The following is a 144,179-nucleotide window of genomic DNA, read 5'->3' as shown; positions in this document are numbered from 1 at the left end:
GTTCTCAGAATTACACATAAACACCTTGACTGCAGCCCCTCCCCACTTGTCATGGTCTCCATTTTGATGAAATCAGGTGTAACTCAGTACAACACTTATTTTCAGGCTCCGTTTCATTATCTCGTTATTTCGGGGAAAAAAGAAAAACATTGTTTTCGCTGGGTAACGAGATAAATTATCCTGTTATCGTGAGAAAACGGTCCTTGGTATCTTAAAATAACGAGAAACACGGACTTGTTATCTTGAGATATGGATTAAAAAAGAAGAAGAATAGCCAATCTCGGCTTCTGTCATTTTTATTACGAAATGAAGAAAAGAAAAACTAGTCAGTTACCTGGAAAACATACAATTCCCTCTTATTTACCAAGTGAAGTCAACTTTATATCTATTCTTATTACTCTGAGTGCTTTACCAAGAAAAGCAACTGAGGTAGAGGAAAAACAAATCAAAGAAACATTTGTCTGGCCACAGCGACAAAGATGCATTTGGGTCGAACAATTTTTTCAAGATTAAAAATTTCACATAAACTATGAAGCACTGCAGGATCATTGATGTTTAGCGTTACGTCGCTTCTTCAGGGACTAATCTAGTTAGAAGTTATCTCCAGACAGGTTACATTTTCAGATTCCTCTAAAAATTTAGCAACATGTTAAAGAGTCCTCTGCTTATATATATATATCTATATCTATATTTATATCTATATATATACATATTTATATATATATATATATATATATATATATATATATATATATATATATATATATATATATATATATATATATATATATATATAAAAAGCTACTTTTTTTTAACTTAGAGTTGCTATCTCTCTGGCAAAGACAAAACCCCCCCAAACACAAAAACCATATGTCCTTCTGGTCTACACATCTCCTGTCCACGTTTTTCTTCTGTGCCCTTCACCTCCCTGCGCACCTCACCGAGCTGTCACCACTCCATAAAAACACACAAAAGCACACATGCATTTTCTTCTACGTATGCTCTAAAAGCTAAACGAGGTACCCAGAAACTACAATGCCACATGCTTGCACCTGTATTCCTGTATACATGCATAATCTCATGCAGTCACGCAGACATATGGCAACTGGCTTGCAGCTGTAAACAGCAGTGACACACACACACACACACACACACACACACACACACACACACACACACACACACACACACACACACACACACACTGCCATTAGGGAGCTGAATAGAGAATAAAAGTACAAGGAAGGAGTGGTTGTAAGAAGCTCAGTTTAAAGTCTACTGATTATTTTTGCTGTCTGCAGGAAAGCATTAACAATAGCACTCCCCCCACCCCCCCCCTCTTTCCAGACCAGTCCATTTAAACCGTGCTGTAGTGTGTTTTATGTGTAAAGTCAGTCGCCACAGTACTGATAGGAAACTCCTTGCTTTGTTGCTTGTCAGTTGACTGTGTCGTGCTGAGAAAACCTTGCTTGTTTAGAGAAAGGGCCACATGGAAATGAGTCATACACAATGTGATGCAACACAGCGGATCAGATTTGAATTATGGGGCAATGAACAATGAGGTCATCGCAGGGCTGGGGGCATAAATATTGGTGCCGTGGCGTATAAGACAACTCTTCTTATCAATGGAGGAAGCATGTAAATGCCAGATTGTTTAAGGACTGATTCAGAAATGAAGGGCTGGGCTGAGTGTCGCCAGTTGCTAAGACAATAAAAGCGGAGTTCTGTTTTTATGAATAGTGTTTACTTCAGCCACTTCAAGGGTGATTTTTTTGGCACATGGTACAATGATTGTAGATAATGTTTGCCTGTTGTTGAATAGGTGCAATTCATCCTTTCCCACAGCTTTTTCAGACATCTGCCTGACTCTCATATCCACTATACAGCAATCCAGTGATATTTTCCATATCTTTTCCCTCCTCAGCACATTGTCCGCAATCAGCGTCTGCTGTAATACCATCATCCCCCAGCCCCTCTTAAATTTCCTGCTTACTGGGCTTTTACTTTAACTGCATTACATACATCTTCCATTGCCTGTTCATCTGGATCCTTTCAACATAAACCAGGCTGAAAGATCTGACTCAAAGCTCTTTGATGGGACTGGTCATTTGATGGCAAATTTAAAAAAATAATATTGTCATTTGCTGTAGCACATCTGTGATCCTTATTGATATTGAATGGCAGTTTCATTCCAAGTCTTTGGGAGTGAGAATATGTGCCAGAGAGTATTGATCTACAGCCTTGCTGTTGGTGTAGTGTGATAGGCTTAAGAAAAAAAAAAAAAAAAGAGCTGAAGACGACAGGATGGTCGTGCTTCACGGAGCAAAAAAAATAAGCAGATGTGCTGAGGTTGGGATCAATTGGAAGATAATTTAAGTTCATATCACTTGCGCTTTTCTGCACGTTTTTCTTTTGACTTTGCAGAAGAGCTTTACAGGGATTGTGAATGTACCTTTCCTCTGTAGAGTTAAAAACCCCTCTGACAGGTTTCTCCGTCTTCAGACATGCCACCTTGTTTCAGATTAAAGCGCCGCAAACCCCTTTGGCAAGTCTTCGCCAATTTGTCCATGAATTATCTCTCACATTGTGTAATAAAGTCATTTTACCACCTCTGTGTTGCGCAAGAAAGCCTGATAGTGTCACACAAAGACGGATGACTACCACTATGGCCTGTGGGCCTGCAGCAATAACTTACATGGGCTGCGTGTCTGTTTTCTAACATTAAGAGAAACTGTATGCATGTTCTCCTTCAGTGTGCTCGCATGGGTTTTGAACCCTCATTCTGGCTCCAACGCAGGCAGCATGATGAATGAGATGACATCCATCACAGAAGAGAGTGATAGGATTGGTCTAGTGCCTTAATTGTAGGGTAGAGTTTGGCAAACCTTTGATGAATGATACTTAGTTTTTTAGAAACCAATCTTTGTGCAAAAACAATTACTCTAGGCTATTTTAAGGTTAAGTGATAAATGTTGTGCATATCTATCTTTGTTGTTGTGTGCGTGCTTGTGCACTCATGTCTTTCAGGGTTGAGTACAGTCGATTACGCCTCAACGGTCCTCAATAACTTGACAAATCAGCTGGTTTTATGTGTCATCTTACACACCTTCCTTTCCCATATTCTCCTCACTGTCTTTGTCTCTTTACTTTTTAAGGATTTATACGGGACACATAGACAAGACTCTTTAATTTTACGGCTGGGTAAGCCATGCACACCATTGCTCCATATTCTTCACGCTTATATGGAATTGAAAGTCAGGGAGAGAACTGTGTTTTTTATTTGCACATATAAGTTACTCCACCCTTTAAAGAAAGGTTTTGGCTTTGTCATAAATCTACACTAACAGGACTCGACAAAGTTTCTTGGGTGTTACGCCACAATATGTAGTTTATATTATAATTACAAAGGGAACTACATGAAAAAAAAAAACATCATGAAAGCATAGAGTCATTTTAATTACATACAGAGGGCTGATGAATAATGTGGATGATGTGAGACACTGACACAAACGATGCTTCTCATAATATAAAACATCATTGTTTTCCTGTGGGAAATTGACAGCGTCTCTCATGTGAAACCTTTGCGAAGAGATGTAGAGCCGAAAGACGCCCAAGAAAAAGAAAAATGTCCTAAAACAAAACAAAACAAAAAAAAAAAAGACAGCCATCTATCTTTTGTCTTCAAGTTAAATTACCCAGCCTCCAAAGTCTTTTGGTATCTTAGCACACGGCAGAGATGAAGCTTCCTGTTAACATCAATACAGACAGCATTCAGAGTCTGATAACATTAATAAAAGCTCGAAAGCATCAAAAAGTGTTTAGTGCTTCCAGCAATATCACAAGACAAGAACGGCATTACATCATTCTGCTCATTTTAAGCATTGAATTAATGCATTTTATAACTTATTTTTACAGTGATGCTGACTGGCAACACTCTCAAAAATAGAGGTACAAGATAAGGACATTTCTGTACCTATAGGTACATTTTAAAGAAATGTTCTCTCAAAAGTACAATACTGGTCTTTAAGAGACCAGAAGCACACCTTCAGAGTACGAAAAAGGGTTCAAAGTGACATAAAGTACAAATTTGTACCATTTTGACCATAAGGGTACCTGCAGCATTGAAAAATGTAATGTTAATGGCTGTAATGTTACAAACTAGAGCAGAGTTGAGTGATGACAGTAGTACTACTTAACAGTCATTTACTACACCAGACAATGAAGGTCAGATGCTGCAAACTAAGTGTATGGCTGGTCAGTATTTTGAGTTTTTGAAGATTATTTCTAGATTAAAGATAAGATAATATTGCTAAGTGGCATGGAGCAAGCCTAATCCTGTGAAAAACATAAAAAACATAACTTGATAAGGTGAGGTTGAACTTGATAAGCTACAAAAACAGACCAGAACTGAAGGGTACAGAAATGTCTCTCAAAAGAGTACACCCCCAGCGACAAGCATTTGTACCTTTTTAGGTACAAGCTGGTACCTCTATTTTTGAGTGTGAACAATATGTTATCAAAATTAACATCTAGGTAACTGAGATTTAGAAAAACTATTCTTAGAAAAAAAAGCTAAATTTAGAAAAAATAATGTTACAATTAAAGGTTTATTTAAAATGAATATCTCTGTATAGATCTGTGTGTTTTTACAAACACATTTAAGAATATTTTTCTAAGGCTTCCAGTTATGAAAAATTCTGTTTATAGGGGTGATGTTGCAGAACTATAGTTAAAAAACAGATGTAGGATGTTTTCAATATTTAGTGTCCCACCGTTAATGACATTTTGACTTAGTTTAAGTTGCAGTTCTGATGCAGAGAGGGTATGAATATATATTTTTTTAAGTAAATGTTTAGTAATCTCACACTGATCTTTGTTGAAGACAAAAAAACTTCATGTTTTTTATATGTATATTATATGTATTTTAATACTTTCTAATGTGTCATTTAGATCACAACATTAAGGTTTTTCAGTTTGGCGGAAATCTATTTGGATTATTTTTATTCTAATGTAAATTTGAATAAATAAGTGTGAATCTAATGTTGAATGTTACACTCATTGCCACATTAGATAAGAACAACTTGCTGAGCAGATGCATTTCTTCTCTTCTCAGCACAACTTCTTCTAATGGTTTAGAGGACAAGACACTTGACACAAATAGCAAAAAGCAAAATCTTTTCATAAGAAAGCACTTATCAAGGATGCTAGGTTGTATCTCTTCTCGACAGAAGATTTATTTCACACAGTTGTTGTTGTTTCACTAAGATACTATCTGGATAGTTGTTGACATGCATCCCCTGACAGCTGAAAAGACAATTAGGATTTAATGGAGAATTCTTTTTCAGGGCTTGAACAAAGTGGTGGTGCACCACTGATGTATGCATGGACTTTTTCAGTGACTGCATCTTTGATCTTTTGTTGCCTCTCTCCCACTTGTTCACATAAATGAGTCCTAATGAAAATTCTCATTCCTTGCCACATTCAGCTGCTCATACAAACCTTGTCCTTCACTGCCTCTCCGCTGCATCAAAACTTATTTCTGTTCAACAATTCTTTTTCAATTTCTATATAAACATATACATATGAATATATGCTGCCAGCTGAGGAAACTAAAACAGATGAAAAAGCTATATAGTTGAGGGAGTTTACTGCTGAACTTATTTCTCAGTAGTTATCTGCTTGTGCCTTTGGTGATTCCCTTGCATTGAAGTACTGGCATGCACACACAATATTTATCATTAGCATGCATATGCAAGAACAGATAAATGTGCGGCACAGTGAAGTCATCTTTTGTTGCGGTCTGTGCCAAACAGAGAAACAGCTCCTGGCCTCCTGTGCAGGCTAATAGACCCAATTACTACAAAGCCCTACCCCAGAGCTCCACAAAGGTCTAGGCTCTGGCAATGTGTGTGGATGTGCTTGTATTTACGTTCAACTTTTTTTTGTGTGTTGACAAAAATCTTGCATGGCACACAGATAAAGACTAATCGAAGCTTCAAGGCCAAATAAATAAACACTGCTTCCTGAGATTCATCAGCCTTCCCACAAAACGGTAATGCTCTGATATTCATGAACATACATGAGCAGAAAACTACAGTTGGCATGCCAACCAATGCAGGGACAAAACTGTGTCCAACGTCAGCCATGAACAATGAAAATAGAAATTCAAAGTACATGCCTAAAAATGTACACACATTTTATTTCTCCAACTTTACCCTACCCCACCGTGAAAATGTTACATTTTGTCTCTGTATCCATTAATGGAAAGATAGTGCTCCTTTAGTGACAAAAGTTCACCTTTACGTTCTGGTAAAACAAACATCACACCTGCTGCCCCAACAGTTCCTGATAATCTTTTCATTAAAAGAAAAAATACTTTAAAATTAACTATATTGATGATTCTTTTCCTCTTAAGGAACATATGACATTATTTTAGAAGCTCATGAAATCTTATCCTAGTTTGTCAAAAAACATTACATTAGTATTTAATTGTGTGTAACTGCACCTTGTCAACAAATGAAAGTATGATAGAAATGAGGAAAGTATAAACAAGATTTATTGTGATTTATTTTGGTTTTTGTGGTTGCACAAAGTGCTGTTCTCATCAGTACAAATGTGTAGCTCACTAAGCTAGCAAGAGGGAACAGGTTATACTGTGGAGGTTTTGGCATTATTTTGAATTTGTTTGTAAAATGGACAACAATAATATCAGTTTAAGTTATAATCAGTATCTGTCAGCGATGAAGAAGACTGTAGTTTAAATAAGAAGAAGCACTTGTAAGCAATGAGATGCAGATTCTTAACACTGTGACGGTTCCAGCTAGCTAGCTGAAGCTAACACTTCAGCTAGCTAGCTGAAGCTAACACTTCTGAGGAAATTTGATGAAAATGTTGCAGGTTATATGATGGATTGGAAGCTACCAATGTTAGCTGTGGAGAATGTATGTTTTGGTGAAATCATTGATATAATAATGTTTCTGTCATTGCTGTTTTTAGCCGGCAGAGTTTTAAAATGTAAAACATTGGAGAGGTTATCAATATCTTTTCTGAAGAAAGAGTCAACATAGCTGATGATACAGAAGTATTGTATTATCTAAGCATAAACCCACCTCCAAAGGGAAAAAAAAGAACTTTTCACATTTTATTGTGATAGTTTATTGGGAAAATATTAAACTTAAGTGATAAATTTTATTGCCAAGACATGAAACAAAAAAAAAAAAAAAAAAAAAAAAGAGGAAACAATGTGTGTGATCAAGGAAATGTCTTAGTTAAAAAAACAGATTAAATTTAGTTGGCAATACTCTGCTTTTACACATTGGATGATGCTGTGATCATATTGACACTAAAATTGCTTAACAGGATTGTCTTAAACTGTATTTTGCTGCAACATTTGCAGGGCAGAACAACATACTCAGTTTATTATAAGTTCTTTTACATTTCCTGTTTTTCTAAAACACTATCAGGTTATAGGATGCTATTTTGCATATCTGTTTTTTCCTTTGGATAGCAGTTCTATGTTCCCATTCTATACCTTCCTGCACCTTCTTGTTGACGGTAACCTGGTGCAGACCACTGTTGTCATATTTCATTTTGTGAAAGATACATTTATATACCGTTAGTTGTTAGTAATTCTGGTTTTTTTTTTTTTTTTGTACTATATATTGTGCGTTTCAGAGAACTGTACCATTGGGTATGTTAGTGAAACCCTTATTTTCTGTTAAGATTGACCTGTGAGACGTGGCTGCAAAATTTGTCTGAAGTTCTGAGAGGAAGTGAAGGAGAAGAATGAGAGTACAAGAACAAGAAACCAGATGGTTTTGCCAAGAAAAACGCACAGGGAAAAGAATGACAAGGTAAAGAGTGAGGGGACTGCAAAAAAAATACACAGGGATGCAAAATGCACTGTTACAGAGAGAGATGTGGACAGGAGAAATGACAAAAAAAACTAGAAAAAGATTTAAGCTGCGCTAAATACAAATAACTGTCTGCATTTTAGAAACAGAGAGCCCAATTTTCCTTTTCCCTGGCATCTGACAGTGAAATGGTCCACATATACACCAGTTATCACTGCATAAGAGATTTTTTCTTTTTTTTTTTGCAGTAAACTACCAGGAAGCACAGAGATAGACCATTATAGACTTCGACACACTGACACTTAGGTCATTATGAGGCGGAGCACACACAGGCATGTGGATGGGTACACACACGCATAGACACTTTTACACTAAACAAGCAATCACAAGCCAAAGTGGATTGTGAACTGTCTGCTTTCTTGTGTTTGAGTGGGTTATGGCTATTCACATGATCTGGAGGGGGCCATTATTCACATGGCACCCCACATTCACTACATATTATGGCTATCTGTCTCTATTGTGAAAAATGACAGGGACTTCAGTTCAGTGAGCTTGAATAACCCCCCACCCTTCTCTCCCTCCTCTTTCTCTCTCATCTCCACAGGTCTAGGACATCCAGCTGCCACTGAGATGTGATTCTCTGCAGTTTAATTTCACTTTGAGGAAGGAAAGCACACAAAAGCAGGTAAGGATATGTGTGTGTGTGTGTGTGTTTAGGCTTATATACACAGTCTCACTATATAATAACTTTAAGCATATTTAACCATGTTGTTCAGAAAGCATTTGTATTAACAGAAGGTATATTTAGGCCTAAGGGGATAGTCACGCAAATGCACACACATATACACACACACACACACACACACACACACACACACACACACACCTGGTGTGCTGTTTTTGCCGACTCTACAGTCTGAAAAATGCTTTTTCAGAAACCCAAATGCGACCCAGCATCCTCCCCAGAGATCTCAGGGTTCCATCTGTGCCAGGAAGTGCTCTAATTGGCCCGACAAATGTGTCCTCTGAAACTGCTAATCCAGTCTGATATGAAACAAGCTTCAAAAAGAATACGAAACAACATGCAATATGCAGTGAATCCAGCAAGATGTGAAAACGGGAGGACAGAAAAGAGTACAATTGGAAGTGTGGAGCAAACAGTTGGAATTAATTGCAATCAGCTTACTGTTCACTGAAGGCATCAGAAGGAGTTTAACCACAAACGCGGACCTTCATTTGCCCATGACTCCACTCACCACAACATATTTATAGTGCATTTACAAGCTGAGCAGGACCTGTAAAATGTCCAATTTACGAGGCGTCTTTTAATTATAAATACTGTCTCCTAGAGTTGGCTGATGAATTGCACATTCAGTTTATCGGCAATGGAAGGAGGGTGCAGTTGTTGGATATTGACATGCTTGATAGAGACTGGCAGTTGACATCTGTTTTTCACCATGAGGAGAAATATATTACGTCTTTACTGTATAAAAAGCCAGAGGTCATGTTTTCACATGGGCTCCTATTCTTTATTGATTGAATAGGCTGAGAGTCATATGAATGTGGGTGATGTCGCTTATCTCATCTTATCTTATCTCATATCCCAATTTAGCTAATTTTATTTTCCCATAACAATATACACAACAATATAAAATTTTTTTTGTGTAATTTTGTGTCAGTCATCAGTTATGTGTCAGATGTGCTTGGCAACGGCAGCATCTCCTTCCATCTGCAGGAACTATGGGTGTACGGCATTTTACGGATAAATGCCTGTTGCAGCGTTTGCGTCTGGAGTTTATAATGAGCGCTTTCGCCTCCACTTGAAGCTGCTTTTATTATTCTTTATCCTGTTTAATGCGCAGGTGATAAAATGAGTTAGCTATGTCGGAGTCTGTTGTCGGAGTCTGTTGTCAATTCCACGTCGGTCTTTGTATATCCCAACCGCATCCATGCCACCGAAATTTCCCCTCCTTTAGGAACAAGCTCATCAGTTTGGGTTGGTTGGTCATCTTTTAGTGAATTATCCTGCTCTGAAACCTGCTGCTACCGTTTCCCTCCCTGTTTGTTTATGTATTGCTTCGTGCATACCATAAAGCGTGTCTTGACATAAAGTCTTCTGTAAAGCACCTTATAAACAATAGACCCTCATATGAAACAATAGACATTTTCCATCACCCAAAGGGTATAAATCGTCATATCGCCCAATTTTTGAGGTGGTTGAGGTCATTCCACTCAAGTTGCCCACCATTTGGATGGGGAATAAAAAGAAGTTGTATGGAACTGAAGGCTTATTTAAAGGTGAACGATTCTGTTTGGTTTGACAGATTTTAACCATGCTTAGAGCAATTCATTCTTAGTTTGAATCAATGTAATGGTTCGACTACAGCATGACCTCATGAGGTTTGACCTGCATGAATTTGCTCAGCTCTTTAAAGACACTTCCTGTTCAGCATGTCTCACCCCGCAGGCTTTCCTTCCTTGACTCTCATGTGACTCTGAATGCTTGCTTTGAAATCTAATTTTGCGTTATGAAGGCTGCATTTTGTCTTTATTTCATTGAAACAATGAGTGACAAGAATGAACAACAGGAAATGGGATATATCTTTCTTCATAGGGGGGATGTGTGTCTTTCCCTGGGTGAAACAGGTGTTTCCTGGTCCACGTGTGCAATCACACAACCTTCATTTACCAAATGACTAATGAGAGCACAGACTGAAATGCAATCCACATTACCGGCAGTTTCATTGGTTAAACAATGATTGCATATGAAGTGAGTCACATAGCATTACAACACTATACACACACATGAACACACAAGCTGGCTTACACTCTTGGACATCATGCACTCATACAATACTCATACTCATACCCTCATGCCACAGTTATTGCCACTAACAAGCTTTGTGCTGGTATATTTTACTTGTTACAAATAGTGGAAAGCATAAAGCTAACATGCACATAAGCACACATGTTTACATGCATGTAAAGATACACACATTCTCTCTTCATCTACTAATCTTAACCAAATCTTATTCAGGTGGAAACATTCATATTTTATGATTTACAAAAGCAGATATGCACATACACACAGTGTTATAGCAGATTGTCATCATTAGACCCCTAACTGCTGCAACTTATCATCTAGTCTAATCCTTTTTTCTTATTTGACTGAACAAAGTTCTTAGACTTTATAAATATAATGAGCTCTTGAACTTTGAACTTTGTGAAACACACATACACACACACACATATATATATATATATATATATATATATAAATAGTCATGGCTTTCTTGTCCACCCCCCTGTTTAAATACAGGCTTATTGTTTTATAATTTGATCTTTTCCTTGAGTTGAGAGGCCTTTGTCCTGAGACAATAGAGCCCAGATTGGAAACCATGCCAGCCAATGCTGTCCACACAGCTGCCCACAGAATAAGTGCAGATTGTTCAGGGTCCAAGTTGAAGGAAGGGTTAGAGGCAGGCACTTGTGGCATGTGCATGTCGTCTGTACTTGCGTATTTTTGTCTGCGACGTCTGAGTCTGCAGGATGGAAGTCTGCTTTTGAGAGGCGGCAGATGGACCGGTGCAATTAGACTCAGCCTTCTTGTGTGTGGAAATGTACGCATGAACACAAACAGACGCATGCAAACCCACACATTGACGAGCACCCAGTGCCATGGATAATGCAGATGTCTCTGAAACACTACACCTGACAGATGCTGTAATGGAGAGTTGAGGTCTATCTGTCTACTGGGGCTAAGTGATAAATCAATGCTATAGATTGTTGTTTATCAGGATAATGCGAACAGATTTTACTGCTGTTCATGTGGATTGCAATGAGCAGGAATTACTAAAAACCTTGCAATTAATGTATCTCCTTGTTTTTGTTTTGCACAAATGAAGAGTTGTGATCTTGTGTAACTCCACTTCCACTTTTAATATTTTTACTTCAAATAGGCAGTAGGTTATTTTTTCCAACTGCACTTATGAAGATGACATTTCACTGAAAAATGCTTTAACACAAAGCAACATAGAAGCTATATATTGTTTTCTATTGTTAGTAAAATGTCATGCATATTTACTCAGGCAGTTGTGGATGTTTTGATGTTCTTTGTTGAAATGAAGTTTTTTCTAATGTAATTTCTTTTTTGTCATATGACTTTTCTGGGTGATAATTAATAACAAATTGTTGTTAAATATTCTTTAATATGGATAAAAGAGATTGTTTGAACATATCTTCATGCGCTGGAGTTTATTATAGGCAACATAATAAACTACGAGATAAGTTTGCAGATTAATTGATTATAATAAGAATATTAGTTGCTTTTCCTTTATTCATACTCTCAAAAAAAAAACAACAGAAAAACAAATACCTTTCCAAAACTATCTCTGCTTATTTCCGCCACTATCAGCTGTACTGTTGCAGCAGTCTGTCCCTGAAAGATCAGGATTTTAAAACTCACAGGATCCCAGTAGCTGTGAAAATCTTGGCTCTTAACTTGCTCTGCAAGTACCATCAGGGGCTGCGACCTATGGACACTTAACCTTTAACTTTTCCAGCGGAGTGGTTTTGTGTTCAACAGTGCAACGCCGTGTGACTGTGCTGCACGGCTCCCAGGTGCGACAGCGTTAATGCGCGAATGTGATCCAGCTCTTTCTTTCCTCTCAGCTGCTTCCCCTCAGTCATTCATGCAAACATGAACACATTCTTCTTCAGTCAATGAGCCGGACTAAATGAAGCTTATGATTTGATAGCTCACAAATACATGTCATTTTCTGTTATTATTCCAGGTATGACTGTCAGCAGTTTCCCTGCAAATTTATTGTCAGAAGGAAACATGTTGGTCTCACTCTTGCTGTCACTTGGCTTTGTCTCCTGTTGACTTTGTCATAGATACAAATTGCTCCCTTATGTGCTCCTCCTAGCTCCCAAGATCACCACGGTGCATCAAAGGAGCAAACACACACACACACACACACACACGCATCTGAATGCACATAGAAACACCTACATAGACACTGCCCACAAATACAATGCATTGCTGACTGAATGCTGTAGTACAACCCCCAGCACACCTTGTGCAACACACAAACATGCACGCGAGTGCTTGACAAGAGGGAATAACCCACAGAGGCGCTCTCTGACAACATCTTGAAAAAAGCAGCTATTTAGGGCCAATGTATTCCAGGAAGGATAAGCCATCTTATTTGTGTGAAGAGCCTTTATGAAACAAAACAAGTCATGGCAGTAAATATTGCCCTTTATCCTCCCCCTGTGTCGTCTCTTCTGTGGTTTTATCCCATATGTGGAGTTGCGCTTGTGAACCAGTTCTAATCATGTCAAGTATATTGTAAATTTTATGTTTTTTGCAGCGATGAACAGATGCATTCACAGCTGTTTTCCCTCCATGTGTCTATTTACCAGTTCAATTATCCCCATTACACACTTTAGAGGGTTTTGAATCTATTTAAGCAAGTTCATCCTGAATTACAGCAAAAATGCTAGTTTGTAAGGATATAGAAAAAAGCTGCTTTACCTGAATTTTTGCTGGAAAAGTCAAATTTACTTTTGATTTAGATTCTTTTGCTTCTCTGGTAGTACTGCGGTAGCATACTGTGTTGTTAAACCAATGTTTAGGGGACTGGTTTGGGTTTTAGATGTTTATATTTCAGATCTACAAATAAATAAGCCTTTTGTAGCTCACATCTTAGAGGATTAAATACTGTGAATGTGTTCTCTCTTTATTCTTGATTGGGTATTGTAGGCAGAGATGCAGACTCCTGAGGGATCCATATGTAATCCGCACATACAGTTCATGTTTTTGGAACTTGAATCTATCCAGAAATACTACACGTTTGAAAGGGAATCAATGTTCAAGACCTCAAGCTACAACCTGAATACGAGATCTGAGGAGCACAAAATGAATTTTTGATCAAATATTTCTCACTGGCACAATTAAGGATTGATGAAACAAGAAATGAACATAGTGTTGCACACCCTTGGTTTCTTTTATTTGGACTTTCTAACTCATAAAAATAAACAATTTTCTTGCTACACTACATCCTGAGATATGAAACATTTCTCTATTTAATTGGCAAACTTATTTTAAATTCAGAGTAAGGAAAAAGTGAATATGTTCCAAAACAAAAAAACAAAAAAACATTAATTATTATGATGGGAGGCCAGGCGGACAGAGTTCATTTTGACACTGATTTAAAGTGAAATCTCAAATTTACACTGTGAATATTAAATATTTAGGTCATCTTCCAGCTTTTGATAAGTTAATATTGTACAATTTTTAGATTTTGTTTTATTTATTTATTTATTAAACTGTGCATTTTCTTTTTCTTTTTTTTTTTTTTTTAAATTTATTTATTTTGGTAAGCACAGCAAATGCAGTCCCGTAATAACCATGGTAACAAACACCAGGATGTTAAAAGGCTTTGTAATGACTTCTTGTCCACTTTTATATAAAACTTTGTTCATTTTATTGCATTAAAGAATCTTGTTTTGGTTTTGTGTGGCATGTTGAGCAGATCTGGTGTTTATTTGTGGGGATCTGCTGCTTGTGTGAAAAATTGCTTCTTAATGAAACTTACCTTGGTGGTACAAGACTCCATTTAATTCACTTAACTGGTTTTCTAAACCAGTTACGGCCCTTTTCTTTTTTACAAAATTAGTCCAAGTGTTCTTTAGATTCTTTTGCCTCCCAGAAACTAGGCCTCCCACGTTCTGCAAGTTTTAGCATCAAAGGAAAAATGAAGACATGTTTCCACAAGTAAGATTGACCAGGATGTTATTTAGCAGTGAAATGCACAACTTTGTGACATGGAGGGTTTGTGTACGGATAATATAGTGTAGATGTTTTACCAACAACATCTCATCATTAGAGATAATTTCAGTTTTTACCCTAAATTTCCTGTACAGAAAGTTGATGAAACTGTAACATTTCAAACCTAAAAAGTTTCAGCCTTTTACCATGTTTAAAACAATTAGCTTAACACATATATGTACATATCTCAGAGTTTGAGACTTGAGCAATGCAAAATGAATATACAGTTGGATAAGTGAAGGCTAAAGCAACAAAAAACATACCATAAGTGCATTTCATTGAGTTTTGCAACTCATACAGAAAATGATAAACAGTCGCTTCCATCACTGCGATGCCCCCTCAAGCTCTGCTAAATTACTGTATTTTCAATGCATTTATGCTCTGGTTTAGTGATTAGAACATATAAACCCACAGGGATATGTAAACTGCAATAAGATCCACACTTCTACCCTGTGTGATTTGAATATGAAATGATTAGATTATTGATTTTGGCTATTTGGATCCACCACCCCAGGTGATACCGAGCCAGCGCAATCACTGTAGCTGACATTTAGCACCGTGTTTACCTTCGCTGTCCCCATTGATTGCATCAAAATCACCATGCATATATCCTACAGGAGCTCATTGTATCATCAGTTTTGGAGAAGTGATGGATAGAGCTTATCAGGAATGCAGCAGTGGCGATCTTTGTCGGTGCAGCAAATAATGACATTGCCCCGCAATCACAGAACTGTGCTTCTTGTGGACTTGGATTTGAAAACCTTTGAATTTTTATTATACAGATGGTTGATGCAATTCATATCACTGCCAAATGACTCCATCCTGCGTGTTCAATACATGTATGATAAAAAAAAGGAAGGATATTCAAAGCTTTCCTTGTGAGACTGATGAGCGTTAGAACTTAAATCCAATGATATGACAAACCATTTTATGCGCACGTCGAAATCTAAAGTTCATCTCAGCGGGGAACAGTAATAAGTCTTGATTTTTATGTATTGATGTTCCAGGTACATTTCTTGTGTAGAATAACCACCGCTGTGCCTCCCCAGTCCCAGTATACTTTGAAGAAAATCTCTTCCACGGTTCGGATTTTCCGACTTTGTTTCCTGAGAGAACAGAAAATGTAATATCTAACAAAAGTGTTTGCTGACAAATACTCCCATATCACTGCGGACATCTGTCATGAGACATTATATGCACATCACTGCTCTGAGCGGCGCTGCTGTCAAAGTGGCTCAAAAAAGCTGTAATGTTTAATGTGCACTGTGATATGCGAGAAGGAAATTTCTTTATATGTCAAACAGAGTGTTTCCTTATGCACAAGTCAAGGTGACAGTCTGCAAATAAATGTACTCTCCTCCCAGGTAGATCTATCTGCATTCCTAATACCATTTCCTCAGCAGTTAGACAATCCAGAGTTAAGTGCCTCCTTTTATATTTATATACCAGTGTTGGTGCTTATGCATTATTAAATTATGAAGGGGCCCAGTAAGCACCCCAGAAAGGCCTTTTTAAATAAATATTTCAAGACCCTGATATACACAGTTCTTATCTGTCCTGTGCTGCAAAGGCAAAGATTTCGCCCTGATGTCTTCTGCAGAAATATTTTTCCCTGCTAACTGAGTCTCTGGGATCTACATTTTATTTTTCCAGTTTGCTGATTCTTAACAAATCTTGCATTTCTTTTGGTGAATGTACTTGGAACTGCTATTAGAGAAATTTGAAGTGCACTGCAAAAACTGAAATCTAAGTAAGATTAAAAATCTTAAATTAAGTACACATATGCTTATTTTTATTTTCAAGGGTAAGATGAATCTTAGTTTTTATGCCAGAGAATTCCTCTTGTTTTAAGAGTATTTTCACTTGTTTTGAGAAGTCTTGACAAGCCAAATTTTCTTCTTCTGTTGGCAGATAATTGATCTTATTTTAATTTTCTTATTTTTGTATATTTTTTTCTTGTTTTTAAGGCTGAGTTTTTGCATTGTGGGAATATCATTTTCTAGGTCTCTGAGTTTTTCCTGTAAGGTTAGTTAGAAATGGAAAACAAAGAAGGCAGTAAACATTTCTAATCATCTTCATGAAGCAGCAGATTGGATTGTTTTGGCAGATGAGAACGAGGACATAGGAGCACAGGAGAAAAGAAGCACAGCATAGAGAGAAAATGTTTCAATAAAAGAAGTGAACTAGATCATTTTATTTTACATCGTTTAATTATGTTTCTATTCTTACTGTGCATCTTTTCATTTCTCTTCTCATGGTCGGCAGTAAACAGAAGAACCAAATGAATCTTATATGAACTGAAAAGAATTAATAATCCGACAACAAAACTCTACAGCCAGAATATTTACATGAGGATTTGAGTGGACTCTCCTGCTAACCAAACCTGGACGTTTCGTGAGGGGTTTTAAATCTAGGCCACTCGTGTCGTACCATGCCTGTTTGTCTGCCTCGTCTTCAAAGCAGCATCATTCACTGCTGAGGTGGCTGTTCTTCGTACTGTACAGGACTACTTCATCTTTTGCAAATACAATTGCACGCACACACAAACCTCCGCCTCTGGCTTTAAGGCATGGTTTTGACATATCCATTGTGACAGTACTGGGTTTAGAGTGCGGTGACAGAGAGGAAGAGAGGGAGATGGCGATGGGGGAGCGAGAAGGTGGTATGAAGGAGACGACAGATGAATCAAAGGGAGGAAAGTAACGGCAGTGGCAGTGGAACCAACATCAATGCATCTCTCATTGACATAAGTGAGTTTATCAGAGGCAGTTTTGTAAACTATTAACCCCCCCTATGGGTTACTCATCTCCAGTACCACGCAGGAAGCTGCATGCTATCGTGAGCTATGTGTGGCTGCCTAGCAGGTGCATTTATATAGTGGCACATTTGCTCGTTTAGAGCATCAGTTTATCTCATTTTGTCTTGCTTTATTACTGTTGCCAGGAATGTTAAAGAACATGACCTTTTCAACCAGGAAGTCCCAGTCAAGATAGAAGCAAAAACATTTTTACATGAATAACTACAAGTAAACAGCTGTATTTTATGTGTTAGACAGAGGTGTTTAAGAGCTTTGTTTCCATAGTATCAGCAATGCCTGGCATCTAATCTTTATACAGAGTAGTTTTATCTTTGTCGAGCCTGATGAGACGTGAGCATTCCAGCACTTGAAACAAGTTTCTCAGTCTGCAGTTTTTTTCAGAGGCTGAAAAGTAAAAGGTTTCTGTGTCATTTTCATTTTATAACTGATCAGAGATTTGGTCTTTGTTGTACAGAAGCAACACACCAAGACTGACAATCCTTGAACTGGTTAGACTGGTGCGCAGTTAACATTGTGTTTGTTTCTCCCAATTGCATCGATTTCACAGCAAACTGCCTCTCAAGTTCGTCATGCACATGCTAAATAGTTGTATATTATGTTTTTGCAAATATTAATATGAAGTCATTTGTTTATTTGTTTACCAGAAACAATTCACTCAATTACATGATCAACTTTGAAGTTGGTCATCAGGCCAGCCAAAAATATTGAGATTGCACGAGTCTGCAGAAATATACTTTGCTTTTTTTGTATTTTGCATACAAGCAAGAAGTAACAAAGAAGTAAACTCTTCAAGAACTTAAAGTTATTAAGTCAAAGCGTGCAAAAAAAAAAAGGAGAAAAAAAAGAAAAAAGTCTGGCTTGTTTGCCTTCAGGCACCACTTTTTTGTCTCCAGTATAATTAGATTTAGCCACTGCAAAGGCTGCAATGGAAACAGCAGTTTCAATGACTGGAAAAAAGTGAAGAAAAACTGTTACCTGTAGGCCTACCTCACGCTAGCTGTCCACAATTACTAGCTGGTTTCCAAAAGGGAGCTCATTAGCTTGCTTAGTTAGCCTTTAGCATGACAATTTCATCTAGCGTTCTTTATTTATTCATATCTCCTTTGTGATTACATTGAATATAACTTCAGCAGTGCCTCCGAATTATCTGGTACAATAAACACTTCTGAAATTTGACTTTTCAGTGACGTAAAGTTGGTCATGCAGGAATAGTCTTACAGTTGTGGGCGGCCAGCAAGCTGTATCTACTGGAGTTAAAGCGCTGATTTCCTTGACATATAATTCCATGTCTGTGTCTTGCTACTTCTTCAGATACATTTTAAAAATAGGTTTGACAAAGTAAGATAATTCTCTTACTGCCAGTTGTGGCCATATTTACGGCTAATTAAGTTAGAGAAGGATCAGTGGCACATCTTGAGTATGTTGCTCGTCTGATGCTTAAAAGTGGAGCTAATTGTAGCATTTTCAGATGTTTCAGGGCTTTGTTTATTGAAATCATTCATTAAATATATTGAAATATTTGATGCCACAGATTAAGAGGAAGATTTAAAGTAAATGCTTTATTAATTTGCTTTCAGATTTTCTTCATTTTATCATAATTTGCACTGTCTTCCTGTCTTCTGAAGTCCACTTTGTCTCAATCTCTACATCCCTTCTACTTAATTCCTCTGTTTTTTTCTATTTCTCTGAGCTCTTTTTCCTCCCTGATCTCCTCCATGCATATCATACTTCATCTTCCTCCTTCCTCTCTAATCCTTCATATTCTCCTCATTCCCCAAACCTCCCTTCTACGTACTTCACTCCTCCTCCTTTTCTCGCTGTTCCTCCCTGCATATCTCCACCTTAGCCCATCTTATCTCATGAGGGAGGCAGTACGCGTAGAGTTGATTAGACTGGAGCATTAGAAAGTTCAGAGCAGAGCAGAACAGAAAGTGGTGTCTAGCCGCCAGGCATAGAGGAATCAAAACGGATGTGCCTTACACATGAGGTCGTTGGAGATGGATTTTCAGGGTGGTTTCAGTGCATCGGATTTCTGGGAGCGTCCTCAGAGCAGCCAGAGGCAGCCATGTAGAAACTGCAGTGGTCCAGTCAAAGCCGGCGCCTCCCTGCACACTTAACATAGAGGTGGAGGATGAGGTACACACTTTCAACTGTTCTGTGTATGGATGGTTCACAAGGATATGTTATAGGTTTTTAAAACAACAATGCACATATGATAAACAATATATTTGCACAACTAAAGGAAATCTACTGATGTGCGAGCCCAGGTTTTTGTAAATTTTTGTCTAATGCTAAATGAGGTTATATTATATTATATTATATTATATTATATTATAATATAATATAATATAATATAATTATATTATATTATATTATATTATATTATATTATATTATATTATATTATATTATAATATAATATAATATAATATAATATAATATAATATAATATAATACATTATATATTATGATATTATTATATATATATTATATCATATTATATTATATTATATTATGTTATATATATCATATTATATATTTGCTTTTTGTTGTTGGCTATTTGTTTTGGCTAAATAATTAAAAAATAAATGATATAAATTATTATTAAAAAGAAATGATAGATGATGTGAAAATAAAATGAAATAAAAAAAAAAAAAATCACTCTGTATTACATATAGTGAAGATGGCACAAAGCTGCTGTCAGTATTTTTTTTTCTGCAAGGATATTAAATTGATATTGCAATGACCAAAGCATGTCACACTGATGTAGGGGTGACCCATACCTTGAAGGCTACTCTGCAGCACTCTGCAGTTCTTCGCTGCTCATCCACACAAAGGATTTATAACCACAGCTGTATGAAATAAACCGCTGCCCTGACTGCTTGTCTTCAGGGCACTAATGACAATCATGCACATTCCTACAGTTAAGCAGCCCCTCACCCACACACTCACACATATACATCTGCATGCATCTGTATGTGTGTGTGCTGTAAATATTAGAAAACCGCCAGTGGGAGCAAACCATACGGCTTGTGGTTGCACCAGCCAAATATACAGTTTTGAAATGAGAGACACAAGCTGACATGACTGTTTGTCTTGTTGAGTTAAGATTTGACCGACACAAGCATGTGACACCAACTCATTATTAATTGTGATTTTAATGTGGTCCGAGGGGGCTTGTATGTGAGCTCCACATTTCCCAAATATCCAGACACATGCAACTATACAGAAACATGTTGTGGTCGAGATGTCGGGGCGTTCGTGTTGTTTGGAGCTGACAGTTTTCCTCAGCCTTTAGTCACACCGAGAGGCCACTTGCTGCCAGTCAGCATCTCAGGCATCTATTCCAAATCACTTACAGTGCTTGGTCTTGTGTGCAAACCTGTTGTATTTTGCTCTTCACTACATTCCATGTACTTGGCATGAGTGCACATAATGGCATGTGTGTGTTAGATTGCGTGTGCGAATGTGTGTTTGTGTCTTACATCTCTCATTATAGGCCACAGGCCAGACTCCCACCAGCTTCTATCCTGATTAGTCATCTCTTCAGCTCCTCACTGCAAAATTAGCTTCCTGAATTTGTGCGTATATGTGTGTGTGTGTGTGTGCGCGTGACCGTACGTGCATGCACGGTCACTCCAATCAAAATTCTTCCAGCCTGTCTACCTGCACCAATGATTATTTGTCATACTGCTTATTCTGGCTCCCACTCTCGTACCCAAACAAGCTCATTCCACCCTGTTCCTTCACACACAAACACACAGAAATACCCACACACTCCATGGTGGTTAAACCTACCCTAGCAAGCCAACTGAAGGTAATTTACCATAGCTTGGCGGACACATGCCATTTTACTGAACATGGTGGTACAGCCCCCCCCCCATGAGCTTTGCTGCACGCTGACTTTTCTCTCCAGCAGAGCAAAGAACGAACAAGTAAGAAGACTGAAGAGAGGGCAGGAAAAAAATAGATGTAGAAAAACTAAGCGTTAGAAAATGGCAAGGGAAATAAGACAAGCATAAGCGACTGAGCGGCTTTCTCTGCAGCTGCAGCACAGTGCAAAGCAAACCCGTGTGAATGAGTGCTTGCACATGATGGGATTTTAAATTAACTTAATTTTAATTGTCCTTATTTTTAGATTTTTTTTTATTGTGTACTTGGTCAACACATCTCTGTAAGTTGATTCCTCAAATTAAATGGGTTACATTATGATGGGTGGGTTTTCTTTCATTTCTGATGATTTTTTCCCCCCAAAACTTTCTTTCTTTTTGTCCAGCTAAGAAGAATAATGAAATAGAGGTGGTCAACAAAATATGAAAAACTGATGTACTTTTTTTTGTCCATTTTTCTGTTTCAGTTAAAACAATGCTAGACACAAACCTGCACCTAAAAAACACACACACATCTACGTCTTCATGTTATCCTTTTCAGGAAATGAAGGGAACAGAGTACAAATGCAGCATGGACACATTTAGGAGACTGTGCCTGAGGGCCCGGGTTGTAGGGCTTCTGGTATCCTAGTGATAAGCATGTGTATGTGTGAAAATGTACGTGTGTAAGTTGGTTGGAGAGGGGATGTGGGTTGGGGGAGTACAGATGCATGCGCGTGACACACGTTGACAAGGTAGCCCAGACCGGTCAGTACTCATTAGCAAAAAGAGAGAATCCCCGAATGAGGAGTGCAGTGACAGGCAGGACTCTTGTTAGGGGACTGCACACACAGTCACACACACACACACACACATGCACGCACTCTGGCTCAGGTTGCCTTGGTGCAGAGAATCAGCCCAACATCAATTAGTTCACGGATGCATGCATTATAGTGTGTGAGTGTAGTGTAGCGACCTTGGCGACAGCTCTGTTAATGCCGACCCTGTAGGAAATGAAGATTCAGGGCAGAAAAATATGGGCCACAGAGACCATGTCACTTATGCATGCAAACTATCAGGGAGTGGCCTGTGCTCTTGGTGCTCTGCAGCACACACTGCCGTTGAGACCGTTGATTGTAACCATTTTATTAACTTGTAGTTGTAAATATACAATTTTTTAAAATAAGAAGAAAGTGACCAAACCCTGAAAGGAGGGAAAATGGAGCCCCGCAGTTTTCCAATTTTATCTTCAGGGTTTGCTCAGCGTCACAGCCAGCCACACCAAACTCTCCTTCGTGGAAGTAACAACAAGGGGATACTCTTGTTAATATGTGTTGCTTTATTTTCATAGGCCATGTGAGATAGACAATCTGTCTCTTCCTACCCTGATTTCCATGTTTGTTATTGAACACTTGTCTTGTCCAAACACTATTGAAACTTCGTGTTGCCATTAAGCAAGGTAACCATTAATCTTTGTACAGACTTGTGGGTCCACTCATCCTGACACTTTAAACTAGCTCTATGTAACTGTTTCTGGCTTGTTTAGATGGCACAGGAAAATTTATTATGTACATTTCTGAAACATTCCAGACTTTCATGCACAACACCGTCTAGACAATGAAAAAATGGTACTTTTCAACTTTTTCTTTGTGGATGCTTTGTTACATTATCTGTGAGTAAAAAGATGGATGGATGGAGCTGCCATGACGTCACCCATAGGTTTCCAAAGAGCTGAATTGCCAACCCCCATTGCCATCTTGGCAGCATCATGCGTGTTGTCACTCTAGGAAAATTAGAAAAATGGGAAAAAAGGTGGGACTGAGAGGGGGGTAGTGGATGACTGACACTAAAAATTCTCTGAGCTGCCTGTAGCTAAGAGCTAACCAAGCTAACCCGGAGCTAACGCGAGCTAACCAGCTAACAGAGGTAGTAAGGTTACAGCTAAGGCACACAGTTATCTGGTTAAAAACTGTGGTTGTGTTACGTGATTCCGTCCTTAACATCCGTACAGATGAGTTGACAAATGTTTCTGTACCAGGCTGTAAATGTGTATTTCTGCTGTGAAGTTGGTCTGTTTAACATTGGAATCTATGAGGATTGGCTGCCTTTGGAGCCCCTATTGGATGGAACTGCAGTTTTTGGCAGATCCGGAGGTTGCTGCTTGGTCGTATTTGCTGCCTGGTCAGATTTGGTCATATCTAAATTTTGCTTTATTAACCACGTCACACGCTAGTAACTGGATATCAATCTACTAGCCTTTTTTAATCTGCGCTGTGGCTGATTCATCAGAAATGTGCAAGAGGACATTGTATATGGAAGACATAAACCATAGTGCTTCGTAATAAAACTTACTTAGCACAGCCAGACCTTTCTAAAGCACGTTTGGCTTCTTTCCTTGCCTGAGAAGTTCACGAGAAGTTTACCTTTTCATTTTCACTATTAAATAAATTGTTGCATAAAAGATCTCCTAGTAACTGTTTAACCATCTAAAAGAATCACAGTAGCAAAATTATTTTGAAAACATTGTTTTACAGTTAAAAATGTTCTATTAGACAGATATGATTGAGTCAGAAATAGATGGATACAGCAGCTGTATTTGAGGGCCAAAATCCAGACAGATATTTGTTTTGGTCTGCTTCTGCCCATTAGGGGATGGCTCCAGAGAGAGAAAAATGTTCCCAGATTATTCATCTTTTAAACAGTGAGTATTACAGGGTCTCGTGATGTTTTCCAGACCTTCTGTGCAGGGCCATCAGATGAATACAGAGTGCAAACGCCTTACATATGTCCTGATAATTAGCATAATTACTGGCTGTCTATTCCTAGTATTTCAGCTAATCAACACATTAAAATGATAAAAGGAAACAGGTTACGCAAACAAAACATTGCTGGGGGCAGTTGACATTGTCTATTCATTATGGACTCTGTATATGGAACATATTTTTTGTGTCATTATCTGAGCATATGGGAGAATGCAGCCCAGCTGAATTATGAACGTAACTAGAGTGATTTGACTTTGAATTAGTCCCGCACTGCTTCGGGCTATCACGCAACTATTGTCTGTGAAGGCACCATGAACACGGAGTAAATGAAAGGGTTAATTAAGCGATGGGTGAGGTGGTTGGTGGAGCATACGGGGTGATGAAATAGCTTTTGAATTATGAAACAGTGGAATGCTGTGACTGGTGGCGTCCGGCCATATGTTCCTGTGTGCCTCCTCTGTCTGGCTGGGGACAGCTGGTCAAATTGCTCATGTTCAACCGAGTTAGAGTCCAATCAATCAAAATGGGGCAGTTTGTTCACTTGTTTAAGCGAAGGCAAGAATAACACACGAGTCTATTGTGAGTCTATCACTTTAGAGCCATTAGGGATTTGTCAGGAACTGTTAGCAGATATGAAATCTTACTTCCAACGGATCAGGTGTGAATGTTTTTACTTTTATGTGTTGATGTATTTAGATGCGCAGTTGCCATGGTGATCCATATGGGCTGAACTGAATCTCAGGATTTGAAGCATTACTTTGTTGAGGCTGAAAAAAAAAATAGAAGAAAAGAGAAAATTAGATAATTATTATAATCGCTTTTACTTAAATATAATAAAGTAACACTAATGTTTAAATCCTGAATGTTTTTAACTGTCTAATTCTACAGAAGGTGTTATTAATGTGCAAGGATAAAAATTGGCTAATGGATGCTTGTCTGACTTCAGCTTCCTTCCAGGCTTCACAAAAGTCTTTTTATTTCTTACTTCTGTCTTTGTCTTTTGCATAGTTGAGGACTACGGTGTCCAAAAAACATACAAACAATTTAAATTTAATTATATAAAATAAAACAAACCAGCAACAACAAACAACCATGACAATAATTGAGTTTTTATTGATTAAGACAATAAGACAATAGTATGTCTCTGCTGACCCAAAAAGCCGAAGAATCAGGTTGCAGTTCTGAACCGTACTTGTTTTCAAATAGGCGGCACCTACTGGATGGATGTAAAACTGCAGCTGCATTTCTGAACCAGGAGGTTGTTTGAAACCCTAGACTGAAAACTGCCTTATTGCACCAAATCATTACATACTAACAATTGATTAATTCACCTAAATATGTTTTACTTAAACTCTGTTACAGATATATATTTAAACTACCTACAAGCCTAAACTAGACTGATATTTCACATAACTTTCATATTTCTTTGGTAAATAGAGCCAAGTTATTTTAAACATGTTATAATAAAACCTTTATTTATATGTGGATTGACAAATGACATATTAAGCGCTGTCACAAAAACCTGGGGATCTGAATCGATGGTTCCCTGGGTAGGCAGACACATGCTTCTCTAATAAGAACTCATAGTTATGTTCAGATAATATGCTTCCTCTGGTGCTCTAGAGAGCATTTGCATGGTGGTCACGCTGGCTTCTATTAAGGTATCTCTTGTTTTTTTTTCTTTTATTTATTCATGATGTTTTGTTGTTGTTTTATTTAACTTAACTAAACCATTTTGAATAGTAACCCTAAGGCTGTAATATTATGGCCTAAATCAGACCAGGAGTTGGCATGTCACTACGGATGGTAAAACTACTGTGAAATTGACTCATTGCTTTGAAGCATTAGATGCAGTCAAAAGGGCGACATATGTTGGCTGTTAGTGTGTGATGCGTTTTAGGGAAAGTGTTGACGGGGCTTCATTACTTCATGGCTGTTATGGGTTTCCATGCCCCATCTATGAAGGATATGTTCTCATCCCAGTGTTATTGTTTTCTGCTCTCATCACTATAAACAATGAAAGGGGTACTATCAAATTATGACATAACTTTAACGGCAGAAATCTTGCTATATTTGTCTTTTTTAAGCAGGAAAAGTAGGAGAAAAGGGTTCTTATGCTGCTAAAATAGTGACTGACCGTAGTTTGACCGTAACATCACAACATGCCACCAAGGCAAGTGTTTCAGATGTAGAAAGCCCTCGTTATGTTTCCCTCCTGCTGCTTGTAGGCACCGTAGTTTGAATGGCGCCCATATGGGTCATGTTTTAACAGCATTAATATGTGACCTATGGAATGAAACAACATGATGCGAAATGAAAAGAAACAGCTTAATAGCAAGTTCTTATGGATTTCAAAATGAATATAGGATGAAGTCTGTTCTGATCCAGATTATGATCAAAGTTCATAAGAAAAATAAACTGATTAGATAAAATGTTGTGAGTTCTTTCTGATGGAATGTAAATCAGATTTCCCCCTACTGTTCAGACTCAGCTAAGATTAAATTCAGCTTGAGTTTTTATGATAAAATCTTAAATTGATTTTCAATTTCAAGGGTTTATTTTGCCATTTAAAAAAAAAAAAAAAAAAAAAAAAAACCCACAAAAAAAACCATCATATCTTATCATGCTGTGTGTCTTGGGTCTGTTCTTGGAGATTCAGCTTGAGTACATGTGCTTTTAATTAGATCTATCTGTCATGTGTTAGCATGAATTTGCCATTTTTCACACACACACACACACACACACACACACACACACACACACACATATATATATATATATATATATATATATAAATAAATATGTATATATAAATGTATGTGTGTGTATGTGTATGTATTTTTTATACAGTAGTTATCAATGTATTTGCTGGAGTTACTGAGTCAAAGCAGTGATTTGCCCTCCTATGATAGTGATAGTGCACTATTGTCTCACTCTGCTGGGCTAAAATGATATGGCCACGCTGATCAATAGTCTCTGTTACACATGATTTATTTCCCATGGCTCTGGCTGTCTGCTTTGCTCCATCTGTCCCCAGCTCTTGCAAATTTCTGCTGCCTGTCTCTCTCAAAGTCACACACACACACACACACACACATACACACAAACTTACCACTTGTTTATTCAGAGCTAAGTCTGGGTTCCCTTGAGAACAGTGAACATTTAGGCACAGAGTAGGCCTTGTGTTACCTTTGAACTACACACCATGAAGAATGATGTTTATTTGAACAAATAAGATAAGATGATTATGTGGCTGTATGACGCTTTGACCCCTTTCACATACTAAAACAAATATTATATCGACATATCAACACAAGTCTGCAGAGAAAATATGTAAAAATAGGTACATTTTAAGTGTGCAGATCTAAAATAAAGTAATTTGTTGAGGAAGCAAGGGACTGAACAGAGCTGGTCGATCAAAAAGAAGTGGGAAACAAAGGTAACCAGTTCATCCATGCTACAACTAATCTCAGAGAGCTTCGTCTTATTAATTGTTTATTGCTGATGGACCATGAAATGAACAATTAGATCAGGACATCAATATATTTCACACTTTGACGGTATGTGGAAAACAAAGCGAAGTGAATCCTAATAAGGACCGAAGCTTCGTCATGCAAACTTCACACAATCAGCGTTAAACATTTAGTCTCGCATTTCTCTCACACATTTGTTGGGTATTGATTATTCGGCATTTGGTCTTTTGTCCTGTGAAATATGCATTTGTACAAATTTGCACAACAAGACCAACTGCTGTTGTTATGCTGCTTAACATTCTTCATCAGTGCATTGTAATTCAAGCTGCTTTGGATCTGTTAGGGAGCAGCTTTTGAAGCTTCCCATCCTGCCATTTATACATGAAATTTGATTCAGTCATGTAGTTTGAAATTTTCTTCAGAGTTTTTAAAATGTAATGCGAGACTTAATATGCACTTCAGGCCATCGAGCAATGTGCATATGCAAAAATGACATGCTGCTTTTCACTTTTTGTCATCATCTATTTAAAGCTCCATTATGAATGTTTTAACACTTAGTTTCACTGCTAACAATCGCAGAGTTAATCTGATGTCAAATTAGAAAATATTTAAGTGCACAGACAATCTCTGCAACTAAATCCAATGACCTCGACAAAGGATCATTTATGTGTTTAGATGCAGTGAGCCATTGAGCTAATCCTCTCTGTGTGTGACTTTGCAGGCCTGTATGGTGTCAGAAACACTGAGCTGTGACAGTAACAGCTCACCACACGACCGTCTGGGCTCAGCAGGAAGTACCCCCACACCCACTTCCAGGTCAAACTCAGACGTCATGTGGGCCAGATGCCTGCTCTCCATCTCAATCTTGCTTGCCCCCATCGCCATTGGTAAGTCTGCATTAGTCTCCACTAATTTCTCATCAAATCATTGTAATTTTATTTCTTTGAGTACTTAGATGAAATGTTAAAGCTGATTTGCTGATTACTTGGAGACCTAAAATGGCTAAATTAAAAAAAAAAAAAAAAAAAAAAAAAAAAGTGATTTGTAAGAATATCCACAGTTTTTTTAACCACCTAATTATGGTGGTCCTGAAGTGAAAAAAAGTAGTTCAGCAGACTGAAATCAAAACAATATTTAATACAACACATCAACTGGCTTAACATGGTTTCATGAAACACAACCACATATCAAAACTTGTTGCTGCTTTTTCATTATCTTAAATGTTTTTCTTTTTTCACGTTCTGTCATGCTGTTTTTAGTTTCGTTCTTTTGAATCCATTGTTGCTCTTCTTTGTCATATTAAAAGCAACAACAACAGAATTGGTTTTATGATTTGTTTCTATCAGTTATGCGAATATTTTTGCGAACGCTGCACCAGTCAAAGCTTTGGACACGTCTACTTATCCAAAATACAACATTCAAAGTTTGGAAAAGTTGTTATTTTTCTTTCTCTTGGTTACTTTTCATAAATGTTCAGGCACTTCCAAGGCATTTTTGAGAAGCACATATTCATTCTAGATTTCTCTTCCAAGCACTTTTATCTGTTACGATAAGCGAGAAAAAGTGTTCCTCCCAACTGAAGTCTGGTATTTCATTATACCGCTCCAACACAACCCAAGGACAAAACAGAAAACACTGGAGCTGCATACTAACACTCACTTGTTCATTTATTTCTAACCTATTAATGTGTCCGTATATAAACTCCACACATATAGTGTGTTTGCAGCTCCAGTAGGTCATGTGTATGTTACTTCCTCTCCTCTGTGACAGTGGGCTTTGAAGTCTCCAAGAGGGAGTTCTGGCCCATTTGGACTTAATCCTATTAATGGGGTGCCGTCAATCACAATTTGCAACTTTGTGCTTGTCCAGATGCCTCCTGCCACACATGCACATAGATGATATTTTTTATGTGCCGTAATACTTTCCACCCACATGGACGGTCTCAGACACACTCTGGGAGCACTCAGAATATGAGCAGCTAGTTAGACGCACAAAAACACAGAGATGAGTTTCAGTCAGAGGCATTTGCGTCAGTGTCAAAAGAATACGTCGACATATGCAAATTATAGTGCTTACACTCGGAGGGATTAGCTGGAACAAAGACAGTTTAGGTCTGAGGACACACAGCAGAAAACAGTCCATTTCCACCAAGCAGTTTAGTCATTATAACAAGGTTGGAAGACAAAAGCGTATAAATAAACAAATAATGGCAACTTGACAAACATATTGGTGATTGAATATTGGTGAAATTGTATTAATTGCTATAAATTTCAGACAAACGTGGTTCAATTCTTTTTTCTTTAATCTTCACATAAATTTCCATGAAATGCTATTAAACAGGGGTTTTGTCATTTCATCAAAGCAGAACTCCAATAACCAATTGGCCGATTTATTGACACTTTCATTGCAACTGAGCTTTGTTGAGACTTTTCCATGCCGTGCATTTACAATTTCACTCCAGTGTAATGGTGCATAATTAAAAGGGCATGCGGCACCATTTCAAAGTTTGGTGACACCTTCCCATTAGATTCAGTGGGAAAGTGTGTCCAAACTTGTGACGATTGTGTACATCTACAGTGTCACAGCTTAAAGGACAGACCTTGATTAGAAAGAAAACCACTATGGTTGAGGTTCTTTGTTGGGATGGGGGAACCTTGCAGAGTATAGCGTTTCACCGATAAGGCTTTATGGTAGAGTACATAAAGCTGAGGTACAATGACAAGAAAAGGCACCTAAATGAGCCTCAAGTGTCAAAGTAATACAAAAACTGACATTTTTCCGATTGTGAGACATTGGGGGTTTATTAACTCATTGGCTGCTAATAACATTTCATGACGTCTTGTGCTCTTTTACGGTTTTTATAAATGGAAAGCCGATTTGGTCAGGCAGGCATCAAAATGCCTTGAAAATGCGCCCCCTGAGCACGCACCCAACATGTTGTGAATGCACCCCAAAGACACCCATGCATCAGGCCAAATCGGCCGCACGCAAATGCTTTAACAATACCTGAAAGCCAATGAGTTAAAATCCTTACATTAATGCATGGTGGTGGCAGAACCATTATGTGGGGGGGGCATGTTTCTGTGGCTGTCGCTGGGAGATAGAAGGACAGACGAAATGATGAGGTGGAAAAACAAAACAATTTACAGTGGTCATGATCTCCTTCTGGAATAATGATTTTCACTTTAACAAAGCAGCTGCTCAAAGGACATAACACAACTTAGCGTTGTTCCGTCTGTTTTTTGGTTACTTTTCAAAGAATTTATTGACAAAAAAAAAAGAATAACCTTTAAATATCTTTTGCTCTTTATAACGAGCTGTTCTTTCTTTTACTTTGAGGATGCACATTTCAGAAGCCAGCACAGGCCAAATGTTTTGGCAGTTCAAGTGAGAGATCACCTTTTAAAACTCTTTCCTCTCTCCTCTCACCCTCTCATTCTCCTTCCTTCCATCCATCCACTTCTTTCACCACTCTCCCATTCTTGGCCCAAATGAAGAAATCAATATCCTTTTGTTTCAGCCCCCTGAGGCAATGAGAGTGTCTGAATAAGACTGTCTGTACTATCGGTGGCTGCCAAGTTTCTGTCACCACTTACACAACTAATGACAGACGCATTAACATGCACTTACAGCTTGCACATTATTAGATGCGGGCAAAGACAACTAAACTTGGGCCTGTACTGTATGTGTCAGAGTGTTCATGTCTGCATCAAAAGGTGCTCCGTGACTCCACACATATTTGGAATAAAGTGACATATTCATGGAGTGAAATAAACCGGAAAACAAAAGGTGAGGCAGCTGATGTGAAAAGACAAAAGATTAAAAGATGACAGATGAGGCAGGAGTGTGTGCCAGCCATGACATTCAGTTGGGCTTAGGGAGGCAAAGCGCTTACTAATTGACTTCACCTTGCCACTTTATAGCCAGTGATGACGAATTTACGATTTTGTCATGCATTTTTAACTAGCTAATGATTTACAAATGGTTTTCAGGAAATATTAGTCCTATTGGCCATACCTTACATCTGACTGGCTTTAAAATTTGACACACAAGTGCGGCGTAGTAGTCGCACCAGAAAATGTAAACCTCAGATGGAGCATGTATCTTTAGAATGGAGCCTTTAAAAGGTGGTGACACTTCCAATTGAAATTATTTTCTGACAGATGCCGTCATGACAGGGCATGAATTCTGACCAAAGAGTAAAAAAAAAAAAAAAAAAAAAAAAAGCTTATTTTTCTACCTTTTCCCTTTGTATTTTTAACTCCTAAACATAATACTCAGCAAGTGAGATAAGTAGAAAGGTAAATTATGGCAGAAGATTCAATGGCAGATTCAAGCCACCACTTGAAGGTTGAAATGACATTCACCACTATAGTGCCTTTTAATACGGTATTTTACATCACAGTAAGGTGATGTCATCACTGTACGTTGTGAATGAAATTAGTTGCACAATAAAAGCTTTCTTGTTGTTGAGTAATTCAGTAGGTAAATTAAAAATGGGACTTTTTATTTTTTCTTCATTGTGTTTTTCAACTAGCCAAGCATTTTAGGATGAGACTGAGCTGAAAACCTCAACGACAGTATAATCAATAATAGTCATTTTAAAAAATGACTTGACATTAAGTTTTTAGATTTTTACTCTATCAACACCATATATGTGGATTTTGTCTCGTCCTTAGTTCTTGTTTCCTGTTTTATTTTGACGATTTTCTTGTTTTAGCTTCGTTGTATATATTTCCTGTTTTGCTTCTTGTTCATCAGCTCACCCGGTTTGATTTCCTCATTTATTTCACCTTCTCCTTATTCGTCCCTCAGTGTATTTATACGCCTCAGTACTCAATTATCTTTCCTCCGGGCGGTGCTCGTGTTTGTACTGCAAGGATTAAACCCCCACATCTCCATAAACCTTGACATATATGAGATGATGAGGTGTGAGATTCACCTGTTTATGGTCTTGAGCAGTAATGTTTTCTTTTTTCAGGGCTGCCATTAATCAGAAACGTTCTCAAATAGTTATGTCTGTTGTCATGGAGCATTGTTTCTTTGCACACACACAAACACACTGAAGAAACTACACTGTTAGTTCAGGTTTTACAAATGCTTAGATATTAAAAAAAATTTTTTTGTCCTGAACATGTCTCAAAACTAGCTAAATATTACCTCAAATAAACACTTACATATAACATAGCAGTAGGGCTGCACAATTAATTGGATTTTGATCGTGATCATGATTTTGGTGGCCACAATTAAATAAACCTGATTGTCAACAATATTTACATTCAAAATGAGAGCTCTGCTGCATGCGTCTTTGATCACACAATTTTTCAACCAGTAGTCTGCCAACCACCAGGGTAGAACCGGTGGTTAAGGCTTCATAAAGCTGCCTAAATACCAAGTGTGCACACCTTTTACTAGGAGTCAGTTTCATCCAAATATCACTGGATTGGTTGGTCATTGAGGTGGGCATTTGAGGTTTGCATTTTTCCTATTACAGGTAAAATGGATTGTTTTGATTAAACAGCTGATCGAGGTGATTAAAAAATGTGAACATTTTTAAAACACGTGACATTTAAATACATAAACCCCGGCGCGTGTACAACCTGCCCTGCCGCGGACAAAGTTATTGGTTAAATATGAAATAACCAGCTTCATTGCACAAAAAGCAGACATCGCACCCCACATTGATCCCTCCCGGCTTCAGACAAAGAGTGATTGATAATCGTGATTACAATATTGCTCAAAATAACCGTGATTATTATTTTGGTCATAATCGTGCAGACCGACATAGCACACTGTGCCATTACTTATTGAACAGAAACTATGTGTGTTAACTAGTTGTGTATGAAACAGTGCATCTAACTGTAAGTCAGGGGCCAAGTGCTTGTTCATCAAGTGCATTGGGTTAATTGATAATTAATTATCATATATGAGCATTTCTTAAAAAACTGAAATTTAGACATGCCAGTCAGTAGCATTCAGGTGTGTTTTAGCACAATGCCAAGGGGACATATTCGATTCAATTCAATTCAATTCAATTCAATTTTGTATCGGGCCACTTCACAACAAGGGCATTTTACAGGCACATTATTTCAAGCTACTTCATAAATAGCCTAGCTAACAATAACCAACTGATTGTGTCAAATCTTAAATTCAATCCAGTCCCCCATCCTGAGCATGCATGAGATGACAGTGGGAAGGAAAAATCCCTTTTAACAGGAAAACAAAACCTCCAGCAGAACCGGCTCAGGGAGAGCAGCCATCTGCCTCGACTGGTTGGGGTGGAGACGACAGGAAAGACAGATTAACAAGGTCAAGATTTAATCCACAAGCTTTTGCAATGGCTACGCATCATTAATCAGAGAAGCTTTACGAGACAAAAGAATTTAAAGACTCTCACTATACTGTAAGAACAGTTATTCACATATAAAAAGCATTAAATATGGTTGTCAATCTTATCAGGAGAGAAAGTTCCAGCAGTATCACCAACACTTAAGACAGCGCAGTGCAATAAAGCCAAGCGCTGTTAAATGTTAAATGTCATGACAGTGTGACTGTAAAAGGTTTAATCAAGTTTGGCTGATCTGAACACTACATCTAGACCAACACGGAGTCGTGTAGAAGAGCAATGATCACAAACTTAGCAGCAAATTCACAACAGAACAGCTAAAAAAACTAAATGAAAAAAGTAGAAAAAAAAAGAAAGAAAATCAATATATTGCTGTGGTCCAGTCAAAGTTGACACCTCAGCCTAATTGAAAATCTGTGAAAGGACCTTAAGGGAGCTGTGCATAAAACAAAAGCCCCAAAAACTCAATGAATTGAGGCACATTGTCATGAAAATGAACCAAAATTCCTTTACAATGACATGAAAGCTTCGTAACATCATGCAGAAAACAATCATTTCACATGTTTGCAGATGCTTCTACAAGCAGCTGAAAGTACTTCGTTTTGGTTCAGTTATTTTGAAACAATAAGATTATTAAGCTTTAATAAGAGGTTAAGGTGTGGCATTACATCAATCTCTATCAGTGCATCGATTCAGTAATCAAGGAACTGCTAACATTAATCAAAGTCGAAAATATCAAACACTGATCAAGTAATTATTTATAAGACACGCTTAAAAACAACATGATGATTTGTTTGGGAACAAATAAACATGACTAACATTCAATCATATTAACTGAATCAATATAATATTGTGATCAGTTTTGGGAATTGCACCTGCAGGATTTATCTAATGTTAGAATACTGTTATAAAACAGTTCCTGATTAAAGGTCAATAAAAATGAATGAAAAAAAACCAAAAACAGAATAACTAACACTAGAGAAAGAAAGACTTTGAAATGATCTCCTCTGGTGGTGTATATGTATTAGTGTCATGATAAACGCTTTATGCCCAGTGGGGACCCTGCAAGGCAACACTTTAAGACATCTTGTTTCATACTAGTCTAGACAGCTGCCTTACAATACCACACATTGATCCCTGCATGCTTCACTTAACCTTTTCTTCAATACTTATATTCAAACTCACAAAGGCTGTCACAATGCAGCCATTGAAAAACTGACAAGCCAACACTTGCTTTAACACTTTAATGACCCAGTGCCCTATAAGCCCCCCCCCTCCCCATGCAATGTCTCTCAATTCTTCATGCACTACCGAAACACGCACTCTGTCTGAATGTGTGCTTAAGCTCTAATCACAGCCTTCGGTGATGTACCTACGTGTGTGTGCATGTGTCTGTTCATTAAAGAGGACATTTTCAGTAAATGTCACTTATATATCAGTCCTATCTCTAAGCTAGAGCCTGCCATTACCAGTGTTGTGCCCTCAGGTACCAGCGCCACACACATATCAGCAACAATGACTGTGAATTTCTTCCTCTACATTCCATCAGTCAGAGCATTTGTATGCATGTCTTCCTGTGTGTCACTGTGTATTTGAGTGTGTGTGTGTGTATGTGTGATGTGGTGAAGGGCAGTATTAAGTTGAGTCCGGGCAGAGTGTCATTGAGCTAATTCAGATTCTTTGCTGCATATGTGTAACCATGACGCTCCCTTAACGAATGAAAGAGCCAAGGGAGGGAGGACAGGGTTTCCATGGTTACCATGACAGGGAGAGCAGGAGAGGCGGTAGCGTGGCTCTCTTTTTGGGGATGCTGTACATCTGTCTGTTGACTGCTGTTGCGTTCTTCCAAGCATGTGTGGAAACACTTTCGGGAACTTTGAAAGGCTTTGATGAAATGAACGGCCTTGAAATAAAGCAGCAAATCTTTTTTCTACCTCAATAGTTTTGTCCAGATTTATTATTACATTTTACTTGTTTATTCAACAGTGAAAATTCATAACATGTATATTGCTCTGAATAAGGCTCTAATCTCGGGTGAGATTGCTGTGGAGAAGGCAGTTGTTGACACATGATGTCATGCATATAGTTAAACATAATGCTGTCTACACTGATATTACTAAAGTTCTTGGTGATGGAAAAAAAATACGATGACACACGAACACCTCACTAATAACCTATCTATCAAGGGATGATTGCTGAAGCTCCTGAGGACAGCTCCTCGGAATAACAAAGAACAACAACATCTATGCTACACAACAAGCACAATCCCTGGAAACATCAAGCCCCCACATCACCGGGATCGCAGCACTTGTGCAGCATCTCTCTGTCATCGCTGTGTTTGGTATAAAGGAGCTTTTTTAGAAGGCAGCTGCTTTTTATGGTGAAGAAAATAAGTCTGAGAGAGTTCAGTAGCTTTAATATCATCAAAATTAATGACATGTTTCCTATTTTACTAAAGTGGATTCATGCATCAAACTCACAACTTCTGAGAGTAATTTAGTCATTGCCATGTTTGAGTAATCTTTGTGGCTCTAAGTGTTAGCTAAAATTGCCAGACAATTATCTGCTATCTGCGATGATGTCCAAAACAGCTTATTACAAAGCAGTAATTACAGTTTTTGTGTTACTGTCATGTGCGGGCAGAAACAGTTGTCATTATGGGAAATAACATTTTTCCATCATTGTGTGTGTTTGTGTGTGTCCAGCGGATAGCCGCGCTCCTATCCCCATGGCAGTTGTGCGAAGGGAGCTGTCCTGCGAGTCCTACCCCATCGAACTGCGCTGCCCCGGCACAGATGTCATCATGATCGAGAGCGCCAACTATGGCCGCACCGACGACAAGATCTGTGACTCGGACCCTGCCCAGATGGAGAACACGAGATGCTACCTGCCCGATGCGTACAAGATCATGTCACTCAGGTACGTCTCTCTGCGTGTGACGGGGTAAAATGGAAACTTCTGTGTGAATTGCTTGAATTGTTTGGTTTGGTGCGATGAGCAGAGCATATAAAATCCTGAATATGTGAGTTGCGGCAGGTTGTGCATTGTCAAATCTGTATTCAGAATTCATCCTGGTAACGCGTCAAGCTCTGAATTACCGATCCGATAACCATCATCTAAAAAAAAAAAACAAAACACCTGTAACACAACTCCTGGTGAATTCACAGCAGTGTGATGAAAAGAAGGACAAAGGTGATGGGAAATCTACTGAAACCAGTGTAACCAATGAGCTCCACACCTCGCAGTTCTGCTGTTCATGGTTCCTGCACATGCACTGTAGCACAATAGAACAAAGCTGCAGGATGGAAATGAGTCAGGTGACACCTCCCCCACACACTCCTCCAGCGTGAGTGCCTCTTTTTTAGCGACACTGCTGTGGGGAGCTCAGTGACTGAAAACCATAAAGTACTTTATAATCTATTATCAGTTTATCAATGAATAAATGCTCCTTTTTTCGTTTTTATCGGTTTTGTTAATACACTGATCTCCACTTTATGTCTGTGACATTTCACACCATGGAGACGTAAAACTTATAAGAGGACCTGATGAGTATGGGGCAGGTTTCACAGCTTGTACAGTAATTCATCTGTTTTGGGAACTTAAAGGAAATAAAACAATGTGGACTCTTTGAAAGGGTTTTAATTACCAGCATTTGAAAATTCATTCATTCATTCATTTTCCAAACCGCTTATTCAAATTCAGGGTCGCGGGGAAGCTGGAGCCTATCCCAGCCGACTTTGGGCGACAGGCAGGGTACACCCTGGACAGCTCGCCAGTCCATCGCAGGGCCACACAGAGAGAGACGAATAACCACACTCACGCTCACACTCACTCCTAGGGACAATTTAGAGTGACCAATTAACCTATCATGCATGTCTTTGGATGGTGGGAGGAAGCTGGAGTATCCTGGGAGAACCCACACATACACGGGGAGAACATGCAAACTCCACACAGAAAGGCCACTGACCAAACCAGCCAAGGATCGAACCAGTGACCTTCTTGCTGTGAGGCCACAGTGCTAACCACTGCGCCACCGTGCAGCCCAGCATCTGAAAATGAAACAGCAAATTGAGTTGAATTGGTCGTGTCTTCAAGGGCCTTAATTTAGAATTTACACATTGTTTCTATTACAATCAACCTTTTTAAATACAATGGCTAAACAGGAATGAAGTGTCATAATGTCCGAGGCACCGGCCTTGGTCTTTGGAAAACTGTCTTTGGGAATGTTGCATATTTAAGGAAGAGCAGTGTGTTATGTCATACCAATACATCCAGGGATTTCATCTTAAATCCAGGTCTTTTTTATAGTGAAATATGATTGAAATACTTTTATAGATGGTGGGTGATATTTACAATCTTAAGCTAAATTAGAGCGCTAACAGAAGTTTTAATATGGTGGAGCGAGAAAATGCTTCTAGTCTAAAAGATTCCGCTACGTCTGAAATATTTAAATGTCCAGTTTATAACCTGTAGAGAAAGTTTTAAAACTTCACATTTTATTTTCAATTTAATGTGAACTGAAAGTTGAAGTAAATTGTTTTAAATTAAATTAATATAAAGGACACATGGCGTCAAAGTTATGTAACATCTCCCAGCCACCACACCATCACAATTCCCCATTTTCATCAATAAATTACACTATTATAGTTTGATTACTGAAACAGCCAATCTAATTTGAGCATGTCTTTAAAATAATTTGAGATTACAGCACCGTTTAAAAAATCTTAATATACTCGGTTATGTATATACTGCATATATATATATGTATATATATATATATATTTATATATATATATATATATATGTATATATATTTATGCAGTATATACATAACTGATATATATATATATATGTATACATATATATATATATATATATATATATATATATATATATATATATATATATATATATATGTATATATATATATATATATATATATATATATATATATAAATATGTCAGTATGTCAGTGCTTTGGCCTTTAGGATTACAATAAAGTACTGTTTTATTTTCATTATTTGCATCAGACACGGTCAAGTAATTTTATATTTGCATACATACCTGAGCTATGATCTAATTCAGCTCTGATATGTAAATTTGTCTGATTTACATAAACTGACAGAAAACACACCAGAACTGAGAGTCAGAATATTTTCCAGATAAGAATTTATGGAAACAGTATCTTAAATTTGATCAGTGCTTAAAATGAAGTGTTTTTGCTCACCTTAACAAAAAAAACCAAACATAACCGGCAAAATGTGTTGCAGCGTCATTTGCTGATTTGTTGCAGCATCAGATGCGCTTGTGTCTGATTGAGTGTCTGATTGTCAGAACAAACATACTCTTAGCTTTGCGTCAGTGTTTATTTCAAACTGATTTTCCAGATGAAAAGATGACCTACAGTTTCTTAATCTGCTTGCAAACGTTGGTTCTTTCTGCAGTGTTTGACTGGCGTTAATTTGCTACAGGACTAAAATTTTAAAAGTGGTATTTTGGTCGTGACGAACTGGAAAATATGAACAGGACTAGGATAGCAATGATTAAGCATGGATCTCTGTAATTAGAAAATCTGGGCATAAATAATTAATTTATGTCACCATTAGGATCCGGATTTCTCAGTTCATGTGTTGCCCTGACTCTGAACGCTTCTTCCTGCTGCTACATTCTGTCCTCCTGTTGTTTCTCTCCAGTGTTTAATGTTGCCGTCATGGTTCCGTCTTCTGCTCCGTCTTCTGCTTCTCTATCAAACCACCTGCCTCTGACATGTGGCGGCATTGTGATTGCGATGCTTTTGGACTGGCTCGGTCTCTCACTCTGTTTCTGTCTAAATGCTGTGGCTGCAGCAGCTTGTGTGGCCACTCTCCTACAGCCGCTTCCATCCATAATTTATACGCAGGCACACACGCACGCACACGAAGAATGCTCCACACACAGCATTACACTGCCAGGGGCTGCACCAGACTTTAAGCTCCAATTAGCAGAGCCAGAGGCCAAACTTAATCTTGAGGGATCCTCTGTGGAGGTGACTCAGCCTAGAAACAACTGTTTATCACATATATTTTCAGCAAAAGTGTGTATGCTTTTAAAGAGGTTGTGATGCACACAATGCCGTATGGCGCAGTGTGTAATGGAGCTTGAATGTGCTCGTGCACACAGCCAGTTTTCTTATTGTTTCTTCTTCTTTTCTTTTTTCTTCTTTTTTATCAACTGCATTTCTTAACAACTGTGTTAAAGAAATGCAGACGTTCACACACCATGTTTTTGTCTTTGTGTACTTGTTAACACACACCAAAGTGTTTTTTTTCCCCCTTTTTCTTTTCTCACACACTACTCACAAATTCCTTTTTACAGTCTGGTTTGGCCTTTCTGGTTTCCAATCTATCTTTCCCTCAATATCTGTATGGTGTCCGTCTTTCATGCTCAGCTCAGCTGCTTGATAAAATCGGAACATGTTCTGCCTGCCCAGTGTTTCCCCAGTATCACATTCTCTCTTTGTTTTGCTTTCTACCACACTCCAAGGCCAGAAAGAGTGTATGTTTGTGTGTGCAGAATTTGTGTTTTCTAGACATGTGCATGTGTTTGTTCGTACGTGTGCGTGCGTGTGTGTGTGTGCTCGTAGCACATAATTGGTCCTGATATCAAAGCTTCATATCTCCAGAGGGTCTCACAAGGCTTCTCAGGCAACCTAGAAAGGACCTGATACCGCTGCATTTCCCAGATTATCTCCCCACTGGGATGCACTGGGTTGAAGGGGAAATGAAGCCGTGGCCATGAGAGTTATGCTTAATCTGTTTTAGTGATATACTGGTCTCAGTTCAGTGACTCACTCTGTTTTTATCAGGTTTTGAACCTGAACACCAATATTTCATTATGGCTTCTGAAGATTCTTGCGAAACTTTTTCCTTTTTAAAATTTTGTCTTTGATGCTAAATTAAACGCCACAAACCTCTTCAAGTGCAACCTTAAATTGCCCTATTTTTATTTTTCTGGTTTAGTACACCCTCTTTAAATTCTAAGTATGACTCTACGAGGACATTAAATAAAATTATTGACCCCTCTTTAGATATTAAAATGTAAACACAACCTCAAATAAACAACACACAACATATTACACAGTGTCATGATTTATTGAAGAAAAACTGAGTGTTTGACAAAGTGAGTTCACCCAGCTGGGATCCCGTGTGACAGTAATAACGTGAAGTAATTGTTGCATCTCTCACATGATTGTGCATCTTTACAAAAAAATGCATTAAATCAAAGGCCTTGCCACAGCTTCCATTCAGCGTTCAGCAGCAGTCATCAGACCATGCTGATTAAATTTTGTTTCACTAATTCTGGTCCAGGCTTTCACTTCAGGGTGGCAAACCTCTGGCTTTTAGATGTGCTTTTGTAAAATCATAGGGGATAAGGAATCATAGTTTTGTTTCAGTTAGCTGCAGTTCTCAGAAAAACAGCTTCACATTTAACTCTTGACATGCAAAAAACGTTTATGGCCAACTCATGTGACTGCAAGGTGTCCAGGTCCTGTGGCTCCGTAACATGTCCACATCATGACCCTTCCACCTCTGTGTTCAGTAGTAGGTATAAAATGTTTATCTCAATGACTTTTTGCTAAACAAATCATTGTACATTATGCTGAAATGTATCAACTTTGACTCTATGCAAAAGACAGTGTTCCAAAAGATCAGTTCAGATGGAATTTAGCTAATTTAGACTGCGCTGCAAAAACCCTTTTCCTGGCAGCCCTTCCAGACAAACTACAGATAGTTAGATTGTTTACTTTAGACAGCTCAAATTTTACATACAATTTACATAAATGATCTGGTGAACTTGATGGACGTTCACCTTTCAGAAGATTTCTCAAATGTCTTAAATTTTTACTTTAAATAATATTTCTTACTGTAGAATGATGGATTTCATCTTCTTAGAAAATGGCCTTAAAATATTTATTTTAATAAAATTTCTATCCATCCATCCATCCATCCATCCATCCATCCATCCATCCATCCATCTATCTATCTATCTATCTATCTATCTATCTATCTATCTATCTATCTATCTATCTATCTATCTATCTATCTATCTATCTATCCATCCATCCATCCATCCATCCATCCATCCATCCATCCATCCATCCATCCATCCATCTATCTATCTATCTATCTATCTATCTATCTATCATCTATCCATCCATCCATCCATCCATCCACATGAAACCTTATCATTGTAATAGAGTGCATTTTCTCTCCTCTGCATGTGTATTTCACTTTTCCACGCTGCAAATGATGGATACAGTCAGCATGTGGTTACATTAAGCAGCTGTTTCCTTCTGCACAAAGTGCTACAAGTCAAAATCTCGATCTCCCTCCAAGTTAATAGTGATCCATTCGCGTTAAATGACTTTATAGCTTCTACAGAGATGCTTCACATTCCGCTCCCTGGCCCTTACCGGTACTTGAGTGCTTCATGGACCCTCTACCTTTCAGCTCACTCTGTTTCTCAATCTCCCTCTTAATCCCACACACACGAATACTCGAGGCTGAAAGGGTGGACAGCCTGAAGAATGTGTGGACAGCGCACAGGCAAACAGACGCTGGTTTGCTACCTCTACCTCAGCTATCGTGTCAGAAAATTACTTCTGGACTTCAAACAGACTTTCCCCCGCCACCTCCATACCGCCCCTTCCACCTTGTCACTTTGTTTGCCCTCCTCCTTTCTCTCCCGCTCCTGTCCTTCCCTCTCAGTTGCTCTTATTCCCTGTCTCTTTCCATCCCTTCCAAAGAAGCCCCTCAACACACAAGGGGGGAGAAACTGCTTTGGCGAAAAAAAATATGGGTGAGGACTTGTTCTCTCTCTTCCTTTGTTCTCCTCTCCTTTCTTTGCTTTTGGAAGTGTTAAATATCAGCATGCCTCATTTATTATTCTGCTGTCTGTCAACCTCATGATATCTCAATTTTTTTGTCACTCCATTTCCAGTTTTTTTTCCCAATCCCCATTCCTCAAATTGCTTCTCACCCCCTTATTTCTCACCCTCACTGTCACTTCTCCTTCCTCCCTTGCCATCTGGTTTAGCTTTAACCTCCTTTCCTGGTTTGTTGTTTTTTTTTTCATTCTATAAGCTTTTTTCCACCCAGCACTGGGGAAAGGTGGGATTGAAGCTGAATTGCATAAGCTTATGGACTGCAGCCATTTTCCTCTACTTTATATGATATTCTATATTTCATGCCTATATTGATATATTGACCTCATGTACTCTGGTTGATGGTAAGACACCTCAAGCCTCTAAATGAAACCTCCAGCGGCCCAGAGGAACCAGCTTTAGGCACACTATTGCTGTAAAGTCATGCCTGAACACAACAGCCCTGCAAGCATGCAGGAAGAAAGACACAAAAAGGCTCGCAAACACACAAATACGCACTTCGGTACTCTTAAGTTTGGTCAAGTTGTTCCGACGGCTTGCCTCCCTCGAACTGAGCCACAGAGTTCAAAGCCCCGTGTGCGAGTATATGAATGCATTTGTGCACATACATATGGCAGCCATGCGTCTGTGTGCGTATTTTAAAAAAAAAAATACACACACAGTTGTATGCTTCTGAATGCGCGTGTGCGTGTGTGTTAGTTAGCATGCACTGGCAGCGTTTGAACCATCCGCACGGGAGACTGTAAAGAACCCTCTGAAGTTTTTTTTTTTTCCTTTCTTCTTCTTCTTCTTCTTTTTCTTTTCCCTTCTGATTCTCTCTGAATTATAGAAAACCACTAGGATCACAGGCTGCAATCTAGTGTTAGCTGTGTCCCGCAGCCCGAGTCTGTGTAACTAGTGAACTATGTCATGCAGTCTGGCAATTTTTTCAGCCACTTCTACACTTCATCTGTCTTCTCCATTTCAGTCTAATCCATCTCTGTAAAGACAGGAGAAGATGAGAGACACACAGCGACTAATGACACATAAATAAATGCTTAAAACCTTACATAAATCCCACACTTTTCATGATTATTCCACCCCAGCGACTCTAAGCACAAAAAACAATGCTGTCTGCTAAATTGAAGCTTCACTCTGAGGCTGTGATGTGTGTGCGCATGTGTGTGATGTCTTCCCGAGGTGGACTCACCAGGATACTAACAAGAGAATCTTGTTAGCGTATCAATCGCTGACTTTTTCTTTCTTGCTCACCCTTCCTCCGTCTTGCCTCCATTAACTATCCGGCTTCCCACTGAATGAGGTCATATCTAGAAATGTCCTACTTAATGTGTGTGTGTGTATGTGTGTAATGGTGTGTGTGCGCGCGCTGCCACCCTCACACAGTCACTACGGCTACAGGAGATGCCCTGCAGCACCCTGGGGGCCCAACTGTCACCCTTGTTCAGTGCAGTAATTAGGGCCCACACACACACACACACACACACACACATACATCCACACAAACACACACAAAGATAGATGCATAGAAGTGAGAACATACTTAAAAATAGATTCTGGCAACATATAAATGATTTCCTTAAGATGTTGGGAATATTGTTTATGGCTTCCTAATCATATCAGTGATGTAATTACCCCTCATGCATTCAGTTCCCACAGCTGAACTAATATGAATTCACCCTGACTGACAACTGTGTGTGCATATGTGTGAGTATTTCTCCACAACCTCTGTATTTCCACATGTCAGAGTCTGACCCTGCTCTCCTGTCACCGCCGCTCTGCTAACCTTAGTTATCATGCTTCACTGAGCAGCTAAGCTACATGGCTGCCTGAGAAAGGCTTGAGACTGACCCAGACACTGCACACTTTGTCTCTCGAACACACATGCACACAAGTGTGTCACGTCCAGAGACAAGAGCGTGAATCGGTGTCTCAGACATGCTGGCATGTAGACAGTGATTGACTACCTGACTGACTTGATACTTTGACACTGACACCGAAGTGCAAATCCAAACCAGGACACAAGCTTTCCTTCCCCCAGCACCACCGACCGCTCTCCCACCCCGCTGCAACTTTCCGATTTCTTTGTGCTTCATCAGGCGGGGATGACTGAATCCTCCAAGTCCGTCTCCCTCTTTCCTTCTCGCTGTCTCCCTTTGCCACCAAGTAGAAACACTGTTTGTTGTCAATCATAAAGAACAATCCATCTGTAAAAATAAGCCACATATCTTTAGATATGTTTTAGAGTTTGCATTTAGCAGGTAGTTAGGTTTAAACCAGGGAGGATGTGTGTGTGTGTGTGTGTGTGTGTGTGTTACTGCGCATAATGAAATCCACAGGCAAGCGTGAGGCATAGACCAGCACTGGGATATCAGGGAAGGAATGTTTCTTGATGGAATAAGGAGGAAGACTCCCTGAGTGTGTCCTGGAATTGGACGATGTGGAAGTTGCCATGGTTACCAGTGGAGATGGTGGAGCTCAAAAGCTGTACTTGGCTGTCAGCCTGCCAGAAGGATAGAGGGAAGAAGTGTTTGTGTGTTATTTATGTGCCTTTGCAGCCCAGTTGATAAAAAAAAAGTGTAGTTATAGCACACGGAGTCATGTCATGTGTTATTATGGGTCTGTTTTTTTTGTCTCTTTTCTTTGTTACTTTCGGCACTACACGCTTTGTACGGAGAGAGGATGACACTCTGCCCCGCACTTAACTGAAACTATTTGATGGATTGTTTTAATGGGGAAAAAATCCCATGAAAAAAAAGCTTAAAATAAGTGTAAATGTCCCTGAAGTGGCACGCTATCCACACGTTACCCTAAGATCGTGTTTGCCTTTGTGTAAGATAAGATATTTAATGATTATTAAGTAGCCTCATTTTTTAAAAAGGTTTGTTATCCCACAAAAAAAAAAAAAAAAAAATGTTATGACATATTATATTAAAAAAAAAGGTCATTATTACGGTGTGGATTACGCATTACACAGCCGCTTTATCTCCAGTTAACATTTATATTAGTCTCATTTTCACCAAGTGTTGAAAAACATTCCATCAAGCATCTCGAAATCGCATCGTGTTGTCACGTTATCTTAACAATATCGCAGGTATTATGCAGATCACAGAGAAAAATGCTCTGTTTCCCCATTTGCATACAAATGGTCCTCTGCATGCAGAAAGGAAGCTTTTGACTACTGCACCTAACTTTTGGAAACATCTTTAATACACAGAAGCGATTCAGCGGTTCGCTCCAATGACCTGAGCGTGGTTGGATGGATCGGACCGTTGTGTTCACTTGACTTGACTAGTTTTTTATCATGACGCTTTCTGTCACGGACATCCTTCAGAATGTATGCTGTCATGCATGAGACTTACAGGAAATGAGGCCGTGTTTGACACAGGGCTTGCAGTATTCATGGTAAACACACATATACGTTTCCCTGCATACAATGCATTTTGTGTAGCAAAAAAAAAATATATATATTATTGGAGGACAGCATCCTCCAGCCAAATATCAATAATGTAACACGTTTCAAAGTTTTCCTAGCAGACAGAAAAAAAACTAAAACACGAAACAAAACCAAAAAAAAAAACAACAAAAAAACATCATTTTACCTGTGGCTTGTCTGATAGGCTACTCCGGAGTTGACAGAAACACATTCAGGGACCTCAATAGAGTGTGCATTGGTGTTTGGGTGTGTGTGCATGTGTGTGGTAGGGGAGAAGACAAAGACTGAGACAGATCTGTCACTACTTCATCAGTGAGGTGTGGTGGTTTTGCTGCAGGATGCGATGCATCTGCCTTAGTATACCCCATGGAAGACAGATACACAGACTCACACAAACACCTAGACACCTGAGTTTTGCTCCCTGGCTCTTACCTCTGTCAATCACAATCCCTGCATCAATCTTTCAATTATTTGCTACATTCCTGCTCCTCTGCATCCCTCCACAGTTTCTGCTCTATCTCTGCAACCTATCCACCATCCAGATCTATTCCTCCTATTGTCCATCGCCAAACATCCCCTCTGTACATGTGTGTATAACCATAGCAGCGGACTAATAAAGCAGAAATGAGGCCAGCAGCAGAGGAATCTCATGTGTGGTGTCTTTATGAGAGAGAGGGAGAGTGGCTTTTTATCCTATAGCAAGATGTAACTGTGCTGTGACTGCTGTCAAATGGGTTTCCTGAGCTCCCGCAGGACAAAGAACCCTGAAAAAAAACTTCTTTCCCCATTTTTTTTATCCTCCATTATGGTCATAAAGTCCTTTATTTCATATTTTCCCAGCTGCTTAACTGTCACTGTTTCATTTCACCCAGTTTTGGGATTTCAGTTGCGTTTCTTTGATGAATGTGAGACAAGCTTATCATTTTTTTTTCCTTTTCATTTTCTTTAACTAGGAAATATTTGGGGGCGCTAGTTACAGTACTGTATTCATCCAGTTTTATTACATACCTTTTGATATTCATGCAGTGTAATCCATAATGGTATTATGCAGCCATAATGTTCTTTCTAGTAGTGTTTAATTGTTTGTGAAACAATTTATCTCAAAATGAACGCAGCAAAATGAAAGGACAGCAAACAGTGGACAAATTATACGGGATACACACACATACACACACTATCGCTAATGTATTCTTGATTAAAGAGAAGGTGAACGCAGCCATCAGGCAAACACGATATGCTTTATCACACTACACTGACATTAACTCTTCTAGTTTTCACTCGTTTCCTTGTTGCAGCTCATCTCAGTGCATGCTGAAACATCTCCACGCACAACCCCACGGATAATTCTTCACTATGACTTTATGTAAAAGTGCAGCTGTCTAAAGCAGAAACATTATTTTTTCCCTTTTGTTTTTCTGCAAGTTATTTCACAGTATGAGGGGAAAAGCGAGAAAAAGGCAGTGGCGTTCGCACAGCGAGTCCATATTGCGCATTCCCGAACGTTGCACAACTCTCCGAGGGAATTCTACCAAGAGATTTCTCAGGATTCTGAACCATAGATGTTCCCGCTGGTGTTAGAGAAGATGCCAAACGATGCTCAGAAAGGCATTGATGAAATGTGTTATTTCATCAATGCTCCAGAGATTAGCATTTAAGTTCATGAATATGCAGTCTTTTTCAATGTCTATGAATAGAATTCCAGCATTGTGGGAGAACAGGAAAAGATGCTCGATAGAGTCGGGAAAGTAAGAATTTGGACACCTGAATGACATTGATTTTCAGAGAGGTGTAGCGCCACACTCATTGATGGCTTTTCCTAAAATAGCATGTTTTTGTAAGTTGCCTTTATTTATTTATTTATTATCATTTTTTTCCTTATGCATGTGCATCAAAATCCTACTTTACTCTAGCTGGGATAGAGTGGTCCATGGGTTCTCCTCTCCAACCTGCCAGACTTCCTGTGTGCTCCCTTCACACATAAATATGATAAAATAAAATGATCACTAAGCTCTTCCAGGCTTTCCAAATGTTATTTGACTGCGTGGATCACATTCCTAATATGAAATGAGTCACTTTGTGGGAGTATTCAGTGTTGTATAGCTGCTCCTTTTCCAGGAATTGTGCATGGGGGAAAAAAAGATTGTTTCAGCCACATTATGAGTTCAAACAATGCAGAACCCCCGGTGTGGACGTTAGGTTGCAGTCAACCCACACTGCTTTTATTACTCCTTTCTCTTTGCAATGATAAGCAATTATTGTGTGAACATACTCAATGACGTCAATGATTGTTTAAATTTCTCAACTTTGACCATCGAAGCTTTAGTCAAATAAAGATTTCCTAAAGCTTGACTGATTGTGTTGATAAAATCATATGTCAGTCGACAACATTAACATGCAGAATTAAAAGAAATGAAACGACTGTCCTTCCCAAGTCATACATTAAGCTGTTACTGTGCAGTTTTGCAGGAGCTTTAATCCTTCTTAATATCCAGAACTGTTTAAAAGTCTAAAGACACCCTTTAGGGAAAGTTCTTCCTGAAGGACGTTTCAAAGCTCTACATTGAATGTTTCCTGCTTTTTGTTTTGTTCTCTGCCAAGATGATCCTACATTGTTTCAGTAATGTTGAGATGTGAGCTCTGGGGAGGGGTCCTCACTCCATTAGATTGATTGCCACTGATTTTCAGTCCAGTTCTTGTGTCATTTGACATACCTCAGCCTTTTCTTCCCGTTTGTCTTCCTTAAGAATGACTTCTTGCCAGCTGCTCCTCAGTGGGCGCCATTTGATAGGGCCTCAGCAAACAGTAGTTAGCTGTCTGAAGGACCAGATGCATCTCAGGTCTTGTGTCAGGTTGTTTGTTGTTTATTTTTGTCAGATTTTTTTTTTTTTTTTTAAGCACACAGTGGTTCTGTCAATGAGTCAGACACTCAACACCTTCGTATGACTGGGATGTGCCTGGTCGCACAGCCGAGAACAAAAACACCACAAAACATGGTGATGGTGCTGAAAAGTTGATGCATAAAATAAAGTAAAATAAAATTAACAATAAGGCACTCAAGGCAGGTAAATCTGAGTGCTTAAAATTGCAAAGGATGATGATGGCGCTGTTGCAGGGGTGGAGAGGACAGTAAAAAATCTATAACAGAAGGCTATTAGAATTGGTATTACTTTTTCTCTTCACCTTTTATTGAAACTGTAAAGGTTTTGTTTTTTTTTTATGGCGACTGTCTTTAATGTTATATAAGGGACATCATTTAACTAATATGTCTGCTGAGCTCTAGCAAATTGATGTCTTCAGATGCATCCATGCAACCAATTATGCTTGTTCTACTGAAGGGCTCAGGTGAGGTCATTTCTTGCAAAGAGCTAAAATTTGTTTTCATGGTTAATTTAGTGTAGCACCATACCTGGATGAGAAACTCTTGAGAGATGCGTAGATTAGTTAGAAATGATATAAAGGCAAAAGTTACTCAAATAGCCACTTGTAACAATCAAGGTATGCAGAATGCCACCAGCGAACCTTGAAGCCGTTGGGTCACAGCTGCGTCGGATGCCATGGCTGCCAGCTATAAGGGAAACTAGAGCTGCAATGTGCACAGGTTCATCAAAACTGTACAACAGAAGGCGAGAAAAACTTATCTGGTCTGATGAGGCTCCATTTAAGCTGCAACACTGAAATGCGTAAAAAATTGGTGCAAACAACAACAGTTACAGCAACAGTCCAGCAGTTCAGACGGGTGCCTGTATTGTATGAAATAAATTGAATGAAATGAAAAAAAACTTTATTTGTCCCAGAGAGAAAATGCAAAAGAAAGCAAATCCTACTCATGTGGGGGATATTTTGTGCCAGTTTAGCATGGTGTAAACACCACATCCTTCCTGAGTATTGTGACTAACAATGTCCACATCTTTTAGATCACAGTCCACCTATCTTGTGATGTTTACTTCCAGTAGTTTAATGCACCATGTCAAACAATCCCAAATTGGTTCTGTGAACATGACAATGAGTTATCTGTACTCAAAGAGCTTTGATCAAACCAGATATGGAAGATTAATAAACCTGGCTGGAGTTGGTTATCTGCTACTGCGACAGTAGAAACGATCATAGTGTGTGTGAGGTGACTAGTTTTTCTGGAACCAGACACTATTCCACATAGTTTTTATGTGTTGAACATGTTCATGTAAAATCAGGGATAAAAGGCCTCAGGACTGGTCTGAATAAATTTAAATGTTGAATCCAAGAGACCTTGCCGAGGCTTTATGTGTCACTCTGAGGAATTGCTTCAATTCTTCAGGATTAGTTCTCACTTCTCACTTGTTCTGTAATTATAGATCTTTAACACATCTGCATTCAAGCATACCCACATGTGTGGGCTGTCTCACACACACACACACACACACACACACATACGCACTCAAATATTTATTCTGTTTTACACCTGTTAGCCTGCATGCACACGCTCCCACATATGCATCAGCACTGTCGCACATATGCCCCATTAGCCGGCACCAGCCTCACCGAGTCAGTCGGTTACATTCATGTGAACGACTGAAACGGAGAGGCAGAGCTGAAGTGAAGGGAGTTCTCTCCCAAACAAAGTGAAAAACATCAACGGCACTGCAGTCACTGAGCTTTCTGTTCCTCTGCCTGCCACAGCTTGGCTTTGTTAGTGAATGGTTTGTTTGTCTACAGGCGTGTCTGTGTGTGTGTGTGTGTGTGTGTGTGTGTCGCACGTTGCAAGAGAGCAAGACCAGCAGGCAAGACGGTGTCCACTGCTTTGTTTTGATGCGGTCCTGCTAATTTAAAAGAAATCAATAAATAGAACAGGATGGAAAGGTGTGTGTGTGTGTGTGTGTGTGTTATGGATTTATATTAATCATGGGTCACAATGCAGAGAGCTCATGGAGAGAAGGAAATGAGAGCAATATTTAAAAAAAGAGGAGATGGAGGTACTGGGGACATGAGGGAGTCTTTTTTGGATCTGAGTCAGGCACTGGCTCAGACGGAGCGGTGACGTCAGTGTGGGCTTTACTGAAGATGGGGGGATTGAAGGAGAAACAGAGGGAAGGCTGGAGATGACGCCCTGAGGGAGGCAGGGATGAGAAAAGTATTAAGGAGTGAGAGAGGACAGAAAGAGAGAGAACAAGTCAGCAATAAGAGTCCTACCACATATATCTGGGTGTGACTTCGGAAATTGCAGCTAAATGGGTTTAAAGACAGAAAAACAGACAGAAAAAATGACAGTTGGAACCGGAGACAAATGGAGAGGAATAATTCCTCGGCGGGAAGGATGGAGACAGAGGCAGAAAAAAAAAGTGGGTTTTTTTTTTTTTTCTATCTTGGCTTAGAGAGTGTGGGGAGAAGAAAAAGAAAGGTACTGCAGACAAAAATAGACAGAAAGAGGGAGTGATTGGGGAAAGATATAGCACACAAGGGATTGTCGAATCTTTGCTCTCTACCTTTTATTTAGTCAAAAAAAACCTTCAGTGAATTATAACTCAACCATGAAGCAGTTTTTGCAGTGATATAAAGCAGAAATATGCATAAACATTCATTCACACAGATAGTTACATTATCATCCATGTCTACACCTTGTATCAAATCTTTTTAAATCAGTATTGAAGTTTTAACCTTTAACATGTCCAAACAGCTGTTTTTAATACTATTACTGGCATATTTTATGACTATTTTCACATTTGAACTGCAATGTGTTTCCACAACACCAAAGCATGTGATATTAATAGTTAGCAACAAATTTCACCATTGATTAGGTGGATCTGAGTTATGATACACTGCGTGTTCTGCATCAGAGGCGTTTGTCTAGCTGATGGCAAAAGGTAGAGAATAAAGACATGGCACAAAGTACAAAGAGAGGGTAATGTTCCAAGCAAAAGGGATTAAGCAACAATACACCCTCAGACTGTTTTACTTCATGAGGGATCAATGCAGCAGCTACTTCAAAACTGGACAGAGCTACAAACTCAGCTAAACTGGTAAATCTCATAAGTAGCAAAACCAGACAGGAGGTATAGTATTATAGTAGTCTGTTATGGTTGTTTTTAAATTAACCTGCAGTTGTGTGCTTGTCTATCAAATGGACCGAGATCCGCTGGAGGCAGCAAATTTAGCTCGACACATATACAGTTTTAATTGTTGGAATTCAGAGAAGGTGTAAAATAAATTCTGGATTTATTCACAACACAACCTTAAGCAATATTTTAATAAATATCCCATATAACAGACACACATCCCCTCATATTTTAGCTCTAGTGGGAGTTTGTTTGTTTAGCATTAGCAACACTGTTAGCTAACATGCACTAGCAAGAGGTTGTTTTCACAGAGTTTAGTATATTTTTCACTGAGAAAGCTATTTCAATAAACAAATTCAAGATTTGAGTGGTTTTATTCATATTTGTAATGTATTTATCTTATTTGTTGATCTCCTTGGGTTTGACTTTTTGATACCTTGTTATTTCACTGCCCTTTCACTCGAATTGCAGTATTTTAGATGATTTTTCATCCCCTCTTCTTTAGTGTTACAAGTGGTTTTTACAAAGCCTCTGGGCCTTTGTGCTGTCAGTGTTCAGGCTTAAACTCTGGATCTGGAAATAATTAACGCTACGCCTGTGCCTGTGGCAGTACTTTGAGCACACGGTTACGAGGGAAACAGTCAGCTTGGCTCATTTATCTGCAAGCGCGATGACATCAAAAGTAGCGGACGGTTTTCAAGCTAGGTCATTAAATGACGTTTTTTGTCCTCTGATTCAACACTGTTGGCCAGCTTGTGTCCATTGGCGGGTGCTGTGAGCAAAGTTGTAGCAGCGTGTCAGTTCTGTGCCACCCTCAGTCCACAAGTTGCAATGGTGACAGGTGACCGATGATGAAGGCACCGGGGCAAGAAATTAAAAAGCACAGAGGCGAGAAAAAAGAAGGGAGGGAGAAAGGAGGAGCGTACATTGTTATTAGAATATGACAGACACTGCAACACATCCACTTTTAGGCCTTTTAAACTCCAATAACCCCTCACCTGACTATCCATAAACTGCTCAGAAGTAGGCATCAATAAATGTCACAGTGAGTAGCTTCCTGCAATCTACACGATGTCACTGTTATAAGTGAATATGGAGCTAGTTCTTATGCATATTTCATTATGTAAATTTCTTCCTTTTAAAAATTAGATTTAGATGGCTCATTAAAAACATCTCAATAGGAGAGTTTTGACTGTTTTAATGTAAATGTCATCTGCTTGACAGGTGTGTACAGAGGGTAAACCAGAGCAGATTAAGTAATTGAAAGAAAATATCCAGAGCGGAAAAGATAGCTCATCAACACTCTTAAAATAGCCCTTCTCTTCTTACGTGTGCTTTGTCCCTCGTCTTGTACAAAACATATTCTTTATTCATGTCATTTGAATAATTCATTAAAAACCATGAAGTGCCATGGACTTAAAAAAGGCACCTCAGTGTGATGTAGCATTTTATATAACATGTATCGATCATGATAATATACGGTCACACCAACAAATTGCCTTTGGTCATGCAGGAGTGCTGCATACATGTTTAATTAAACATAAATTATATGCATGCATTTTCAAAAGCTGCAGGCCTGCTGTACATGGACGTAAATGCGTATGCTGACAGGTTTAATAGACACAGCGTGCCGCCTTACATCACCTGTGTTAATAAGAGTGAAAAATACTTACATTTTGTGTGTCAGAGGAGAGGGCCCCCCTGATGATTAGATTTAATTATCTGGAGTCTGGGTCAAAATACTCTTAAAGACATAGGTTATTGTTCTTGCTGCACAGACACATGCACACAGACACACGCACACACAGCAGGAGTGTCCTTGTGCTCCAGCTCTTGAGTATCCATCCACCTTGTGTACAAGTGAATTCAATGATTCCATTACTGTAATGTCCACTCCAGAAGTACCAATAAGGGCTTATTGTCTGCCACATTTACAACATAAAGGGTTCTTTAACACAGATGACTCTTGTTTGGATGAAAGTAGAGGATTGCGTGGAAGTATAGGTGCCTGAGGAAAGGAGCTGGCGGAGCAAAGTTATGCTTCAAATGTAAAATTATTCATAGCCGATGATCATTTTCTACTAAAAAAGTACTAAAACAAAAAAGAAAAAAAGGAGAGAATTTTACAAGCCTGGTGTGTCTGTTAGTTTGAGCTGCAGCTGATTGTTCTTCAGTCTGTCAATCCATGCGAGTCTGACCCATTTTAATGTTGACAAAAGTGCCACATCACTGATGAAAAATAGATAATAGGAAGAGTAAAGTAGTGAAACTTTAAATGTGATTTCAAATATTTTATTGATCCTTTTTGTTTGTATTGCAGTCACTACACTTATAGGTGACTGAATTTAGTTATCCAAGTCATTACGGACATTTTAGTCCCTCTCTAATCACAGTTTTCTTCCGTATTTTTCCAAGTTTGTTCTCCAATTTTAAAACGTGACCTTGTAAAAAAAATAAATAAATAAAAATAAAAATATTATAATTTCAGGATTCGTGCAGAATGTTTTGGCTCTGATGGTTTCTGATTCACCAGTCCAAAAATAAATCTATCCTTCATGAAGCTTATGATCGCCTTTTTTTTGTTGCTTTTCCTTTCTTTTTAATGACAAGTTCATTTTGGATGATAGATGTGTGTTTTACGCTTTATCGGGTCTCTGCTTGTAGATGCAACAACCGTACCCAGTGTGCAGTGGTGGCTGGCCCTGATGTCTTCCCTGATCCCTGCCCAGGCACATACAAATACCTGGAAGTCCAATACGAGTGTGTTCCTTACAGTAAGTACAGTCATTCTTTTACTCATGAAAATATCTCATGCCTGTAACGTTGCTGCGGCCAGCATGTAAATTCATCACCAAACGGAGTGACAGGAATCTCATTTAAAGTTTTCATAGATTATCTGCTTTAAAGCTGAATATGGGAAAAAGTGTTTTTCTCTGCACAGTCTTAACAACATGGGCACGGTAACATGATGCCAGAGTACGTTTACTGGGGAAGTCATAATGACTTCAGTGCCTGGGAAAGTCCAAAAGAGGAAGGATGAGAAAGACAAATGGGATATGCTTATGTGACCTTTGGCCACACTGCAAATGACTTAAAGGCTGTATTTGCTGGACTAAAACATGTATAGGACATGTCCACAAAATGCCCCGGCTGCTTTTGTTTTTCTTTACCATTGCAGTTTTCCCCCAAAATCTAGGTTACAGCTCACTGCATAATAAATGCAAAAAGGATCGACATGGAGATTTAGCGGATTAAAGACATCTTTTTGTCCTTGATGTTGATTTTACACCAGATTCTTGCTTAAAGGTTTTTTATTTTTCAAAGGCAAAGGTAGAATGCCAGTATCTACTTCAGGAGAACGTTGAGTCTATTCATGCGCTGCCAATCTCTCATTACTTTCCTATAACAACAACATGATTTAAACTCCATCGTTCTCAGTTGGTGCTTTATTTGATTTCTAACGTCTTAACTTCGCAGAAGTGTGTTCATCTAACCAGTAATTGTCTAAAACCTAATGCTCATTTAGAATACTGGTTAGCATGCAGCACTGCGCAGAACTTTATTTATGCATTCCCAAAAAGCAGGAACTAAGTGCAGTTAGTGTCACTGAAACATTGCAAAATATTTAACACACAACCCAAATAAAAATGGAATGTAAAAAGCAGCTAGCAACGAAGGAAAACCTGAAAAGACTTTTACAAAGCTCAGAGAACTCCTTCTTAAGGCCACGTTCAAAGATTAAAAGTAACTTTGCCTTTAAATTAGGAAGAAATTATATTTATTAATAATGAGCGGTTCAAAATTTGTAACCAGCATGAATTTTCAAGTAAAATCTTGTTTTTTTTTAATAATAATCCACATACCAAACTGACATTAAATGGTGAAATAAAACATCAGAAAGAAATGTATTTACAATCATGACTTCACTGCAATAGAGAGCTGACTGTACAGAAGTTGACAGTTTTAAAAAATTTTGTTTAAATGTTCCAGGTCACTGGTTCGAGCCTCGTCTGAGGTTCAGATGGTGGTGTAGAGTGCATCTTCTGTAGCATCTTCTCCCGATGTATGCCTGGGTTCCCTCTGGGTACTCTGGCTTCCTTCCATCATCCAAAGATGTTATAAGTCTTAACATTCAACTAACAAAAAGGAAAGAGAAAAAGTGTTTTTTTTTTTGTGTTTTTTTTTGTTTGTTTCTGTTTGCTTTGGACAAGAATGAACAGAGTAAATGTTTTAGCAAATAGTTGAGATGTTAAAAATAGGAAATCAATAATAATATTGAAACACCAGTTAAATGGTTGAAATTTGAAACAGTAGTGGATTTTACATACCCAAACCATTTGGTAAAGGTTTATTTCCTCAATTTTTAAAAGAAATTTATCAAAGTCACTGGAAATTTACCTCTAATAAATGGGAAACCAGGACCGTAAAGAGATAACTCTTTCCTGCAAACACAGACATCCAGTCATCACGTCCAAATTTTACAATCCCTTTGTACCTGGACAAATGTTTGGTGTCCTTTAAAGCTGAATGTCCTCCACAAATTTGCCACCATGCCTTTCATTTTAGAATCTCATTAATATAATATAATCTAAATGTATCTCTTGCATACATTCACCATTTACCAAGAAGTAAAATTCACCTAGAAGTTAGACGAAGGACGAAGATTTGATTGATTGCTTCCTGTGTGAACTTTGCATTCTTTAGGCAATTTTTGGAATAAAATAGTCCAGATTAGCTTTGTATACATCTGCGTCACAGTATTTTAACTCTGGATTTTGCTATTGAAAATACGTCCTTCACAGACTGAGTTCACTGGTTGGGAAAGTTCTGCGGAAGTTCCAAACGCTTTGTGAGTCTTCTTCTCACGTTGTCTCCAGCTCTGGCACCACCGTTCACACAGACGGCCAAGGTGATCTCCCACACTGAAGCATTCAATTATGTCAGGCTAAACGGCTCTTGCCTGGCGTCTAGTATGACCAGAAGATTAAATAATAGGACTATCAGAGCCCTCTCTGGAGCAGATGGAAACACAACCTGATACCTGCTTAATGCCCCACCAGGCACACACACACATACACACACACAACTGCACGCACATGCAGGCATCAAGAAAAGAGTGCGTATCGCTGTACTGTATGCTCTCACTCTCAATTTGTTCATTTGAGACTCGTCTTTAAGCTTCGTCTTTGTCTTCTGTGCAACTGCAAGGCTGCTTGAAAAGACGGTGCGTTTTATTTCAAGGATTTGTCACCGTAAAGAGCGGCGTCTTTAGATCAAAGGGAGAGGAGCCGCATGCTGATCTGATAAACAATTGGTCAGTCAGGGTAGCGTTTCCCCTTGCAAAAATAGACAGCATCTGATACAAAGTCATTAGAGAGCTCAGCTAACAGAGGAAGGGACACAGCGAAGATGAAGAAAGAGACTGAAGGAGAGAGAGAGAGAGAGAGAGAGAGAGCTTTGATAGCATTTAGCATTTTCAACATGCTGTCTGAAGTGCTCAGGCTGGATCAGGTAGCGCCGTGTTACACTACCTGGCTCCTGTGGGTGTGTTTGGAGAAGCACTTCACAATGTAACAGAGAAATATGTTGTTTAAAGATTAAATATGCTCTTGGATGTCATGACTCTGCATGTTTGTTGGATGATACCTTGACGTTTACATGGCCCAACCCCTTACAGATCCCTCATATTGCATTTATTAAACTATTTAAAATTCCATTGCAACAACATGACTAATATAAATGGCCAAAAAAAGATTTTGTTCTATTTATTTGTTTATTAAACACATTAATTAACAAAAGCAAAATACAAGTAGATGTGTTTAGAGTTAGCATCACTGCTAATTTATATCTTTTAAACCCTGACAGGCCACACACATACACATACATGTATACATGTATAATAACAAGTACAGATAATAAAAAGTGAAGTAGAAGCCAGTTGTTCTAAATATTATGTACAGTGCATGAGTCAAATTTTATATTTCAAGTGCATGAGGTTGGAATGTAGTTTTCAGAACTGGAGAAAACCCAATCCATTACTGTTCAGTCACACAGGATAAGTGTACATCCAAAAATGCAGCACGTGTATAGTAAACATGTTCTGCACATGATAAGATATACAACAAGAATAGGTCACAAAAGCAAGGCAGATGTTTGCAGCACACAGCTGCACACATATCTGTGCACAGCAAAGCATCTATCAAGCTGTGAGAACAGGTTTGCTTGGTAATAAGCCAGTTTTTGAGATGGGATTTGAAAGTGCTGTAAGTGATGCGTTCCCTTATTCCAGGTGGTATCGCATTCCAGATGTTCCTACCTTTCACTGACAGTACAAATGGTCCAAAAGTGGTGTGGAGATGGTGGAGGACCTCACAGACTAGAAACATGAATCTTAATTGTCATTATGCAAAGCACAACAAAATTCTGTTCAGCGGTTCTTGGCTAAGGCGCATATTAAATACATAGGAAAGCCACACTGAAAATATAAATACAAAAAGTTAACATACTCCTTCACTGGTGGTGGTGGAAGTTCATGTTTTTTTTTTTTTTTTAAATTAGAAACAATGATATTAAAATGAAGAACCTTGTGTTTACTGAGGACATGACAGCAGTGATATGAAGAGTTTTTCTAGTTAAGGATTTTTCAGGCCTTTTTGCACATATGTGCGTGTGAGAGACCAGTTAATCAATATGAGAGAAAAACCATCAGCGATGGTCTAATCTGTTTAAAATTCTTCAATATCACAATGTTTATATCATTTTATAAATGCAACATTTAAAAAAAGAAAGAACGATGTCATCTGCTAGTTCGCCTTGGTTCCTTAATGTTTATTCCTTCCTTTTCTTCTGGTAAAATTTGCAAAGCAATCCTGGTTTACAGTCAATAATGTTTAATTTATTGATTGAGATCCTAACTACAGCATCAGGGTAAATGTATCCACATTACATCAATACTGCAGTCTGTCAGTGTCATGATCATTGATCATTAAGCCATTGGATGAATATTGTGTCAACTCCACTTCAAACAGACAGAAATATTCCTTGAAAGCTGTAATCATGCTTGAATCTTGTAACACGCTGATATTTATGCTGCAGATTAAGCCTTTAATGATCTCATGAGGTGTTAACATAGCAAATCAATGCTGTCAACAGTTCTGGTGTGAGAGATTTGTTTTTTATAGACATTAAGGGAAGAAATATCTCCAAAATGTCACCTTAAATCAAGGCAATTTTTCAAAAAGGAGGCTTGTTTGCTGAAATATGACAGTGTAGTCAAAGTCTTGTCTGTTTAACCCTTTAACATTCACACTGTGTTTTTCTATTTGTTTTGGACAAGAATAAACAACAAATGTTTTGTAGAATTTTTAAAAAGAAGAAGGTAGTAATAATGTAACAACAGTGAAATGGTTGTAATTTGAAACAATACTGTTACAACAAACGCTTAGTTTAGGTTTTACATACCCAAAACAATTGGTAGAAATGTTCAGGCAGGTTTATTTGCACAATCTTTAAAAAAAAAATCATCAAAGTTACTGCAAATTTACGTCTACCAGATGAGGACTTTTAATAAATCATTGGCTTATGTCTGCCTTAGCATAGCGCATACTGCTAGCACCATTTGTTGAATGCAAACCCCCTCCATTCCCCCCATTTTGCAGTGATCTCTAGGGGTGCACGTTGCCATTCACCAACTGAGCGTATGGAAAGAAAATGAGCCGAGCTCCAAAGAGACACAACTTGATGCAGCAGATGCAGTTTCTTCCCGAGAACTGCCATTCAAGTAGGATTGCTAAGTTTCCCACGACACACATATTTGTAAACAATTCTCAAAGTGGGTTGTAAAACAGGTAATTAAATTATGTACGGTTCAGTTTTCAGGGAAAGTTTGCTCCGGCATCCCCCCGCCCCATCCCCCCCTCCTCTTTTAGTCCTTCAGAATCTTTTTTGGCTCACGCTGCCTTCACTTCTCATCTCTCCTCGTGTTTTTTGGCGATTTTCCAAAGCTACAATCAAGCACTGACTCTCTCTCTCTCTCTCTCTCTCTCTCTCTCTCTCTCTCTCTCTCGCTCACTGTGGTATGAGTTTGTGGCGGTCGTGTGCCAAACTAGCCAGCTAGCTTCTGCAGTAATTAGCCACCTGTGTATACTGTCTCATAGCACTGCAGGCATACTATAAATATCCATACAACCATTAGCACTCTTCCGTACAAAGTGCTTCTCCAAGGCGGCTGTTGTAGATGGAAAGATTTAATCTGAGCAGAGAACTCTTTTACGGCAGAAAAAAAAAAAAAAAAAAAAAAAAAAAACCTTAATTTGTTCGTCCTTTTTAAAAACAGGTGTGCTCATGTCTATCCATTTCTTCATCTTCATTCAGTATGCTCCAGCTCTCTCACTTGCTGTTATGAAGCAATTAGCAATTATTAATCAGGAAAGCCAGAGATATGTTATGCAATACCCAGTCTATTTGAGACAATACAACTTGGCTTGGTTGGAAAGCTAATTAAAAGATAAAATCACCCTCTTGTCTGTCCAATTAAACACTTCTGTCAGACTGGACCCTTGGAATAACTTCATCATGATCACACGCAAGCATGTCGTCGTGGAAACTCACCCTTAAGATTCTTTCCTTCCTTCTTTGTATGTGCTTTCTTTGTAGCGACGTACAGTGTATGAGTTTGTGTGGATAGTTTTGTGTGTGTTTGTGTGTTTTCCAAAAAGAGAAGGGAAAAGGAGGATTGGGGCGGGGGTGAGGGGGGGAGGGGAGGAGGCAGAAGGACAGACTACAGAGCGACAGCTGAAACAGAGATAGTGAGAAATGGGTTAGACGAGGCCAGCAGACGAGGTACAGAGAGAACGAATTAACTGATAAAAGACACCACGCAAGAGGATGGACGGGTTCTGGCTTGAGGGGGGGGGGAGTGGTGGAAATACAGAGGAGGTAATGGAGAGAATGAACAAGGAGAAAAAGCAGGGGATGAAATAATGAAACGGAATGGCAGGTGAGGATATAGGAACAGAGGGGGAGAATAGAATAACGGAGAAAGAAAGCAGAAAACGCTTGTGTCCAGAAATGACCTTGGGCTTTAGCCGGCCGATTGGAGATCAGTGATAATCGCAGGAAGGCTGCTGTCGCCACTCGTACATGCAGAATGGTGCGTGTGCCCGTGCCTCACACGCACACACACACACACACATACACACGTTACGACACACACTGAAGAGAACGCACCGTCTCTGCTCCTAGACGAACACATCCTTAATAAACCATACGTTTTCAATAAAAATGCTAATTATCTTTACACAGCAGCACAGTTGGGTTAACACTGCTTCTGTGTGCGTGTGCGCAGCGTAAGAGAAATGGAAAAGGGGGAGAAAAAAACAGAAAGCATCCAAGGTAGAGTGTAAGAGCTGTTCACGTGAAGTTGAGAAAATTCTCCTGCAGATTTTAATGAATAAGGAGGTGATTTTTAATGAATGTGAAACTAGAGAGGTGACACTTCCTTATTATTCTGCAAGTTTTTTTTTTTTTTTTTTTTTCTTTCTAAATCTAATATTCATTCAAAGCCTTGCTGGGAATAAATTAGTAAAATTTTTTTCCTCCTGTATAGCCGCATAGGTAAATGCACAGTCTAACTGATTTTGCGAATGATCTGGATAAAATGCAGCGTAGATAAAAAAAAAAAAGGCTCCTTCATGTGAAATAGTCATTTGAATAAAATTGGATGCGACTGACAAGATATGCTTTGTTGTTGTTCTCTTAGAAATTATGACATTATCATATTCTTTTTGCCACACTCGCTGGCTAAATTAGCATTGGTGGAGAAGACTACTCGTCTCTCTTATCATCTTACATGCTTGAGCTACCCTTGACAAAACCTTGAAGTTTCAACAGATGTGTCGCGGACATCTATGCGACTTGTCGAATGCTGTGCTCTGAAAAATGAATGCCTGTGATCTATGAGAAACCTTGATTTCTTACCCTTGTCCTGGAGATTAAAAAAGAAAAAGAGACACCTGAAAAAAAAAAACGGCTGCAATAAGCTCACCCGCAGAGACGTCCATTAATCTAGTGAAACACTGAGCAGCGGTACAAATTGAATGACATTTGTTTGACATTTTGTGTGCCATTTGGTATACTTGTTGCTGCCACACTTTCATTTGAAATCTATTAGTTGCTGGCAACCTTGAACTCTCTGTGTTTTTGCTTTGTGTCTCTGGGATGTAAGAGCTTCAGGTGATGTGGAGGCCTTGTTGTTTTGGTGTCATCAATCCCTGTCCTCCCAACCACAATGTGCCTCTTTGTGTCGGTGTATGTGTGCATGTAGTGTGTTTGTGTTTAGCTCGCTGTTATCTATCGTTCCATCGTACTCTCACCACCGCCGCCACCCCCCACTGCATAGACAGGCTATCTGCTTTCTTTCCAATTTTACCTCACAAGGGAGCTGCTTCTTTGTGGTGAACCATTTTGTATCTTAACCTTTAATAGCATACAAATGCACGCGCAAACACGCATGTATACTTGTTTCAGGGTTCTGAGTTGGATACAATCTCCTTCCAGAGATTGCTTATTTATCGGGAATTGTGCTGAGCTGCACCAGTTAGCATGCATTTTTCATGAGGCGAGGATTTAATGGTTGCTTGAGTGTTGGTGTGTGCATGTGTGTTTTTGTATGTCACATGTGTTGTGTTTCTATATCGACTGCTGATGGGTTTTGGCTTAATGTGCTGAAGAATTTATGCACATAGTTTGCAATATGTAGAGTACATTTTCTATATATAAACATGTGCCATCCAGAAGTTTGAATGTTTTTTTTTTTCCTTTGAGGATTTTGCTCCCCTCTCTACTTTTTTCCTCTTCTTTCCTTTCCTCTATTCCTTTCCTCTCACCTCTCAGGGGACTAGTTCCATACAGCAGGTCTCTAGCAGTCTTGAAAGACACAAGGGGCACAGCCTGCAGGATTAGGTTTCTGTCGTGTTCACATTCCGCTCAGACCCCAAGGGGCCAAAGTAGAATCAAATTCATATGTTAAAAAGGTTTTAAGGATGTGTGCATTTCATTAGAGAGTGCTGTGAAAATCTATGGATAGCAATTTGTCTATGATAAGCCAAGCTTCCTATCAGCTTTTTATGACTTTCATTTAGAAGATATTAAGAAACTTTAAATTATTATTGTTATTATTATCATTATTATTATTGTTATAATCATTATCATTATTATTAATAATAAAAAAGTAACAACAACAACAACAACAATAATAATAATAATAATAATAATAATAATAATAATAATAAACTACTGTTTAAAAGATTTGTATAACCACATCATGTCTGATGAGAAAAGACTAAAATGATGTACCTCACCAGCTGTTGGTCTGAGGTGGCAAACAGTAAATTCATGTGACTGATTGGCATCTCACTTATGATATAAATAGTCTAGATATTAACAGATATGAAAGTAATTACTGACCAACTTTCCTATATTTTTTACTAATGGATGTCCACCACAGTTGTTGACTGCAACTTGTTGGATCCTTCGATAGAGATCCAAGTCTGCCCATATCTAGCATAACTGGTTAGGTGTTAGGGTTTGGGTCAGGGGGAAGGGGAACAATAAGGGCCTTGTTAGATTGTCCAGCTTCACCTCTCTGCCGGTCATTGCAAGTGGCCAATTATGTTTTCTTCATGCACTGAGAACTGATTCCACTCAACGCCTGGTTCTAAATTTTTAGTAACAAAATTTGATGCTTCTGAGACCTTATTCACACACAGAGATTTTCTGACAAATGCTGATTTTCTGTGTGTTTGTGCTTTACTTCATGCAAATGCAGTTTTCAGGAACTGAAAATAAACTCAGGAAAACACTTTACAAAGCTGAGATTTACACATAGACAGGTTAACTGTTTTTTTTTTTGTTTCGGTGTCAGATTTTACCCTGTCATCTGTGTGGCTTATATGACAACATGAGATGTTAACTCATTTCTTAACTTGCCAAATGATAATTGTACTGGTGCCATTCTTGTTAGCAAAAAACTTCACATGTTTGAGTGCAAATATGCAGTTAGTTCCAACTTCAATAAGAATGAATATGTCCCAACAGCTATATCACCAACTTTTGGCTTGAGATTTTCCTAACAACATATCATGTCTGACAGACACACACCGTCAAACTTGACTCTCCGAGAAAGTGATGAACAATGAAGATAATTGGGTTATGATATCACATAATTAATCATGAAAGGCTTGCGCCCTTTTTTGACACTAGAATACCAATATTTCTTGAAAGCTAGGTTACATTGTTTTCTTATAATCTGGCTCAAAAACAGGATGCTCAGGCAGGCTGTTTTCTGAGATCTGGGGCAAACATTATTTCAAATTTACAGTCACATATTAATATTCTATTAAATTATTGATGTGTTTTCTTTATGCCATATTTATGGACTTTACAAAGACACTAAATCCAAAGCTTTTACAGTTTGGGTTTTAGGATCATAAGGAGAGGTGTTGGTGCAGAAAATCTCACTTGAGATATTGGCATTTTTAACATTAAAATCTGCTCAACCCTCATGTCAGGATTTGATGTTTTGTGTTCGATTTAGTTCCTGGTTTCCCGTGTTAGTTTGTAGTTTTCCTGCTTTTGTTCCCTAATGCCTAGTTTCCTGTTTTGCTTTTCCGTTCATTAGCTCACCTGAACTCATTAGTTAAGTCATTCCACCTGTGTCTTGTGCTGTTTGTGTGTGTAAATACGCACCTTGGTTTCTGTTTTGAGTTGCTGAATCATTGTGTGTGTTAGACCATGTTTCCCTGGTGAGTTCTGCCTTCAGTTTATTCCATGATTAAAACCTCCATGTTCCGCATCTCTGGCTTCCTTCTCCTGCAATTGGGTCCACACCTCCACCACCATTTATGACACCCCATCCCTAATTACCAACCAACCTTTTTCACAGAATTCCAGCCAGCAACAATGTAGCTTGTTCCACCACAAACCAGATAATGTAAATGTGCTAATAAGTGTTTTTATTTGGGGGGGGTGAAAAAAATAAAAGGTTTCAGATTTGCTCCATTTATGAATGAAAGCTTTGTTATCGACAGGGAATGGGTGTCTGGCTTTACACTAACCGGTGCTTTCAGTGTGCTCCCATTTCCACACACACAGAAATGCTTCTGCGCTCATACACAGCCACACGGATTACACGACACACACAGAGCATTAGCTCATCCAGTGGGTATCAAAAAGCATTTTACTGCAGCAGTTTTGGCTTGTCCACTGAAATGCAATCCCAGTAATCAAATCAGTTTCCTAGTTTTCATTGCTCTGTTACTATTAGCATACATTAAAAGAGCTTATTATCGCAGGTCATTTTGTTTTGCTGTATTTTGTTCTGCAGTAGGGGGGAAGACCACCAGGGACACTACGAGTATGTGTGTGTGCATGTTGTGTCATGCTCCTATGCGTTTCATCACAGTATTCCTCTTCCTCTTTGGGTGTCTGTTGGACATGAGCATCTTTGCTTATCCCCCCCCTTATATGTGGGTGCACAGCGTATGTGAGATGCAATACTGCGAGACAGCTTTCCAGTTTCAGTGCGTTCTCCTCAGACGTTTATGTAATGTTATTACCAATCACACATGGAGAGCATCCTGGCACTCTCACAAGGTTAGGATGAAATATGAGGACGATTATGGAGATCCGAGATTGTATTATCATGATTTCCTTATTATTGCATCATTAATCTATTTTTGTCTCTTGTCTCTATCTCTTTCTCTCCCTTGTTCTCTCTCTTTTATTTTCCAAATCTTTTGCCCGTGGCTCATGCAGAAGTAGAACAAAAAGGTAAGTCTGTAACTCAAGCCCACGCTCATGCACACATTCTCAAAATCTGGGATTGGTCGTCACTTTTTGATGGCAGTGTTTGAAGCGTTTTGTACCTTGTGGCAGCATGACATCTCCTTCAAAGTCACTGCTGCTATATTAAGACAGCTTGCATATAGAGGCAATTTAGAAATTCTGGTTCTCATTAGACACACTCCAGGGCCATATCATTCCATGATATTGTGTAGAATGTCACTTAACAAACTCTCCATGGGTTGAGTACATTTTTATAATGAGCCAATGAACAGAAAATTACAGTGACATTTAATATTTCAAATGCTTCCTTGTGATATTAAAGCGATGTCAGTGCTTTAAGAAGCCAATGAATATTCAATAAATGTTCCCAGGCTTTTGTGTGAAATCTGGAATTTCACTATTAAACAAAATGGGGAAAGCAAGACCACAATGCACATCTGGCCTTTATGCGTGTGTGTTATATAGATGCGACAACATTCCAGTTAAATTACAAAGGTTCCTAAGACTGGTCGCGGTGGCTTCCCAGAATTTACTACAACTCCCACATCCCTCATAAAACATGACCCCGGTATTCCAAGATGGGAACACAGAGCGTGGAGTGGGAAAATAATTATTGTAACAACTGCAAAAACAGCAGACGATAAAAGATGTGCTCGGCTCTGGAGTCGGGAGGTTACTGACAGAAATGGAAAGGGAGAGAAAGGAAGAAAGAGCTCTGAGACTAATGAGGAACTAAGGAGGGAGGGAGAAATGGGAATAAAGGGTAGAAGTAGAACAAAATGTGCTATTTTCCCTTCATCTCTTAAGTGAGGAACAGGGTATTATCTGTTGAATAGAAGGCATGCTGTTGCTGTGCTTAAGAATGACAGACTATACAAAATCCAAATCACAACACGGTAAGCCTATCATGTCATCATCATTCACTGGTTGTTAAGCTTAAGTTAGAACACTGTGTTATATTATTTATGAACAATTACAAAAAGAGGCAAGCACAGATGATGGCACTGTCAGAAGCTCTGGAGAGAATAGCTGACATTTGACATCACTGGTTTAAAGCGTATCTAATGTGAAAATGTTGTCATTTGTTCCCTAGTATTTCTGTGCCCTGGGATTCTACGGGGAGTGTATCAAAGTGAACATCTCTTTGAATCAGACCACCAGTCTGGTGCATGGTGCAAAGACCCGATGCAATCCTCTGATAAGATCTACTACATGCCCTGGACTCCATACCGAACCGACACGCTGACAGAATATTCGTCAAAAGAGGACTTCATCGCTGGCCGGCCTACCACCACATATAAACTGCCACATCGTGTGGATGGGACTGGTTTTGTTGTCTATGATGGTGCGCTCTTCTTTAACAAAGAGCGTACCCGTAACATTGTAAAGTTTGACCTGCGCACGCGCATTAAAAGCGGTGAGGCGATCATTGCCAATGCCAACTACCATGACACTTCACCATACCGTTGGGGGGGCAAGTCGGACATTGACCTTGCTGTGGATGAGAATGGGCTGTGGGTGATCTATGCAACAGAGCAGAACAACGGGCGTATCGTGGTAAGCCAGCTCAACCCTTACACCCTGCGCATCGAAGGCTCCTGGGACACCAGTTACGACAAGCGCTCAGCCTCCAATGCTTTCATGATCTGCGGAGTCCTGTATGTGGTCAAAACCGTCTATGAGGATGACGACAATGAAGGGACAGGGAACAAGATCGACTACATGTACAACACTGATAAGAGCAAGGAAGTGACGGTTAACATACCATTCCCTAATTCCTACCAGTACATAGCTGCAGTGGATTACAACCCAAGAGACAACCTGCTATACGTGTGGAATAACTACCACGTGGTCAAGTACTCGTTGGACTTTGGCAACAATGGTAAGTCCAACCCAAGTTCCTGCTCCAATTCTTTCTAGTTTCATTTTACAGCATCGTAATATCATTCTTTGAAGACTTTCTCTATGATATGCATTGAAGAGGCTACAAGATGGCATATGACATGTATTTGACTATAAAACACTTCTATCAGTTGCAACATGCGGAAGAGTTGTAGTCGTAATCTTCTCTTAGGGATTCATTCTGGTAAATGAGTTGGAAAAAGTAGATAAAGAAATGTACCATCTGTGCTGTCATGTCTCTCAATTAGGATTGTTAATCAGCCCCTACCTGAGATCCGTATATTTTCAGAGGGAACAAAAGAGTCCACACAAACAAATAGAAATAAAACATGTACTGGAATAATTTTGCAGCTATCCCTCAATATATTAGTGTCCCTGGAAGTCTAGATGTCAGCAGATTTGCTATTTGTGGAAATCAGCTAGACATCATAAAGACTATCTTGATCTTTGCCTTTAGAAAAATACCTCTAACAGCATTAATGCCAAACCTTACATACACCTACTTTTAAGTGCACCACTTATACGCTTCCTCTTTAGTCTCCATGGCTGCTAAACAAATCACAGCACATTCTTAGTGAGTGTATAAGGCAAGCGAGGAAGAGTGTGTGGGGGAAGGTGGGACTATTAACAGCTGTATATGATAAGATGCTCCAACCTGTTTGACATGTGTTTTACGTTTACCTTTGAGTCATTTATATGAGTTTGCTGTCAATGCTGGTCACCAGTTGCTGTTAATGAATGCTTAAAATGTATTTTCATTCTTATTAGTGATGAAGCACAACACAAACACACTATGAGAGATGTTTATGGGTCCTATAATTTCCAGCAGGAAGCTGTTCCAATTAGAGTTTTTAGATATTGTGACAAAGTATTTTAAAGCCGGAACTGGTCAAAGGGAAAGTTTCTGCTCATTGTTTTGGTTCGGTTTTGTTTCACTGTCCTCATGACAACTTTTAAATCCACACTTGCAAATCACTGTTTTGTTTGGATTAAATGTTTTGATAAACCAAGAGCACTCAAATGCAGCTTGAAACTCCAATGAGCAAAACAGGTATAATGCATCTCAGTGTTTTGTTAACATTAAAACATTAAGCAGATGGAAGTTATAATTTATTTGCATGCTTGAATACCACAGAGGGTCCAGAAAATTTCAGGTCCTTGGGGCCCTTTTTAGCAAGATGCTTATCTTCATCAAGGAGGTTATGTTTTTGCTGGCGGTAATCTGTCTGTCCGTTTCTTTGCAACTTTCCACAAACAACTACAACTTGACCGATCTTTGTGATTTTTTTTCTGACAATGGGTCAGAAAATGGTCTAACTTTGATCAACATAATATGAGATATTTGGAATTTTCATCATGGCAAGAGAACAAATTAAGATATAAACATGCAACAAGCAACACGTTATAGAAAAGACACTGTGGATTGGTTATCAGTAAATTTAGGAATTTAAGTGTATATACACACACACACATACATTATATATATATATATATATATATATATATATATATATATATATATATATATATATATATATATATATAAATACCATTTCAATGTGAAAGAGCCAGGAGTCCTGTCTTAAGATCACTTTTGACTCTGGTATGAAGTGTTAGTCCACCCTCCCCTCCTTCTTTCCTTTGGATGGAAGGGCTTAGGCCCCTGGAGCCTGAAGGGCTATTTGCCCAGCGTAATTGCCTTTCAGCACCTTTCTATGGAGTGGTCAAGGCAGTCTGGCTGCGTGTCTTATTAAATGATGTCTGAATTAACGCATGCTCTTACATGCAGTTAGGAGGCGCAGTACAAGAAATTATAGAGCGAGACAGCAATAAACTTGGTTTCAACCGATCAGTGTGTGGGTTTGTGTGTGTGTGTGTGTGTGTGTGTGTATGTGTGTGTGTGTGTGTGAAAAGAGCCTGTAAAAGACTGCTTATGTATTTGTTTGCACACACACATATATAAATATGTGCATTTATATAATGATGGGCATGCACATGGGCCAATATATTTACAGTTTGAGTTTTTTCTTTCTCGATTTGTGAGTGTTTATTTATTATGAGGAGGTGATCACTCTCATTATGGAGATCTGGGTGTCTCAAGAGGCTTTAAAGAGGGGATCAATGGAGATTTAATGTTAGGAATGACCTCCAGTGCATAGCAACGAGCCAGACTACTGACCAGTGGGGGATAAATACATACAATCAATGACACCCGGCTCTTTTGTGCTCGTCTCCGCTCTGCTTCCTCACTCAATGAAGACAAGGAATAAATTAGCTACCTTAACTGCATGATTTTCTCATTCTTCAGATAGTGAGGCAACAAATTGATTTATTGAAGCTTTCTTTGGTTGCATGTTGATACAGGTTTTTTTTTTTTGCTGTAGAGCTGTAAGCAAACTTGTTATGTCCAGCTTAAGTTTTTTGTTTTTTCCTTCCCTTACTGTTGTAATTTCAGGAAACAGACCAATGAAAGGGGCCATTCAGAAGGTTTCCAGTCATTATTGATGTTGCTTAATGCATACCCTGTTTTTGTTCCGGCTCATGTAAACTTCTTAAGATATGAAACGAGACAGGAAATGGGCCATGGCCTACGAGAAGGATGAGGTTGGCCACTGAGGACAGAAAATAACTGGGGTACAACACAGAGGACACCGATTACAGTTGTGTCTTTAACTGTATAACAAAGATATGTGGTTAAAACAGTGTTCAGTCTGAAGTGGTTGCATTGTTCTGTTGTTTGACAAAGGGATGAAAGCAAAGTTCCTTCAGTACACCCAGTTTTTTGAAGGCCATGTGTGCAAAGTCTATAACAAAACAGTGGTAACAACTTTAACTTTGTTGAACATAGCACACAGTAGGTGTCACTTGATATTAGGGTAAAACTTTTGCAAGCAAACAATTACTATATATATGTGTATATATATATATATATATATATATATATATATATATATATATATATATATATATATATATATATATATATATATATATATATATATATATATATATATATATGCGCACATCAATGTTCTTATACAGAGTCTAATATGTACAAAGAAACAAGAGGGTCATTGTTTAAGTTTCCAGCAGTATTTTCAAGGAAACCAATGAATGTCCACCTAGCCATGATATTAGAATTTGTATGTGCTATATACAAGACTGGGAGTTCTGTAATCTATAGTCACTGTTAATAAACTATGCAAATTGTGTAATGATGCCATTTTAAAATGACCAAATTGCGTAAACTATTGGTTTGTGCTCTGTATTTTTTGACATGAAAGTTTGAGCTTGCCAGCAGCTGGTAGAATAGATTAAGCTAGCAAGGACTAGCTAGCTAGTTGGCTAGCAAGCAGTGGGGCTGTAAGAACATTGATACAAAGTAAGGAGATAAATATTCGGACATTTTCAGTCACATATGAACAAGAATCTTCAAGTTGAGAGTGGCTGTCTGGTTCAAACTGGATTACCCCAATATAGATGTTATGAACAAGATCAAGGCTAAACAGTCAGAGATTACCAGATAAATATTTCCAGATTCCCATTACCTAGAAGATGATATGAAAGGTATGTAGTCATAACCCAATCTTATTTTTCAACTAATATTAGTAACTAAGGAATTGCTGATTATTACATTAACTATTATTTCACTTAGGATATAGAAAATATCCTGGACAGCGTTACATTAGTGAGGTAAATTTAGTTAGGAATTTACAATAAATTCAGATGTGTTAAGGAAAAATCTCAATCATAAGCAAATATCCACCTGATCACTGTTAAAGTGTTGCTAACCATTATTCATAAATTGCTTACTTTATGCCAGCCATAACCTCCATAATGACACCACTGTTTTGGTTTATTACTTTGCATTTTTTGCAGTTCACAATCACAGTCCAGTTGCGATCACACTTCCTGACAGCCTACCCCGCCAGTGAACTTCCACATTAAACACATGCACCGTATCTGTCGCAGAGTGGTGTCAGCTGAGTGCCCTCCAGCAGCCACTCGGCAGACACTCCAACAGCTTCCTCTCTGCTGCAGTTGTTGATTCGGCCAGTCTCACACAATTTGGCTTTTCTTTTACTTTCTTTGATGTGACTTTTGTTTTCACCCTCTGATGTTACAGACTTGAAAAATACTTAAGTGCAAGAGTACAGATAAAATAAACCTTAGCAAAAGTACATTTTAAAATGTGTTTTTCCAAAACTTCTCCAGTTTCCACTGAAGCTCAGCAGTTCAGAGTATCGGTATCAAGTAACAGTATCACCGACAGTGGCTGTGCTGGTGGTTTGGACAAAATACATATTATATGCTTAGAAATTTAGCTTTTGGAAAAAATAAATACATGAAAAGAAATGAATGAACAAATAAAAAGACTTCAGGATGTAATGTTTGCTGCACTAAAAGTAGTAAGTACTGAAAGACAGATAAGGTTCCTGGTTTTGAGGAATATATCCAGCTTAGTTCACTTTCTCTATGTATGTATTTCTGGTTTGCTTTAAGCATTAGAAATTGAACATCACAGGAAAGAAAGAAAATGAAGCGGGTTTTGTTAACCTTGGGCTAAGAGATAACATTAAGACTGCCTCCTATGCATTCTATCACACGGTTGGTGCAGCAGGAAATGATCTTTTTGAAACCCGCATACTTTCTCCCTTGGTATTTAACAAGAAAGCAAACTGCCTCTCTACATCTATTGTTTTCCTTGTCTGTTTGTGTTTTATTCTTTGACTGTTAAATCCCCGTCCCCCCCCTGTTTCGCACACAAAAACCAACTCACAATGGCAGGAATCTCAAAGTTTCCTCTTTCCTTCTCATACATCTTTCTCTTTCACTCAGTGTTTTTCCCCATTTTTCTCTCCAACATGCTTATCTCCCGCCTAATCTGTCCTCCTTTTCTGCTCCAAGTTCGCTCCCACATCACACAGGCCTATTTCATTGAGTGCCCTTAGATGTATATATTATAGAGGCCTAGTGCATGAATGTAAAGTCGGAGTCAAAGTCACTTGTCTCTGCATCACCGCTTTCTTCCACCCCACAGTCCCCAAATGCGCACTCATTCTCTGCTGTTTATAGAGTTGTTTCATCATGTCTTCTTACATGCATATTATAGAGGTTTGCCCTACGCAAGCAGCATGGCTCCGATGAAACATTTGAATAATTTATCTCCTCCAGTCTGTCTTGCCACACTTTAGAAAGTTTTCCCAACAAAGTCAAAAAATGATTCATATTATCTGCATATTCAGGATGGGAGAAAACGATCTTTGTTTTTTCTTTAGTGTCCTTCTTTTTGATTTCTTCAGCTACTCCATTTTCCAGGTATCTTTGTTCTTTTGTTTGGATGGAAACTATAAAATTGATGAGTCCTCATCCGTTTGTTTGGAAAGTCCCCTATCGTTTGAGGAGGTAATGTGAATACGCAAAATCTGATTTGGAACAGAGTTGCAGACTTGGTCCGCCTACAAATGCAGATCTCCATCCATTTCAAGCGGACTATAAAACAAAGAGCAGCGTGAGTTCAGAGCATGGAACTGTGGGTAAACAGGACCAACATCCATTTGGGATTATAGGCTGCCATGGATGGGAAAAATAGCTCACAGGGAACACATGGTGAAATTTAGTCCATATTCTGATGGAAATATGATCAACCTGGATCACTAGGATCCAATGCAGCATCATGTTTTCTTGCTTCTGATGGAGAGTGAAGCAGGTTTTTTTTAAACCTCCAACTTGTTTGGGAAGTGCAGCATGAATGCACTCTTGGTCCAAATGAATGTTTCCTGCTTCCAACTGAACCAAGTCCCCAGTTGGACCGAGTCTAGTGGACCATCCTGATGTGAATGCACCCATAAAATTGCTTTAACATTATTTGTCTTTGTGGCGTCTCACTGTCCATCAGCATGATGCTTTACTTAAGCTCATATAAAGAAACAGCAGTTAAAAGTAATTATGAAAAGTTTCCTGAGCAACCCTGCACCAGTTTTTGCTGACAGTCTAAGATAATGTAGCTAGAATTGATAATAATAGTCTTTATTCATATATTTAGGCTGAGTTTTTGCAGTGTTATAAATCTGTAAAAATTTGATGGAAAATGATTAAATAATGATAATTAAGCTGTACTTTTTTGTGCTTTCACAAATAGTTTTTTCATAAAGGTTTTCATTCCAAACTTTTTTTTATTTCTTGTGAATTTATTTAATCATCTAAGACTAGAAAATGTGCCCAGTGCAGAATTATTTCAGTATTAATGTTCAGTATTTCAGTATTAAAAAGGCTGCAGTTCTGTCTCAGCCTTTGTGTGCTGATCACTTTTCACACAACGCTGTGCTAAACTAGTCAAACTTGTCAATTTGCCTCTCAACAACGGCACTTGCAGGCAAAAGAAAAAAAATCTGACATCCATCAGGGAGATTAATAGTTTTCCTGAAGTCATTTCTCTTCAATTTTGAATATACTGTAGAGAGTTAATCGAGACTTGAAAAAAACATCTTCTAACAACACATAACATCCTTCGCACATCTTACTAAGACAAAAATAAAAATCTGATTCCTAGAATTATTCTACACTGTAAAAAATGTTTCAAAACTGGCAAAGCAGATGGCAGTAGTTTAGTGCAAAACACTGTAAATCACTGGATTCCTGCACTGCAGTAACATAAAAATGATTCCACACGGAATCTAGAAATAAAAGTAAAATACAAGCAATTCTATTGCTAATTTTTTACTGTAAGTGTCACAATCTTTTACAGTGCGTCAAGTTAAGAGATTCATGTGCATGACCTTCACCTGCCTAGATGTCAGATTATAGAGATTTAAAGACTGGCTTTTGAACCCTTTATGCTTAAAATCACAGAGTCCCGTTTCCTAAGGAAGTCATGCATAGAGCAACTATTGTCTTAATACCCCCTCCACCTGTTTTTCTCCTTGCCACCCCCACCGCCTCTTCTTTCCTCTGCCCTTCCCTCCTCTGTTTGCTTCTCTCACCTCCTCCATTCTCCTTCTTGGCACCAGATTGCAATCAAGCAGCAGCAGTGCAGGAAATGTTGGAAGCAAGCTAAAGTGGAGAGAATAACAACAGTTAATGGTTGAAGTGGAGACCCTCTTTCACCAGATCGCTGATTAGACTAACCCTCAGCACTTTTCTGGCTTTTCAAACCACGTTGTGCGTGTGTAAATGTGTGCGTGTGTGTGTAGATTCTGCCTGTGTGAAAATGAAGGCATATTTACACAGTATGTGTTTTGATGGTTTACAAAGGGGGAAACCTTTGAATTCCGAATCTTTTACACTGCTTCAGAACTTATCTTCGCATTAAATGGCTTCCTGTGGGGCTATGGGCCTTTATTACCCATAGGTCCAGAGAAAAAAAAAATCCACATTTATCCCACACTTAGTGAATAAAAGGGAATACCATCTGTTCTCAAACACTGAAGCACTCTGGGTTTCAGTACGCATAAAGTGATCACGACTCAACTTTAATCATTTAACTCTATAACTAACTAAATGAAATAATGGCAAAATCATCTCAAATCAATCTCACTTTTTTCCGAAGTGAGTTATTATTGGAGAAAAAAAATCTGAAATCTCCCACAATATGGTTTCAGTTTAGCTGGTCTTAGTTGGATGAAGGACTATTGGACTATTCATAGACTGCATGTTTCTCAGCAAGAAAGCTTCACTGTGGGCTTCCTGGGACCTCAACTTTTTTTTCCTAATATTTACCAGTGATACACCATGTGTGCTGGATAATGATTCCAAGCTGTACATGTCCTCAAATAGCTTACATTAATTCAAGATGTCATAACTTAAGAATTGCATGATAGTTTGGTCAAGTGTGACCAAAACAGATCTGCACAGACATGAAACAAAGCACTTCATCTAGCTCTTAGTACAACATTCAGAGTGAATATTTCATGTATTCAGTGTGTAAGGTACTTGTTTTGTTTTGCAGCATTTGTTCCACTTATACTTGAAGATTTTATAGGCATATTTGAGGAAAGACAGTTCATAGTCTTGCTGCTGTTTCTGGACTTAGAAAGGATGATGAACCAACTAATTTCCAACTCACATCCTGGTGTTTTGCAAACAATTAATTAAAAAATGTAGCAAAGGGCGTTCAGCTGTGTTTACCTATTTTGAAGTAACAAACAGGGCTGCACAACATACTTACCAGTGCCAAGCAGCAGGGGAAATGTGTTATTCACTGCTGCGTAACTATTACTGAGAGTCCAAGAGAGAGTCATAGCTGCCAACATGGACAGTGGCTGGGCGGATGATGTTAAACTGTGGTCATGCCTGGTGATCTCAGTTATTCTGGTTTTCATGTCGTTAGACATCAGTTGACGTAAACATTGCTTCTAATGGCCGAAACTGCTTTTAATGACAAAAATCCACAATTTCAAATAAAACACTTTTTTTTAAATTTTTTTTTATAATTTGTCAAAAGTTGTCAAATAACATAGTTTCAAACTTTGCAAAGGCTGTGGGATTTAATTTATAGCATTTAATGTTGTTTTTGCGATTTTTAGCAGTGAACAAAGATACACTGATAGTCTAGGTCAGGAGTGTCCAGTTCCAGTCCTGCAGGATTTCTATGTTCCAACACACCTGACTCAGATTCACTGTGCGGAACTTATGGATCCATTTAACGGAAGTCAGGTGTGTTCAGACAGGGATACTTCAAAAACCTGCCGGACATCGGCCCTCGCGGGCTGGTTTTGGACACCCCTGGTCTCTGTGGATCTAGTTTTACATTTATAGCTGCTAGAAAACCATTAAACCATACATAAACGCAAAAGGCAACGAGCAGTTAAAACTAAAATCAGGCCGTCCCTGTGATACAGCAGCTTTCTACACCAATAAGCATTGCAACACAACACAAAATGAATACACTCAGTTTAATACCTCACTCTGCACTCCCACTCTCTCTTGTTTGTCTTTTCCAGCAGCATCCATCACCTGCTCTTCCACTTCCCCCCTCTCTGCCTATCTCCCTCCTTCCCAAATAGATTACGACACAGTCGTGTCAGCAGAGACTGAACTCTGCTTCAGAGAGTCTGCTGCACCTGTTCTTTGCCTGCAGTGTGTCCTTATCAATTGGATAGCCTCAGCCAGACCCTCTGCGTGCCGTTGGCCTCTGCACCACTTCTCTTCTGCCAAACAGCAGATGCCAAATTAAGCAGGCCCAGCCAGGACAATAGGGTGGAAGGGAAACCCGCAGCCTTGCAGGAAGTAAATACAATAAGAGCGGCACGAGCATCGTGCAGCCATAGCTGCTCTTTAGATTTCATTTTTGAATTGTAAAAAAATGTGCAGGTGGAAGAACAGTTTATGAAACATGGTAATAAAGTACAGAAAATCCTGAATAGCTATTGGGTTCCTCGCTAAAGGCTACATCTCTCATTCAGCATGTTAATAGGATTTTCTTGGATGTCTTTTGTGTATTCATGCTAGTTATTTTCACCGATTTTAACACGAATCTAGAATGTGTGGAAAAGCATACGCTACCATTCAGGCTTTAAAGAAATACGCTGATGATATCCTAATGTCTTAAATTAAAAACAACACAGGAGAAATGGAAACTACATCGTCCTTTTATCTCATTGCTTTGAACATGGGAACTTCCCCTGATTAAAAAAAAGTGGCATATAAGTGGTGAATTTGCTGCAGGTACCTACAGTTTCAGCAGAGGGACGACATGATTATGCAACCAACAGGCAAAGCCAATGGGGCTAAGCAGCCATGCGTCTGCATGTGAAACATTAGCAGTGGAATAGGATGGTGCCTGGCAGCCATTTTGAAGGAGGCTTGATTAGTTGGAGTTTTTTTTTTTGTTTTTTTTTTTTTTTTTTTATCTTAAAGCATCACTGCTTTGAAGTGTTCCATTCTGTCTTATCAGCAGACTTGAGCCACTTGCCACAAGCTGTGGGTCTGTGTGTGTGTGTGTATTGGAAAGCACATTTCTGTTCCAGTGTGTGCACAACTGAGCAAAAAAAAAAAAAAAAAAGTGTCTGTAAAAGTGTGTGCATGTTGGTGTGTGCTCTCCAGCCATAGGGGTAGTGCTTTATCGCAGCATGCATTCAGCGTGTGCTGCTATCCTGCCTAGAAAGCTTTGTGACCCCCAGTCAGATTATCGTTTTGCTGTTTCCTCTCGGGATTCTTCCCTCCATGCTGCTCGAGATGGCTTGTGTGTGTGTGTGTGTGTGTTTGTGTGCATTTTAAGCAAATCCTTATAATCATCATGCAGTCATGCATATTAAGATGAACAGACACTTCATCCCACTTTGGACAAACTTCAGTCTTCGTTCAAATCCCTGTTCTCTTCGCCTCTGTTCCTTCTCTCGCTGTCTGGCTGCTGTTGTTCTGACGGCATCAGAAAACTTGCCAGGGGAAGTTCGTCTCTTTCTCCTCTCTCCTCCCTGCCTTCCACCTTTTGTGTTGCAGTTTTTACGACCCATTTGTTTACCGAGCAAGAAAGTTGACAAGAGTGCTCAGGATAGGCGAGCCGTCGCGAGACAGGCAGGCAGCCTTACCCAAACAGAGAAACACTGCCACACACCGTCATACACACGCATACGTTCACACAGTGTCAGACTTTAGAGATGCACAAGCATCCCCTGGCTGACTGACAGCATCTATGTGGCCTCTCCAGTGTGGTGACAGATGACATCTTCAAGAGCATGCTTACTGCCAGCCTGCTATTGTCTCACACTCCCCTGGGCTTCCTGCAGGTCAGGAAGACGAAACAAAACAAATTATATGGAATGGAATGGAATGGAATGGAATAGAATAGAATAGAATAGAATAGAATAGAATAGAATAGAATAGAATAGAATAGAATAGGATAGGATAGGATAGGATAGGAAAGGAATGGAATGGAATGGAATCGTCACATGATATACAAGCAACTTCAGGCACTTTGGGTTTGCTGAAAATTAGCTAAAAACATACCATATTGATTATATCATCAACATATCGTTATTTTTTCTGTTCATATTAAAGCCCTGAAATGGAAAACTAAAGGTGGTCTTTCATGCATTTGTCCATGGGTCTAGTCAGATGTTCAGCCTTAAACTTCCCTGCTTCACAGTTTATTTCATTGCCCATTAATTTTGTCATATTGCGATGTATAATTAATACTGGAAAGTCTAATTTACTGTAGCATCGATCTGAAGCTCATTGCCCAGTCTTAAACAATATAGTTAATGCAGCTGTAGGATGCTGCAGGCAATCAGCCAACACAGCAGCAGCAGCAGCAGCAGCGTAATGTTACTATAAAAAAAAAAAATCTAATTTCTCTCATTTCTGCAGCGAATGTTTCTGTGCATTTTCTGCAACACAAAGGCAGTGATTTGATAACTAATGTTTCCCCTGAAACATGTTTGCACCATTATGTCCCACACAAATACATGCAGTGCAAAGAAACCTTGGAGAAATCTCTTGTACTATCCTCTTTTTTTTTTTACTTGTTCTTTTGGCATCCATTTCGCCAAAGAGCACAATGTTTAGGTTAGTCGAGGCTGTCATGGCGCATTTACCTGAGGCCTCCCAAGTTTAAATGTAGGGAGATATGTCAGCCCTCATGAGTACAACCTAGGCTTCTTCTTTATAAATGTTTCATGAACTTGTGTCATGCTCCTGTAGTTCCCCACAGCCTTGAGTGATGCAAGTGATGAATTCATCACATTGCAAAATAAAGTGCTGCAAAAGAGCAAGCAAAGGAGGACAAACTCAAGACACAGGGGGAATGCACATGAAAAATGGTATTTGTAGAATAAAGAACGCATCAAAGAGTGAAAGACAGCTGTGAGCCAGAAAAATAAAGAAAAGAAATCTGTTGAAAAGTGTCAGAAGAGTAAAGCTAGAGATTCACTGGCATTGAAGTGCCATGGCCCTTTGCCTGTGATGCTTGCAGTCTTTTGTGTTACCTTGCCGGTAAGCTGCCAGCCACTTTTCTGGCCTGTACTCAAATGACAGCAGACATCAGCCTCAGACGCACACATACACACACCATTACTCTTCTATTGTTGTGGCAGAGCCCCCTAATGGAGCTTCCCATTTGAGTCCAGATAGGCACACACAGCCTCGGCTTCATAAGTACACACACTCGCACAAGCGCAGGCAGATTGACAGCTTGTCCCTAGGCGGCGGCTGCCACGCATGATTGATGGCAATGTTCTGTGGAGAATGCATAAGGCAGGGCAGCGGTGATTCAAGATTGGGGAGCAGAGGAGTTTAGATACAAGATCATTTCATTGACTCCTGAACAGGACGTATGAGATGTTGCATCGATGTCGGTGATGCAGGCAGACAGGAAAGATGGAGGTAAGAACAGTGAACTTAATTAAATCTAAAATCAACAGAAAGGGGCATTTTAAGTTCAAAGGCAATAATATGAGCATCAACTCTTGCTTACCACCCACACACTCTCCACGGTCGCACCCCCCACATCGTCCCCCAAAGGAGCAATCATGCAAAAAGACATCAATTACCAAAACAGTAAGGAAAAATTATTTGCATAATCCAACTGGTGAATCATTGAATCTCATCACACTTTTCTCACGTTCCTCACTCTGACTATACCCTCACAGTTTACCATCCATATGCAGAGTGGAGAAAACTTGTGACGTGTAGGTACGATCATGCTACTCTGTAAATTGCAATGAGCTGTTGTGGTAAAATTCAAACAATCAGACTCCTTTCTCTGGACAAATAAACAGCTCCATTAAGAGTTGACAACTCTGTAACCCCTCAGTGGCAATGGTCAGGATGTAGTACATAGTTTAGCCTCAGGCAGATCAAGGAAAGAATAAAGAAAGGTGCTTTATACCTTTGCTGAAAGTCAGTAAATCAATAATTTTAACATCAGGTTAGACTTAAAGCTTCAAAATGTGCCTTCATACTTTTTCTGGCAGCAAATGATTGCTGAATTTTGGAGACCCCAGAGGGCCTAGTTTTACACAGACATGGATATCTAGCTAGCTTTGCTTCTACTACTGTACAAGATGTTGGTTGTCCTGCTGTAGGCATTGAAAATAAAAGCAGTAAGGCAACTGAAGCTTGAGAGGTGAACAGCCACCCGCCCTACCCTGGAAAGATGGGAGGGATGGGTGAGGGAAGAGTTTTTCTAAATAAATATGTATATATATATATATATATATATATATATATATATATATATATGTATATAGGTTTATATTTACAGCTTTGTGATTCATGAAAGCTGGAGCAATGCGTAAATAGCCTATTTGTATTTCTATTAGCACATTTATGATCTTTCCTGAAACTCTACATGGACATAATTTGAGGTATACAAAAAAAACAAAAAAAAAACATGTTATATTTGCAGAATATAATATAGCGGGATGTTATAGGAGCAGGTACAAATGCATATATTAAAATATTAAACTATGAATTAGTTGGCTACACTTAACCATATAATGCTAAATCCTTTTCCTGTGACAGATGTCAGTAATTAATTTATTTTAATGAGGCTCTTAACCATAATTTATGATAAGTCAGATGTTTACGGCTGCAAATATGAAGGCTTGAAGAGACAGGCTTCACCTGTGCATAGACTTACATAAAATGACTGTAATGCCAGAAGAAATTATGAAGCAAAGTAAGGAAAAACTGCATGCTAGCACCACTTAGAAAGAAAGAAATTGGACTAATACACAGTAAGTTAAAAGGGCATGAACACTTTACAAGCACACACTCTGCTCCTCTTCTTTTCTGCCCTCTCATCCACTCATTCTTCATATCTGTCCTTAAACAAGGCCGGTGTGAATAATTGAGCTGTTTTACAATGAAATATTGACAATAAAGGAGTGTGCCATGTGCATTTAAGTTGCCTTTCTGCCTCTCATGATGTCATGGTGTTATGAATAATGCACGACACTGAAAGAATGTTTTTTCCGCCAAGTTAGGCTGCAAGAACCACTGCTGTGTAATAGTCCCTGAGGAAAGACTGGTAATCTTTTGCAGGAAAGAGAAATCACTGGTCTTATTCAGAACATGAGTTTTGCTGTAAGATGATTGCAACTACTTCACTTTGACACATACTGAATAGGTTCCCTTCTACTGTCGGTGACTGAACTGTTTCTGGAATTCTAACACTGGAAAGTGATGAAGAGCATCACAAAGATTTGACAACACCTGATTTGACAACAGTGATAAAGAATGAAGCATTTGAAAGTGATCAGAACCATGAGCCTACTTCCTGTCACTGCTATTTAGTGCTGGATAAATGAGTGTCTGCAAATATGTTTGTGTTTCTATTTTAATGAGTTTTGCCTATATGTTAATGTTTAGACCACTTGGTGTTTACATTGAGGATTGCTTCTTTTAAACCCCTTAACGCTTACATTTATTTACAATAATTTAAAAACAATGCATGCAGTAAAAGACAAAAAGGAAAAACAATATAATATAATTTTGAATGAATAAATAACATAAAAGTAAAAATGTCAAATAAATACAAAAATATAGTAATTAAAAATGAGTACATTGAAAATGTAATACTTTTTTAAAGAAAGGTAAAAAAATGTTTTTTAGCAAAATTGAAACAATAAGCATCAACAGTTTTTACTTTCTTTCAATTATAATCAAGTCTTCTTGTTTTTGCTAGACTACCGTCCACCTCCAATGATGCCGCCAAACCGAGGAGGCGGTTCAATGGGCGGGGGAAGTTCCTCCTCCTCATCAACCAGCCGTGCTACTACCACTCGTTCTCCTCCCTACTACACCACCCCCAGGCCTCTCCTCACCACATCGCCTGGCCAGCGCTACAGGACCACCACCACAGTCCGCCAGCCCATTTTGGTTCCTCCTGGAGGCTCGTCCCCCGACACCAATCTGATTCCTGATACTAATCAGAAAGGAGGGCGATCGCCTCCGGTGCAAAACCACCCGGCTGTCCCACAGCCCCCTGCGCTGCCTCCCCAAGATTTCTGCACTCCAAGGGTGATGGCCGACATATCATGGCCCCGGACGCAACAAGGCCAGACTGCCAAGCAGCCCTGCCCTGTAGGGACGCTGGGTAAGAAGCTAGATGGATAGCAGAAGATGAAATTAGCATGAGCACTTATATTTGCAATGTGTGTGTATGAAAGCAGTCGTTCCTGTATTGATATACAGAGAAAAACAAATGCACTCATATTAGGGATCATTGACAAGAAACAACAGCAACAACTAATACTTACATTCATTCATTGTCTGAAACTGCACAGTCCAACGAAGGGTTGCAGGGAAGCTGGAGTCTATCCCAGCAGTCTTAGGGCGACACACAACCACTCCTATGGGCAAATTAGAGTAACCAATTAACCTAACATGCATGTCTTTGGATGGTGGGAGGAAGCCGGAGTATCTGGGGGGAACCCACGTATACACAGGGAGAACATGCAAACTCCACACAGAAAGATCACCATTCAAACCTCTCCCCAGCCAAGGATTGAACCAGTGACCTTCTTGCTGTGTGAGGTCACAGTGCTAACCACCACGCCACTAACGCCGACTAACTAACTAATACTTGCATAAAACAGAAAGCAGCAGCCTTGTTCTTAAAAAAACAAAAAACAAACATTTAAAGTTTTGTGTGTTGATCCACCACAGATAATGCATTTTTATGAGATGCCTGCTTGGATGTGCCACCTCAGGCTCAAAATAACAGCTTACTCACCTCTACGGACTATATCCTCATCTGTATATATGCAGCACATTTAAAATGGATCAGGACATGCTGACCTTCATGTGCATATATGATTTTATATCAATAATTTAACTCTTTTTAGTTGAAATCTGGAAAACAAAACTGAAAAATCATTACTCTACATATCATTACCTATCATAGCATAATTACATCAGTCATATGACGGCTAAGTTGTGATATCTGTCTAAAGTTACTCTCCTAATGCTGAATGACCAGGCATCATTGTCTATAAAACCTTCAAATATGACTTAGACACTTATGCTCTGAGGCTAACGATAAGTGCTCTTGCGTCTCTGAAAAGTTTTCACGATGAAGATTCTTCCACTCCTCAGTTATCGCAGTGACAAAGACAAAATGCAAAGCAGCATGAGAGTCTTTGTGTCTCCTGGTGAATGTCAGGACTGTCTAACCTTGTTTGCTTTGCTTGTCTTGCAGGCGTGGCTACATACATGTGTGTGGCCCATTTGGGCTACTGGGATCCCCAAGGCCCTGACCTCAGCAACTGCACGTCACCCTGGGTCAACCACATCATGCAGAAAGTAAGTCTGAACGCTGCCGTCGGCTCTTGCAGCTCCCACTAAGCCCCAGGATAAGAGTGTGTGTTATGGATATACCCCTGCAGCAGTTTTTCTCACCCATGCAGAAGCAGTGACCACAGGGAGAGATCCAGGCCATGAATCCATCTTCATTTGTTAACCTTAAGTCTTGTTTAAGATGCGGCATAGCTATGAGGAAGCGGAAATGTCTACTTAGGTCATTGATTCGCAGTTGGCTGTTATCTCGATAGGCCGGCAGACATCACGATCGGCTAATTTAGAAGCAAATGCATCATTGTTGCATGGAAGAAGTTAAGAAAATTGATTCTTCAAGACACTTTGGGTTTAAGAATTACGGTGGCCTTGGGGTGCAAAATAGTAGTCTGGACGGAACATAAAAACCAGAAAGAAACCTGTTTCTCCTGTCGCTGCAGAGACTGAAGAAAAGAAAAAGCAAAATAGAAAAATTGCTAAATCTATATTTTTTTGCACTTGGGAGTTTTTTCCTCGCCTGTTTACAAGTCATGAAGTCAAAGGAAAAAAAAAAAAAAAACATTTTCTTTAGACTCAAAATATTGATTTAGTCTCATTTACCTTTCAGGGCTTCAATGGAAAACAACTTTTCAGAAAAACAGAATAAAAATATATTAAGGGAAAAAAACTACAATAGAACAGAAAAAACAATAGAATGATATAAATATAGTTGTGGTGAAAGGTTTTTGGGTTTTTTTTTAGCTTTGCTGTTTTCTTAAACGGTATTCTATGTTTTCTTGTAGTGTTTTCTAAAATGTTAAAAGAATTTAAGATTGTTTTTTGCGAAGCTTTACAGCTTTTTGTCTTCCATCACAAAACAAACGGATCTTTATTAAACTAGAAACTGGTTACAATCAAACTCAGAATTGACAATATTGAAACAATTCTTAACACTACAGGAGCTACAGAAAAACAAGCTTTAATTTTTCTTCCTGTGTTTTCTCTCTCATCCTTTTCCTTCATTTTTCTTTGTATTGATTTGTCTCACTTCGTCTATGTCCTCCCTTTTCCACGCTGTCATTTCTCCATCTGCCTTTTGCTCTTCCTCCTCTCTCTCCCTTTTACTTGACACTCTTGCAAACTTTTTCTCCTCCTGCCAACTTTCACTTCTCACCTCCAACATTTTCTTTTTCATTGCCATCCATCTCTGCTCCTTTTTGCTGCCATCTTCTTTGGCTTGCAGCTTCGCTCGGGCGAGACAGCAGCGATTGTGGCCAGGGAGCTGGCAGAGCAAACCAAAGGGCTTTTGCGGCCTGGCGACGTGCCATCCACAGTGCGCGCGATGGCACAACTGGTCGAGCTGCTGGATGTCCAGCTCAGGAACCTGACGCCCGGGGGCAAGGACAGCGCTGCCCGCAGCCTCACTAAGGTACTGCCTCAAGAAACATGATATGAATGCATAAGTACGTGATTTCATGCAAGCGTGCGTATGGAGAGACTTTAATGACAGGAATTCAGGGAGAAGGACTCCTAAGTTAACAAAAAAAAAAAAAAAAAGACGTTTGCCTTCCACTCATTTAAAATGGTTGAAAAAAAGAAGTGTGTTTGCAGAGTTTGATGAAGAATCAACGTAACTGCAGATTTCTGCATGATGAATCGCTGCTCTTAAGCATCATTTTATCATCTCTGTGCCTCTTGGAAATAAGTTTTACACAACGAAGATAGATAACGGCTTTTAGTCTTTGGCAGGGCCAACTCTTTTTAGATCAGGACCTAAATTGAATAAAATGTTGTCTCTGTTATTTTCATTGAAATATACAGCAACGACTTGGTACAGATTTTATGTCATGACTCTTTAAATGAACTTAAGTCTTTTAGCTTTGCTATGAAGCTGCTGTTGACACAAAGACTGAGTCTCTACTTCAGGATTGCATTGAGTAAAACTCTGAAAAACCTTTTTTTTGTTCCTTTTTTTTTAAACCACAGAAATTCTGTGCTTTGCTCAAACAGGCATTAAGAGAGAGTGAATTAGATTAATTGGGATTGGCTGACTGACTAACCCGACTCGCCTGATGGTTTGTTACACAGAGCCAGCTTGGAAGTCCTCTGCAGAATAGATTAATCATTTGTCTAAACTTTTGTCTAAACCAGTATGATAGCTAACTCAGGCACAAGGTCTGCAAACCAGCTAGATGCCCCATATAATTACAAACATGTTTTGTGTTGTTCATTAAGCTGGAAACGTGCAGGAAATCAACTAAGCTCCAGATATAGAATCAGTCTAGTGATTTGGAAACTTTTCCCTCCTGAAACTTGCTCATCGCTGCCACTGTAAACATAAGTATGATGGTCACAAATGGAAAACTTGGAGCTAATTTCTCCCATGATTTTTATGATGGACTGTTGGTTGTCTCTGCTTTAGTCAACTTTACACCTGGGCTTTGGCTTCTGGTCCTTTTGATTCAGTTTTAGCCTCTGACTAACTTGGGCTCCTTTATTCTCCACCATATTTTCTATCTAAATTTAAATCTCTTCTGTTCAGTGAAAATAATGAAGTTAACATAATAAAAACTGGGGTATTTATTTATTGTGACTAAATAGCCTAATAAAAGGTTGTTTAGAATAATAACCTACATGAAAAGGGGAAAGCACTTTTTTTCCAGTATTGTCCCAGTTACATGCAGTATGTATCTAATTGAGTGATTTTAATTTTTTAATCTAATTTATTGTGCTATTTTTTGGGAGGAAAATGAAAATGACCAATCATGCATCGGTAGTTTTATAATTAATATCATCAATTCACTTGACAGAAGTTGCGGATATGAAGTCAGTGAGAAAGGAGAAGAGGAAGGAAGAGTAGAAATAGATCCAAAAGACAATTATGGTAGCGGGAATGAAATAAAAAGGAGTCAAGTGAAGAGAAAAACAATATATTCCGGTCACCAAAGTGTTTTTGCACACTGTTAATGAAGTGGGTGTGAATGGCTTGTGTGTGTGTGTGTTTGTGTGTGATTGAGAGGTGTTGCATCGCTAACAGCTGAATTGTTTGAATTTACAGCTTCAGAAGAGAGAAAGGTCCTGCAGATTTTTCACACAGGTATTTCTTTCTGGTTCGGTCGATTACTTTGCCACACCATAGTCCCTCATGTCTGTTTTTTTTTTTTTGTTGTTCTTTTGTTTTGATTTTTTTGAACTGTCAGCATGTAATCTGCCAAGCTTGCATACGTGTGTGATCACACATTACAATGCACTACATAGAATTCCATTTCTATGCTGCTGCAGTTGTCTTATGATTTCGCAACCCAACCCTTTGAGGAGGGCAGTCGTCTGAGGGGTCTGTTCTGGTCCTGATACGCAGTCTGTGCCAGCATCAATGGAAACGCAGACATACAGACACCCGTGTCAATCTTTTAGTCTCCTCAAAGGGTTTACTAATATTTTTTGTCTTCAAATGTATCCATTCTTTCATGTATTTGTATTTTTCTGCATTCTGAATCAAAATGACTGAGAGGCCATGATCAATAGCGATATTAGCTCATGCGTTTAGTGGATTTGCTTGCAGAGTTGTAAAGAGGCCTGCCTGCAGCCAAATGACTGGTTATCCATCTCCATTCACTGGAATCTCCTCCCTGCTGCCATAACAGAGAGAAGAATCTGAGTATGATGGATACTCTGATGCAAACAGCTTGATCATGGCCTCAGTGCCTTCAAATAATACCAGCTTGTGTTTGTGGCTCAGTATTAATTATTCTTTGTCCTTGTTGGTCTGCTTGTATCGATGCTTGTTTGTGTCGATGCCATGCGCTCACACTGTTAACAGGATATCTAACATCTTTCGGGCACGTTTCTGGTCAGCTAAAAGTCACTGTTCAGAACATCAAAGGACTCCAACATCCTCATTCATGTGTTGTAGATAGACTGCAGAGATTTCTGTCTACAACAACCCCCCTCAACTGACACATATACGTACACAGACACACACATACACACACACACACACACGTACTTGATTGGGTTGCTCTTTTTCTCCTGATGCAGGCTTTTCTCCACTCTCCCCCTGAAAAGTCTTAACGTCAGCACCAGTCAGCAATGTCACATCATAGAACATGGCTTAGGAGTATACACAAGCTGACACCCCCACTCCCACCCGCACACATAACACAAATATATGAATATATTCTCCAACAATGATCTTAAGCTGTCACATCAGAGCCAGCAGAAATGTGTGCGTTGATTGTGGCTCATTGCGGAAGTGCTACGTTTGAAGAGGACGGCTACTTTCGCTCAGCTGGTTACAGGTTCAGATCCCAAATATCTGCATCACGCCTCGGGTCCAGCACTCAATTGATTACATAATTAGGCATAGTTATGTGAAAGGGAATTATAACAACAGGGCCTTACTCTGCCAGATAGAAATGTGCATGATTAGGGATGTGGCGTGGTGGTGCCCTCTCCTCGTTAATTATCTACAACACTAATTGCCAAGTGAGGAGAGTGGGCAGGAGGTTTGGGTTCCTAATAGAGACAAAAAATAATTGAATTCTCTCCCTCCTTTTCTCTCTTTGTTTCTGTCTCCTTCTCACACTTCATCCCTCCTCTTCACTCGCTTCGTTTGGGGAGCTAGGGACTCGTTTCATGTATACCAAATTGGCAATTTATTCATAATGAAGTTGGTGATGTGGAGAGGCTTTGATGCTTTAGGGTGCACTGATGGAGAGAGAGAGAGGGGGTTAATCTGCCAGGTAGAAGGGGGACGAGAAGCGAGGAAGGATGGATCAGAAATTAGAGAAATTGAGAGGAATGGAATATGAGAGACAGAGAAACTGTAATGGGGGCAGTGAGGAGACAGTGATGCTCAATGACAATGTCTAATTTGCCCTCTATTTATGGATGGCAGGTCAGAACATGCCATCGTGTGAATTTAAAGGATGATTTAGCTTCAGACTCATCTGTCAGCAGGAGACAAACTCCAAACAACAACACTGCAGATAAGCGCGCTGCTCTGATGAAACCCTTTTCAGAAGATTCCCTTTCTCAGAGCTTAGCCAGGCGAGGAAATCCATCCTTTTTCTCTACTTTGGCCTCTTTGCGTACTTCTAACATCCCCAACTCTGTCATTTTACACTTTACTCTAAGCAAGTGTACACATGCCACGCATTCGTGCGCATGTGCTTCAGAGTGCGTCCATGTTCCTCTCGTGTAGCTGGCAGTAGAAGACCAGCCCAGCCCAAGTCTGTCTTGCTGCTGCTGTTTACGCTGGATTACCCCAACGCTTCAAAGCATTTCACTTCTGCCCCATTTACAACTGTGTGTCCATGTATGCGTGCACAGAAGTGCTGTGTGTATGCCGGTGCAAGCGCCCGCGCATTCGCTGCAATACGTCGGTTCTCTTCGACACACACAACGCAAACTCACACACTAGCACAAACGACACCCTTATCTGTCTCTGCAGAGCCTCTCTCCTCTTTGAAGACCCCTAAAAAAAAAAAAAAAAACGTCTCTACTTTAGCCCTCAAGTCCTCGTACTTGTGTGGATAGAAATGTCACCAATGGCATCAGAGCCTCACCGACACTCCCACACACATGCCCACACAAACACATACTTTCCCATCCCTGACTTTTGGATGTTGAGATGTCTGGACCTTCAAGGAAATCACACCCCTTCTTCTTTTAACCGATCTCTCTTCTCTGCAGATGTAATCTCGGACCCGCCGAATCAAATTTCACTGTAGAGAAATTTAAATGAAATTGAAAGTGCGAGATAGTCAAAAAGTACAATAAAAGCAACGGAAAGTTAAATGAGAGAAGAAAAGCGGGGTTATCTAGAACACATCAAAGAGGGACTTTTGCGAGCAGCATCAGCAGAGCGAATGGTACGAAGGAAGCACCACTCCTCTCCAATCTGCTGTGCCAACAGTACAAAACATCCTCCCCTCTGTTCGTTTCTGTTGCCTTGGCGGCTACTGTACAGCAAGTGGAGCAGAATGATGCACTACAATTCTTCTCCTAGCCCCTAGTGCCCCCCCCCCCCCCCCCCCCCCCACCACCACACACACACTGTGCTGACACATAATCAACGCACACATGCATGTACAGAATGTGCCACTCAACATTTATTCAGGCTTAACGCATGGAAGCCTTGCTGGCAACAGAGTAGAAGGAAGATGAGAGAAAAATGAATGCCTTAAAAAGGCATTAAAGTTAGATAGTAAAATCAGTTAAGAATAATTAGAATGATTAAACTTTTACTCAATTGAATTAACTAAAACAAGATCAGCTGGAAGTGCAGAATTAAAAATGTAAAACTTAAGAATCCCCTCAGGGGAAAGACATGAGGTGAGCTTCGGTGTTCTGCATAGTTCTGCATGTTATTAGCATTTGCAGGTGAACAGGAAGCGAGCCAAGTAATTTAGATGAGTGAAGTTATTATAAAGTATGTTTTAATGTATTTTGTTGAGGAATCAAGAGTTTACATTGAAACTGTTACTTTTACAACATTCAAGCCTTTCAGGGTGTCATAATTGTGTGAAATGTCTCCGCAATCATGAATCAATAAAAACATGTCTGATAATTTGCAAAAAGTATTCACATTCACAACGATGGATTTATGCTACAAATCGGCACAGCAACGTCTACCATCCGAGAGGGGTGAGGTTGTACGGTTACGTAAGATGTGAGGAGAATTCATTTGGTTATTTTGCTTCATTGGCTTACTTCATGGGGAACTAGTGGCATGAGCGATAGCACAAGTTAGAGTAGGATTATCTAAATCCAGTGCTTGAGGGCCACTGCCCTGCAGGTTTTTAAATGTTCCCCTACTCTTACCTTTATCAAATGAAAAGGGATTTCCTCAACATCTTGTGCTCAAGTTCTCCAAGAGCCTGTTAATGTACCAGTAATTTGAGCAGGGAAACATCTAAAACCTGCAGGGAAGTGGGGCTCGCAGACTAGATTTGAACAATCCTGATCAAGAGGAACCATCATTTATGCACAAGCTAGTTAAGGAAGAAATTTATGTGAGGAGCTGTAGCTCCAAGCCACTGGTAAGCTGGGGGAGCACTGGAAGCTGCAAGCTGCGAGGGTTATCAGAGCTGCTGCTCAGGAGCTCCCATGGCTGGGCTGAATGAGTCAGGTTCAGGTTAGAAAGTAATGCATTTCAGTACATTTTAAAAAAGGGAAACAATGAGAAAATAGTTTTATTCTGATACATCCCTGCAGCCTTGTATCATTTAATATCCTTATGATGAGGATGCATGTCTGGTGCACTTGCAGTTTGATTATTATGTGATCAAAGGTGCTGAACTATGGAAGCGTATTGCATTCACTTGGGAAAAAAAAAGAAAAAAGCTCTGCTTTTCTGAATTAATAACATAAATTAAAAAAAACTAAAATGTTTTTTTTTCTGAATTAACACTGCTGTATTTTCTAAGCCTGTTAGTGTTATTACCAAGCTTGATCCAGAGAAGGTCCAACATGTCCCCTTTGTTTAGTTTAATTCACTTTTACTTTGTTTTGGGATTGAGACATTACGAAACACTCTTGTCTCTAAGTTACGTTGATGGGATCATTATTAGTTTGTCCACTTTGGGAAGACACCTGTGGGCTTTGCGCTTGTTCAGACGTAAAACCCCATCTGGACGTGCACGCCACATTTCTTCGAGCTCTGTTAGTTAGATACGGTATGCCCCACAGATATATATGTGGCACACACATGGATGGCACTGGCACACACGTAGCATATGAAATGTTAATTAAAAAAAAAAAAAAAAAAAGAACTTTTTTTTGTTTTATCTTGTTAATAAAAAAAAAAAAAATAGAGCTTTGTACATGCAGTGTGCTTCCGTACTGAACAGAGCATGAAGTATAAAGTCAGAGTAGACTTAGCAAGCTGCGATGGAATGGCAACCAGTCCCAGGTGGACCCTGCCTGTCTTCCAATAATTGCTGGGATAGGCTCCAGCTTCCCACGACCCTGAACTGAACTAAATGGGTTCGGAAAATGAGTGGATTGATAGACCTAGCTTGTGAAAGAGACATAATCGCCTCCCAAGTGGTTTTTAGGGGGGAACAAATGGGCTATTTTACAACATTAACAACTGATGTAGTGAGACTTTACATGAAATATAAAGATGCCTTCTCATAAAGTCAGTTTGAATAATTAATACCTGATGATAAATTTCTTTATTTCTCATCTATTTATCATCTTCTTTATTTATACTAGTCATTGAAAAATTGGCTATACAGGTTTGTCACAGGTATTTTTGGCTCTAGTAAAGTTATGGTTTTGTCAACAGTTAAAACTATCTGATGGTTAGAGAAAGCTATCAGAAATGAGTAAATAATAATTGAAAAAAAAATGAAGAAGACAATATGGACCAGTGACTTGTCCAGGGTGTTTTCTGCATCTTGACTGGTAACTGATGGAAGAGGTTCCAACACCTAAATGATGAGTATTTATAGTGTGTTAAAAGAAAAGCTCATTTTCACTTTGAAACTGGTATATTGCTCGGTTTTTGTTTATGTCTGCACAAACTACAACATCTGATTATTATACAAACCATACAAGACAAATATTATATTAGTATTTCTTATTATCAATTTCCAGACTAAATCATCAATTTTCAGTGTTTCTTAACCATTTTAGCAAAATCTATATTTTCAGTCCATCACGTCAGTTGTGATTTTTATTTATTTATCTTTACTGAGGGGGAAAACCACAAGAGTACCAAAACAGTACAGTTTTATTTGTGTTTGTTTTGTTTTGCTTTGTTTTATTTTTTTTTTATTTTTTATTTTTTAATGGTGTTGCTTGTATTCTCCTGTCAACGTCTGAAAAGGATGCAGATAGAAAACAACTTTGTTGGTGCGCCTGTGTGTGCTTCACAACCACTTCTGCTTATTCTGGTTGTTTGCAGAAGAAGTAGATTAATTAGTTTTTGTTTACATGTGGTCCTCCCAAACTCATCCAGTATGCATCCCTGCTAATTAGCTGCTAGTGCTAAAAGAGGATATAATATTATCATATTAGTTTGTTGGCTAAGCACCAGTTTTTTTTTGTGTGTGTTGTACTGTAACTGCATGTAGATATAACGCTCAAAATAAACAGGATTAGTTCTAATTCCACACGACAACTTCATGTTATGTAGCAACACTTCAGTCAACACTTATATGATTCATAGTCTTGTGTCTCTTTAGAGTTTGTGTTATCCGCTGCATACACAAAACGCACATTGTTACTGCTGCTGTTGAGCCTCCTCCTTTCTGATCTCTCACATCTGCCTGCAACCCTGAGTGACAGAGACCAAACGGAAGTCAAACGGTGGATGTGTGAATGGCCATAAACTGACCTCCCTCATTCTTCCTCTCTGCCCTTGCAATTCCCCACTGGAGACCCCTTTTGCTTGTATAATGGAACCTGTGTTACTTTTTCCACTTTCCCATCCACCCTCCTCAAGAGAGAGGCAGTAAGAAGCATTGAAAGATGAGTAAGAGATGAGCGAAGGGTGGGAGTGTGTCTGCATGAAGGGTGGTTTACAGAGCAGGAGAAAATAAGGAGACAGAGGGGAGTGTGAGATGTGTGTGTTTGATAGCACCTGTATTCGCTTTTCCGCCTCTCTTGCTCCCAGTGGACGCCTGTCACCATGGACTCACTGGACTGTTTTATCGCTCTCCCATGGCTCTCCCCTTCTCCCTACCCCCCCCTCTTCTCCACCAGCTCTCTTTTCTCTCTGTCTCTTTATCTCTCCACGGGTCTTCTAAGACGTGTGTGCCATCCATGTGTGTGTGGCGTTCACGTCTAAAAAAGGAGGAACTGAATTCTTGAACGCAGAAGACAAAAATCTGCATTGTTTCATGGAAAATGTCTCATCTGCAGCATGCGAGCCAACCGCTCCCTTTTTTGTTTTGGTAATATTTTTTGGCTTGAGAACTGCTCCACACGTCTGGATGTGAACCAGCAGACGTTATCTGATAAAACTCTAATTTCTTCTCATACCCTCAAGCGCAAGTTTTCCGACTCACAGATAAGACTGTTACTTTAAAAATAAAGAAAGGGGAAAAAAAAGAGGGAGTGAGAAAAGCTGAACCAGGTCTGGAGATGTTGACACATGGTGATTGCAATCAGCTAATTAGCTTAGCTTGAATTTCAGAACATCTGTGATTTCTTTCATATGAAGTGAAGAAAGTTGATTGTACACATTACAAAGTAGGCAATAGAGAAATGCTCTTGATAGGATGTCTTATGCTACCTTGTTTTGTTGCTCTAGTTGTATCTGCATGGGAATGCCACATTTGCATTGCTTACATTTGGCTGTCTTGATTGCTGTTATTTATCAACCTGATTAATGGAAAAGAAAGACTGCATTCTCATTGTTGCATCCTGCTGACTGCTGTCTGCAGTAGTTTGGGTGTTGCTTGTGTTCTGAATAGATGTGCATTCATTTTCACCCTGGCATCATTGATTGAAAGGTATACAAATATTAGCATTAGCTTCAGCTATGTGACCTGTGTCTTTTATTGCTGCCTCAGGCTATGGTGGAGACGGTTAATAATTTGCTGCATCCACGAGCCCAGGCAGCATGGAGAGAGCTGCCCACGAGCGAGCAGCTGCACTCGGCTACTCTACTCCTTGACACTGTGGAGGCTGGTGCTTTTATGTTGGCCGACAACCTCTTGAAGACCGACACCGTGCAGGAGACCACCGACTTCATACGTGAGTACACCATTCCCAAATTCCAGGTGTAAACCCATGATGGTAAAGGAATTTATTGTGATACATTTGAGCCAGGCACCTTATGTTCATTGCTTATAGTGGATCAGAGCAGTGGCCAACAGCTGCACATGGTGACTAGGGGTTAAATGTACAAACAAAAGTATGTCTGTGTTCTTGTAATTTCAGCTTCATCCATCATCCTGAGTCTATCACAGGTCTAATACAATGTGTCTCATGGCCACACACACACACACACACACACACACACACATACCTGAAAGCAATTTAGCATTACCATTTTACTGAGCATATATATCTTTTGTCAACTCATGGACCATAAAACATGTTTTTTGGTTTTTTTTTGTTTTTTGGTTTTTTTTATGTGAATCCCACTGCAACTTTCCTCATTTGTTATCAGCTGATTGAAACAACGTAATATTTGACAAAATATCAAATCCTAGGGCTGAGATAAAGCAGGGCTCCACCCAGGTGGATCTTTTATGGTGTATGGAGACCCTGTCAGCTGTCTCCACTTTGCCGTCAGCACAACAACCTGAAACACAAAGTACAGATCAAGCGGCAACCACCGGAGGTTAAAAGTGAAGCCTATGCGGAAGAGCATAAAACTGCAGTTCCCCCTTCATCCAATCCAAAACAGAGCAAACCCCAATAGACTCCCATGTTAAAAAGATCAACTTGACAGCAGAAATAAACATGTTTACAGCCTGTTTCAAAAATCCATTTTCAGTTTAATAGATCAGGTTTACCTTCATGACAACTGTGGGGGGAGTGAATATTACTAACTCGCTCATTTAAAAGTAATTTAATCTAAAAATTCTGCATATTTAGGGACGTGTCCTTTTGATTGACAGGTACCCGATCTCCCGCTTCAAGTCAGAAGAACGCAGAACAACTGCATTTTTAGCCGGTTAACAACGTGACTTAGCTTTAGCCCGCTTACCTCCATTAGCTGGTTATCTCCTGTTATCTCCAGATTAGCTTGGTAAGCGCTCAGCTACAGGAATCTCGGAGCTCAGATGTTAATCATCACAGCCCCCCCTCTCAGCTCCCCCTCTTTGCCCATATTTATATTTTCCGGTCAAGACGACACGCATGCCCCTGCCAAGATGGTGATACTTACTGTATTGAAGCTCACAAATGATAGAAAAAACAAAGAAAATAAGAAACATTTGTGTATGTAACTTAGTTAATATACAAAGTCTGTTCTGATTGGTCGACTGGTTGGTGAAAAATGGCAGCGCTTGTTTGAAGCATGCCGAACCTTCAGTCGTATTACACAAATGTCTTTCATCGTAATTTTCTTGAGCAAAAGAGGAAAAACCTGGACAGAAAGGTCTTTCAGGCAGCGTATGGTAGAGTTGTCTTCTGTGGAAGAAGTTGACTTTTTATTTTACATTCACGAAAAAAGCATAATACAAACAAAGGAAAGGGAAATACCCGAAAAGAAAATTGTGACCTCTTTAAAGCCGTGCTTGCTTTGTTTTATTATGTAGAGCAAATGTGCAAAGCTGTCAGATGGAGGTCATGATAAAGATGCTTCAAAGGGTCAAATCCACCGAGATCCTCTTCTTACAAAATGCAGGAAAAATATTGGCCTGGAGGCAGGCATGAGTTGTTTGCCAGAGACAATAATTTTTATATATTTATTTTTCCATATTTTCTTCCCTCTGCTAGTAGGCGGAATTGACAAAGCAGAACAAAGCTAGTTATTATGGCATTGTGCACATCACTTTCCTCCTTTCTGTTTCTTCTCCTTCCATCATCTCCTCTCCTCATTTCTCGCTCATCATCTCATAACCGAGTTTTACTGGAGAGCAAAGAGCCACTTTACGTTCCGTGTCTTCGGATGATCATATATCTGCAAGCTGTCATTTTCATCTGCGCCCAGAGAACAGGTTGCACACACTTGTGTTTCTCTTGGTTATCCTCTTGTTTACTTCCTCTTTGATTTGATATTTAAAATTTTCCTCCACGTCGCTCCCTCCCGTTACTAGAATTCAGCGCGCTCGTACGCTGCTCAGTCACAGATGAAAAGCCACGGAGGAGGAGCAGGAGAAGAGAGGAAACTGGAGATGATAAGAAAAGAAGACGACTGGATGAGTGCATGCTCGAGGGCGACGGTGGCGGTAGAATGTCAAATGATGCTCTGAGGTTTTCCTTTTCCTTTTTTTTAAATTTTTTTTTATTTTTCACTTTCACACCAGAGAGCAGTTGCAGCTTCATGCACCGTACTGATTACATTACTGCAGTTTGTCCTATCAAAGACAGAACGTACAGACGGATAAGAAATCTCGCAAAGTGACTTTGTCATTTTCTTGATTAACTTTAAATGCAACAGTTCGCCGCAGAAGCCGACATCCTACACAGTTCCAGCTTACATAATTTCAGACTTCTCCATTCCTTCTATTTATTTACTTTCCTCGGCTGAATGCGCCACATAAACGTTGTTACATAAACAATAATCAAGATGTAGGTTACTGCATCACCGAGGAACATAAAGCAGGAACTCGCTTTCTTTTTTTTTTTTTTGTGTGGAGAATTTCGTCTCCACATTTCTTTTCTTTTTGTGCCGATAATCTTCCCTTCCAGCTAATCCAGTGGGAAGATCCACCGTGATTATCTCTCCCCTGTATTCATAACCGGCCCCATAAAGCCTGTCTTCTGTGTGTTTCTCCTCCTGTTTTCTCACTTCTACCTCTCTCTTACTCCCTCTTTCTCACACTTTTTAAGCAACCCACACCTACTCCCATTTTTTCTTTTTTCTTTTTTTTAACAAGCCTTTCAGATCAGAGTGACAAGGGGAATAATTTGACACAATTTAGAGATGCCAGTGCAGCTTCTGTAAGTATTTTTTATTGTGTTAGATTGTGTGTGACTAGGAGGCAGATGAGGTATATGGCAGATGAATAAATAGTGTTATTATTAGTAGCAAAAGAGCGATTTGAAGGGATAACGCAGCGGCAGCAGCATGCCCGTGTGATAATGATAATGAATAAGTGTGTTTCTTAGGAGGAGGATTGTCATGACAAAGATGCTTTAATTAGATTAGACTCAGCGTGTTTTGATGCCCCGCTGATGTTTGTAGGTGTGGATGTATGTGTTTGTGTGTGCTCAAAGCTTGAATGTTGAATTTCACTAATGTGATAGTTAGACTCATTCACTGTCCCCCATTTCTTTTTTCTGCAAACCTGTCCATACTTGTGGCTTTTTCCCTCTGATTCCACTTCCTCTCGTCTGTACCTCAGTATCTCTTGCCTCTTAGCTCGTCTATTAAACTCAGTGAAAGACTAGTCTTTTTTTTTCCCCTCCCATCTGTCTCCACTCCAGTCCTCTCCTTTCAACGCATCTGCTCGTTTCCCATCTCACCCATTCTGCTTGTCTGATTGCGCTCTTCTTCTTCTTTTTTTAAACCTTCTCCTCTTTGACTTCTTCAACTTCCTCTCCCACTTTCACCTCCTCATCCACTCTCATTTTTATCCGACATGTCGTCGGGTTGTTTATGTGATCAGGGAGCTGTTTTCCTTCATGAAAGCAGCAGCCTAAATCACCAAATCACTCAGAAGCACAAGATAGCGATACACCAAAGGTATAATTAGTCCTTAATTAGAAACTTTATCTAACACATTACTCGGTTGTAACCGGGAATGTGCTAACGAACTTGGATTGTGAAATTAGATTGCTACAATATAAAGGAGGCAGGGTAATCTACCTCACTGTGTTGCACCAGTTGCTTGGAGACATTCTTACTGTTTTTAGTCTAAAAATTCTCATTATTTCAGTTCAATGCGTGTCAGGTCTTTTTTCACGTCTCTATTCTGACAACGCTAGAAACTGCTTTGGGATGAGTGCTCGTGTTGTACTATGTGGCACCTGGTGAGAAAACACGACCGAGACAAGAGTGCGAAGCTAATCTGATGTAATGTGCAATGCTACGACTTGACATTAGGGTGTGCCTGTGCGTTTCAGAGCTGGAGGTAGCCAGGCTGAGCACGGATGGGAATCTTGCCGACCTGACATTCCCTCAGTCAGAGCAACATGGAAACTCCATCCAGCTGTCAGCCAGCACTCTCAAGCAGCACGGCAGAAATGGTAAAAAAAAAAACAAATCTCACATTCTCTCTTCCCCTCACACTTGCTAAGGGCTCCATGACCCCCTCTGACTCTCTTTTTCTCCCTGTCTAACTGACTTGCCGTGCTTTCCTCCTCCAAATGGATTTTCGTGCTTTTTCTCACATCCGCCACCTATTTCTGTAATGGGGCTTATGGCAGCAATTATCAGGAGCACGGTCTCCATGTGTCTTCTTCCAGGTGAGATCAGGATGGCGTTCGTGCTGTACAGGAACCTGGGCTCCTACCTGCCCACTGAGAACGCCAGCGTTAGACTCAGCAGTGAGGCAGTCTATCCGAATTACTCCGTGATTGTCAACTCCCCAGTCATCACGGCATCCATTAACAAGGAGAGCAATAAGGTTTACCTGTCTGAGCCTGTGGTCTTCACTGTCAAACACTTGCAGGTGAGTGGACAGAAGCTAAGCTGTAAGTATAGGTCTGGGCCCTCATCTATCAGTTGTTCTTACACACAGATTTATGTGTATTTGTGAGTGTGAGAACAGTTGTGGACTTCACTACCTTGTACTATACCTAGAAATCTTAAATATAAGAAGAGTTCTGACCATTCACACACACAGCAGTAGAAATACTTACTGAACTAATAAACTTTAAAGAAACAAAACACATGCATAGCTTAAACATTTAAAAAAATTTACATAAGACACTTATGAGAGACAGGAGAGGACTAAACTTCACTGATCTGATGTTCGGGGTGTTCGATATTGGCTTATTTTTTTTTTACCAATATATCAATTTTGTCCAATTCTTCATTTCCGATACTGATATTTTTGGAGTGAGTTTTTTTAAACAAACAAACAAAAATATCTGGAAAAACTGGACTTGACATTTTTTATATTTGGCTGTTTTTGCTTAAAGAAGACATAGTTGAATAGTTTGAAATATATGTTGTGCATATTGTGTAAATGTTGTCTTTAAAAAAGTAAAAACCGATACTGATAATTTCCGATATTGCATTTTAATACTGATATCGGTAATAGTATGATATTATATCAAATGTATATAATATTAGACATCTCTATCAAATACTATTTCAAACATGTCTCTTTACTATGAGCGAATCATCAATATAATTACTAATCAGATGGAGAAAGAGATCTTGTTCTGCAGTGATCTGGGATCTGTGTTGCAAAGTTACATTAACTATTGTATTCTAACCATTCCTGGTTATATTAACTACTATATATATATATATATATATATATATATATATATATATATATATATATATATATATATATACTTAAACTACTATAAATATAGTGGTTAGTGGTTGGATAGGAGACAGGTGGTCAGAGGCAGGTTTGACATTCCATGACCATCACTCAGCTGCACCACAACCTCTGCGCTGGATGTGTCTTTTCTCCAGACCAAAAGACATTTCTTTAAACAAAATCAAAAATCAGAACAAAGGGTAGTGTTGCGATAATGTTAACAATGTGTGTGTAAGTTGCCTTTATCTCTATAAAACATGTGAAATGAACGAGGTTAACCAGAGAGCTTCACAGGATAAAACATCCAAAGATGAAAGTTCATTTGGTTTCATTCCTCTGGCTGTAAACACATCTCATCTGTGTGCCACGACACTTTAAATGTTTGTGATTTTTTTTATAGCTTGATCTGCAACAATTTAACAGTATCTCTTCAAAAAGATTCCTTAATGTCAAATCATACACAGCGCTTACTTCTCTTTGCAGCATTTATTTCTCCTTTGTTAGTTTGACTATTTTCATGCAGAATACTGGTTTAGAACTGAGTGATATTTATCTCCTGTATTTACACTTTTGCAAGTGAGCTTTAAATGTTTTAACTGAACTCGAGTGAGTGAAGAAAACAGAGATGTTTGGTTGGTTTCACATACACAGGAGAAATTCATTCTTTCCCTCTTTCCATCACTCCGAGAAGAAGCACAGACAATTACTGCATGAAGGAACATTTTGTCTGGATATGTGGTTGAATGAGGGCGTTTCTGAATGCAAACGATGTTTACATGCGTGCACGTTCATGAGCAGGTGATTTAGAACACATGGGCTTCATCAACGCGATTACTTAGTAGCGTGTGTATGACTGGCCTCTGCCTGTATGCTAAATCTGGATTTTTTTTTTTTTTTTTTTGCATTTATGAATTTTTCACATTTCATCTGTAGGATGGAATTTAGGACCATTTCAAAGAACGACATCTGAATATTTGTCTTTTAATAGCAAGAATGAATATAAAAAAAAAAGACCAAAGCCATGAAGGTCTTTGTAGCAACAATGAAAAATTCATACCACTGCTGTCAAAAGCAGAGAAATATGTTCATGCACTAGGCTGATCAAGAGTCTTATATTAGAATGTTTTTTTTTTTTTTTTTTAATGAATTCATTTATTATATAGCATCATTAACCAAGAAGAAAACATAAATTCAACAGTGGTTCTGCAGGATGTGTTATGTACTTGCATGTCCCCATATAAGATATGTGTACAGCATCTGGAAGGTGTCTGGGATCAAGTTTTTCTAAGCAGACTTACATGAAGTGCTTCTGATTAGTCAGTTTGGAAATCAGGGAGCTAAGCTAATTGGTTCTCTCAAGGTAGTCATCAAATGAGCAGCTCTTGCTATTTAAAACCAGTCAAATTCTGCTTCCAGTAAGTTCAAACCAGTCTATTTTTGGATTAGTTGTTTACTTTGTCACCGTTTTCTCAACTGCAGAATGTGTTTCCAAGCATCACTGCATGCACCTCAGCAGGTAAACACATCCTGCTGCTGATCAGCTGCTACATCCAATTTCAAATACGAAACTACAAGATTTTAAAGTAAAACACACCAATTTATCAGTTTGTGCAAGAGTAATGTCCAGGGCTTAGCTAATCAACAAGTCTGAAGCAGCTTAAGATGGGCTCAGCTGATCACTGTCAGGACATGTTGGACAATCACCTCATATTAAATGACAGAGAGTGACATTTAGGTTATTTGCTTGAGAAAATGGTTGGCAATGATCAGTGGAAATCACCTCCGTTAATGCAGAGAAAAGAACCTGCTGGTCAGTGTCTATTTATTGTGAATCGATGCTACAAGTGAGAGGAAAACAAAGGAAAGGACTTTGTGTGACACAGAAATGGAAATTCTTGTGTTCCCTGGTCGCTCATTACCCTGAATTCTCACATTAATGTAGTCCTCTAGCTGTGCCAATGCATCCTTCATTCAGCATTACGCATATGTGTCACTGCCGTATTTATAGGCTGTATTTACAGTCAACAGTCTGATTAATTCACACCCTGCAAAAACCATCACGGTGAGTGCTATCCCCCACATCGGGATATCACCGACTGTTGTTAAAATGGGACTTTAATAGTTGAACACAATGGACAGAACAATCTCGGCATCACATTATTATTAGTAGTCTTAATTAAAATATGAAGTGTAATGATTGTTTGAGAGCCTTAATTTATTTTATTTATTTCCGGAGCTTTTACAGTGTGTGTATTTAGGGTGTGAAGATGTGCCAGGTTAGACAACTGGAGGAGCCGGAGTGTGTGTTGGCAGCCTCATCTGTGCCTCCAGTGCTCTTTGTGAGCATAATTATGTCCACTGCAGGGATTTTGCACACACACAAAAACAAGAATATTTTTCAAGAATATTTCTTTATTAATCTACAAATGTAAATTATAATCACTCTCAGTATTAACATTAGAATTAAACAGACTATATGAGTAAAATAAAAACACAAATCAGTTTGTATAAATTGAAATAGCCACTGGAGATGGCCGCTGTAGACTGGGATCATTATATAGTATTACGTTGGGCTACAAAGATCATGTGTTAAAGCTGAAGAAACCTCTGTCTGAACAAGCTTCAGTTAGTTAAATGCATTAAGAGAGTTTAAATGAAAATAATTCAGATTATTAACACACAGCATTAGGAACAGTAAGTTAGACCATCCACGTCCAAGCATTATCTAGGCATTGTGACCCTGAGAGTCTGTGACTGCAATTAAGACTCTTATTTACTCCAAGCTTGGGAAGTATAACAACCAGATGGCCTGATGAAATATTGAGCAGAGTTATGTTGGTTTTTAGTCTTTAACAAAATGATGTTACATATTTTGTAACATCATATGAGCAAAATGAATGTTTATGATAGAAGTAGATATCAATATATATAAAAAAAAAAAAAAAAAGCAAAAAGGTTGAGAGATTCTCTTATTTGGTTTCATCTGATTATCTGCATCTGCAGTGTTTCTATGTACATGTTTAGACTTCCACACAGCAGAGGCAGATGGCTGCCCTCCCTGAGCTGGGTTCTGCTGGAGGTTTCCTTCCTGTTAAAAGGGAGTTATTTCCTTCCCACTGTTGCCAGTATGCTTGTTCAGGATGGGAGATACAGTTGCATCTTCCAAATCAATCTGTTGGTTTCCTTCTATAGGCTATTATGAATTAGCTTTCATTATGTTCCTTTTTTCCTGTCTGTAAAGCGTCTTTAGATGGCATTGCCGTGATTTTATTTTTATATAAATAAAATTAAATTGAAACGAATTGAATAGATGTCACATTGTCCTTTTAAATTTGGCTTCTAAGATCCCAACATTTACATGGCAAGCAGCATCAATCACACTTTTCATGTATGTACAGCATCAGAAGAAGCCCCTCAGTCAAAATGAGCCCATAAGACTTTAAAGTTGGACTTTAAGCCACAGAAATGAATAGTTTGATCCTGATCGCTGTGAACTCTACTTAACTTGAAACTTGACTTAATGTTAGACTGAAAAGCTGAAAGATCATTGTCTTGTTTTGACTGAGTGCCAGCTTGAATATTTTCATTATTTTGCTTAGATCACAAATTTCTTGGCCACATCTTTAAAACAAATGTCAAAATGCTGGTTCATCTACAGGCAATCTTCAATGATCAGAATGTTTTGCAATCATCTTGCAATATTTTTTTAAGGCTTTTCTCCACTGATTTATCCTACATAAAAAGGCATTTGCAATAACAGACTGAAATCCATCTTGCTTCATATTGTATCAATTAGGATGGTCAGCACAGTAGTTTCACTTTGCATTTCTCATCCAGTAAACAAATGGATATCCAGTTGGTGACCCAGCTTGTTGGCAGCAAAAGAATCCTCACTTGTTCTTTTTTGAGAATTACTCTACAAAGCTCACACAGCTCTATCAGTTTACACAACACAAGCCGCTCCTGCACTCTGCAGCCGCACACAACAAGCACGGACGCAGCACTGTCACCTCCTGCCATGGCCTCATGTTTATTTGTTGCTGCACTTATGCATTCTGTCCCTTCTGTTTGTTGTTTTGTTTCTGTTTGTGCTCGACTCCCTTTCTGTGTTTATTCTCCTCCATCGTTGTCCCACCAATCCCTCCCACCAGTTTCTCGCTATTTCTTGGCTCTCCGACCACTCTGCGCTTCTACCTCCCACCCCACCCCCATTTGGTGGCCAAGTATCTATTTTCTGCCATCCTACTCTCCTGGCCCTTCTGGTTTTTTTTTGGGTTTTTTTGTCTTTTCGTGTTATCCTTTCTGTCTGGGTTGCTCTTGATCACTGTCTCGCTCTTCCTCCAGCATTCGGAAAAGAACTTCAATCCCAACTGTTCTTTCTGGAGCTACTCCAAGCGCACCATGACGGGATTCTGGTCCACGCAGGATTGTCGTCTGCTGGCCACCAATCGCACACACACCAGCTGCTCCTGCACCCATCTCACCAGCTTTGCAGTACTCATGGCCCACGTGGAAGTCAAGGTATGTATTTATTCTGCAGTGCCTGCCAGGAGAAGAAGGATGGCGAAGAGAGGGGTGGGGGGAGGCAAATACCAAGAGGTCAGTTATTCATCATTTGATTAGCAGTGGCTGGCAAGCTGATCAAACGATCCCAAAAAACAAGAAGGAAGCGATGAAGACTGGAGCATCTGTGAAACAGATTAGAGCTGATCACACTCGGCAGGGAATATTTTTTGCAATTAATTTGTTAAAGCGTTATGCAAAAAGGCAGAAACAGAAAGAAGCTAAAGGTTACATTTTATCGGAAAATTGATATTTTGACTGTAAAGTGAGAGCACTTATTTGGATATCCGCGAGCCATAGTGGTGGATAAAAGCATTAACGTCCCACCCTGTGTGGGATAAGCGCTTCTTCAACGCCTCTTTTTTTTTTTTCAATAACTCCTCACTTCGTTCCACAAATCAACTCTATTAACTTTGGACATCATGCAACACCTATTCTCTCCCTCTGAGCCAGAAGATGTGTGTTACATCTGAAGAGGTCATGGTCAGAGCTGGCTTGGCAGCCCTCTGTGAACACCGTGTGAGGTTTTGAGCAGTAGATCCATCACAGCAATGTTATGTTGAACATTGCTCTGCCTGCCAGATTGCAGGACACTGATGGATAGAGCCAGCGCACCTGTGCAATGCAGCATAACGCTGTGGCCCTGAACACTCAGCGACACACAGCCAGGTTCGCATCAGTCAAGGGGGCGGAGGTGGTGATGGGTGAGGGAGGGGCGTCAGTGTGTCGCTGTGTTTCATCTTACAAGTATACCACTAGTCTGTTCTTTTTTATGCAGTTCAAGGTTAAACACAGTTGTAGTACCTGTGTAATAAAGTGCTATCCAGTGCTTTACCTGAGCCTGTCTTTCTTTTCTCGTCCCTCTCACAGAAAGCAGACAGCATGCACGACATGCTGCTGGATGTCATCACGTGGGTGGGGATCCTGCTGTCCCTGGTTTGCCTGCTGATCTGCATCTTCACGTTTTGCTTCTTCCGAGGGCTGCAGAGTGATCGCAACACCATTCACAAAAACCTCTGCATCAGTCTGTTCATCGCTGAGTCACTCTTTCTGGTTGGGATCAACAAGGCTGATCAGCCGGTAAGCACGATGGAGTTTTTGTTTACACATCTGTGCAGATTGTACTATAAGGTGGGATGAGCCCATCCTCCTTACACCGAGCAGAATGCAAAGAAAAATAAAAGATATCATCATGACTTTATTCATAAAAGCTACTACAAAGAAAAGCATTATGTTTGTGTACAAACTAGCCTGGATTATGTAACTTGTCTCATGTTATAAAGGCTTTTAATGGCATTGTTTTCTCTACACAGGGTTCATTCATCACACTGAGCACAACATATTCATTGCATCACATTGCATTGCAGTCGATTATTAAATTGTGACAAAACTTAAATGATAAAGTAACTTAACAGTGATAAATACATAGAGCACAAACACCTTAATTTGCAGTTATCATGACAATGATTTACAATGCAAAGTGCACCAAACACCGACCTGCCACATAATCTATTAAAGCTTATGTGCTGGCTTAGATGATGTCATTTTTGTGCTTCAGTCTTCATTTGTCATTTCCTCCCTCAGGCTACAGGATCTGCACTCTTGGTCTTTTTGTTGCAGAATCCTGTTAGTTTTGTGGAGGATGTTAATTAAACTTTTTTTTTCTCCACTGAAAAAGCTTCAGTCAAGACAAATTTGTAAATGAGAGTTTGACCATCGCCAGAATGATGTTATTTTAACTGAGAGCTTGAGCTTCACAAATCGCTGCTAAACAGCAGAACAATCTGTGGAATTCAGGTTGAAATTCAGGCTTTATGTGCTGAACAGAATGGATTTTGTGGAAAAAATGTTTTTACTCCACAAGCAAAGTACCATTCAGGGTGTTTGCATGTCAGTAAAACTAAATTAATTAATCAGCCAGTTTGTGGAAAACTGGACTCTTCAACAACACATAAATGTCTTAGTCAGACTGAAATTATAGAAATCTAAGCCTTCCAAACCATAACCAGATAATTCAGTTTAGGTTAAATAAGTAGAGCATGCATACATTTTGCCACACAACCTCGAAAGTTCCTTGTTTTTGCATAGATGTGTCAGAACTTGTGACTGGAAAACACCTCATTAAGACCTGGCAGCTGACAGTCACATGAAGCATGACCAGCCGCTGGATTCGCTTTATTAAAGTTCTGATTTTATAACAGTAACATCATCTGACAGTCATTTAATTACAGTGTCTGTATGGATATTTTTACAGGTATTACTGCTATCTCTACTTGCAATGACCAGTTAGAAGCAGTAGAATGTCTTAAATGTTTTCTTACTTGGTCCATATCATGGAGGCGTCACGCAAACTTCGACATTTTTTCCTCTTAACAATCATAAAGTAAACGATCCCCCATGACTCAATACATCTTGGAAAACTGCTTATAAGCAAGATGTGGACGAAACCACAAAAGTTGAGATTTAGATTAGCATCTAGCATCATTTAAAATGAAATAAAATAATAATTAATCAAACTCAGAATCAGCTGTGACATCATATAAAAACTTGTTGAAACACACTGTACGTCCCATAGGCAGTTAGTTCTTATCAGCTGTTAGTGATGCATCACAGATAATACAAGCAACAGTTTACATTGTGTAAATTTACTTTAATAGTCATATTTCTATTCTATTCTATTCTATTCTATTCTATTCTATTCTATTCTATGTCATTTCACAAACTCTTTTCTCCAAAGCGACTTCCATCTGGAGTGAGAACAACGACGAACATCCACCCTGCTTGGTTTTGAGTGTTTGCTTCGGGCGCGTATACCCAATCCATGTATTGTAAAGGACACCTCAGTGTCTCCACAGCTTAATCTTTTTAAAATTCTCAGAGAATCTTACTGAATCTGCCATGCTCCTTTGTCTGTATGCGGTTTGAATCATTATGACTTGTATGTCCTGTGGGGAGGAAATGCTGACGGCTTGTCCTCCTTATCTCCCCCGCAGTATACAAGAACAGCCGCAGACTTTTTGCCTCCTGCTGTGCATTTAGAAAGAAAATATTCTCTTTGCAAATGAGCAGACATGGAAATCTGATGGAGCGCACGCCTTGACAGCGATGCATTTCTTTTCATCTGTGTGTTTATGAAGGAGAGATCGTGTTTCTTTGCATGCATTTTTGAGTTCTGTTCTCCTGTTAATTACTGGTGACAATTTTTGACCTCCATTAACATCTTCAGCGTCACTTAGCTTGCAGCAGTTTAAGCCAGTTATTCCAGGAGGAAAACTTAATGACTTTTGCAGAAGCATTTTTTTTTTTTTACCTGCAAGTGTGAGCATGCATGTGTCGCCTGTGTGTGAAGGCATTGCTGTGTGACCCTTTGCCCTCTAAACTCGTTGTCTCTCAGACATTAGGTAATTGCCTCACTGCAAACTCCTCCATTATAGAAGCTAGTGTGTCAACTTCTCCATCCGAGGATTCAGGACCGATTGTTTAGATTAATTGCCATGAATCTGAAGAACCAGCTGTCACCTCGTACTCCTTTCTTATTTTATTTGTATTTGAGAAGTTATATTTTAACTATTGACAGAAAACTACATGAAGCAACTGCATGATGTTTTTTTTTAAATTATTATTATTGTGTTTGTTTTCAAACATAAACTACAATTCTGGTAAAAGAAATAAAAGCTGAAATATTCCATGTCCAATCTAAAGTTTCCTCAGGCAGTTTCAAGACTTTAAATCTGTCAAGTTTTCTTTCTGTTTTGTCTCTCTAATATCAAGATGCTGAGTCACTTTTTGCTGCAGTTCCTTTTATTTTTGCCCGTTCTCGGCTCTGACAGAAATCACATTGTGTTTTAACAATGTTGCCAAGCAATTCTCCTTCCTCACTGGTTCAACTCCCAGGCTTTCTGTCAGCTTCCTTTGACAGTACTTCTGTGTGAAACGTGGTCAATCAACGACGGCCGTAACACCGATGCATCACCTACAGTACACAGTCTTACTCATCCACTCAGCGAGTGACAGTAACTAAAGTGTGAAGGAGGCCAAATTAACATTGCTGTCTTGAAGGGATTTTGAGTTATCGAGTCACCTGAAATTGGTGCAATATCACCACCATTGTTTTCTATACAGGCCTTATATTATCTGTATGATGTAAACAGGCTCAGTTATTACTCTGAATCTGATTTGCATGCTATTGCCTACAGCATCCACCAGCCTAAAGTGTGAGTGAATGTGTAATTCCTCTCCATTTCTTTTCCCCTTTCTTTCACCAGATTGTCTGTGCAGTCTTCGCGGCCTTGCTCCACTTCTTTTTCTTGGCAGCGTTCACCTGGATGTTCCTGGAAGGCGTGCAGCTCTACATCATGCTGGTGGAGGTGTTTGAGAGCGAACACTCCAGGACTAAGTACTTCTACCTGGCAGGATATGGAGTGCCTGCTGTCATAGTGGCCGTCTCTGCCGCAGTGGACTACAGGAGCTATGGCACCGATCGAGTGTAAGGAAGGCGGCGAGGAACGCGTAGCAGGAAGGGAAGATGTTTGACGGGGCAAGGGAGGAAGAGGGAGGAGGAGGGAGGTGGGGGGAAAGCCTGGAGTGCCTGCTGTCATTTTGGCTGTGTCTGGCACAATGGACTCTACAAGCTTTGGCACCTCTCAAGAGTCAATATAGAGCTGAGAGGGGAGAGAAGCTGAGAAGGATGAAGAGGAGGAGGGAAGTATGTGGACAAGCAGGAGAGGAGGCACCACCGAGTGCCTGCATGAGCATGGCAGCTCTAATGTGTGAATATGGAAGGATTTAGCAGGAAGGATAGAAGGAGGGGGTGTTCGGTGGAGCAGACTGCGGGAGAGAAGAGTGTGAGGATGGAAGGGAGAAACGGGGAAATCTGACAGGCTGTGCACACTCTCCTTACTGGTTCGCACTTGAGCGTGTTGAAACCAAGCTGGCCTCTGTGGAAGGAATGCATAGCAGCAAAGGATGAGCACAAGGTCACGTACTCATGCACGCCTCACTTGTCCAACCGCAGACACTGCGTGACTCCAAGGGGAAAAAAAAAAGGCAGCCGGCATCTCATTCATATGAAGCATATGCAAAATAAGCAACCTACAAATAACCAAGAGCTAATGCAGTTCTCTGTTTCACTTGAGTGACCCATCCGCTCTATTCATACTTTTCCTCTGAAAGGAGGTGAACATTGCATTCATACTGGTGTTAAATACATAATGCACACTTATTGTATACACTTCTCTGGACCTGTCTGACCTTTAAAGTGGACATAAACAATGTGAATCTCGTATAAGAAAACTCATTTTCCTCAGCTGCATATAAAAGAACCTCTCCACATAGAAAAGAAAGAAAAAAAAAAGACGGGAAGCTATAGCATCATTAAATGATTCATTCGCTCAAATGCTTACATTCGCCGCTTTGATACCTTCTGTAGTTCGCATATTGCAGCTTTCATCTAGCTGCATATCAACTCACAGATTTTTTTTTTTTTTTTTAAGATGAGGGAGGGGTGAGATTTAGCTGTGTTTAACTATAAAGTCACACCAATTGGCATGCCACTTAGATCAATATTTCATTGCAGGGCGATCATTAAAACATGAGAGTCTGAATGCCAAGTTCTGGATGAATAATCACACTGCATGCCATTAGCCAACAGAGCATTGTAAAAGACTGGAGACACTGGGCTTAGCGTGGAAAAAAAAGCAGCTATAGTAGCATGGTATGCTATAGTAGCACGGTATGCTACAGTAGCACGGTATGCTACAGTAGCACGGTATGCTACAGTAGCACGGTATGCTATAGTAGCACGGTATGCCACAGTAGCACGGTATGCTATAGTAGCACGGTATGCTACAGTAGCACGGTATGCTATAGTAGCACGGTATGCTATAGTGGCACGGTATGCTATAGTGGCACGGTATGCCACAGTAGCACGGTATGCTACAGTGGCACGGTATGCCACAGTAGCACGGTATGCTATAGTAGCACGGTATGCTACAGTAGCACGGTATGCTATAGTAGCACGGTATGCTATAGTGGCACGGTATGCTATAGTGGCACAGTATGCTACAGTAGCACGGTATGCTACAGTAGCACGGTATGCCACAGTAGCACGGTATGCTATAGTAGCACGGTATGCCACAGTAGCACGGTATGCTATAGTAGCACGGTATGCTACAGTAGCACGGTATGCTATAGTAGCATGGTATGCTATAGTAGCACGGTATGCTATAGTGGCACGGTATGCTATAGTGGCACGGTATGCTACAGTAGCACGGTATGCTACAGTGGCACGGTATGCTATAGTGGCACGGTATGCTATAGTGGCACGGTATGCTATAGTGGCACGGTATGCTACAGTAGCACGGTATGCTATAGTAGCACGGTATGCTACAGTAGCACGGTATGCTATAGTAGCACGGTATGCTATAGTGGCACGGTATGCTATAGTGGCATTGACTACACACTCTCACACATTTACTGTAAAATTTTATTTTTTAGTAGTTTTTGGTGGGATGGCTTTAACAACCAAACAGACCTCGCTGATATGAAAAATAATTGACAGACTATTTCCACTGCAAGTGCTTTTTATTTAAAGCAAGCCTTTTTATGACTCATTTATCAGTCCGGCTTTTAAAATGACACTGCTTATCATTTTTGACATAACACATTGGGACCGAACTTCTGAAAATATCATCTGCCATCCCTGCTGTGTCACCTTTTCACGCACCGCACTCCTGTTCTTCTCCACGTTAGCCAGTGGCGCTGAGTCTCATTCACGAGCCATAATGAAGGTGGCTATGACTTAGCGAAGGAGCCCTAATGGAGGATACGGTGACACAGTCAGGGACCTATAATGGAGGGCTCACTAATGTGTTGGAAATTGAAAGATTAATAATTCAAAAGCAGCTGGTCATGAATCAGTCGGCCATTTCCCTCCAATAGTTTCTCCGTGGCACGTTTCTCTGCAACCAGTTAGGCCTGACCTCAATAAAGGGCATTGTGGGAGTTTTTTTTTCTCGTTTTCTTTTTGTTGTTATCATTCCCTGCTTGCTGTCACTGATGACTGAAGATGTTTCATGGTAACACAACTTTAGCATATCGCAGTATATCTTTTAGAATGAAAGGTAACCTCTGGGTCAGAAATCCCTTGGTGTGCTGTCTGTGTGTTCATTCACTTCTTGCAAGCGTGCGGATATATTAAGCACCTTCTCCGTCCTCTCCTGTCCTTTAGCATCACGGCCATTCCCACACTCCATAAATAGCCCAGCGTGGCCTGCATCCATAACTCGTATTCAAATGAACACTGTCACGCCATATTTTTGCGAGCGCGGGATGTGGCCGTGTCGTATATCTGTGCCCTATGGGGAAGTTAGGGTTTATTTATCACAGGGGCTCATCCCTCGACGTCCCCCCCCTTTGTGTGTGATGTATGTTTGAGGTGTGCACATCATCTATTTTTCCTCCAACCTGTAACACCTTTCTCACCGTTCTTTATCTCTTTCACTTTTTCATCCTCCCCAATTCCTTTTGTCCTCCCTCTGTTGAGAGGAATTTGATATACTGTTTGTCTTGTAATGTACTTTTTTTTTCCCCCTTTCCTTCACCTTACACTACCTCCTGTGTGAGTGTGTGTGATCGTGATGCATGTCTCGTCCTATGATGGTAAATCCTTACTAGCCCACATCCATCTGAGACTGGAGTATGTTTTTAATCCCCAATGCATCTTTTTTTTTTTCCCTGTTTTCCCTCTCAGTGTTTCTCATGCATGATGTCTCTGTCTCCCCGTCTTACGCTTCATCTTTCTGTCTATAGGTGCTGGCTGCGGCTAGATACGTACTTCATCTGGAGCTTCATAGGACCTGCTACACTGATTATAATGGTGAGTTACAAACACACACATACCTGACATCGCTCCACACACACAGGAAGAACTACTGCCACATGTTCACGCAGGAATGAGAGGTTACATTAAGGTGTGCATTAATCTCCTGCAAGGTTTGCTTGAGCTCCCCAACAGTTTAAGTATAAGCAGAAGCAAGTTTATGTGTCAACTTAATAATCCCCACTCATGGATTAGTGCTCAAGTAGGCACATATTCCAACAAGCTGGAAATCTTTGGAGAGGACATGGAGCACAAACTGCTACGCGTTACACAGATTATGATAAGAGCTCAGCAAAGTCATGTTGCTATTAGGTGCTTATTTTACAATCCAAGGGCTGTTTTTCTTCCTGGCCCAGCTGTTTGACTCTGTTGCCAATAGGACAGTTAGTGGGGAAACACAGGCTGCCAGAGAGTCGGGCTAATTTCCTAGTCCTTTCATAGAGCGGCGCCGAGTGAGCTCAACAGTCAGCAAACTGCTGCGAGGAGGAGGAACAGACATTTTACCTTCAGTAAAGTAAACAGAGATGGAAATAGAGTCAGACGGCTCGGCAGACAAAAATAGAAAAAAGAAAATAAAAACTAAAACATAAAAAGCAGTTGTGGGTACAAAATGAAAAAAAAAAGAAAAGCAAATTGTTGCCCAGTTGCCAGTTTGCTGATGCTCTGTAGTCAGCTTCAAAATGTCAAGACAGGTTGTCACAGGTCTCACTGGAGATGCAGGAAAGCGACGTGGGTGTCCACCCAAGCCAGTTATTACTAAAGCACCCGATCTAAGCATTTGCAAACCAATCACACCGACAACACCTTTAGAATTGGGTTTATTGCAAAAATGATCATTAGAGGATGTAATGACTGCTGTTGAGCCGCTGAATTTTGAGCACATAAAAGGTTGTTCATTGGGGACGGTTACTGTGCCTCCAAGCCAATTACCGCCTGGAGGAGAAAAAGGCAACACTACGAGCTGTTTGAGAGTTGTGAGTTTACAGTGACAGCCTCGTTGGTGCAGAAAATGTAACTTGCATGTTTGTGTGTGTGTGTGTGTGTGTGTGTGTGTGTGTGTTTCAGCTGAATGTGATCTTCCTTGGAATCGCCCTGTATAAGATGTTCCATCACACAGCCATCCTCAAACCAGACTCAGGGTGTCTGGACAACATTAAGTAAGTTTCTACATTTGCAGCTTTCTTCCAAGCAAAGTGTCATGGCATTTATGGGAGAAAAAGTACATTCTTTGTAAATCTTACAGTAAAATATTATCTTAGTTAAAGTATCAGTATTCATCTGACTAAACTGCATCATGTGTTTTGACAGAATTGTTTTATTACATTCACTGCAGCATATTAAAGTGCAATTATGTGGTTTTGGTTACCTAATTCTGTTTACATGCATTGATTATTAATTTAACACTTAATAATGTTGTGTGTGTCATATTTAATATATACAGTTTCAGAGACATTTTGTATCACTTTGTGGTTAAAAGTTGGCACAAAACCCCCATTTCACATGATCTGTTATGGTTTCTGCCCCCTGGTGGAAACAATAATAATACAGGAACGCACTTCCATAATATTGAAATATCCCAAAGTAATAGACAGCAAATGGACATAAATTGTTTTCATTTTTGATTATTTATTTTTTTATAATTTGTCAAACAATCAAATAAACACTTAGGTCAGGCTTAATTAATTATCAGCATTGTTTTCAATGTATTCATAGAAAGCGTTCACGTGCACACTAAAAAGAAGCAGGAAAACTAAAAAAAAAAAAAAAAAAAGGAAAAACTTTGTCAAGAAATGTTTTTGATGGAAGAAATGAATGAAACTTTTACTCTGTATAAAAGAAAAATATCCCAGCAGCTGGGATGAAGCTCAGGACGATTAGAGTGAAAGAAAGATTTAACTGTAAAGCTGTGTGGGCCAGCTCAACTGTTTGAAGTGAAGAAAAGTACAGATTGTCATTCACCCTCGAGTCCTAACCCATCCTGTCTCTGCTGCAAAGGTGAGGACTAATTAATGAAGTTACAGTTGCTGCCACATGCTTAAATGTGCACCACTCCTTCTCTTATTCTGCTCATATGGATCCTCCTGCTGTCAGGAACACCATGAAGCAGCAGGTACTAATTAAAGTCAAAGGAAAGACTCTGAATAACAGCTGCAAGAAACAAACACAACTTCGGCTCCTGGTAATGGATTGTCAGACCTGGATTAGTTAATGATAACTCTCATCAATAATCTGTTACCTGCAGGTCTGTGTGTATACCCTGGACTGTTGCAGCTTAAAGGAATATTACTTTTTTTTTTTTTTTCCAATCTAGTCTATTTATAGGTAGAGGTGTTTTCTGTACTTACAAGTACTCAGTGTCTTTTTGTCTGTGGACAACTGTCAGGGGAGACATATGCTTTCAGTTTGGAAAGGAGGACAGGTTGGCTGATGGACGAGTCAAGCTAGCAGCTGCTCAAAATGAATACAGAAAAGCTGGACTTGCCATATAAAACAAATCAAACCTCAAACTTTTGCAGTTCAGCTGAACATGACATGAATTTTTATTGCACCTCACTTTGGCCATTGGCAAGTATTTACAATGGCACTATATTTTCTACACTAAAGAATGTCTGCGTTATATCACTGTACAAGTAATTATTGACCAATGGTTGTGCATGAGTGATGGGACCTCTGGCTCCTTTCAGTGATCCAAATCTTTACCTGAAATCAGCAGAAAGTGCTGCTTCTTTTCACTTAGCATCACGTCTAACTTTTGTGATTTAACCACATTTTTATACAAAAATTGCATATTTTGTTTGGTATTGAAACATGAATGTGAACATTGTTAAACATGCATTTTGGCTTCTAAAAGTTTATTTGATATTGAACCAAATTTGTGTTTTAACACCAATTCTCAGCCCAGCATATCTGTTGTGTATAAATCTATATTTTTACATTTTTACATTTTAAGTTTTTCTTTTTTTCAAACTTGTATTACAATCTGATTTTTTATCAATATATAAGTCATGTCTTCACAGTAATGCTAAAAGCATTATACATGGCAAACTGTCTAAGAAATACTGGATACATTTGGAGGAAATTGATCGTTAGCTTAGCATAGACAAGCTAAAAGCATGGAGGAAGACCTAGCTTAACTATGTTGAACTGTAACTTACACAATCTCCTCTACAACTCAGTTACATTTAAACAAGTTTAAAACAAGACACTTTTTAAGTCAGGGGTGCCCAAAGTTGGTCCTCAAGAGCCGCTGTCCTGCAGGTTTTCCATGTATCCCTGCTCCAACACACCTGGCTTCCATTAAATGGTGGTCCCTCGGTCTAGGTGTAAACAGTGGGGCGATCGGGCCTTCGCAGTGGCAGGGCCCAAACTCTGGAACTCTCTGCCTCTGGAGTTACGCTCCATCATGGACCTGCCTCTGTTTAAGGCCAGACTAAAGACTCATCTGTTTAGATCAGCCTTTGGCTGTTGAGATTTTTACATGTGAATGAACTGCTATTTTATATTTTTACTTGTTTTTATCTTTGTTCAGCACTTTGGTCAACTAAGGTTGTTGTAAAGCGCTTTATAAATAAAATTTGATTGATTGATTGATTAAATGCATCCAACAACCAATGAAGTTCTGCACAGGGAGGGATTAGTTTGAGTCAGGATCCTGTAGGATTGAAATCCTTGAGGACTAGGACAAGTCCATCCATCCTTTTTCTTGATCGCTTACTCCAGCTCAGGGTCATGGGAAGCTGGAGCCCGATATAAGTTCTATGTGCAAATGTTTTTTATTGTTTTGAGAGAAAATAACTTTGTGTGCATGGTTTAGTTTTTCTTTTGCATATTATTGCACACCACAAGTATCACCCTTTGAATTCAATAAAAGGATATTTGTTTTTATTAAATTTACTCTTATTTATTGTTTATAAGTTAACAAGCTGCAGGCTTTAGCTTCATTTAGTCTGAAACAGTTTTGAGAGTAGCATCAGCTTTCCTTTCTGGATCTGGAACAAATTAGCATATTTTAAAAAAATTAGGGGGAATTTTTGTGCCTGAAGCATGTTTTACCTTTATTTCTAACTCCTTTAACTCATACAATCCCTTGCACAATATATTGATTTAAAGTGTTTGGTCCAGTTGAACACAAAAGGCCTCAGTGTAGTTGACAGTTTCTGCCATGGCTCGGAGTACAACGCCTGACTGAGCTGTGGCTTTATAAAACAGAATTACTTACACGTTCTTTGAGGTAACATTTAAATATTATTGCCAATGAATCTTTCATGACAGCCGCTTTAAGTAGAACTTCAAGTGAAAAAGCTCGTTTCAGAAATAAAGACGAAACGAGCTGATCTTTGCTTTTTCTGCAGTTCAGGGGAATGTCATGAAAAAGCCTGATGAAAGATGAAAATCAAAGAAAGATTTATAATGGAATGCTTTTGGATCCCATGTTTTTTTTTTTCTTTTTTTTTTTTTTACTTTTTAATGACTTTCCTTTCGTCTCTCTGAGCACATTGGAGGCTGGCAAGATTTAAATCTATTTCACTTCATTAGTCATGTCTCCCTCTGGTTCATTTACTCATTAATCACCACCATGCTCATTTGTCCTATTCTTTTAGTGTCTCATATTTATTTTTCTTCCCTTTGTTTTCTTTGTCTCTTTAACCTCAAGCCATCATAAGTTCTCATTGTTGTGGACTGGCTCCGGTAAGGCCTCCCTCCAATCAGCTGTTTTCCTACCTGAAGGCATTTTGTATGTTTTACCTGTTTATTTGTTTATTTGTGTGTACAACCTGCTTAGAGCCGATGGGTCAACACCGATCTCCCAGATGAGCAGTAGTTCTCGGGCTTTTGTGATTTTTGAGGCCCTAAAATCGAAAGATCCAATGTGCTTTTGAATTATTACAGTGTCAGGGAAACACCTGAGAGAGCCCACGTCTCAGAGGAGCTTTGGAGGAAGAAGTGAAATGGTGAGATGGAGAAAAAAAAAGAGACGAGTGTACCCTTTATTGAAGAGGGTCATCAGGCGAGCTTTATTGGACGTTCTGTCTCGCCTGAATGGTGCCACAGAGGGCAACATCGAATCAATCACCTCAAGTCTCACTCACTTACTCTCCTCCTCTGTCTCGCTTCCTCCTTCATGACTTTCCTAATGTTCCACCCTGCGTGTTTTTGTTGTTTTTTTTCCTCCAGCACTCCTCCCTCTATTATTGCCCCCTTTCTTTGTTTCTAGCCATCGCATTAGAGGGGACCACTGCCCAGTCAGCCAATCAGATTAACGGTCATCCTCTCAGCTGTGGCAGACCCAAAACTGTGACCTTTTGTGGGAAATGTCATTTGTAATGGCTGTAATGTCCCTTTACTTACTGCCCCGTGAAGCCAATCACATGGACACATGCACACACACACACACACACACACACACACACACACACACACACACATACACACACACACACACTCTTACGCACTTCGGCAAGAACTTTGAAATGCATCTACATGCTTTAATATAATCCCATCTCTTTGGCATTTGGCCTATGACTCATTTGGCCTTCATTAGAAAAGAAGATTCACAACCTTTTTGTGTTAAATAACGTTGTTAATAGTCAAGACTGCACAGAGAGACTCCTGGACCCCCTTCTTCAGGCTGCGATAATATTAGTTTTCTTTCTTCCTCCCATCATGTATTTAGACTGATGAAGTTTGGCTTTAACTTGAAAAAAAAATAAAGTGGAATTCTTTTCTTTTTGATAACAGTGGCTGACATCAGTTAGTTTATAGCCCCCCCCCCCCCCCCCCCCCCCCCCCCCACCTCTCCCTTCCCTCTCTTGAGATGAGATCTAAATGAGAAAATCCACTCTGACTTGTAAGGATATAATTCCTTTAAGCAAAACTCCCACTGTTTCTCCATCCCACTCCCACAGTGTCAGGGCTCCGTATGAACCCTCTCTAACCCCTCTCCCTCTTGTCCCACACGCTTAACCCTTTTCACATCCAGAGAAAAGACAATTCTTTCACATTTTGAATCTTATTCGTACTTTTTCTTGTACTTCTCTTCTTTTTAAAGGTCCTGGGTGATCGGCGCCATCGCCCTGCTCTGCCTGCTGGGTCTCACCTGGGCTTTCGGCCTGATGTACATCAACGAGAGCACCGTGATCATGGCCTACCTTTTCACCATCTTCAACTCTCTGCAGGGCATGTTCATTTTCATCTTCCACTGCATCCTGCAAAAAAAGGTAAGAGAAACTCTGACCTTTTCTGTTTTGCAGAAGAGAACAACCTATGATGCTGGTCTTAAAACTTTTTTTATTTTCCCCTCGCTGGACATAAAACATCTCATCATCAGACAGGGTCATAACACCAGAAAGAACTTATCAGAAACAGAACATTCAGCTCTCATTACTTTAAATATTGGACACATAAAGGGAAATCTGTTTGGATGTTTTAGTGGGAGTGGTTACACTCCCCTGATGAGTTGCATGATTAAATCCATCAACCACCCTCACTTTAACACAAAGAGAACTTCTTTTATCCATGTTTCTGGGACAATTTATTTATAAGATTACAAAAAATAAAGTAGAAAATGTTTCCATAGATGCATTACTTTGCATATTCTAGTTAAGAGTGCCTTCTAAGAAGAGCCAACTCATGAGTTATTTTTATAAGCTCTCCCACACACTGTCAGGTAAGTATAGAACATGGAAAGAAAATGCATCACATGCTTAATGCTCTCATCTGGTTGCAGTCCAGCAGTGAGGTTTAAGTAGGCGACTTGTGAATCAGAGTGTGTGCAAGTTAGGGGTCTGGAATCAGCAATCCTGAGAGAGGTCCTCACAACAGTGCCGAGGTATTCTTTGGCCACAGCCCAACACAGTTTCTCCCCAGATACATGGAGCAACTCAGCGCACAGCTGTTCAAACAGAGCATGTGGCAATACACGTCTGCCAGTCCAACAAGCTTGTTAAAAATCAATTACCGTCTTATTTGTTCTAACTTGATTGGGATCTAAGTGCAGATGCTGTGTGTGTAAAAAGTGCATCATATGACTCCCTCGGGAATATGCCTATTTCAGACGGATGTGTGGCTTTTAGGGTGGATGTTAAGCGAGGAAAGTTTATGGAGTTAATCTTTTAACGTCTACGTTCCACGGCTTCGGTGTTTATTCAGGGAATTTTAGTTAAAGAAGAGTTTGTTTTATCCTGCAGCGTCATACTAAAAGAATGCCGCCGCGTGTTTGAGGGTGAAGCAGAACCTCCGCCAGTTCCTCTTTTTTGCTGTAAAGGTTTTAGTTGTCTTTTACGTAGCTTGCGTGCCTCCCCTCCCCTCACTGCAAAAACTCAGCCTTAAAAAACAAGAAAAAATATATAAAAATGAGGTAAATGTTGCTTAAAATAAGATCAATTATCTGCCTACAGAACAAGAAAATTTGGCTTGTCAGGACTTCCCAAAACAAGTAAAAATACTCTTAAAACAAGAGGAATTATCTGGCATAAAAACTAAGAATTATCTTACCTTTAAAAAAAAGAAAAAAAAGCATATGTGTATTCAATTTAAGATTTTTAATCTTACTTAGATTTCAGTTTTTCCTCCCCCTCTCACCCCCTCTTTCTTCCTCACCATCCAGGTGCGCAAAGAGTACGGCAAATGTCTGCGCACTCACTGCTGCAGCGGTAAGAGCGTGGAGACCTCCATCTCCGCCTCCAGTAAGACCACCACCTCGCGGACGCCAGGTCGCTACTCCACAGGCTCACAGGTGAGCTTACCTGCCTGCACACCTGGACGCTACAGCACAGCAGACTCTCAGGTGAGGCCAGAGCACGCCATACGGGGTTTGGGATTAACACCATGTATTGTCAACTGCTGGTTAACTGTTGGCAATACATTTGTTATATTTCTATTTAATAAATCAGATTTGAAGACATAAATGTGGATTTTTTTAAATTAATTTTTTTTTTTTAAAAGTTTGACATCCCAAACCCCGACTAAAGTGGATAATGTTGCTGACATCCAGGTATACAGAGTGAAGACGACACTGATGCATTATTGTTATTACTCCCTGCCCATTTCTCTCTTATTGGTTGTTGCTTTGCCTTTTCCTTTTGCCACTCCTGCACTAATTTGTCTTTCTTTTGCACACCATATTCCCCATTTCCCTCCCACATTTCTTCCCATATCTGTTGTCTTGTCGTCCCCCCCACCTCCACATTACCATGTCCACCTGTATTTAACCCTCCCTTCTGCTCCTTTTCCTCATCATTCCTGCTACTTCTTTTTGTTCCTGTACCCTTCTCCCTGTCTCTTTTCTCTCTTGCTTCTTCTGCTTTTTTCCCCCCACGTACAGAGTCGCATCAGGAGGATGTGGAACGACACTGTGAGGAAACAGGAGTCCTCCTTCATCACCGGAGACATCAACAGCTCCGCCACGCTCAACAGAGGTAACCACGGGATACCTACCATTTGCATCCACATCACTGTCACCACATCTGCTTTATTAATAGCAGGAGCTGCAGACGCTGTCTTTTAGGGCAGCGGTAGGAGCACCGACTCCTGATTATTCCTACTGTATATTGGAAGGGTGAAAGATTAGGAGGATTAGGTGTGAATTTCACACACTGCTCTTAAAGGTGGAGTATGTAAGATTTTCAATATTTTCAAAATAAATTAATGACAAATGACCAAAAGCACTTTTTTTTCTGGTAGGCAAACATTCAAGAAGGGTCTTTGTCATAAATTAAACTTGTAATTTAATAACACATCAAATATGGAAAAAAAAAACTATCCAATTATGATTGTAGTTATTTTTTTTAGTTAATTTGTTTTGAAAATATTGAAAATCTTACATACTCCACCTTTAATGCTGCTTCAGAAGGAGAGGTAGACGTCTCCAAAGCGAAAACATTCGCTCGGTTTGGGGTTAAACTGTAAACCTACAAGCCAATTTAGCTGCCCAGCTTCTGTTTGGTAGTTATATTCATTTTGTGTTATTACCTGAATGGGGTGCAATTTCAACCATGATGCATCAGTAGGATTGTGGCGAATCTCTGCAGCGTGTTTCACCTGTTAAATCGATGCGTTTGGTAAGCGTGTTTTATTGTGTCGGGGTACTGAGGTTAGTCAGCGTTTACATGAGGAATGAACTTAGTTTAAAGCAATTTCGTCTGTTTTCAGATATTTCTTTCTCCGCAGAGTACGGCGCGGTAATGGACTGCAGGAACAGATCCATAAGTATGGCTGTCTGAGGGCGATTGTAATGAGGGTGTAGACACCCAAATGGCCGGACAGTTTGACACACACACACACACTCTGGAACGTGTGCTGCCATTTGTTAGTCTCTAAGCTGAGGGGTGGCCCTTGCTTTCTTCAGGCCACTAATAAGCTGTTAGCATGACAGATTGATACTAAAGCAGGCCCGGTGTATGTCAGCGCTTGAATTATCACGCACTTAGTGAGGCAGGGCTTAAGAAACGCACACCTCTCTCCTCCCCCACGCTTTAAAAGTGTGGCGCACAGAGCTTCTTAGCTCGTAGATTTTCATATGACAGAGCGAGAAACAGTAGAATTACTTTTAATTAATGGAATTAATTGAATTTTTGTTTTGTTTTGCGTGTTGTAAAAAAAACAAAAGCCTCCCAAAGGGTTATATCGGCTTCCTCTGGCGTTGCTCCAGCAACACCAACAGCGAGAAATACTTCTCTGGAATCAATGACAGTAACAAAAGTTGACACTTCTTCCTTTGAGACATACAAACTTCACCAGTCAAACACACTTGAGTAATGGCAGCAGCTGCTGGCAATGACAGAATAAGACCAAAAGAAGGTAGTCATATTACTGAGGTGATATGAAAATGGGCTGATGTTAAACACACACTGCATAGCGAGGCGGCGTATTGATTACACTGTAGAGGAAGATGTGAGCAGAGGACAGAAAAAAAACTTGACAAACTGTCAGAAACCATTTGTTTTCCTTGTCTCAGTGTTGTTGAAGTCACACACTCTCTCATCAGGATATTGAACCATTTTTTGCAGACGGTGAACATTTCAGAGGGTCTGTTTGAGCTCGTCATGTGTCACAGCTGTAAATCTGACACACATTGTCTGTTTCTCATTTTCTGTGTTTAGGACAATCAGGAGGTACTGGGAACTGGTTTCTATGCATCTTACTTCCTCAATAACAGACAAATAATAATGCAAACTCTTAGAAACTGCATAGACAAACTGCATTAATTGTCTCGCTGCAAACTGAAATGTGATGAAAACACTCATTAGCTTAATAACACTGAAATCACAGGAGTCACGTGACCAGCGAGCTTGTCCGTCACGGTGCACAGAGGCAGCATTTACATTGTTATGTGTCCCATTAGTTCCATTTAAAACTGCATGTTAAATTCTGTCAGAAAAGTTAAAATTGTGAAATTATGAGGTATATTTTTACATTAGCAGGAAGTGATGATAAAAACACAAACAGAGGTTTTTAGTGCGTTACATTGAAGTGACTTCCTGTGTTTGGCCTGTTAGTCATGTCAACACTCTGAAGACATGAGAATCCTTTGACAAAGATGTCAACCCAAAAGCTAAGATGAAAATGTTGGCAGTGTGGAGGAAAGGATTATTATTCTAACTAATATGTGAGATAATATCATTATTGCTCATGTTACAAAAAATATATAAAAGGAAATATTTAGTCAGTCACATGTTTGGACATGTGAGCAATAAGTGTCAAATAGTAAAATAATACGAGCTGGCCCAGCAAGTGGGATTAATGTATTGTCGTGGTGGGTTTTGGGTTTCTTTTGTTTTTTTTCTTTTTTTTAGTAAGAAAATATCTAAAAATCTCATCAAAAACTGAACCATTCAGCCTTGTTCTACTTGCAAATAGGCAACGACAAAACATACTGCATATGTTTTATTCTAGTACACTCATTAAGAATGTAAGACAAAAATAAATCCACCATTCATCATTGACCAGTAATTTCCAGCAACTGAGACGGAGTACAGTTTGGGTCCGACCGTGTCTGCTGAGAATGACTGACCCTGTAAATCTTTTAGATTTATTTACCTTAAGCTTCTTTATCCTCTTTGTTTTAGAGACTCATAGCTTTTCTTTGGACATCGGCTGCTTTTTCTACCTATTTTCAGTTCAGCTCCTTTTATTTAACCATTTTCATAGAAATTTGTGTTTTTTTGTTTTGTTTTTAGGCTTTTTGTTAAGCCAATAAACATTGATTTTTGAACCACTAAGGAATAAAAAATCACCCAAACTCAAGGAAGACAACTATGATGTGTTCATAAACAATTGACAACTCAGTAAAAACTTTTTACATTTTATCTGAAAGCAATTTGTTACCTGTAACCAACCATAAATATATCAATGTGTTCTTATTTTCTAAGGTCTAGCTGTTAAAATGACTAATATAATCCAGTTTTACAAGCATGCAATTATAAAAATAAAAGAAACTAGGTAAGTGGACTAAAGACACAGTGGCACGCATAAAGAAAAGTATTAATTATTTGAGAAGCATCTGAAAAGGATGCGTCTTTAAGAAAAAGTGGGAGAAATATCCACACAAGTCTCAGAAAGGATCTCAGTGGAAGGTTTGCTGAAGGAAGGGAAACACAATGGACAGGCTGATGCATGTCAAATGACACAATAATGGCCTGAAAATCACTAACAAGAGGTCTCACTGAATGATGAATCCCCCCAAGAGTCCAGACCTGAGCGGTATTAAAGCAGTGACAGAAAACACAACAGAAACCCATGTCTAAAGAGGAGCTTCCTATATGAAGCCTGGAGAACTCTTCCTGAAGACTACTTAAAGAAATCATCATAAATATTGTAGAGTCCAGACCGTGCTGGAAATATTTAGATTTAGCTGCTAATAAAGCAAACAAATAAACCAAAACAGATGAATGATTTTTCTCAGAGTTATTGAACAATAGCTGGCCTTTTCTAAATCCCCAATATGCTGTAAAATCTGTTAAAGATCATAAAGAGCAAATAAATTTTATGTACTTCAGTTTTATTCTCTAAAAAGACAAAAACATCTGTGGATGGAATAAAAGGCAAAGCAGAAATCCTTTTAATGTTCCTAAAATCTACAAAAACAGTTATGATTCAGATCGCACACATCCAACGAGGCTCATTCCTGTCATCACTACAAGTAGAAAAACAAGCAAAACAAAGCTTATGTATGATGCTGACAGCCTCTGTTATGACTCATGTGGTGGTTGGTTATGTGTTACGGTGGCTCTCCATCTTACTAGCGGTGCGATACTTTCGCTACACTTATCCAGAGTTATTGGATCTATCTGCATATTGTTAGCTTAGCCACGTTTCCTGTTTATGCAGACAGCTAATATTCACCGCGCTGTTTTAGGATCTTGAGTTTCACCTCCATGCTCTGAAACAGCAGAACTCTTCCACACACCAGGGAGTAGAGCTTGGCAGGGTAGAAAGCAGGATGAAGAGGAATGGACGGGGCCTGTCATGGTCATACGTCTCTGTTTTTTTTTTTTTCCAGTGGTGTCTTAATGTGTACATGATCTGTCTCCCAGCAGAAGAAGAAAATGCCCTTTTTTTGTGGTTCCTGTGTCCATTAACTACCCCGTAGTCATGCCTCTCTGCTCAAGCGTATTGAACTGCAGCACAGCCTGCTCTGAGCTACGCTACGCTACGCACTCGTTGTCTCGTTGTCTCGTTGTCTCCGTCTCCTGTCCCCTCCCTCAGCCTGTACGCCGTGGCTGCCAGAATGACTTGTCAAGCTTTTTTTTTTTTTTTTTTTTTTTTTTTTTGGCTTTCTCCCTGAACTGTGATCGCTTGTTTGATTCACTTGTCCTCTTCTCTCCCTCTTTCTTCCACACACTTGCTCTCCATCTTTTTTCCTTTCCTTCTTCTTGCTAACTTCCACTCTGCAACGGCTTCATGCCCCCTCCTTCAACCTCTATCTCCACTCTGCCTCCTCTTTTTTTTTTTTTTTTCCCCTTACTCTCGAGTGCTTCTCTCTTTTTCTCTCTTGACTTGGCTGTTCCTTTTCCTCTCTCCTTCCTTCTCGCCCTGGCTGTTGCTGCTCTTCTCTCTTTCCTCTATCTGCCTGTACCAGGAGCCATGGCTAATCATCTTATAACTAATGCTCTCCTTCGTCCCCATGGTACTAACAATCCTTATAACACTCTCCTGGGGGACTCTGCAGTCTATAACAACCCAGCCGTGGGCATGTACAACACCCAAGGTGTGCCTGATGTTCTTATTACAAAAACCTTCGCTTGGAGTTGGTTCTGAAATGTGTTTGTTGCATGGCTGTCTTTTAAAACGTCTGCCACTTCGCTGAACCCTGATCATGCTTCCCGAGTGAAATAGATCACATAATAAAATGCATGTGTAGAAGATTCTTGTGTCAGTCTGAGTTTGTGTACAACTGGTTGCACATTTTCCTTTCTAAGCTGCTTGGGAGCTGTTCACTATAGATGTTGTGTTTTATTTATTTCTTATTATTTTGGATGTTGCTTTGCACGTCGCACTCGGTGCTTGTGTTGCTGACTGGATGCTTTTACACATGTACCGTACAGCAAGCTCAGTAAGTTTTAAAGTAGTGTGTGTGGTGTATTTTTAATGTTTTTATTTGTGTTTTAAAGAAAGATAAACCATTCAGCTGCTGTTAATTAATAGATATACACCGATGAGACATAATTCTGATCGCCAACAGGTAAAATTAACACGTTAACATTATTCATACATTAATAATGTGGACTGTTCCCACACCCTACATGGCAACAGGACTCTCATGCAGCGTCCTCAGCCAGCAGGACAGCAGAGGGCGCCACAAAAACTGCTGAGGAGGGGTTTTAAGGACATAACGAAAAGCCTGAGATGTTTATCAGAACATCCCAGAAACCAGTCTGGCAGAGGTCTTTCAGCAGTGGGTGGAGGATCCACTTAGTATTTGACCAGGCGATCATGATATTATGACTCAATGTGTGTGTGTGTGTGTGTGTATAGGCTGTATGAACTATAGAAGACCGTCATCCTGAGAATCAGATATTTATGCTGTTTTTTTAATGAACTTCTCTGCCTTTCCCCTCTTTCCCCTCATGTTGTCCATCAGGACCCTACCGAGACACAAGTAAGTGCTCATTTTATTGGATTAAAACATTAAAAACTCTCCTTCAGCAACAAGAGTCTTTTTTTTTTTTTTTCTTGCTTGCTTTTAGAGTTCTCTGGCAAATAATTTCAATAAAAGCAACACAAAGGACTTTTTTTTTTTTTTCTCTCAAGTCATGTTCCACTCCACAAAATGATTTGGGAAAAAAAATCATACCTGCCATATAATTACCAAAAGAGGCACATCAGAAGTTCTTTTATTTAATCTAAAATTGAAGCTGAAACTTTTTTCTTTTTGGGTAGCTGAAGTACCCGCTGTTGCTGAGGAGAAAAAAAAATACTACTCATGAAGCTTCTATTAAATGAATTATTTATGCTTTGAGCATTTTTTTCCATCCCAAAACAAACTATCATTTGCTTTTTTTTTTAATGTTAATTTCACAGCATGCGCTATGTAATGAACAATAATTTAAATCTTTCACCCGAGAAACCCGAAGAATCCTCATAATTATTCCCTTTTTTTTAATCATTTGTTCTTCAGAGGGCATGCTGAACAACGCGCGGGACTCCAGTGTAATGGATACACTCCCTCTTAATGGCAACCATGCAAACAACTACAGCATGGCCAGCAGTGAGTACCTAAGTGACTGCGTTCAGATTCTAGATCGCAGCGGCGGCTACGGCACCCACAGCAACCACAAGGAGACAACCTTGGAGAAGAAGATCCTCAAGGAGCTGACCTCCAACTACATCCCACCTTACCTCAACAACCACGAGCGATCCACCACTGAGCGCAGCCACAACCTGATGAACAAGCTGGTCAACAACAGCGTTGGCAATGGAGGTGACTGATTTTACATATTAAACTTTTTGTCGGGGTTTCCTACATCTTTGATCCCAGTTTCTACAAATTTATGACAGGCAACTTTTCTGTTTCTGCCATTTTTAGAACTGAGAAAGTTAAGGAACACTGAAACAAGTAACACTAGTTTGCTCCTGCTAATAACCATTTAACTGTCAAAAGCAAAGTGTAAATTAGAAAATCCAATCTAAGAGCTATAAGGACAGAAGAATAAAGCAGTTGGCTGGTTTGATAAGTTGACAGGTTTATTTACTTACTCATTTAATAGAAATAGTCCCAAATGAACCCTCTCAAGTCATGGAAGTCTCCATGGAGTGAAGGTCTGTCTAATGTTCATTGTTGTTTTAACTTCTTTTCTAACATTTTACCTCTTCCTCATCTAAATCTCCCCTGGCAACAGGGATGACATGGTGTTATGGAAGACATCCTGATTGTTCCAACGTCCAGTATTTCTGTTGTCTGTGAAAATCTGCTAAATAGCTTCTTTTCATCTGTAAATTTAACTTTTCTTATGTTGTATTGGGACAGAAATTGTGGCCTGGGGTTTCAAAAAACATTGTTACTTTATTTATGTAAATAGAAAGGTAGCGGAAGAAAAGTTTTTTTCTCCGTTTTTTATTTGATAAAAACATTGATTTTGTTGATAACTTAGTTAAGGATCTATTTGGCAGCCTTAAGCAACAAGTGTGACTGAAACACTATTGTTTACCTTAAACTGTTTTTCATTCAGGCCTTGTACACAAATACAGTTTTTCCTTCAACACTACCAGTAAAAATCAGATTCTGAATCAACACTGATGGAACAAAAAGGGGCCAATCGAGTACTTTCCTCTGAAGCACTGTTAGCCAACCAGAAGGTTTGAAGGAAATCCTGAGTTAGCTGTTTTTTTTTTATTGATTGATTTTTTTTAAAAAATACTGTCATTTTGACAGCCTATTGTTCTTCAATAAAATCTCCAACTACTGTATATGTAGATGCAATCATATAAAAAGTCTTATTAACATGATCAAAGCAGAACAATCTCGTCTACATCTGCTATATTCACTTAAACAAAGGAGTTAACGGCTCAAAGGAGCAAGGCAAACACGGTGATCATCCTGGTTACGCATGCAGCACAGCTGGGTTATCCAAAATTGGTCACCTGGATGGTGTTTTTCCAAAAAGTCAGTTTTAAAACCTCTAAAATTATGTTTGCTTGTCGATAAAAGAACACAAAAATTTCTCTTTTTTTTTAAATGTTTTTCTTCCTGTTTGTTTTTGTGCCAGGCAGGAAAGACACAGTAGATCAGCAGCGTTTTCTCCCAAAGCTGCGGCTGAAATTCCACTGAGGTGGAAAATCATTGGAGAGCTAAACCAGCACAAGCTGATCTAAACGGTAATTTAGCTAGTTAGAAAACCAAAACCAAACTAATGAGATCAAAGCATTGGACACCCTTCAAACTCCATAATTATACTTTCTTTTTGGATTTCCACCTGGAGAAGCACACATACATGCGGTGGATGTTCCCATTATGCAACCTTGTGTGGTCGGGCAGGTTTCCAGACAGACACAGTAAGAGAGGAAATGCATTTTTTTCCTTTTTTTTAAAAAGGAGGACTGTTTTCTTAATCCTACTCTCGCTGGATTTTGACTACTAATGTCCCACTTCTGCAAGATAACCATCTGAATATGAAGTATGTATAGCTGCCATCTTTATTACCATTTTCAATACAGAAGCCTTACAAAAAGTTAGGAATGTTCCATATTGACTTTTTTAACGATATCCAAAATAACAATACTGTCCAACTCTTAATTTCAGATACCGATATCAACTGATACTGAAATACTTGGTTTGAGTTGTTTATATGTACATATGTATATGGAAAACTATACCTGATATCTCGGTTTTGTCATGTTGAGTTAGAGCAGACGTAGCTGAGTTTGATGCATAATTTGTGCACATTGTGTGAAGTTGTCATTTAAAAAGTTGAAACCAATACCGATAATTTCTGATATTGCATTTTAATGTTGATATCGGACGATAATACTGGTATGCCAATAATATCAGACATCACCACAAAAAGTAATAGTGGGTATACACGAAGTTAGATGAGACTTCCTTAACTTTTGCTATTTATACACAGATAACCAAATAAAACAGAAATTTCACAAAAAAATTAAAAAATGTGTTCTTGTGGCCTTTATTTAAATATATACTTATTAACCATTAATTCATATTTAATCACAATAAACAGCTAAAGTGTAAATGATACTACTTTACTTCATGAGCTCACATTAATATGAAACAAGCAGTTGCACAGGTTTATTAATCTTTTATTTTACCAGGTAAAATCAATTGAGAATATTTCTCATCTGCAATGATGACCTGGAAAGAGACACAGTAAACAAAACAAAGACAAAAACAGATTTAAAAAAAAAAAAAAAGTTTGTATTTCACCTTTCATTCCACTTTTCTTCCTTCTGAAAGACTCAAATAGCTTTGCATCTTTTACAGGAACGTCTTGTTTTAATTTTCCCATCAGACACATTTATTTCCAACGCTAGTCAGAACTTGTTCAGCTGTTTTCACTTTGGATCCAAAATGTTCTTTTTTTTTTTGTTCGCCTGCATGCAACCACAGCAATGTTGACATCATGGTCTAGTGGGACCTGAGGAAGCCCTTTCTTAATCTGCCCCCTGCATCACCAGTGTGTGTGTGTGTGTGTGTGTGTGTGTGAAGTGACCAGTACATTTGAGCGATAATCCTGTATTTGTGCTCTTTTGGAATAAATCCCATATTTTGTGATGAAATCATTCCTTTCTGCTCAGTAATGTAGACTTTTCCTTATTTAGAATGACTCACGAGGAATGTAACATCCTTCGTGACTTACAGCATTTTAATTCCTGCCTGCTTTGTTTCAGGGAGCATGGCAGGAGGAAGCAGCAGCAGCAGCAGTAGCAGTGGTGTTGCTGGGTGTGTGGGCAGCAGTAAGGAGGACAGCAGTCCAATGGTGCTGGACAACCCTGCAGCTTTCCCCCACGACGAGAACCTTGGTTTGGAGATTATCAGAGAGGAGTCCAACGCACCTCTTCTGCCACCACGGCCTCCTCCACCAGACAGCCACCCACCTCCCCCGCCTCCTCCTCACAGCTTCGCCCGACAGCGGCGCATTCTGCAGGAGCCCAGCGAGAGCTTCTTTCCCCTGCTGAACAACGAACACACTGACGAGCACACGCATTCGCCAAACCACAGAGACTCGCTCTACACAAGCATGCCGGTGCTGACGGACCTCCCAGACGGGCAGATGAACGGTTTAACAGACGGGGAAGAGGACAGCTCCGGGGAGCTACAGCCTTGTAAGAGCGCCACCGCTCCGGAGCTGGATGACGTCTATTATAAGAGCATGCCAAACCTGGGTTCCAGGAATCACCTTCACGAGCTGCAGAGCTACTACCACATGGGGCGTGGTGGCAGCGATGGATACATGGTGTCCGGGAGCAAAGACGAGTCCGACTCATCTCCCGAGGAGCCGCCCGTAGACCCATCTCACCTGGTTACCAGTCTATAGAGCCAAATGAGACTTCTGTCCCTCCTGAGCCCAATTTCACACTTTAAAAGTTCCAATGAAGACATTCTGTGTTGTTGACTGAGCGACTGAGCTGGCCCGTTCGTGGATTGATACACTGTGTGTGACCTTACCAATGGTTGGGATATCACTGGTCAAACTGAAGAGAGGCTGAATGTGTTGTTTTAAATGATGCAGACTTACTGGTTGGCTCTTTTTTTGTAAGCATCAAACAGGAATGGAGCAGGAACAGTGCTGGGAGGGACTGTTTAATTCTGAAGTACCAGTTACTTTCATTTGGAATCTCAGACCGACCGTAGCCCTGCAAGATCCCCTAATGTAGACTTCTAGCAGACCCTGGCATATAGTCTCCACTACCACCAAGACACAGGTGAGGTTCTTGGGCCTGGTTAATGGAGCTGCCTGTCTGTCTGTATGTCCGTCTCTCTGTCGAACTCTTAAAGACGCCTACTTGGATGATATTTTCACCTCTGAAAGGTGGAGCAGGATATTCAACTCTGGCGTTCACAACGATAAACTGGCCCCAAAGAGGCACCTCATACCTGCCAATCGAGTGAAGGATGTACGATATAGACACTTAGTACGGATCAAAGAAAAAATAAAATATATCATTTGGGCAACTGAACAATTCCCTTCATGGCGATGATGTTCTGAACTCTTTTCCTGTTCGTATCTGCTAAACTGGAGTTGTGTCTGGGCTGGTGTAACATTCCTGCGAGTTGTAGTGACTACGGCTACTGTGTATTTCACTGAAAACAAAAGAGGAAGATCACATTACATCTGACTGAAATCTAAAAAAAAAAAAAAAAGAAGAAATAAAAATAAGAATAGTTGAGTTTATTCTCCTTTCTTCTGTAAAAGTTTTCAGTTATCAAATGATTATGAGGAAATCACAAACTGTTTCTATGTATTGTACAGAATACAGATGCAGATACAAACTGTTGCATATGACCAAGTCTTTATTTTTCAAACTTTATGTTGCAAACCTTTTGTCCATGGGACGTTCTGCAATGTCACAATATGTTTGGTGCTTTTACTGACCACAGAAAGAGCAAGGAACAATCTTTACTGTTTTTATTTCCCCCCCATAAATACAGATAAAGCACTCCTTAGTCAACATACATACACACTACACCCAACCTGCTTTTTTTTTTTATAGCAACACCACTGTTATATTTCGCAGATTAGTTGTCAATATATACTTTACCACCATATATATTTAAAAATAAAGGGAAATTTAAGTGGATAAGGTTGTAGCTATGAGGCGCCAGTGTAACATGAGGATAGTTTTTGAGTTATGTTGTCTCTGTTGCCAAATATTCAGATTGACATAACTTGGCTCGGCTGGTTGGGATCTTCTGGTCATCCTCTGAGGTGGAACTTGCTTGAAGAAGGGATGGTTTCGTCTGTGAAATGCCACGATGCCTCCACGTCAGCGTACCAAACGTGTGAAAGCTGCACCACAACAGCACTGTCCAGTGTGGGAAGCCAATGTTTACTGATTTAGCAGGGAGAAATTCTTAAGTGTATGAAGTATAGCTTGCACATGTATCCCACAAACATCCCCCACATGTCCCCAAGAGAGAAATTATTTATTTATCTGTTTATTGGTTTAAAGACAGAAAAACAAGCTCTGGGCAGTAGTATGAAAAGTGGCACTGGGTTTGTGTTTATTCTTTTGTTTTTGTTTTGTTTTGATTCCTTTTTTAAATTATTATGATCATGATTATTACGATATTACTGATAATTATTTATTCTTTTTGTATGGGTTCCGAGTTGAATGATCTCATAACTAATATTTGTTGTAACAGTGAAAGTTGTTTGCCAACAAATAAATTACTGACATAGCTTTGTGGTTTTCTGCTTCTTCAGTGTTGTTAGTTTTTCAACTCAAATTAGGCTTATAAACAAAATAAAGCCTAAAAAAGTCTTAAAAAATAAACCTCTGGCCATTTTGTAGTAATATATGGTTAAAATGTGTAACTCAGCAGAACATTTTGCAACACATCTCTGCTTCCTATTTATAATCCTGCTGCTTTCAGTAAATGTCAAAACAGCTTATATGTCTGTAAAAGGCCTGCGAGTGCCTCAGCTTAGCGTGTCTGAGGCTAAACGGACTCATGCTAAACACCATATATTTGAAGCATTTCCAACATCAGGAAAACATGTATCCATGCATTAGTTCTGCATTATACAACCTAGTTCTAATAAAAAGAGTCGTGATTTTGTGTAGAAATATAAATATTTGTTTAAGATAAAATGAAAAATGAAAGCCGAGAGTAAACTATTTCACTAATTTATGAAAAATATCTAAAAAAAAATTCGACAGCAGCGTGGAGGAACTATGCAAGGCCTTTTGTGGAAGAATAATCTCTCGATGGAGCATAAGTTCCACAAGCTTTAAAACTTGCATGATGCTGGCTAGAAAGCAGTGCTCCCATCAGAGATGTGGGTCTTATGCATCTCTGCTGATAACAAGTACTTGTTTCCGCTTCAGTCCAGAGGCTAAAGTGATTTTAAAATAGTTCTTCTCTTCGTCTATTTGAAAAGTTTAGTTTTTTTCTTACATGTTGAGATATGACTTCATCATCTTTGCATGAGAGAGATTTAAACTATTTGTGGCCGACATGCACAGATGTGTTTATAGATGGTGATTTTTGAAAATGTTCCTGATTCCAATGACTCTGATGACACAATCTTTCCTGTTTTTAAGGTTGTACTCAGTGGTGTAGTCCAGGGTACACGCGGGTATACGGAGCTTCTTTTTCAGTCAGCATTGAGTATACCCACTTCTAAACTACTAACCCCCCCCCCCCCCGAGATGCTGCTTTTATAATTACAAACATTTCTACACATGTACCTACGTCGCCCAGCAGCTCAGCTAAGATTACCGATGCTATACTTGTGAACTAAAAAGAGTAGTCTTACATGTCACTTTTTATTAAACAGCGTTTTTCTAGGCTTCTTTTTTTTTTTTTGTTGTTGTTGTTTTTAAAACAAGGGCAAAAAATTCTGAGTATACCCACTTTTCGAGGGACCACGACGCCACTGGCTGTGCTGCTTGAGGTGAAATTGATTTTTGACAGTGTCTCCTTCACACAAAGATATCTCCAGATTTCCTCAATGTTGGGAATTGATTCACTGTATGGTGAAATATTCAAAGTCCTTGCAATTTTGTTTGGAAGAACATTGTTCTGAAATTGCTGCAATATTTTGCAAACTGCTTAACTCCTGCCATGTTCACCTCAGAGAAACTCTGCCTCTCTAGGTGCTCTTTTCACTCCCAGCCATGTTGACAACCTGTTGACAATTCACCAGTTAAATCAGTTACAATCCTAATATTTTTTCACCTCTTTCATTTCCAGCAATTTGCTGCCCTTGTTCCAGTGTTTTGCAGATGAGTTGCTGCTTTTAAAGTCAATCTCAGAAATGAGATATCTCTTGTTCAACAATACGCTTTTTACTTTTTAGTTAGGAGAACAAAGGTTGTTCAGATTTAAAGATCATTGCATTCTGCCTTTTATTTACGTTTTACAAAATCTACAAATGTCTTTTAAATTTGAACTTTATAACCATCTAGCATCTATTTACATATTCCAGCAGAGCACTGACTGATTTATAATAACTGTTTAGCAACAGAATATGGAAATATTCGGGCAACTTAGCCTTTAAAAGAAAGTTGCTGCATGTGAAATAAAAATATTTGTGTAAGCAGGAAAATCTTTAATATTCAGGTTCATGCTGCAGTGTCTTATTCACTAAATAAATTTACACTTTGATGCCTCATATTTAGGGTGTTTAATACATGTTTGAATTTGCTGCCTGCATACTCAGTAGTCCAGGGGGTTGGAGGAGGTAGCAAAAGGGTTTGATGTTTGTGGTTTAAGAGCACACAGCTAACAACAACATGGATGAAAGGGAACCAGACAACACTGGTAGAGCAGATTTAGAGCTACAAGTTGTTCCTCATCTGCAGCCTTTTCTGATGTTGACTGCAAGAGCAATTCTTCACAAACTAAATCACAAATGGATTCTTCAAAAGAGGTGAGGATCAGTTTGCCCTGAAACAACGGATGGGACTATCTTTCAAAGAGTTCCTTTTAACTTTTATATCTTTAAACTTCTTTCCCTTTTACTTCAGCAAATTAGCTTCATCAGTATTTTTCCTTTTACTTTCATCAGAATATGTTTTAACACAAAGTATATGAGTCAAATCTGAATCTAGGCTTTAATCCAATGCATGGGATCCAGAACTGCCCTTTATGTGCACTGCCAGGTAGGTGATAACGAATGAAAGAATGAATGAATGAATAAATGAATTCCTTTTTTCTCCACCCCAACTTGTCAAGGTAGATGGTTGTCCTCCCTGAGTCTGATTCTGCTGGAGCTTTTGTCTTTCTGTTAAAAGTGATTTTTTTTCTTTCCCACTGTCACCTCATGCATGTTCCGGATGGAGAATTGGATCAAAGTCAAGATTTGATGCAATCTGTTGGTTTCTCTCTTAGCTAGGCCATTTATTATGAATTGGCTTAAATTTATGTGTCTGCAAAGTGCCTGAGATGACATGGTTTTGAAGTGGCATTATACATATAAGGCTGAACTGAATAAATAGTTTTTTTTTGGTTAAAATCTTCAGCACATGAGAGCAATTGCAAAGTGAAATGATGTATATTCTGTTAACAGAAACTTATTATACATGATTACACTAAGCAACTTTCTTTTAGCAAACTGTAACTAAAAAAGGAGCCAGGCTTAAGCCCTGATTGTACCAATCCTGTACAATTCATAAATTTATCCAGAATACATTAATGTGCTTATGAAGATCCATCCAATATCATGTCAAGGTATAGATAAATGGAATATACGATGATCTAATACAAGATACTTGGTTAAGGTTAAGTTTTTCTTAACCAAGGTGTGAACTGGCCAAACAGAACCATTTCAGAGAAAACCCAGACTTTGCTCTTTTAGCTACTGTGATTGCCGTGACTGCTGCTAATAAAATAAAATAAAATAAAATAAGGCTCAGCAATACTGCTTTGCTGCTTTTTATCTAATTCAAAGCAAAGTTCCTCAAAACATTTTTTCAAAAGAAGAAAGAAAACATGGTTATGTGAGCCCAATCTGGTAATAATCCATTGGTGATTATCTGGAGCTTAGCTTCTTAACTTCCATGTGCCACAGCTAGCCTTTTGGGACTTTCTGTGTAACCAGCATATGGATATAACAGATATCTGGGTCAAGATTGGGAACATCTTAAGCTCATCAAGAATTTCTGTTCTCCATGCAGCAAAACCTTATTAAAATGGAACTATTCAACACTATTCTGACAAAATAACTAATGGTTCATAGATAGAAACTTTTCAATATGGTGAGAGTCAAAAAGATTTTGAACTTGTAAATATTCACAAATGAAAGTTGAAAAGCTGCATTATTATCACATGAAAAAGTCTGTGTGTGTAGAAAAAGAACTTCTGTGTTTGCACTCGATTCTTTAAAAGAAAAAAATGTGAAGTTACACAGATCCATTTAGAAAAGTACGTCCCACCTACACAGAGGCCTCAGAATACCAGAGATTTGGTCCAACACACATCTCAGTTTTGGATGAGATCCATTTGGACCTCTGGCTGCCAGACAACCTTGGCAGTTAAGTGGTCTGTTGTCTGTGAGTAAGCTGCTTTACTGGTGCATAGCCTAAAGATCATTGAAAGGCAAAGTTTAGCTGTGGTGAGGCGAGCAGACAAATGAAACACTAGTGAACCGTGTGCAGTAGCTGTTAAACTTGTGTTGTTCTGTTTGTCTTTTTCTTTGCTATTCCTTTTAGGAATGAAAGAGGAAAACTTTGTCAAAACACTAATGTCCATGTGTAACAGGTCCAAGAGTCTTCAGCTGGTGGTGGCTTAGTTTAATTAGCCTCACCGGCTGCACTTGTGTAGGTGTGAATACCCGGTGTTGAGGCAGCAGGAGGTAAGTCTGTCCTGCTTCGTTGCTAGTGCTGCCCTGTTGCTTCCTCACCCAGTCATAGCAATTAATGATTATTAATAACAGGAATAGATTACATATTTAGTCCACTTTATAGCTGACTCATCATTCATGCTTGGTGATGGTAGCTATATATGTTCTTCCAGCAGTTTGGGCAGACTGACAGAAACATAGCAACCAATGCACTTCAACGGCTTCTCTGACCACCGAAACACACGTATACTAGTGATACCAAGATTGGAGTAAAGTGCCTTGACAGATGACCAACTGGGACTCAAGTCACGCTTCAGGTAAGGAGGTGGTCTCTTCACTTTAACTAGTAGACTTGCATGTGGAGGTGTTAGTGGCCATCTGGAAGCAGAATGATTTGGTGAAGGAGGAGGAGCTGGACGGTGATCCCTGATAGCTGATGAGACAAAAGTGCATTCATGGCTTTAAGAACTTTTATCTTTTTTTAAAAGAGTGTCATTATTTTCAGACAGAGCACTAACATGACGGTTGGAAGAATTCAGTCCAGCAAACACCACTGTGAAAACTTTAAGCAAAAAAATACTCAGTATTTCACCAGGGAAGTTAACTTTTACTGGAGACACAGGTGTTTTAGACCCGCAACCTAAGAGCAATGAGTTGTTTATTTTAATTAAAGTCACTTCTCCAAACACTTGTAAACATCAGGTACAGAAAACAATTCATGTATTTACAAGCTGAAATTAACTGGGAATTATTTAATTGGCCCCAATCTGCAATTTTTCCCCACAAGCAACATTTCAAAAGTCCACCTGTTTACTGTTGCGTAATAACATGTAACCATTGTGAATTAGCCAATTTGTAGTTCTGTGGCATATAAATTGCACTAAAATCCCATCATATGGTAAACGACTGTGCATTAAAGCTGTGCCCTACAGCAGCTAGCATGGACCATCATGCATTGCATCTTGGAGCCAGAAACTGATGGCGCTACTTACATGATCTACGTCCAGCTACTGCTAACATTTGGAGCGTGTTCCCAACTCTACATGGGCAGCGAGTAAATAACATTTCTAAAATGTCTAAGCAGTGAGGTAGTTTCTTTTTCTGTCTGCGATGCAGGGCTTGGTAAAATGTTTGGATGGCTGTGTGCAGCTCGAAAGACCACTCCAAGCCAGGGATGTAACGTTTAACTTCCTTTACTGAGGATGACAACAATTAGAGTCTGCAGGACAATCATGAATTGTTACACATTCTACCTCCAGTGCAGACAGACGTTATGTCCACTCCAGAGCCAGTGAGCGATCAATGCCAAAGACAAAACCACTCTCAACAAAAGACACCACCCGCTACAACATGCCCCTTACCAGGAAAAGGTATATTCATAAACCAGCGGTTCTCTTAAACTATGTGAGTACAATTTCCCAACCAACTAATCAATCAGCATGAAAACATAAACATTCAGTTACTAACTCTACAATACACGACTCCCAAAAGATTAGGTATGTTTGGCTTTTGTAGCTCAACTCAACTTTACTTTAAAGCTCTTTCAAAACAACTGCTGTTTAAACAAAGTGCTCTACATAACTGGACAAAACAATGAAAGAAAATATTACAATTCAAAATGGAAATAAACAATAAAATAAATGTTCATTGTTTTTAAAATGACTAAAAAAAGAAACCGGTATGCTGGTATGATCAAAGAATAAAACATGTGGTACTAAAACCTTGAAAGGCAAACTTGACTGAACATTTATAAACTTTTGATTGTACAACTTTTAAGTGTTAAAGTATTTACAAGACAATATGTTCTCGCACAAGGTTCTGCAGAATGAATGAATAAATATAGATACACACACACACATGTATGTATGTATGTATGTATGTATGTATGTATGTATGTATGTATGTATGTATGTGTACAAGTTCTTAAGTGTGATGTGTGAATGAGGAGCCATGGCCTGTTGGAGGTAGCGGCTTCCATCACAACTCACTTCCTGTGTCGTAATGTTTGCTGTGTAAATTCAGAGGAAAAACTTTGCATCTTTTGGGTTGTGTTGTTGCATTTGTATTGCTATGATACTTCGGGGACACTGTAGTCCTGAGACTGTTTATATTCTTCATATTCTATAGTATGCTTAGGCAGTTTTACATTAGTTTCAGAAGAAAAAAAATCTAACTAATATTAATAACCCTCCTATTTGGTCACAGCACGTAGGAAAGAGTTCAAATCAGTGGCCGACTGCTAATTAATGGGAAAGCAAAACTGTACAGTTGGCTTTGGATTAATACTGACGGCATAATAAAATAGCCACATGCCCGTTTTCGCAGTGTTTCCGTTGCAATTGGTTCTTGTCACTCAGTTGGACGTAATCCCTGCATGGTGTCTTTGTACTTTTGAGGAGTTTCACCATTTTTATCTGCTTTGATCATAGATTCAGTTTATAGAAAGGAAATAATCTGAAAATAATGCAGCAACAGGAGTTAAAAAATAATGAGTCAGAGGCGAAAGGAATAATGGTGTAAAGCTCGGGGAGAAAATGAAGTTTCTATAAATGTACTTTAGTTTTCTTTAAAACTCTGTGAAGCCACCTAACAGTCAACCCTCCCCCCTCCATCCTCCCTCCTGCTTCCTCTTCCCTCTGCCAGTAGCAGACTGATTAAATGAGCATTGGGCTATGTGGGTCATATCTCTGCTGGAGTGCTCTGATCGGTTAGTGCTGCCTGGCTGTGTTATCTTCCTGCTCTCTCTGCTTCCCTCCTTCAAGGGAAGACATTCAGTTATGTCTTACAAGGTGACATGTCTCTCAGCTCAGAGACCAAAGGCACAAGACTTCAGTGATGTGCAGGAGTATAAATTAAAGGGAATCTGCTTATTTATTGTATTTGTTTAAGATAAATTAATAATTTTTGCCAAACTCAACAGGGAATCCAAATGTGACAACTGAAAAACACAGGCAATAAAAAGCTTACGGCAACAAGACGTGCACAGTCGAGCTCTTTTTCGGAGCGCTAGTTTAGAGATGTTTGTCTTTGGAGTTGTTTAGACCAAGTTAAGCTACAGCAAAATGAAACTTCTCCATGTCGGGAAATTCTTCTTAAAGATTAAGGTCCTCATACTTCATCCAAGGCCAACTTCAGATTTAGTGACATCTCAGTGTTTCAAAAGTAAACGGAGCTTATTCCTAACTGCGTTACCACTTTACTGATGAGTATGCACGTGTCTACCGGCAAGTCTTCAAATATTTGTCATGAATGTAGCCAGATATGGCAGGGAAATACAGTGTTTGCGCTCGGAAAGGAGTAATAGCTCGGAAATAAGCAGCCTCCGTTCTGAATTTGGTATTACACTGTGGTGTCTGTTAATTAAGGCAACTATGACATTTAAAGCTGAATCTGAATCTGATTAAATGCTGAAATTCAGCCCATCCATATACAACATGACATTTAAATATTTCCATCCCATTTCCTTCGTCCTCACAGTTATGGACTGTAAACTCAAGAGGAATATTTCCCCGTCATTCCAAACTCACTCAGTATTCTCATGGTATGCAACCCATAACCAGCCATTCTAAAATTTCTGGAACGTCATTAGAATTTTTTAGTTTTTATCCAATTACAAGTTCTTTTGCTAATTGGAAGCGCTTTGCAAGAAGTGAACGGTAACACTGGCCTCTATATAGCAAAAAATGCATCAAAATGCTCGGGGTTGCCGTCACCAACCTCTGCTACTACCAATAAGCGTAGCTATACCTAAACCAGCTCAACGCCTGCTGTCCAACTTGTAGGAGGCAACACTCTTGATCATCATCGCCTTATGTCAGTCTTCTGTGAGAGAGCTAAGAAAAAACCCAACAGGTGCACATAGGGCAGCCTGAATAATTCACCATAATTGGCTAAAAAAAAAAGAAAAAAAAGAGCGTCAATCCTTAGCCGCAGAATGACAGAGGGTGATCTGCAGAGTGGGGAGAATGGGGAAGGACAGTGGCCATCTATCTGCTTTCCTCTTTTCGAGGTCACATACACCCCGCATGCATGTTTAATTGGCTTTGGGAAGCCGTGGATTCTGCTGCCTCTGCTGTGAGTCAGACACGCTACGCCTTCTCTGGAGCGTGTCTTTTCATGGAGGCTCAGCCATGGAGATACTATTTTAGGAACACATTAGAAGCCCAGAAAACACTGACATTTAGACTATCTCCAGGATGGCTGGGAAGAGGAAAAGGCTACTCATCAGTGGATATGACAGATAGACACTGGGTTGCTGCCAGTATTCTTCTAAGGAGTGCCTGTACAGTAGGTCAGACCCATGTCAAATTACTTTCCCAAAAGGATTCATTTACCTCTATTAAATATGATCCCTTTTTTACTTGCAAAAGAGCTGATTGCACTGGTCCGACTGCGTGAGCCACTCATAATTCCAGCTGCACAAAAGGGTCAAAAAGAAGATGAAGTTAGGAAACGCTTTTGTTTAATAATTGATCATGTCTACGCAGGAGGAAAAGGTACTGCATATGAAAAGATGTACGGTGAAATCTCATGACACTTATGAACATTTTCCTGTAGCGAGGCTCCAGAGTGAACTCTAAACCGCGACGGTAATGTTCTTGTAATGGCATTCTTCCACACCAAAGCAAGCTCTAATTGAGAAACTGTGTCTGTCTCCATCCCTGCAGTAAAACATGAAAGAAAACGGTGGAAAAAAAAAAAACTGTTAGCAAGGCTGCAATGTTGCTTCTCTGGCTTCATACGCTGTTTTTCTCAGTGAAAGGACAAATGGTGTGACAGTACACGTGTTGCACCGCCTTCACACAGGACAAAACCCCATGCAGAGTTTTTCTGTTAATGGAGGATGAATCTAAAAGTTAATCATTTTAAACTGATGTCAGAGTTTTAAAGGCGTTTCTATAAGTTGGGAGATCGATTCCAGGCTTCCCCTGACGATGAGCCTGTCGCTGTATGAGTGTGTGTGTGTTCTCACTCTCCTATGCAAGTCGCTTTGGATGAAAGTGTTTGCTAAATTACTGTAGAATTTGAACTAAAGTAACTTGAACAAAATTGTGATTTAATGACCATATTACGTCGGGTTAGCAGGCTCAAACAGAAAACAGGCTTCATTTCATTTAAATAAGAACAGATGAAATGAAGGCTAACACAAACTTCTTGCTGTACAATCATTAGAAAAAGTTTAATGTATCAATAATGACAACAACAATTAGTTTCCAAAGAATTCAAATAAAGTCTATCATATGATTAGAGACGTTTCATGATTGCACTCTGATGCTGCATCAAGGCAAAATGACGGGATGATGATGGAAAGGTCCAGATGCTGGGAGGAAGGAGACCCATTGGCTGGGTGAGAAAGGAAGCAGGAAGACCGTCGGCTCAGAGCAGAGTTGTTGTTTTCATGAATGTGGAAAGTTTGACAGTGTGGGAAAAGAGGAAGGAGCAGGGTCAAGGAGGGAGAAATCCAAGCAACAAGAAAGAGTGAACAAGATGGATCAGATCTCCCCTTGTGAACTTTTGCCAAAGCTCCAGTAGAAAGCCAGAAGAGAACATACTGTATCTGGACTGCAGCATTTGCATTCATAAACACAATCTCCCCCACCCTGACTTCATCTCTACAGGACAAGAACAGATGACTTTATCGCAGTTTTTCAGTTAACAGAAAAGCAACTTAAGTTTAATGATGAAAGCACAAGAATGTCCACAAATAAATACAAATACAAAGTTATTTGCCTTCAAATGAAAATTGCATCTTAATTTTCTAATTAATCAAATAACTAATACTCAAATCTGAAGGCTGTTTACTCAGTTGTTTTGCTTGGTTATGCTTATTTTTGTTTTGTTGTTTTTACACCATGTGTAATTTTTTTATTATGACATGTAAAGCACTTTGAATTGTCTTGTACATGAAAAGTGCTATCCAAAAAAAGTTGCCTTGCCTTAGTTATAAATAAAGATGGCACAAAAGTATTTTTTAAAACACAGCTTGAAAAAAAACAAAGAACCTGTGATTGATGGCATTAGTGATGCGGATTACAAATGCTTAAAAGCTGTTGCACTTCCTGTTGATGGGGAAGTTTCCCGACTTGGGAAACTTTCTGTAGGAACAATGACAATGATTATTCAGTACTTGAGAAAGGTTCATTCGGTGTGACGAGAGATGTTTGTTCCCACTCAGCTGTGTCCACATCTGAAGCAAATACAAACAAAACCAGGAAGTTTGTAAAAGGCTGCAGGAGATGTCTGAGCACCAGGACAGAGAAGTCAAAGCAAAAAAAAAAAGAAAACTAGAAAAAAAAAAACTGTTTGGGACCAAACTATATGGATGCAGATACAAGATAGTTGCTCAAAACATTAAAAGAAACAAGAAAAATGCTCACAGACTGTTTAACATTAAAAAGAAAAAAAGAGAGAAAAAAAAAAAAAGGAATCATTAATGCACTCAACATGAATTAAAAAAAAGTCAAATGCACCATAAGTCAATCATTAATCCATTTTAAAATTGTTGAGGTTCAGGTGATAACTGTCTGGATTTATCAACCTGTAAGTGTTCTGAGGATGAACAAGTCTCTTTTGTAAAGAGCGTAACAGGACAACCAGACTGCATTGTGGGAAAGTGGATTAGGATTAGTCCATCACGAAACAAAACTTTTCTTCTTTTCCCATCTGATTTATGAAAAGGTTGCCCAGTTTGCCCAGTTTACCTGACCTTGTCTTATAGAAGCAGCATCTATACAGGGTTTAAAGTCTTTTCAACTTTGTCTCATCAGGTGTGAAACAAAGTGTGACTTTAGGTGTGACAGAGCTACAAAGGAAATCATTCGTACTTGTTTTTTTCTAGTGCACTTAAAGTATTTGTACATATTTATATACTTAATTAAATATTTTGAAAATATCTATTTCT

At 39.3% G+C, this 144,179-nt stretch overlaps 1 protein-coding gene across 1 annotated transcript; it reads left to right on the top strand.

Annotated features, from left to right (window-relative positions):
- Window positions 1-28,336: 28,336 nt before the first annotated feature.
- adgrl3.1 (adhesion G protein-coupled receptor L3.1) lies at window positions 28,337-131,311 on the top strand (the record flags this gene model as incomplete). Its single annotated transcript, XM_079264596.1, has 24 exons — window positions 28,337-28,496; window positions 36,661-36,874; window positions 55,005-55,114; window positions 66,156-66,170; window positions 67,279-68,067; window positions 82,714-83,124; window positions 84,229-84,332; window positions 85,546-85,731; window positions 87,361-87,399; window positions 94,829-95,012; window positions 99,000-99,122; window positions 99,342-99,547; window positions 104,720-104,896; window positions 105,809-106,018; window positions 109,204-109,424; window positions 112,748-112,814; window positions 113,883-113,974; window positions 118,867-119,035; window positions 120,424-120,603; window positions 121,141-121,234; window positions 125,896-126,024; window positions 126,898-126,915; window positions 127,435-127,737; window positions 130,659-131,311. 24 exons carry the CDS (start codon window positions 28,337-28,339, stop codon window positions 131,303-131,305), a joined length of 4,848 nt encoding a protein of 1,615 aa, XP_079120722.1. The 3' UTR covers window positions 131,306-131,311.
- Between the last annotated feature and the right edge of the window lie 12,868 nt (window positions 131,312-144,179).

This window comes from Telmatherina bonti (assembly GCF_933228915.1).
Source record: "Telmatherina bonti genome assembly, chromosome: 3".
Lineage (NCBI taxonomy): Eukaryota > Metazoa > Chordata > Actinopteri > Atheriniformes > Telmatherinidae > Telmatherina > Telmatherina bonti.
Note: the sequence above shows the minus strand (reverse complement) of the source record. Positions and strands in the feature narration are given on the sequence as shown.